Consider the following 144,179-nt stretch of genomic DNA (forward strand, 5'->3'; position numbering starts at 1 on the left):
CTAAGTGAGAACAGCCATGTCACCTCAAGTAACTGCCTCCAAGTTGTCCGTTGATGTGGACATTTTGAATTTTCTCAATTTGACCAAGGCTATGTCAAATTGAACCTTTTTTGCTACACTTCTCAACAGTTCCTCTTAGCAAGAAAGGGATTATCAACCACCCCTATCCTCCACCTCTTGAATTCAAAATTCTATATTGAAAAAGCCTTTGTCAATATGTCAACATCTTGTTCCTCTACTAGAACGTATTGTATCAGAATTATCCTCCTTTGCACACAGTCTTGTAAATGATTATACCATATATCTATATTCTTAGATAGATCATGAAGTACTAGATTCCTAGAGAGCTTAATGCAACTCTGATTATCACAATAGATCATAGTTTGATCCATCTCCTGACCAAATAGTCCCACAAGTATCTTTCTCATACAGATCACCTCACATGTTGCTTGACTTGTAGCCATGTATTCATCTTCTATTGAGTTGAATGCCACAGACCTTTTCTTCCTGTTGTAGCAAGAAATTTTTAGGGAACCAATACTAAAAATTCCACCTCATGTACTTTTTCAGTTGGATGGAGTCCCTACCCAATCTTCATCTATGAATCCACACAACTTCACTCCCTCTATCTATTTGTACCATAACCCATATTGGTAGTGCCTTTGGGGTACCTTAAAACATGCTTATCTTCCTTCCAATACAAGTTAGCCAACCTTACCATAACTTAGCTCAATTCATTGACTGCATAGCACATATCTAATCATGTGTTCACAAGATACATCAGTGAACCACTAGCTATCAGTAAATGGTAGCATCAACCTCTTCACTTGAAGTGGCATTCTCCTTCCTCAAGTTGGTCACTAGAGGTGTCTCCATGGGCTTATAACTCTCCATGAAAATGATCTACGGTGTCTCAGTGGCATACCTTCCTTGAGAAATAAGAAAATTCATGTTACCTTGCCATACTTCCAGCCCCAAGAAGTAGTGCATGAAACCCATGTCTTTCATCCCAAATTTTCTTGCAAGGTCCTCCTTACAAGAGTTGATCGGCTACTCATCATGTGTCAATATTATATCATCAACATATAATACAATAATAAGAAATTTACCTTATACCAAAATATGATATAGGTTTGAATTTTCTTCAATTTTGGTGAATCCGAATCCAGTGAGATAACTATCGATTTGAGTGTACAAAGCTTGGGGTGCTTGCTTGAGACTGTACAATGATATCTTGAGTTTGGACACATGAGACTCTCGATCAAATGCCTCAATACCTTTTGGTTTTTCTATGTACACTTCCTCATCAAGAAAAACATTGAGAAATGTTTTTACTTACATCCATGTTGTGGATCTTCCACCCTATCTATGCAACTAGTGCAAGAATTGATCTAATGGATGAATACCTTGCTACAGGAGAAAATTTTTCCTCATATTAAATTCCCTCAACTTTAGAGAATCCTTTGGCCACAAATCTGGCCTTATACTTCTATATGCTTCCATCTGATACATGCTATACTTTGAAGATCCATATCGAACCCATAATTTATTTATCTATCGGTCTTGGGACCATTTCGAAGACACTATTCTTCATGATGAATTCATATTCTTCCACAATTGCATCAAACAAAACAAGTTTCTCAACTTCTTCCTCCAAATAGGATGGCTTAGCGTCTACAAGCTCAGTCATTAGATACATGTAGCTAGTGTATGTATAAAATAAGCTCCTTTGCCTGTGAAAATTTGAAATAGCTCCCACATTCTCCATCTAATCCTGCATGAATATATTAGATTCCTTATTCCTCTTTATACCTTCATTGGATGGTTATATTTAAGTGGATTTCTCCACTTTGCCTCCTCTCTTCTCCTCCATTTATGGTTGCTCCACAACTTCTTGAGCCTCCTCCTTTGGAGCTAAAAGCTCTTCTTCTGTGGGATTTGAAGCTCCCTCTCAAGAAAGCATCTCAATTCTTTATCCTCATCAACTTTACATGCCTTCGCACAACTGTCATTCTAGGGGAAGGTAAAAACACATAGTAATTATGTGGAGTTTTGGTGTAAACCAAAAAAAATCCCAAGTCTGTTGTTGGCTTAAGTTTCTTCCTCAAATATTTGGAGAAATATAAGTAAAAAAAAGCTCCTAAACTTGAAAACTGAGACACATATGGCTTTATCCCTGAGAAATCCTCCTCCGATATAATCATACCATGAATCTGATGAGGACTCTAGTTTTATCAGTAGATTTTTAGGTTACATGCCTCTCCCCACAAATGTTGGTAGGCCTTGGTCATGTACCATAAATTTCACAACTCCCACAATTCTCTGGTTCTTTCTCTCAGCTACCCCATTCTGTTGTGGGTTATGGGGAGTTGTCAGTTCTCTTCAAATTCCTTCTTTGGCACAAAATTCCTTGAAGGAATTCAAAACATACTTACCTCCATTTTCTCTCTTGAGAGACATCACTTTCTTGCTAGTCTCTTTCTTAACTAGTTCCTTGAATTCTACAAATTTTGAGAATGTTTCATCCTTCTTCTACATGAATAAGATCCAACACTTTCTTAAGAAATCATAAATAAAAATAACATAGTATTTATGTTTGGCAGTGGAGGCTTTCGAGAAGTGTCCACAAACTTCAAAGTGGACTCTCTCCAAGACTACATTTTCTTTGTTGTCTTGATCATGGAATGTAGATTTTACATACTTCCCCCAAGTACAACCTGTGTAGACATCCTACTACTCAAGTTATCCTTTAGGGAGGCTAGTGGTTATTTGCTACATAGTTTTATGGGTTCCATGATGCAAATGCCAAGTCTTTTGTGCCATAGTTCACCAACATATTGACTCTACACATTCTCTACCTTACTACTTAATACAACGTAATATTCCACATCAATTTTATACATGGTCTTCACAAGAACCTCGATTAGCTTCACCTTCCCAATAGATATGTGTCTCAGAAAGTATTTCCCTTTAATTAAGATCACATGAGAGCCACGGTCTTCCAAAACTGCTATAGATATGGGTTCTTCTTCTAGCATGGTACAAACATAACACCTTTGAGGTGATGTGGGGATCCCGACTACCTCTTAAAGGTTATTATACCAATATCAATAGCACTATACCTTCTGTCGTCCCCAACCTCAATATGCATCTAGATATATTTCTCCTCCAGGTCATTGAAAAACTCTCTACACTCTATCCTGTGGAATGTCACACATGAATCCAAGTACCACACTCTCCTGATCACAATGCTGGCCATGCATATGATCAAGGTGAATTCTAACTCCACTGTGAAGCCAATGCTTCACCTGTTGTTCCTCCTGAGTTCTTATTGCTAGAATTTTTGTGTGGAAACTTTGTAGCATAATGCCTAAATGCATTACAACTGAAGCATCTTATTTTGGAAAAGTATTTATTCTTGCCCCTTTGGCTGGAATCTAGTTTAGTCTGTGATTTCTTCCCTTTTCCCTTATTTCCCTTTCCAACCAATGCAAAATTTTCTTCATCCTCTCCCTTGGATGAACTTCCATCTATGGTATTTTTCTGATTTATTTTTGTACCAAATTAGACCATAAGCGTTACCAATTTAGTAATTTCTCCCTCCCACTCACCAGGTCTTGGTAGCTATGCCAATATTTTGGAAGGCCTAGAAGAGTTAGTCTCACTAGGTCATCTTCTACAACATTCACACCAACCCCTCCAAGCTCATCTTGAACTTCTGTAAATTTGGTGAGATACTGTGGAATAATATCATTCTTCTACATATTAATGTTTCAAAGTTTGTCTTTGAGGCCTAATTTTCTATGGTCACTACTGTTTTCAAATAGTTCAGTGAGTGCCTTCCACATTAAGAAAGGAGTTTCTTTCCGATGGATATTTGATATATTGTGGTCTCTCACTCCCTCCAATATTATTCTCCTCGCCTTGGCTACATCATTTCTCCATTCAGATAGGTTCTGAGCGTTAGCTGATCCTAGTTTTGGAATTTCTCTCTTGACATATTCCAACAATACATTGTCATCAAGCACTCCCTCCATGTGATCTTTTCAGGCAATGAAGTTGCAAATTTGAAACTCGAGATGAAAAAATTCAAAATTATTTTTTTAATGTGATTCGTTCTCTATTACAATGCAAAAATATGGTGATATAATTGTAATTGCTCAAGGAATTTAATCTAAATCAAGAGACACAATTCTACTCCACTGCTATGCGGAAATTAATTTACAATTTAGGATAACATTCATAAACATGCATCAATCACATACACAAGTACATATATTTATATACGAGAAACCAATTGGTAAAAACCCCTTAAGCCTACTTGCGCTAACTAGATGAATAGATAATCTATTACAATTGTTATCTCTAGCTCTGAGCTCAACCTGCAAAATAATAATTGTTCTCTCTACTCAATGAGAAGCTCTGACCTAGACATAGTTCATTTCTTCCACCACCTAAGCTCCTATTTCCTTGCACAAAGCCTAAGGAAATTAGCCCCTATTCTTTATGAATATCCTCAAAAATGATTGTGCAATTCCCAAGGATTAATCATTGGTTGTATGCAACACCTATACACCCAAAACTAGTCTACAACTGATGTTACACTACCTTCAAATCTCCACCACAATGAGAAATTCAAATTTCTTGTGTGAATGAAATATTTTTTGTTGATTGATCAATTAACTGGATGATCTGTAAGTTAGACTATTGTCCCACTACACAACTGACCTCCAACTAGTTCTAGTAACTTTTAGAACTAGTTTCACTGAGTACAACTAGAAATAACTAAACTAGATTGCTACAAACTAGCGATCAACACATGAAAACTAAACTCCAAGACCAATAACTTGAATTTTCTAAGCTATGTAAGTGACGAGATCCATGCCTCCTTAGTTCACTGCATCCAGGTTTTTTGCTCATGTGGGAATTTCATTTTTTCTCAATTTGACCAAGGCTAAGTAAAATTGATCATTTCTTGCTACACTTCTCAATAATACAACCATTGAACAAGGAAATTTAAAATATTATTTATTCAATATGAGATTCTTTGCATAGTTGTATCATTAAAAAAGTTCTTAGTGGGGTGATATAAGGCCTAAAAAAAAATCTAGGGGAGGAAAGGCTAGATTTAGTCATATGTTGAGTGTCATATCACTGGAGTGATGAAGATCACAAAGCCATTCCATTGGTTTAGTCATTATTATGGTGATACAAGGCTTGAAACATAAATTATACATGTCTAGAACTAATTTAAAGACTCTTCATTGGGTGTTATTTCATTGGTAAAATTCAGCTACGAGAACCTTGTATAATTGGGTTGCCCAAGTTCCTAGTAAAGTATCACTGTAATGGTAATTGGTGGTGTTGTTGCATCTAGAGAAAACCTTCAAGTTGAGTATAAGTGTCAGTGCCTATGACATCTTAGAGTCTCTTAAATATGAATCATTGTCACTCAAGAGTTAAATATAAAATGATCTAAATCGGGTTCAATAATCATACTCAGAGACTAACCACATTACATACATTGACTACATTTCATTCTAAGTAATTAAATTTCAGCCATGGTGGCCTACACATAAATAGTGAAGCCTTTTTCTTTTTGTTGCATAGATGAGGGAAGAGATGGAAGAAAGAAGTTTGGTGCAGAGGGCTAGAGATAAAATCATGTACACTAAACTTTAGTAGAATAATGCATATAGAAAGGAAATGAAATTAGAAACCATGGAGCACATTTTAAGGCTATGAATCTTACATATACAAGTACCATTTTCAATAACATGGCATAGATAAATATTTCATACAAGATTGAGTTCCAACAGCTATAATTTGATGATTTCTAAGAGGAAAGAAACACATATGAAAATCGTAAATGAGGAGAGTAACACATACTCCACATATCAATGCTTGGAATCACCAAAAGCTTCTTCATTAATCTTTTAGAATAAGATAAATGTCATAACATCTTAGAACTTGCAAAACTTGTAGAATATTGCAGCCTCTTAGCATCAAAATCAAACCCTTACAAATGAGTTCCTCCTCCCTTTTATAGGGAGAGTCCTACTAAAACTAGTTAGAAAGTATCTTCTAGTGCAACAACTATCTAAACTAATCAGTTGTACGAATGTGCAAAAGGCCTAACTGTTCTAATTATTACATAAAAACTTGATTATTTCTTGAAAATAAAGTATTTACAAAATTTCCAAAATGGTAGATATATATCATGATTCCAAATCAGAAAATATCTTCAATGTAGGCTCGCTTGATCCTTCGAGGTGGACCCATGCTCAACTACCTGGACTCACTATAGGTTAACTAGTTGGTTACATCTTTTACACAAAACTGTGTCTAGTATAGGAGTGTGAATAAGGGTATTGTAGGCCATCCTTAAATTCATGAGCTCAGTGTAATTTGGCCTAGCTATGAACATGGTCTTCACGAGCCACAAAAGTTGTAAATATCTTTGCAGATAATTCACTATGATGTTGTCATTGAGAGTGCCAGTGTTTTCCTATGATGATTCCTCCTTGCTCTTGGCCTCAGCTAACAATTTCTCATACTTCTCCCATGGAAAAAACTATCCTTGGAAATCCCAATAGCTAGGTAACCCTACTCTGGTCCTCTCGTCAAAATTAGAGTTGAATGTAGCAACTAAAGTTTCCACCTCATTCACACATGCTTTAGCCTTATCCCTCACTTCGTTCTTCTGGATGATTTTGGCAGCTTCTATAACTGCACATTTCCTATCAATGATGTCCATTTCCCTTAATTCCTTAGCAAATTTCTCATTTAGGAGCTTGATAAACTTCTTAGTAGTGCTAGCATTCTTGGCATTCTCCTCTTTGGATGTCAGAATAAAGAATTGATTGGTTATCGCTATAGATTTATCTTCTACAACTAGTGTGTTCACATATTTTCTTTATTTCAAATATGATATCATCCCAGATTACTTACATAGCTTCGACGAGGGCCATGTTTCCCTTCAACTTATTCTTCAGTTCTTTCATCTCATCTTGTGCCACTTGATACTTGTTATTAATTTGATCCACACTTTCCTAGGTGGACTTGATTTGTTTCTCCTTATTCTCCAATATGTTCTTGGAGTTTTCCAAGTCAATTTGGACTTTATTTAGCTCGCTTTCCAATAGTTGTAGTTCTTTGAGAGCCTTGGTTAACTACTCAATCGGATTTTGTGGGTTGTCCAACACAACTACCACACATATATGGGAATCAATATTTTTTTGGAGCTTAGATACGTTCATCTTGAGTGCTACCACTTCATTATTCATTTCAATAATTTCCCTGGCTAGGATTTCCTTCTCGTTTTCAATTTGTGCCATTTCCTTGGTTGATACATGGTCTGAAAAAAGCATTTTAAGTTGCTACCTTAGTGACTAAATTTCTGATTGTGAGTCTTTCATAATCACATCTATGGAAACCTTATCATTGGGATCCTCTCTCAGCTTGATATTCATGTCTTTGTAGCCTTCATTTAGGAGATGGAGGGATATTGAGTTGGCCTTCTCTTGTTTTACCTTAGTAGCTTATTTCTCCAACAACTTATCATCCTAATGGTTAATGGTTAAGGCTCCCTTGCTCAACTCACTATATATCATCTCCCATGCCTGCTCATGTAAATTAATTTTATCCCACAAAGGGACACTAGTCATGTCTGGAGATAAGTCCACTACCCTGAACTATGGTCTAGATGGGAGGGACTACACTAAAGGGTGATACAAGGAGAAATTTATTTGGCTTCCTCCTAGGTCCATGGATGAAAAGAGCCTGGTATCATATGGAACTGAATGAGAGGCTAGTTATGTCAACATTTCGTCTCTAAACTTTTTGTTCATTTCCTCTATTAGTTACCCATCCTCCTATTTAGGGAATGATACTTGTGTCCTCCCATTTAAACCTGAGATTTTTACCTTAGTTGAATTGGAGGTAGTAGCTTGTTGGGGATCCTCCATTTGTACTTGGAAGTTAGGTCACCTTCTTGGTCAAGGATGCAATTCCATCTCGGTGTCCCCTACCTCGTCAATGCTCCTTTTCTAAGAATTTTCCTTTGTGTTTGGTGTCTCAATCTCTATATCTATATTGATGGGCCATGAATCAAGATTAGCCTTCCATTCTAACTCTGGCCTAGATTCACATTTATAAGCAGAGGCATTGATGTCTTTCCTTCTACTAGAAATAATAACATGCAAGTCATAATGCCATACTTCTCCTATTTCAAAGTTCAACTCCTTTAACATAAGTTCCACCTGCTGAAAGCTTATCTAGAGTTCACAACGAAGGGACCTATAGTCATATGAAGTTTAAATATATAACCATTTTTGGTAGGGACAAAATTAATTTGGTCTATGTTTAGGCTTTGTTTGATGAACTCCAAGGAAAAATTTCTCATGGGCATAAATACAAGAAACCGGTAAGGAGGCAATTCAGATCATATAATCTGGTTTCAGTGTAATATTCAAACAAGTACCAGTCATCTACCCTAGTATTGTTGTTGACTTGAAGAATCCTCCTATGTTGGGGTAAAAATCTAGGAGGGGAGACTTTGTTGATAATCTTATAAGCAGTGGCCATGAAAGTAGAGAGAAAATGATAAAGCTCCTCATTGTTGGGCCTCTTCTTCAAAGAGTTGTCCCAATCAACCACATACTTGGTTTACATATCGGAGTCTACAATGTTGAGACATAGGTACTAGAATTCCTCCATGTGAGTGTAAAGAAAAAATAAACGAATTTGGAGTAGTAACCAAAGGAGGATGCTATGTAGAATTATTCGCACTGGAACTTGATGGATTCGACAAGGAGAGAGGGATGTCGAGGATAATGTATGGCTTCGTTATTTTATGTAAAATATATAAGGACTTTTTAGAGACATTTGTTGTCTTGTGTTCACCAAATATCCATAGGATAACAGACAGGATGAGCTGCACAAAATCCAAAAATAAGTAAATGGGGAGGTTGTCTGAGTTAGAACAAAATTGTGCCTTTGGGGCCAAGATTAATTGGTGAATGACCTGTTTCTCTCCAAAGGAGAGCCCAATTTGATCATATATGAGCATGGTCTCTATGAACTTCTCCAAATTCAGGGATTTTGGATAACAGAAGGTGTCATGTATTAATTCAAGAGTGACATCCAAAATTTTATGCCCAAATGAGGATGAGTTAGGATATGAATTATGGGAAATAGTACACAATCAGGGTGACTAACTGGTATAGTCCTAACTGAATTACTTGGAAGGGGTCTTCCTTATCAGGTTCATAGCCATAAAAGTAAGAAAAGAGGCTAAATAGATTTAGAGGGAAGAAGGGATAATAATTTCCCCCCTTGGTTTCAATGAGGGGTTTGGTGGTTTCTTCTTTGCGATTTTTCATGAGCCCTTCTTTCATTTGAGCATGGTGAAAATTGTGCAAGGATAGGGGAACTATAAATTACTTGGTAAGTGGAGGACACTAGATGCTGAGGGTGTGTGAATTTCCTTACATAGGCTAACAGTCAGGGGAATGTCGATGTGAGCAGATGGAGTGACTTGACAGAAAACAATTTTAGATAGATGAGTTCAAATCACAATGGTCAGTGCACGGTGGTGCAACAGTTTCCTCATGAGGATTTTTGGTAGGAAAATGGAGGGATGGCATGGAGGGAGACACGTGGAGGATTTATATTGGGTGGAGGAAGAGGGAGGAGGGTGATGTATCTAAAAATATCATGCTTGCTTTCCAATCTCACCTATAGTGGTCCTTGCTGTGGAAGTGGTTTATTCATTGGTATAATTATGGATAGGCTCCTTTTAGCTCCTACAGAAGGATGCCTACGCTAACTTAGAAGCTAGGCTCAACCCCCCAAAATTAATCACAACCATTAATTTGAAATTTCCACTTTACTAACTCAATCTTTCCGGGGGTAAGCACTGGCTTAACCATCACGCTTGTCTACCCACTACAGCTTCTCCCAGGTGGTGATGATTAAGGATGGATGATGATACACCCCCTTAGGTGGTTGTTACTCAATAATTTATGCTCAAAAAGTGGGGGAAGGCCCACTGCCACTTGATGACTCCTACACACTTGAAAATGGTGTTGCTTAGGACTTACTCACTAGTGAGATGGAACCCAAATGCTTTCGTGCTCAATTCCCTTGGTCCTTAGAATCCCGACTCCCTTTGAAATGTAGTTTGAATTTGTTATAGGGCTCTGACCCTCCGGGGTATGTTTCGAGGATGAAATCATGAAAATGTTAACCAATCCATGTGTTGACCTATGATTGGTCTAAGTGTCATCCATAAATGATCCCTTTGGATACTTAAAAACTTAAAAACTGTCTACCACATTCTTGGTCAAAGGAGAGAGAGAGAAGGGTACCTTAGACCTAGCCATGTGAGAAATTTCTATGTAAATGGTTCGATTCCCATGCCTTCAAAAATTAATTTAACCAATTCTTATGGGGTTCTGGGATTGTGGGGTCTAAGCCTCCAATTTATGTCATGGTGTTCTGTTAGTAGCGGGTATCGACTTTGACAGTTGAAAGATCCCTATTCCCTAGTCCGTAGAGCCTTTTGAAATTGATTTTCCGATGAGTTATGAGATTCTGGGGTCTCTGAGATTTTGAATTTTATGGGACCAACTTTGACTTCAGATCCTTATCTTTTGATCTAGGAGGCCATTTTCATACTTCTTAATACCATTGGAAAACTCTTCTTGAGCACTTTCTGATTGAATGGGTTTGATATGGTCTTTGAGCTCATTTGGTTCTCTAAAAATGGCTCCAAAATCTACTATGCTTTCCACCTCAGCCCCTTTCTCTATATGAAGAATAGGAGGAAAGAAGAGGAGGGTACAACAGGTGGTTCCACATATCACTAGGATAGTCATCAAGGCTAACCAACGTCTTAAAATCATGCTTAAAAATTATTCTAAGGTGTGTTAGGGCCAACAACAGGGTGATATGAGCTTAGGATAATTAGGCTTAAAAGGTCTATGATTAGTCTCTTTAGAAGCAGGGACCCTCATTTTTCTTTAGGTAGAATTGGTATATAGGAAACTAAGGAGAGTGGTTGTAGCTGCTACAACAATTGGTGATGTACTACTAGAACATTTGAATCTCTAAGTCTTTTCTAGGGATGAGCTAAAAGTCACTTGTCATGATCATGCCTTTAGGGCATGCTGATATTTCCATGAGGATACCACTACTTCAAATTATGGAATGCTAACATACATAACCTTCCCCTTTCTAAATTTGGGTTAAAGCTCAATGGGGGAGTAGAAGGGTGTATCTTATAATGTAGGCCATCATTTTGATTTTGCACTTTGCTACCATGGAGACAATTATACTCTAGGATATAAAAATATCAAGCGTTTATGATGTATCTATTGTTTCTCCACTTGCCACAAGCATCCATATCTTGAGCGGATTTGTCACCCTAGAATCACAGGCATTTCTTTGCTTCTAGTGATCATCCATAGACCTATCAAAGATACCTACATGTTAAAGTTGCTCGAGAAGAAAATGTCAATCCTTTACCTTTCCATGTACTCACAATTATTATTTTTTATTATTATTGTTTGGATTTGTTGGGCCATAAGTTGGATGAGCGATCATGTTCTTGTTTGTGCAAGATAGCTAGGATGATTCCTATTCTTCAAAATTTATAGGTCGCCTATAATAGATATGTATCCTTGTTTTCATTGCTTATTATAGGTGCTTTGAATTATAATAAGGCCCAAGTTAAGATTATATAAGATGTATTTAGGCCTTTTAACTAGTTCAGTAATTTGGTTATTGTCCATTCAACACTATCATAATTCATAGAGTATTCCCCACATGGTTATGATCATATTACACATAGGTGGAATTTGAGACTGTGACTATCATAAAATACCCCTAGATGTGGTTCATGTTCCAACATATGTTGTGCATAAAAGGAGAAGTCTAGTGGAGAGAACCATTTTTAGGAGAAAAGACTATAGAGAATTTAGTGTTAGAGAAGGGTTTATTTATGTAAAAAATGAAAATTAGGATAACTAGAAAAACTAAAATGGAAGAAGAAAATAGGAAATAAGCAAAAAATGTTAACACAAGTGTATTTATATACAAGCGATGGTATCTAAGGCTGCTATGCAAAGTGATTTTTTAGGGTTTGTCTATTTACTTGGAGAAGATCAACTTATCCCTCTAGATTTTGAATTTGGTATGTTCCTAGGCCAACTTTTTAGTTCCTAAGTAGGGATTGAGCCATAAGGGTTGAAATTTTATCGGTTTACCATTATTTCCAATCTTGTGATAACATGGTTATAAACATGTTGATATGTATTCCAGATTCCTAGAACATGTGACTGACATGAATTCTAGATGTGTGAACGTTTGTAGATGAACAGAATTGGTATTAACATGGAAACGTAACAATTAATTTGTTTATGTTAATAAAACTAACAACTATCTGTGTTTGACGACACATACGAAGAAACAATTGAAACAAGAAATAAAAGGATGCAAAACATTGAGATACAAAATAGCATGGAGCAAGTCCACCATGTGTAGCAAAGGGAAAGATCCCTTAACAAAGGAGAAATCCTTAGGAGGCTAAAAGTTGAACTAAAGAGTTGCAAGATGGAAAATAAAGGGCTTATTTGAAGGAAAAAAGGTCAGGCAAGGTTGAACACAATACTAGTACAAAATTTGTCATATATGTAATGATTGCTACAATATGCTTCAACAAGATATAGAAGAATGTCATGTTGACAAGGCCAGAAAGAAACCTTGAAAGGATGCAGAGGTAGGAAAAGTGGTTCATGTTGGAACTGTGGAGGGGAACATCTAAGAAGAAACTTCCCTGACTACCAGCAAAAGGATAAATGATCATGCCAACCCTAGGAACATGAACCAACAATTGCAAATAGTGAAGTAAGTGGCTCATAGAGGAAGAAAGATGAGGGATCATCTCTTTAAGCTCTTAAAAATACTGAAAAGGTTCCTCTTGAACTATTTAGGCAGATACTGAAATTTTGAGGTTGCTATGAGATTTGAAAAGGATTATGAAGAAAATCTTGTGCATATGTTGTTGATGGATAGATTGAATACCAAAAATCAAGAGACTTATTTTGTTGCAGACTAATGGATGATGTTGAAGGATATGTTTTTCATGTCTTTGTTGTTATTATTGATTATTGTTTCTGATCTCAAATTTTCTTGTTGTTTTTTCTGTTGACATTAAACATGACGATGCTACTTTGTGTTGTTATTATGTGTAGCTTTTGTGGTCTTTCTCTATTATTCATTTATCCCTTATTTCCCTTTTTTGGTTTGGTATTGGTTGATTGTTGGACGTGGGAAAGGAAGGAAAAGGAGCTATGGAGAAGAGTTGAATTAAAATCCAACCAGAGGTGTAAGACATGGTTATCATGGAAGTAGATTTTATAATTTCCATGTATCGATAAAAAAGTAAGGTTACTTAATGGGTTCTAGGATTTTGTGTAATATCATTGGGAAATCAAACAAGAATAGCCTGTTGCTGAAATTTATGTCATGTTTATGTTCTTGATAATTTTGGTGAGCATGAACGAAAAATAATAAAGGCTGAAAATTGATAGTATGTAAACAACATGGATGATGACAGGCTGAGTTAAATGAACTGTTGAATGTTGCAACAAAAAAAATGTTAGTGGAAAGCGTTGGTAATGCAAACATGATAAAAAGGGTAAAAGGGAAGGAAATAGGTGAGAAATATCCTTTGGTTGAGTTTTGAAGTTGTTTTTTTGGAATTAATGCATGCTATCCATATATAGTAGGAGATTTTCTAATGTCAACATTACCTGGTATGTGAATGTGCTATATTTCATGAACATGGTAATGATGAAATGATTGTATGTAATTCCATTTATTTTGACAAGTTACTATCGAGAATCATCTTATGGAAGGACGATTGGTTAATGCTCATAAAAAATATGATGAATATATGAATGAAATGTTTTTGATAACATGATGAGGTTATCCAATAATATCACATTTCATGTAAGGTATCCAATGTGTAAGTGGGAATTCTTGTTCTCAATTACTATTATGATTATTTTACTATGCCATGTATGTGCCCATGTTTATATTATGTTATGACAAGAAAATGTTGAATGTTATATAAGCATGTATACTAACTATTAACTGGATTCATTGGTTAGATCATGAGGAACATGATGAAATCTTGACTAAACTGAGGGGGGGAGGGGGTGAATCAGTTTAGTACATTCATGGAAATTAAAAAATCTTTACTTTTAATTGATTAACTGAAAAATTATATGAGAAAATTAACACATAATAAACAACATATGTTACGTGTACCAACAAGTACTAAACAAACCAAAATATCACATAAGAACATAAAAATAGCACACATAAAGACTAGATATGTATAGACCCATAAAGGGAGAAAACCACAACTTTGTTATTGTTGTGATGTAAAAGGCAAGCTCCTACCCTCTTATTACATTTGATTTTCTTAGGCTCCAACCTACATGAGGCTACTACCTCAATTTTTTAGCAAGTTAAAACATGCAAAGGAGCTCCAACTCACGTAAGTTTTCTATAGGCTACAACCCATAGTAGGCTCCTACCTCAACAGGATACAACCTATTATTTATTAAGCTCCAACCTGAATGGAGACTACAATCCCCTACTACATACAATGAAAAACATGTTGATTTCTTTATCTCTACCTTTTCTCCCCTTCAAATTTTATTCACATAAGCTTCATGTGTGTTAGGTAACTAATGGAAAATCAACTCTCACACATGCTCTCTAACTCTCTAACCTCTAACCAAAACATTATCCTTCCAAATTCACATCTTTTATAAAGTTAGTTTGATGGTTTTTTGTATCACACGTAAGAATATGAAGTGAACAGGTTTGAATCTTTTCTTTCCACTCATTCGCTTCCAAACTCTTCATATTTTGAATATAAGAACACAAATAAGTGCTCAATTATTATTTTCAACCACCTATAATGATTAAATACACCAACATAATTCCAACATATGAAAGAAAGTAACACATTATAACATCATAACACATGTAAAACATTCACTCTCCAATGAAATAAATATGCATGCAACATATGAAAGTAATGCATCACTTTCCAAAGCCATATATTTGTTCTACAACATCTTGTATCACTACTTCATGCCATTGCCTCAGTAGCCTTGAGTCTTGCCTTGTCTGTCATGGATTCTTTGCGTCACATCTCACTGAATATCTCTCTTCAACTTTTCTATGTTACATACTAAACTCTACAACATTGTTTGTTCTACTTGGCTTGTTGCTCCCAATATATCAGTCAATCTCCAGCTTAACAAATCAACATGTCATGTCTCTATTATTTTGTTACTTCTCCTTTGTTGTTTCGCTGCCCAACATGCTCCTGCCTTGCCTCTCCTATTGTTCTATACCTTACTTATCCTATTGTTCCTTTGATTTTTTTGCTCCTTTTCCATCACATATTTACTGCTCTTTAGCTACTTATTTTCCTTGTTGTTGCTCCTTTTCAATCATAGCAAATGTGTTACACAAAAATATCGTCACCATGATTATTTGCAGTCAGTATGGGTCTATCATCACTTTTACTGTCCTCCTAAGCAAGTCTCAGACCTCAGCTCTTCAAATCAAGCTTTGGAAATGAGAGAAAGACATTAAAAATCAATGTAACTCTGGTTCCGCACTTTCTCTCATGGTCACCCGCGGTCCCGCACCTTCTGTGTACAAAAGCTGTGTACCTGGCCGCTCTGTCCCTAACGGTGTAGGTGCGGACCCCTATGAAAGTCAAAAGGCGCAAATTTTATCTTTAAAAACTCACTTTGGCTTAATTCTAGAGGTTTCTAGAAGGAATTTTGACTTGGATTGTTTGCTCTGAGGTGGTTCATGCATCCCAAAAGAGAAGGAGCTAATCCCTTGATGAGAGGAGCTATCACTTTGAAGGAGGGCTCTATCTCTTTGAAGGAGGACCTAGTAACCTCCCTCCATTGCACTATAAATACAGGCATTGGGCTGGTTGCTAGGGAGATTAGAAGCTGAACATTTTTTAGGGTAAATGCTGGTGAAATCAAGACTTCCTAATTAAACCTAAAGAGGAGAGATCACATACGTTTTTGGTTTCATTGGGGAGTGAGTGAAACTTGTCAAAGTAGAGGAGACTTCTTGCTGGACCCTGGGAAGAGCTTGTACAGCGTCAAGGCAAAGGTTGTAAGGTTCTTCTTCTTTTGAATTAATACAATCAAACTCATTTTTCTCAACAAGTATCTTATGTTATTTGTTTCATGGACTCCTTGACTTTCATGTTAAATATGTTTTATGCAATTGGCTTTTCAGGTGCTATTTAATTTGTTTGCCTTGTTTGTGTTTGCAGATTCACAAAAAGGAGCTCATTTGGATCAAAGGAGCAAGGGCATCCACAAGCTAGCGTTGGACCTAAGGTAGGCCCTAAAAACACTTGTTTGCTATTGTTTATCAAAGCATATTTAGAGAAAGATAGTGTCTGGTTGGTTTGCTTGTCATTAGGTCTTCTTTAGATTCTAGGAAGGTCTATCTTGTCCTCAAGATCGACTTATTCCGTGTGACAAAATGGCGACTCCGTTGGGGAATTGATTGTTTTCCTTGTTTATACTTTGACCTGAGAAACTGTATTTTTTTTCTGTTTTTGACTTGATGATTGTGGGATTGGGCGGATTTAGTTAATTTTGAGTTGGTTTTTATTTTTCATAGTTTTGGGAGAAGTACGCACCCTCTGAGTTAAGCACAGTGCGTACCTGTATGCGCTTTTGCTTTGTGCACAGATCATGAACGCACTTGTGTAAACAGGATACCTGTGTACCCTGTCAAAATTTTGAGAAATTTTAAATTTTTCTCTTTTTTATCAGTTTACAATTTGTTTATAGGTTTTATCCATTGCCCAGACCTGCGTGTACTCTGTCAAAAACTTTCCTTGGTTTAATTTCACTAGTGTTAGGATTTTAGGTGAAATTCCTAGGAGTTTTGCTTGTTGCGTTTGTTTTTTCATTTTGGTTGTGTAGTGGCTCTGAGCTTAGAAGCTATAGGGACTTCAGATCACCTTAGTGTCTACCAGCCTTCTTATGAGTCTGACCATGTATAAAATCTCCCCTTGTTGAGGAATCCGCTTTGTATTTTCTCATTTCAAAACTTCGAAAAGCTTGTATTTGAAAGTTTGGATTTTCATTTTCAAAAAGAAAACAAAATTGGTTGTTCTTGACTGATTTGTGATTCTGCATAAATTAGTCCTTAGCTTGCATCTAGCTGAGTAAAACATCCTTAAAAAATACTTTTAGTAGGCTTTGACTTCAAATAGGTTTTTATAGTTTGTAGATCTCAAAGTTAATCATTTTCATTAGTTTTGAGTGTTTTGCAAAAAAAAATATATAAAAAATCTCTTTTGGAAAAAGTTTGTTTTTTGTAGTGATTAAGTGCTTTGAAACGAAAAAGGGAAAATTTTGTGAAATAATTAGTTGTCTCGTTTTGAGTGCTTTGGAAAGGAAAAGCTCTTCTTTTAATTTGTTTAATTGAGAAAGATTTGTGTTTACAAAGTTTTTTCATTCTCAAACTCTTTCTTAGTTTAGAAATTCATCGAAGAGAAAAAGATTGTTTAGATCATCTTAGGTGCATTTTTAGTGATTTTGAGTCGAGTCTTCATACCACAAGTTTCATCTCCACGCATTTGGACTTAAACAAAAACCACTAAAATTAACGCTTAAAGTAAAATTCACCTTGTAACATTTTTATTTCTAGGGCTCTGATACACCAACTTAGCTTAGGCTAGTGTCTTGGAGTAGGAGAGTAATTAACTCTCCAAGACAGTAAAAACAAACAAGTAGCTGTATCTTGTGGTAGGGAAGAAATCCAATTGTTGCATTTATGCTCTGGGAAAGCTCCTCTTAAAGGAGAAGCACGAGATCGTGTCTGAACCAGTGTGGGAATCAATCCTTCCTCATTGGGAATGATGCCAGATATTCACGTATTAAAAACGGTAAACCTCGGATTAACCATTGTCAAGGAGCCTGGGGTCACTTGTTGGTAAACCTTGGATCATGTCAAGGAGCCTTCAAGGGGATTGAGCTTGCTACTCTGCCCTTGCGTGCATATCGGATCGTATACTGTTCCCCTAGGTGTATTTGTCTCAGTTGGTAACCTTAGTGGCCATATTCTTTAGGACTCTTCCCGAGGTGACAGTGGTGGGAAGATCCCACTGTACGTATAGCAGACGTCGGCTAGACTCACTTGGATTTTCTGGGGGGTTCACTTCACTCGAGACGGTTAAGTGGAGGAACTTGTGCCAGTCTATTCATTAAGCAGGTTGCCGGGGTAACTGTTCCAACCGCCATTTCTGTACTGAACTCTGCGACGTTGGATTTCATCACCAACTAGTGTTTTCAGTCCGGAAAGTTACTGTTTGTGTGTGTTTGATCTCCTATATTCTTTAGGCGTGTGATTCAAATTTGTTTGGTTCTTTAGAGACCTTAGGTGCTTTTTATTGAGATTTTACTTTGTTTGCGTGTGAAGTAGTTAAAAGTTTTTAACTGTGGCTGAATTGCCAAGACAGTCCCGTAGACTTCGGGGCCAGTCTCCTAAGATTGTAAACGTGGCTGAGTTATTGAGGAAGTCCCGTAGACTTCAGGGCCAACCTCCTGAGGAAGTACCAATCCAACTTGAAGGCTTAAAAGTCCTCGTAACTCCTAGAGACATTATAGTTGGGTCACCGGAAGAAGGAGAATCTTCTTTGATAGTACATCATGATTTTCAAACACCAGTAGCAGAATATAATCCACAGTTAGTGTCTGTCTCTGAAATCGCTGGTAGCTTTTCATCTACTAGTGATATAGGTGAAGAACCCGAAATATCCGAGCTTGAAAGTGAATTTGCTGCTACTCTGACATCGGGGTTTGTTTCTCCAACTTTTAGTGCTCCTGGTTCACCTAGGGTAGAGAGAGTAATCACTCAAGATCTTCCTTCTGGACTTATTTCTATTTAAGAACTTGCTCCGGAAGAAGAAGAAGTAGGCATCCCTATCCCTGAAAATCAACCTGTTATTGAACTAAGGGAGCATGAATCAATTTTTTACAGTCCACCTAGTAGTAGTTCTTAGTATCTTTCTTTGACTAATTATTTAGAAAACTTAGGGTTAAGTTTTTCACCACCTCGTGCTCCTTATCACCCAACACCTAGAGGTTTTTATACTCCCTTCAATATGGTAGGATAGTCATCCATGTTTACTCAATTGCCCGAATCCTTTTTGTACAGCGGTCCTTCTGTTCCCTCTGGGTATCAGTCTCTTTCTGGTACTTTATTGGGAGCATCTCCTCAACCCATTGAACAAGGGTTATTAACTGGAAGCAATGGTACAAAGCCGTTGAGCGTAGAAGACATTCTTATGATGTCAGGTTCTATTCCGAACCCTCAACCTCAAGGTGGCAAGTTACCGCCTGGGGGGCAACCTCAAGGTACACAATTTGCATCTAGGGGGCAACCTCAAGGACAGTACATACCTACGGGACAATACATTCCTCAAGGTCAACCCCAGACTCAATATGTACCCCAAGGTCAACCTCAGTATCAATTTATACCTCAAGGTCAACCCCAGTATCAGTATGTGCCTCAAGGGTATCAACCCCAGGGTCAATACTCGAACCAAGGTTTCCAACCACCCCAAGGTCAAACGTATGTTCAAGGAATGAGAAATGTACCTTTCAATTATCAATCCTACCCTCAACCCGGTTATGGTCCTCAGTATTCTCAACCAGTTATGGGTCAGTACCCCGGAATGAATATAGTGTGGGATCCATCGCAAACCCAACAGGTGTTGCAGCCAAGTGTACAATTGTCATCTCAAACTGGACAACCCCTAGTTTCTGGTACACCCCAGCAACCAGTCCAGTCTAAAATTCAAACTTCTGTACCTTTGGTAGTTTCTCAGCCTGGGCCCAGTACACCTCGTACTCCGCCTCAAACGACTGCTACAACTGTCGCCACATCTATTCAATCTACCCCACCTACTTCTGGAGTATCGTCAGCTCTGGTTTCTACTGTTCCTGTATCTACTCCTGAGACATCTTTACCACCGTCTGGATCTACGATTCAAACTTCGGTTCAGATGCATATAGGACAACCTGGTTTAAGTACGGTTGTCACAAGTCAACCACAATTCACCTATCAACCGTACTAGGGACAGTACCAATTTGGTCCTGCTGTCCAGCAGCCAGTTTATCAGTATCAACTGTATCCTGGGTACACTTATCAACAACCTCAACAACCCCAGTCCGGTCCGGTTAATCCTGGTTTTCCGGGAGGATACAATATCCCGAACGCGATTCCTATTCCTAGTTATCCTGGATATCCTCCTCCTGGGGCTGGTCTCATGACCCAGAGTTTTAGGGATCCTAACCAGCAGTTACCGTTTATCGCAACTTTGGACTTGCCTGACTTGTCGCGCCTAACGAACAATCCCATTAATTATCTTCCGTTTTGGCTGCCAATGCCGAATAAGTTGCCTAGTGACATTCCCAAGTTCGAAGGTAAATCAGGAGAGGACCCGTCGAACCATGTGATGACTTACCACCTCTGGTGTGCATCTAACTCCATCGCAGATGATTCAATCCATCTTAGACTTTTCCAGCGCACTCTAATTGGTCTCGCGGCCAAGGGGTACATCGAGTTACGGCGAGGCACTTTTTATAATTTTAGTCAGTTAGCTACCTCGTTTTTAACTCATTTTTAGTTTCCAGTCCGATATGACAATGGAACGGAATTGCTAACTTCGGTAAAACAATCGACATCCACGTACATTTCATATCATATTCATGAGTGGAGACGTCGACGACTTTTAGTGAAGGTATTTATTCTGGATCAGATCTTGGCTGAGTGGTTTGTAAAATCTTTGTTGCCAAAGATCACTGAAGATGTTGCTAAAGCTGGAGTGGTTACTGAGGAGCAAGTCATTGCTCAAGCACAGTACCTTGACTTGGTGTATACTCAGTCGGGTACGTTACACAAAAAAATTCCCGATCTTCCCAAGTAAAATCAAATCGCTGCAGCTCCTTCGGGATCTCATGCCGCTGATGGTATGATTGGCTCAGTTAACACTAAAGGTAAGAAGAAGGCTTCCAAGAATTCTTCCCCTATCATAACCTTGCATGATTCCCCAACAGGAGATTCTTCTGTAGAGATTTCCGCCGATATTCACGTTGTAGAATCATCTATGGCCAAATCAAAATCCGGTGGGAAGAAGAAAGGAAAGAAGAAGAATAAAACGAACAAAAATTCAAAGGAGAAACCTGAAAAGGTGGAATCCAATGACGAAAAGCACAAACCTCGTTATCCTTGTCTCATTTGTGACGATGAACATTTTACAAGAGACTGCCCTCATCGTGCAGAGGTTGCAAAAATTGTCAAGGGTTCCCAAACTCCTACTGTTTTGAAGGATCCTTTTCGGCTCAAGACAGTAAGATGATAGGTTCATCCTCGAGTACCAATGAAGAACCCATACTGATGATGTCCCATGTTAGGATTGCGACTCGATCACAAGATTATGGTAGTAAGAGTCCTGTTGATGGTAAAGAAGCAGAATCTTCTCATTCTAATCCATCAACCTCAGCTCCCGGTTCCGATCCACTACAGATCGAGAAACCTAATCTAGACTTGGTAATCAAACCGCCCACCAAGGGTATACTTCAAAAGTCAGCTTTCAGTCCATGTGCGAGAGCGGCTCAGAATTATAACATTGTTGAGGATTTAGTTGTTTCACCCTCGACAATGTCAGCTTTGGAAGCGTTGCAATCATGCCCAGCACAACGTAAATTACTTTTATCGGCTATAGGAGCTATTGATGTTCAGGACCCGAACCTAATAATTTTCGATCTAGAAAATAGTACACTGCATTTGCCTCATCAAATAGCTTTCCAGATTTCAGTGATAGTCAAAAACAGACCTATTCATCGGACTGTAATTGATGAGGGAGCCTCAACGTGTATTATGTCAATACAGTGTTGGAGATCACTTAGTTCTCCTTCACTAAATCAATCCCCTATGATTCTAAAGGCCTTTGATGGCCGTGGGTTTCATCCTTTTGGCATTTTATAGGATTTGGCTATAGGGGTTGAAGGAAAAACTGTTAGTCTAGATGTGGAGGTGGTTGATGCCGCTCTAGATTACAACCTTCTCTTGGGTCGAAGTTGGTCTTACGCTATGACAACGGTCGTTTCATCGGTCTTTCGAGTAATAAAGTTTCCACACAATGGAAAGATTGTAAAAATAGACCAGCTGGCTTACTTTTCATCCGATCCAGCCTCTTCGGAGAGTATACTAGTTAAAGATGTCAGTTTACTGGGAACTTTTCATTTTCCTCCAATCAACGCATCATCTTGATTCACAACCGTTCATATGATTACATCAGACACCATTGTTTATGATGATCCTTGGATCATCCCTTCTGAATCTGAGATAGAATCATTTGGCAATTCCATGCCTTTGAGTCCATATGAAATTTCCTATGAAGCCGCGCAGTCTTTTGCTGACCCGTGTTCAACCAAAAATGAGTTAATGAATGTGGTCCGTGAGGAATCAGTTTTTACATCAACCTCGGATTTTAACCATGTTTTCTGAACTTGTTCACTCTAATGAGCAAATTCGTGAAATCCTATGTGTAGATGATTTACCATGGGAAGATCTCCATCACAGATCTTCGTTTTTACCCGAGGATGATCATTTTGAAAATGATTTCTCGTCAACTTTTACAACTGAATATGTCAAGGAACCTCAGAATCCAATGAAATATCCCAATTCAGAGTTAAATTTGGGAAACATCTCTCGAACTATTCCTATTGACATTTCAGTTAAGCCCAGAATTGTTGAGAACATTCATATAGGTGCCTCATGTACAAATGACGAAATTTAATTATATAAGACCCTATTTCAAGAATTTCGTGACGTGTTTTCCTGGTGCTATGAGGAAATTCCAGGAATTGATCCCACGATTGTTGTTCATGAGATCAAGATTTACCCGGACGCTAAACCCGTCCGGCAATGTTTGCATCAGATTCACCCACAAAAAGCTGCTGCAATTAAATCAGACGTTGAAAAATTGTTGAAAGCAGGTTTCATTTATCCGATCCTGTTAATGGATTGGGTATCGAATATTGTTCTGGTTAACAAAAAGCAGGGAACAATAAGAATATGCACCAACTATAGGGACATTAATCGAGCCTGTCCAAAGGACAATTACCCAACCCCCTATATCGATCAAATCATTGATGATTGTGCCGGCAGTGAAATATTTTCCTTTATGGACGGTTTTTCCGGATACAATCAAATCAACATTCTACCTGCCGATCAACCATAAACGGCTTTCATTTGTCCATGGGGGACCTTTTCTTATTGCAAATTACCTTTTGGGCTTAAGAATGTCGGAGCAACTTTTCAAAGGGCGATGTCTTATGCGTTTCATGACATCAAGCACATTGTGCAACCGTATCTCGATGATTTGCCTGCTCATTCATTACATCGAGCTGATCACCTCATCCATTTACAAGCAATCTTTATGAGGTGTAGGCATTATCGTATTCGGTTGAACCCACACAAATGTGTCTTCTATATAGAAACAGGTCGATCGCTGGGATTTGTAGTTTCGAAAGTTGGCATTCACGTTGATCCCTCGAAGGTCGAAGCTATCATCAAATTGCCTCCTCCTTCGAATCTTCGCCAACTCCAAAGTTTGCAGGGGAAAGCAAACTTTTTACGACGATTCATTCCTAACTACACCGAGGTTACAAATGGTTTTACTCAGTTGTTGAAGCAAAACACTCAAAACTATTGGGATGAGATAGCTCAGAAATCTTTTGATGCACTCAAGCACACATTGACCCATGCACCGTTGTTGCATCCTCCCAATTACAACCAGGATTACTTCTTGTATCTCGCCGCCTCTCATTCGACCATTGGAATGGTCTTAATTCAGGAAGATGAATTCGAAACGGAACATGTGATATATTACCTCAGTCGCACGTTAAATCCAACTGAGCTAAAATACTCACATGTGGAGAAATTGGCATTGGCAGCCGTTCAAGTTGTCCATTGTTTCCGTCACTACATTCTACTACATAAAACTACGGTAATTTCGGATTGCAACCCTATGATCTACATTTTGACCAAGCAATTGCTAGGGGAAAGTACTCTAAATGGATCGTTATCCTGCAAGAGTTCGACTTGGAATTTGAAAAATCTAAGTCTAAGAAATCTTTAGTTTTTGCGGAGTTAATGTGTGACTTCCCGCGTGCTGACACGGAAACTGTGGCAGAGGAACCCATTGTAGACAAATCCTTGTTTCTAATCAACACTTTAGATCCGTGGTATGGGGATATCATCGTTTATCTCCAGCCCCAATCCTTTCGGCCGGAAATTTCAAGGTCAGAACGTCGGAAAATTTGATTCCAGTCCCAACAATTCAGAATTATTGGAGATACTCTTTATCGCCGTGGTGCGGATTCTATTTTTTGACGTTGCTTAGCTCATGAGGAAGCTGAAAGGGTTCTAAATGACTGCCACTCTAGAGCGTGTGGCAGTCATATGTCTGGGTATGCCACAGCCCAAAAGATATTGCGCGCTGGCTACTTCTGGCGGTCTTTATTTAAAGATTGTATTACAACGGTCCGAAAATGCCACAACTGCCAGATTTTTGATCATAAGATGCGTGCTCCACTTGCTCCTCTCCACCCTATAGTTGCCATTGGTCCTTTTGCCAAATGGGGTATCGATTTTATTACATGTAACCCTCACTCGGCCGGGGGGCATGCGTATAACATCCTTGCGGTAGATTATTTTACTAAGTGGGCCGAGGCGATGCCTACATTCGAGGCAGACGGCAAGACAGCTGAAATTTTCGTGTTCAATCATATAATTGCTAGGTTTGGTGTCCTACAAGCGATAATCACTGATCATGGGCGTAATTTTTGAAACGTTATGATGACTGAACTTACAGGCCAGCTTGGTTTATGTCACGATAGTTCAACCCCTTATTATCCACAAGCGAATGGTCTGGTTGAATCCATCAACAAATTTTTAGTTATCATGATCTGACGAATCATTGGGATACATCGGTCGAATTGGCACAACATGCTATTTTCAGCACTTTGTGTGTGCCAAACTTCAGTAAAAACATCAACAGGGTTCACTCCTTTCCAACTAGTCTATGGTTTGGAAGCCATGTTACCCATTGAATGAAAAATCCTGTCACTGCAAATGGCCATCGAATTACTTCCAGCCACTTCCGAAGAGGAAAAGCGTTTTTGATACTTGGCTCAATTAGATGAGAATCGACGTGATGCTGCATTGGCAATCGAGACTCACGCAAAACACATGAAAGATCAGTATGATCGAAATGTGACCCCTCGAAATTTTTCGGAAGGAGATCTGGTCTTAGTTTATGATCAAGCTAATGATAAATTAGGCACTGGAAAATTCGTTCCTATGTGGCATGGTCCCTATGTTCTCAAGCGAAAGCTAGCCAAAGGGGCTTATGAATTGGTAGACATTGATGGGGACTCTTTGGAAAACCCAGAAATGGTCTTTACTTGAAGAGGTATTATGCTTAAAAGAATGGGTATGGAGATTTTTTAGTTAGGATAGTTTTTCTTTCTAGCCGGTGTGTTTTAGTTTAAACAATGTGCTTAGATTAGAGAGTGTTTTTTCGTCATTATTCCTGCTTATCTTGGTTTTACTCTTGATATTGCAGATGTTGATGCCTCTCCAAACATACATTTGTTTCGCTGATGGTGCTTGTCGTAATACACAGAACATCTCTTCCGTAGCTTGGGTTATCTATTTGCCCTCTGACGAGTTAGTATCTATGCATGGGGTAAGCCTCGGTCAAACAACGAACAACATTGTCGAATATAGTGCAGTGATTGAGTTATTATCTGAATCTATTTCATTTGGGATTCAGAGTTTGATAGTGAGGTTAGATTCTGAACTCGTTGTATTACAACTTAATAGAGTGTATGCCATTAGAAATCCAGTGTTATTAAGATTTTTTTTGAGAGTGCGTCTCTTGGAACGTGAATTTGATTACAATGAATATCAGCATATTCCGAGATCTTTAAATACATTAGCAGATGCAATTTCCTCTCGAATGTTAAATAGACATTTGCAATAATCATACATGTAAATTTAAAGCCATTCCATAACATGATTTACAAGATAAGCCGGTAATAGTGATATATATATATATATATATATATATATATATAGGAGCATGTCAAAAAATACATCGTCTTCGATAATAGGTTGAAAAACACCTTATGATCGGCAAAAATGATAAGTAAAAAAAAACAAAATGTCACATGTGCCCACAAAAGGCGATCATCCTATCACGGGTAATGATCTCTATAAGAAACCACTACGTGGGCCACCTTACAAAGGAACCTCCTAAACGGTCCCGGGACTCCAATCACATAGCGCTGAAGTCGACGAGGAATGTCGTCTATAGTGGTCTCGGGAATATCTCCTGTCAAGCGCTCAAGATGACCCTCCAACTCGGCCAAAACCTTTGCTGACTCGTCCTATGGGGCTAGCACAGGTGCAACTGGTTGCCTCCTCTCGAAAGGCCGGAGAGCAGCTGGTCGCTGTGGACCCACATCTGCATTTTAAAATTTTTTACTATTAGTTTTGAGACGATGGAAAAATAAAAAAATAAAAAAATAGGAAAAATGTTGAAAATGATTTTACCTGACTCGTCCCACTGCTTTCCTGGTGGAAGAACCATGTCTGGGTCACCACGAAAATCTATCCCAGCGTAAGGGAAGTCCTGAATGGAAAAGACCTGGTTTTCCAGCCAATGGAAATACTCAGGTTTGAAGCGAGCAACCTCTATCCTCTCGTCCGGGTGACAGGCCATGAATACGACCCATCGCATCAGTTTGGGCTCTCGAGGAAGCCCAGCTCCAACAGTAAGGTGCTGTGGGATCAGCATAGGAACCCTCTCCAGGCCAAATCTCACGACCAAAGCCCCATAACCAAAGGTCTTTAGTCGTCCGTTCTTGGCCCTCGTCAGTTGGCCTTTCACATTGGCCAACACGGCATCGCACCAGTTAAAGATGGTGCCTCGAAAGCAATCAACTGCCATACGCATCTAGGATCTGGTGGTAATATGTAATGCGGCAGCTCTGCAAAGCCTGGTGACAGTAAATGCAATCACCATGAGCTCAGGACGGGGTATTGTCTTTATGTCTATCCCTTTGTCTCTAGCCTAGCTGTTGCAGTACTCTAGCTAGAGGCTATCGACAAACTGGCCACCTAGCCTAGTCCCGTGCAAAGTCAAGTCTTCGCCTCTCTTAGGCAAACTAGTCAAGAAATATATGTCCGCTGGCTCGATTTCGAGCTGGTGACCGCCAATGAAGAAACACTGGTCCTGTATGAAGAAATCCACCTGAGCCCTCATGCTAGGAATGGCCTAGAATTTGTACTGTCCACACGCCCTCAAAGCATCAAGTGAAGGCTGATGATTCCATGTGGCAGAATCCACGTCCTCATTCTCTCATTCACGGCAATCTAGCATGATGTACTCTCTGCATCAAGTATAAAGATTAATTAAATTGCTAGAAAATATTTTGATTGGTCCATTTTTGAGAATTTTTGGGTTCAAAACCCTTGCGGCGGGGTACGCACATTTCGGGTTAGACATAGTGCGTGGGACCGCACTTTGTCTATACGAAAGGTGCGAACCCCGAGCTTTTTCCCAATGGAGAAAAAGTCGGGGTCCGCAGGCCTACAATGGTAAACCTGCGGGCCTCCGCGCGCAGGTTTTGCGCCTAAAAACCCTCCCAAAAATAAAAATAAAAGACTAAAACAAAAAATTAAACGGTTAAAAGTGAAGAGTAGGATGATGTGAATTACCCGGAGAAGACAGAGCTTGATTCCGACGGTCAGATTTTCCGCAATCTTCACGGGAAGTTTTCTGAGCAAAAGCACTATTTTCTCACTCAAACTCAAACGGTAAAAATGAATTGACAAAGACCCTTTTTATAATTTTTTTGAGTAAATAAATCACAAAATTGTTATCTTTCACTTTGAAAACGTATTTTGCGACGTTTTTATCCATTTCAAACAGGTATGAGTAATGTTTGTGTTTTTGTGCAGAATAAAGGATTATTCAGGCGAAATCTATCATTTTCAACAGAAAAACATGTAGAGTCATCTTTAAGCTCTTTTCTGACTCCTAAAACATGAAAAGATTGCCAAGTGTTTCTTTTAAACTCGTTAAAATGAAATTAAAAGACGGTCCACTTACAGCTCTTTTCCGACCGTAAAAACATGAAAAGATTGCCGGATTTTTGTCGTTTCAAATTCGATATTGGTTATAAAACGACGTGTCATTGATCGCTTTTTTACTTTTTCGGGTCAAAGGCACTAATAACGAAAAGTACTCCTTGGTCGTAAAAGATCAAGCGGTTCTCTCAAGTATTATTTTATACTTTTTCGGGCTTGGGAGACACAAATTTATGAAAAAGGTCAACCCTAGAGTCTTCTTAAGTTTTTTCAGACTCTCTAAAATTGAAAAACGTTGAGCTTCTCCTATACTGGACTCATTAAAATTTCACAGTAAAGGAGCTATTCAATTACAAACAGGAACGAACCACTCCTTCTTAGGGTTCGAATTTAAACTAAGTTGGACTCATCCGAAGGATGAGCTTATAATCAATTAAATGTTATCCTCCTTAAGCTTGTCAAAAATAAAGAGGTACTTGCCAACAATGGTGGGGGAAAAGAGAGAAAAATGAGCCTGTTTGTCATACTTTGTAACCACTCTTGAACACGAAACTTTTATTCACCTAGGTTGGGAAATCCTTTGCCTAACAGTTGATCAAACCACATTGAAAGTCTTCGACCAGTTTCTGGGTATCAACTTTGGGTCAATTGTCACCGAGCCCTCTATCGTGTCGTTATGTGTTCAAGAGGTCACTGCCAATAAGCCATTCATCTGCAAAATATCTGTCATCCATCTTGACCATCCCCGAGTCAGTTCTTGCAACTAAATTTATTCAACTTGATCTATGATTTCGTGTTGTGGGCTTGCCTATGATGGATCGCTTTCTATCGACATCAGCTCATTATCTAGAAAGATGATCTAGGAACCGTCAGTACCTTGAGATCTGCATGCATCAATGATAGGTTTCTCGCCTTTGATGATAGTTTACATCATTGACTTTAGATCAAAGGATTCTGTGACATGCTCTACATCAACACATTTATTCGCATGGATAGAATCATACTGTTTCGGGAAGTAGAAATGAAGACCCTGGATCTAGTTTCCACAATCCAGGCTGCGAGGAATTTTGTGTTCATTATATAATGGACTCTTCATAAACAGATGGCCGCGTCCATACTGTGTCCACATGAGTCTATACTTGTGATGTTTTACAAGATCATTCATGTATCAGAACAGTAGTTAGTTTCTAGTCAGTTTTTATCTGAGTATGGGAATGCCTACCTCAACGATGATATGATCTCATATATATTTCTTGCATTGAATGTTTTTACAGGTTCCAACCGGGTTCTCGACAAGATGATCCTGAAAATGATAAAGTACTTAACTCTTCCTAAATGATAAGAAATCCTCATCTACTACAGACTTCGCACTTTAGGGGGCAATCTGTTACACAAAAATATCGTCACCATGATTATTTGCAGTCAGTATGGGTCTATCATCACTTGTAATGTCCTCCTAAGCAAGTCCCAGACCTCAGCTCTTCAAATCAAGCTTTGGAAATGAGATAAAGACATTAAAAATCAATGTAACTCTGGTTCCGCACTTTCTCTCATGGTCACCTGTGGTCCCGCACCTTCAGTGTACAAAAGCTACGTACCTGCCCGCTCTATCCCTAACAGTGTAGGTGCGGACCCCTGTGAGGGTAAATGCTGGTGAAATCAAGACTTCCTAGTTGAACCTAAAGAGGAGAGATCACCTACCTTTTTGGTTTCATTGGGGAGTGAGTGAAACTTGTCAAATTAGAGGAGACTTCTTGTTGGACCCTGGGAGGAGCTTGTACAATGTCAAGGCAAAGGTTGTAAGGTTCTTCTTCTTTTGAATTAATACAATCAAACTCATTTTTCTCAACAAGTATCTTATGTTATTTGTTTCATGGACTCCTTGACTTTCATGTTAAATATGTTTTATGCAATTGGCTTTTCAGGTGCTATTTAATTTGTTTGCCTTGTTTGTGTTTGCAGATTCGCGAAAAGGAGCTCATTTGGATCGAAGGAGCAAGGGAATCCACAAGCTAGCGTTGGACCTAAGGTAGGCCCTAAAAACACTTGTTTGATATTTTATCAAAGCATATTTAGAGAAAGATAGTGTCTGGTTGGTTTGGTTGTCATTAGGTCTTCTTTAGATTCTAGGAAGGTCTATCTTGTCTGCAAGATCGACTTATTCCGTGTGACAATATGCAACTAGGTGCTACTTTGGGCTAAGAAACCACTCAGTGCATACAATTTTCCTATTATGACCGGAAAAGTGTTAGCTAGCCACTTATATACATGTCAAACAAGGACACCTTCCTTATTGGATACGTGATGAGATTGGGACAAACATACTACCCAAAATTAGGGGCTTCCTATTCCTCGGAGTTGTGATGATAGGTGAGTTTTGATCATGTGGGAGTTATGATGATGATAAAGTTTTGATGGGATTATTGGTGGTACATAATATTGATTCAATAAAATATTACCAGGATTGGTAGGTCCCACACTTGTTGGGAGGAAAGTGAGAGTGGGTAGCTTATTTGGACTTGTATGAAGATACTGCATGGAGTAGTATAACCACCATTGAGTGTTTGTTTTGGCTGAAAAGTAATTAGTGAGATGGAACTGAAGACATAGCTGACTGAATACTTCATGAAGTGCAATACAACATAGCATGCTTGATTTGAGTAATAAACCACTCAGTGTAGGAGGAAAGAGGAAGCCATAGAGATAAGTATTAATTATTAGAAATTTATGTTAAGGTTGTGATTTAATTTGTTTTAAAGTTCTGATTCGTAATGGTTCATTTATGTTTTAATATCATTAGAGGAAATGTCAGCCTAAAAGTATACTCCTAAGAAAAATAATAAAATAATAGTTAAAATAATAAAATAAGAGTTATGAATTTTGGAGGGACAAAAAAAGAAAAATTGCATTTTTAATTGTATTTTTTTCTTATCCCATTGTAGGTTTACTCAAATTTCAAGCGTAGACACTCATTGGATGTGGAATTAAATTCCACATCCAATGAGTACCCATTATGCATACTTTTGAGAAGACCCACATTGATGAAAATTGAATATACATTAAAAAAGTGTGTTCAACATGTTTTTCTAATGTATCTTCAATTTTTATATGTTTTGCTATTGTACAATTTTTATCAATGTGGATCTTTTCAAAATTATTCATAATGGGTACTTGTTGGATGTGGAATTTAATTCCACATCTAATGAGCATCTACACTTGAAATTTGAGTAAAACCATAAGGAGATAAGCCAAACATATAATTGAAAAAAAAAAAAAAATATTCTTTTCCCTCCAAACGTTTACATGTATGTATTTTTTAATTTAAAGGATTTTGATTCATTTACATATTATGACATGGAAATCACATTAAAATTTCATGGGCACTTTTAGGCTAAAATTTCCTCTAATGGATTATGTTTTGATTTCAATCGATCCACAATTTCATGGTTAACCTCATAGATACATTTGCTAATGAATTTGTGTTTTAGGTTTATTTACAACTTTATGATTTTCATATGAATTATTCTCTTATGATATAAGGTGAATTATCAAATTTCTTAGAATAAATATATGAGGTTGATTACAAAACAAAACAAGCAACATCAACATAGTAATATCGGAGTGAGCAACACCAGCTTAATACAATTGAATACCTCAAGAACTAAGTCATTATAATGGTGCTCGAAACATATGATATGCATTGATTTCCATAATGAGATGCCTCGAACAGTATAATCGTGTTATTAAAGAAAGGCTAATAGGTTTATTTGCTTTGAAGACTCTTACTTTGAAAGGAAGCCTTGCCAAGCAATGGATAACTCAATGGATTGGGAAGTAGAGAAGAGGATGCCTAAAATTATAAGTTGTGTGATTGCAAGGAATAGAAAACCAAAGTAAGTTGGTTTCAAAAAGGTCATGAGCATACTTAGTGGAATCAAGCATACATTTGGTGTGACCCATGAAGCAATTGAAATTGTTCATCAAGGGGCACTAAGCACAATGGATGACATAACTAAACATAGGAGGGAGATTACACTCCAAAGCTAAGTGACTGAGCAGGTCAAGGTGCAATGGAAGCACACTAGACCAAATGAAGCCACATGGGAGATGGTTGATCAAATGAGGGTTTCATAATCCTTTTTGTTGCTTGAGCAATATGTTGTAAATGTAATTGTAAATATGCAAGAGTTGTTTACAAAGATAAGTTTTTTTTAATATTTTTCTATGAAGAACACTGAGGATAATATTCCCCTTAAGGGGGCAGGGTTTGTAACGCCCTTGGTATAGTCCCCCTAATTTTTGTAATGTAATTATACTTTGGTTATAAATTATTATAAATTTAATTGAATGGCGGGAAGAGTGGGAGCACAGATCCATGATTTAAGGGGGGAGGATAAAGAAGAACCTGAGTGGTGTTAGATGACACCACTACCTCATCAAATGTGTATTTATAAAGAAATATCTTGAAGAAATTTCTATGAGGAACATTAAGAGACATACAAGAAAATGGATAAAAAGGCATTCAAACAACAAGAGTGTGTTGGATTTTGATCGAATGAAAGAAGTTCCAGGACAAAATTATATTTTTTGGTCAAGGAGCCAAACTCGTGAGCACATTTTCCATCTAACTTTGCTCAAAAAATCCCCTTGGATTGTGGATCTAGCATAGGGGTGATTACTGCAAGAAATATAGGCTGCAACTAGTCTATGGTTGGGTGGAAAATCGAAGTCCCACCTTTAGTTTTAGCCAATTTTAAATATAAAAAAGTGTTATTAGTTGTGAGATATGAATATGATGATTAGTTCTTTATTGAAATTAATGTATTACTTTATGATAATTTTGCATGGTTGTAGGAAACTGTTTCATGGAATCAATAGGAGGAATGGCTTGATTTTTTTATGGATTATATTCAATTCTACCTTGAGGTTGTAAGAAAGATGTCTTTATTTTTATGTGCAAGTTAGTATGTGCATGTGTACATGCAAGGCTTTGTGACTACAATTACTCACTTTTTCTCTATAAACATTCTTCTAGGAGGTTCTAGAAGCTAAAACTTAGATGATGGTGAGGGGAAATCTTATTTATCCTCTAGTCCAATTTTTATATGTTGGGTCACAAAATTTTAGGAACTATGATAAGAGAAAGATTGGATTCCTAAATGCATTCTTAAAGAGTACATGTTGGAATTTCTACTATAACTTTTCTTTTGGGAAGTTCCAAAAGTTGAAACTTGGTCCATAGAGAGGGAAATTCATGTTGATCATTTGGTCCAACTTTCATATGTTGGGTCATGATTTTTTGGGAGATATGATTAGAGGACGTCAAGCTTCTTGAATTTTCCTAAAATCGTGCTTCAAATAGGTAATGTTGGCATTTATGGTATAAATTTTATTTTGGGAAGTTCCAAAAGTTGAAACTTGGACCATAGTGAGGGGAAATTCCTTTTATTATATTATCCAACATTAAAATTTGGGTCACAATATTTTAGGATATATGATTATAGGTATTTTAGCTTCTTGAATGCTCCTAAAATCATGTTGCATACTGGTCATGTTAGCATTTCTACTATAAATTTTAATATGGGAGGTTTTAGAGGTTGAAATCTGAACCATAGTGATGGGAACTCCCACATATAATTTGGTTTAGTTTCTAGAACTTGAACTGCTATACTTTTGGAGATATACCCTAAAGAATTTTCTATGTTAGTGTGCATCCAAAGTGTTTTAAGAAATGCCTAAATGGTTTAATGATTCATTTCAAACAAACTATTTGATGAAATGCCCCAATGAAAATGTTGTTTATGGATGGGGACATTATTTTTGTATGATAGAATTGTTGTAGTTGATATATGCCTATTTGCATGAAAATAATTCACTATATTAGTTTACATACAAAGTTTTTGAAGAAATTCTTAAATGGTTTAATGATTCATTGCATATAAACTGTTTGAAGAAATGCTTAAACGGTTTAATGATTCCTTACATACAAATTGTTTTATGAAATGCCCCAATGAAAATGTTGCTTTTTGGATGAGGATAATATTGTTTTATTATAGTAGTGTTGTAGCTGATATATGCCCATTTGTATACAAAGAATTTGAAGGAAAGTGTTAAAGGTGTTTTATTACAACTTCCATACAAACTATTTGATAAAATATCTCAAAGACAAAAATCACAAGTAGCATTATTGAGTGGTATATTTCAGTTACTATGTTACAAGTGGAATTAGAGCAATGTTTCTGATTTGCTTTCAGACAAAATGTTTGAAAAAATGTATTCAAGAAAAATACTAGTTATTTGGCTGTATACAGTGTATTTGAAGAAATGTTCACATGTAAAGTGTTTGAAAAAATTTATGATAGATGAAAATAAAAATTTTGCAAGTCTGATTAGGATAAATTTAGTAGGGTTATGTGATAAACTAGTATTAGAGCTTATTGTCAACCTAGTAAAAAGAAAAAGAAAAATCTAGGTACCCTATAACTATTGTAAGTCATCGAGAGAACTAGTATGTTACAAAAATCATGAAGAAGCATGGAAAAGGAAGGATACAATAGTTATTAGTATACACAAATTTCAATCATGAAATAAGTAAAGCGTTGAGTAACAGGAACAATCAACCACACAGAAATTGACTTAGAAGGAAGAGCTAAGTACAACATGGTTGGTTGCATGGGAAGTTGACATCAACCATGTGAATAACACTTAATTCATGACGTTAATGAACTATATTACTGATTTCATAGGAAGGCAAGTGACCAATGCCCTACCTCACCTTGTTTGATTCAATGGAACTTTTACAAGAGAGAAATAACTAATTTTCACCATGTTTGACCATAATTGAGCTATAGTAAAAAGAATTTAACGAACAAAATATAGTGATAAAGCAATCAACCAAAAATAAATTTTCTACCAAAGATCAGTTCAAAGTAGTTAACTTGAATATACTCAAACTTGAAAATATGAGCAATTTTGATAAGAAACCCATGATAAAGGTTGAAGAATAAAAGGGAAAGGTTCACCATGCAGTGATGGAGGAGATCACCTGGGAAGAGAATTCTTTAAATTTTAAGAAATAGACGTTGTTGATAGGAGAAACCAATACAACAACAAGAGACTTCAATGCAACAACAAGAAGAATCAATTCCCTTGATTGTAGCACCAAAGAAGCACCACCATATAAAAGTGGGAGACACAAGGAAAATGAAAGATTAAAGCCTTGTAGTTTTTATGACCTTAAGAGTCGAAGTGGAGCATGAGGGGACAGCTACAACGAAATTTTATCATAGAGAGACAGAAAATATGGATTTGATTCATAAAGAAGTTAGGGAATTTCTAGACGAAGGAGGAAAACAAATGTCATGGTATAAGAGAAAAATAGAAGATAAACTGGAACTTACTTACTTTAGTTGATCCACCATTTTATGTCGTCAATTACATTGAGAATCTAGTCTATGACTTGATCAATTGCTAAAATAACTACATAGATGAGAATTATAGGTTGAAATTTGACCAAATAGGAACAATATTAGGAAAATAAGACTTGATGTTTGAATATATAAAGAAAATATAGTAGAAACTGGTGCAAATTTCTTAAAACATGAATATAGTTGTTAATATCTAGAAAAAACTTAAATTAATGTAGGAAATCATCTCAGAACTAGAGGGTCAACAAAGTTCTACAATATATCAATGTAGTGAGGAGACCTTATCAACATTACATTAGGAAGAACATAAATCATAAGCAAACTTGTAAGCGTAGGATGGTTCGAAGAAGGACAAAATGCACAAATGAAGGATACAATAGCTTCAAAGAATAATTGAAATGTTCAAAATGTTCAATAGAACCTTGAGAAACATAACCCCAACTAAATCACAATGAAAGATTACTTTGTAGCTGAGAAAATGGACTATATAGTCAAAATGAAATGTATATCTATCATTACATAGTAGGTATTGGAAGATTGGTAAGAATTGTTTTTGCACATTTACACCACCTGTGCAGAAGTTGCGAAGGGTCCCCCTTTGTTGTGTTCACCTCTAATATAGGTTCAATGACCATGGTTTAATTTTTTCATCCCCAACACATTGACTAATTAACCAACTATGTTAGGACAATCAACATGAACCACTAGCATACAAATGGAAAAGTAATGATTATATTTTGGTCTCGTATTTTATAATCTACAAATGCTAATTTCTTTGAGACAAAAAAGTAGTTGATATTGAGGGAGATGTTCAAGGGCCCTAGTTCGCTAGAACAAATGGCCAAATATTTTAAAGAGTAAGTTGACTACAAAATGTAATCAATAAACCAAAGTAGCTATGGTAGCTGCAACTATATTCTTCTTTAGTAAATGTATAAATATGCATAGATGAACAATTTGAATGTGGCTATTGACTACTTATTCTACATATACTTTCCACTCCTATTCCATCTATGTATTTATACATATATATTACTATCTTATATACTAGCATTTGCACTAGATGTTGCAAAGGAAATGCCATAAGGAATAAATGTAAATGGTCATTGAAAATAAGAATTAATAAAGAAAATTGCATGCAAAGGTGGAAGATAAAGCTAAATGATTTACATTATTTGAAATTTATAGATAGTATAATGCTTGTAACAAAGATTGGCTCTTGATCTTCTAAGATGTTTTTTAAGTTTCAATAAAAAATTACAAATAGTAGATTATAATGGATGAGGTAAATAAAGAAAAATAACATCATGAAAAATATGATGGTTGTATTTCCACATTTAAAATTGCATCACAACTTTATAAATGATGCTTTATACATAGATTGGACACTTGAATCTATATCCCATATCATAGAGGTTTGTCTCTGTATTCTTACAATCCACCATCAAATAATGTCCACTAATAAAGATAGAATCCTCTGTGATAGTAAACAACAATGCCTAAGCCACATCCAAACTATTTAAAGAATAGTCTGAGGGAGGTGAAAACTCCAACAATTTTCTCCCAAATCTAAGGTTATTGGTTCACACCCATGCATATGAATGGCCCAGGTTGTGGTGGAATAAATCCACTACCCTTGTCCATTGTGTTTGACACATGCTCTTCATTACTCACATTGCATTGGATGAACTGAAATGTATTTCCCAGCTCTTCGATTTTCAAATCTACTCTTAGGTGTTCGGCACCATGTGCTGCAAAGAGATTACTTGTTGTCTTTCCAATGCCAATGGTTGTAGCAATGATGATTTCCATCTTGCCTTCAAGCCTAATCATATTTTACTACATATAAACCATGGATTAATACAGTAGAAAAACCCATCCAAATTATCTAAAATCTCAAATAATGTGAATCCAAAATCTTCCATTACTAAAATTAAACTAACTCTGCTTTAGGTGTGGGGAGACTGAAATGAAAAGAAGATTCAACTTGATATACACCCAAAAAGTTGCAATGTTGAAAAAAAAAATAAGCCTAGTTTGAGATGAAATCAAAGCAGTGCTTCAAAGAGATGACTTGTAGTATCTCCAATGCCAATTATTGTAGCAATGATGATTTCCATCTTGCTCAAATTCACATTCTCCAATTTGATAGCTTCACAGGGAAAACTTTTACTGCAACTTAAATTAATGGCCTCCGGTGTTATTGAGGTTCCCCTTATGTTTTTGTATGAGACATCAGTGATCTTGACATTCATATTAGATTCCTACATAGCCAAAGCCAATATTTACAACAAAGTAAGTTATAAAACTAAATCCAGTCTTAACAGTGAAACCAAAACTGGAAAATAAGCTGTAGAACTTATATGGTGATATGATACTTCAATCTTCAAGTGCCATATAGAAAAAAATCTAGCAATAAAATAAAATAAAGGGAAAATGTTTAGATAGGAGGAGAATGATGATCACCTGGGAAGTACAACCTGGGCAATAGTATTGGTCAATGATGATTGGATTCCTTACATTGTTTGGATGAAGGTAGGTTGCTACTTGTCGGATATGTTGCAACCACAACTTTATTACTTATATCTGTTGAAGTAACAACTGCTTCCAGATGCTTCCATGTCATTTCATGCCTTTATTGTGCTCCTTTTGCCTTTGCTTCCTCTTCATGAAACTCACTCTGGCAGTCCTGAAAACGTTTTCTATCCATTTCCATAAAACATTTTTCTTACAGACAACCTGATTTCAATGCTTCTTTGTATTCCTTTCCAAAGAGGGAAAAATAAGTGGCGAAATGACATATTTGTGTTGGCCAAGCAAACTTACAACTATCAAATCAGAAAATCAAACATCAAGCAGGTATGTCTCTTACGGTACTAGAATTATATTTATAGTCAAGCAAGGATGTCCCTTACTATGTTTGGTTCAATTTAATGATTGTGACACAGTGTTCTCCTAAATGTCCCTAATTCAAAGCAATTACTATAGTGGCATATCATATCAGGATATCATTATAGTTTCACATAATTCCATATTAATACTTACTCTTCTCTTAACAATGGTATCAGTAATCTGTTAATTATTTTTTTATCTGTTAGTGCCTATATTTACCTTAGGTTGAGGAAGGTAGGATCCAAGGCCAACATCAAACCACGCTTAACCTGGTAGCTAGCCCAACCAGGTCGGGTGAGAGCTCTCTCTGGGTCAATCTCAGCAAATTATGATCGATGAGGACTTGAGATGACTAATAGAAATACTGATCCTAGGCTAGGTATATGTGTGAAGAAGTTTGATTGAATAAAATGGTGTTTTTGTTGGCTTAGATGGAAAGGTAGATTTTGGGTGCGGGGATTGAGGCTCAGTCTTGTAGAGATCTCAATGGGGCAAGGTAGGCAACTGATTTCGGCACTTCAAATCAAATGAGATGGAGGGATTAGACATGTGAGGAGTTGAAGAGGGCAAGAGAAATCATGGATCCTCTCCGAACAACTGAAAACATCAAGAAACTAAAGCAAACCTCAAGTAGAGCACTACAATTTCAATGGATTCTACATACACTCTTATTTGATTTAGCTGAGAAGAAATAAGAGAGATAATGGCATACAATAACATAAATAAATTCACAATTACAAAGGAAAGAACTGTACCAAGACAAATTGCCACATGGATCCCAAAGAGTGCTGCAAACCCTGGTCTCAATTCCTTAGCCAAAATGCTGATATGAGTGTATAATGAAGCTCAAGGCTTTCTCAAAAGTCCAACCATGCTAATGACTGAAAAACAACATAATATAGACAACCATAGCTCATCCTAGCCTCTAGGGGTCAAGCTCACATGTTTAGGAGCTGTTTCAACTAATTCTAAACTGAAGACTAGAAATTAGGCAACACAACAACATGCCTCTAGAAACAAGGGAACTGATTCATTCAGTTTCAAACAACTTTTAAACTGATGAACCTACCTCTACAAGTGCAAATTTGACATATTTACATCATGATCCATCAATTTACATTAAATTACATCACAAATTTTCCATTAGGAAAGTGAAAAAGTCAAAATGGCCAAAGCTAGGTGAAAATCAGAGCAATACTTGGTCAAACTGGCAATTTTTCCTCTATGCGTCGCGCCTGATTCTCTATGCATAACACCTGTTTGGACCCAATTTTGGAGGCCTTCTTGGTGTCCAAATTCACTCCAAGTGAGCTTGCTGGAAAGACCTGCCTGACTACGTTTCAACCCAAGTGGAATTTTTCAATTTGGCCTCCATTTGCCCCTCCAAATTTCAGTTCTCCCAACATTGCTTCCTATGTGTCAAAATAGGGGCAGTGAGGTCATTTTTTTAGAGTTTTTGACCTTTTTGAGGGCTCAAAACTTGTCTGAATTTCCTGGCCATTGGTAGGAAAACATGTTTTTCCATGCCAAATCCAAAAATGCTGAGTTTTTGTCATTTGGAGGCTCCTAGCAAAAGTGAGCGCCACATGGTGTGGCGCATAGGGCAGAAAATTCTGTTTTTTGTGCCAAAATTTTCAAAAATGCAAAAAGTGCCCCAAATTTTTTGAAATTTGGGCTGAGTATTCTTCATTAAACATTGTGTTGGGACAAGGAAGCCTTAGCCAATATCTGAAGTTTATCATGCTCCTTTCACCTCCTCAATGCCCTTTTCAACTTTGCTTTCAAGTTTCTAATTCTTGCCTTGAATCTCATATTCCTCGCCATGTAATGGCGGGCCATGCGCCTCAACATTGCTTTCTCCCTATTGGCCTTCTCCACTAACTTCTCCAAATAAGTATTCACTTTCTTCAACACATGTTGGGTGAAAATATTATCATTTAATTCTGTTGTAGTATTTGCCCAACTATCTAATTTGTCAATCCGAGGTTAGTAGACTTACGAGACACATGCACTATACATGCAGGACTGAAGTGGAACGAATCTAATCTAAATTACTAAAATCAAATTAATCTAGGAAGGCATTGAAACACTAACTAGGAAAGCAAGAAATTGCATCAGGGAAAAACAATTACAACATGTGAAGAATTGAATGACAAACAACATATGTGAGCTCACAACAATAAAACTATCTCAAATTATATTACAAGAATCAAATTACAAATTATGAAAGCATAACAATAAAAGATGAAAAACTAAGAATTCCTTTCCATTATTCATTATTATCAAAATGAAGAGAGAGCACTCTCTTATATACATGAGGAGGATAACCATATCATAATTACATATCCAATATTCTCCCAAGCACTCTCAACTAATTTCCCATTATTGCAAGATATGATCCCTTTGAATCCTCCACAAATCTCTCAAACATTTTCAACTACTTTCCCATTATTACCAAATATGATCCCTTTGGTTCCTCCACAAATCTCTCACATATCTTGGATAAGATATGCTAACCAAATCCTCCATGATTTTCTCCTTAGGAATAGGCTTGCATAATTATGGTGGAGGAGATATGGATAAGATATGCCAACCAAATCCTCCATGATTTTCTCCTTAATATGGTGGAGGAGATATTTGAGAAGTCTCTTGGAATTAATTCTTCACATATTTCCTACACATCACAAAAGTCACATATTCTTGAGATATATATAAAAATATGTATATTCTCTAATATTTAATCATAAATTCACTTGTAATACAAAAATGAATCAAATGGAAAATAAGAAGGTGAAACCCAAATGTATTTATGAAAATGATATGATAAAAGGTTAACGGGATGATGAAATGTAAGGAATAGTGAAGAAAAAGGTGGATGAAAATATGACATTTCTGAGTCCCAACATCCTCCCCAACTGAACTTGTTGCATGTCCTCATGCAACCATGCATGGGTCTCTTTAAGAACATTTGGCATCTCGAACTTTTGTTTTACATGATGATGTCTTTTAATAATGAATGTTTCCAGGATATGTGAAAGACATGAGTAACAACTTACATTTTCTTATGGTTGGTTCTTGTGTGACAACCATGAATACAAAGAATGTTGGTTCTTGTGTTAACAACATTCATTTCATTTTCTGTTCTCGTTTCTTCAATAATAATGTAAACACTCACTGGAAATCATAATGTGCATAAGAAAGCCCTTTTTTAATATTAATGAGGCATGCCAATATTGTGTATGAAGCAAAGTGCAACCAAGTATCATTGGAAAATAAATGTTGGTGAAAGGTAAATGAGAAAAATGGAGTGATAGTGGTGAAGAAATGGAATCATGGTAGTGAATATAGTTCTCCCCCCCCCCCAACTGAATTGGTTGCATGTCCTCATGCAACTTGACATGGCTCATGAAAGGAAATGTAACATGGTGAGGGAATTTTCCAAAATATTCAAGTTAGCATATAACGAATTGCATGAGTAAAGATTAGAAAACAACATACCTCTACTTACCCAAGAATGATGAACTATGCAATATGAATGTAGCTGTTGTAGCTACTGGATCAGAAAAATGTGACTGATGTTGTTGAAACTGGATCTTGGGAAATGAAGGAATCTGAACTGCTGATGCTGAATCATGGAAAAGATAAATGCTGAAAGTGGAACTATGGTACTCTCATAGATCAGAATTCATGCTACTATAACTACTGAGGGAGTCGTGAAAAAGTGTATAGTCTTCACCTGCTACTAAACTTCTTGGTACAATTCTAATCATGCGAAAGAATGTGTTGATGTCGAGCATGAAAAGAAATCATTGGATTACCGGCCATTGATGCATGCCGTTAACCAATGTGAGGCAACTCACCATTGATGTCAATGAGTGCCAAGGTACCCGAGTACATCTTGCGAAATGCAAATAAAGGGGTTGATATCGAGCCATTTGCAAGATCTAAAGATCAAGGGACATTGATGTATTCCCATGATCATCCGCGAGAGAACTTTCCATTGAGGCATGCAAGTCTCAAGGTACCCAAAAGGAACTCTAGTCTATTTCCCAGATAAGGTGCTGATGTTGATGGGGCAAGACTTGTTGAAAGGTGGGCCTTAAGGAATCCCACATCAGTCAACGCGAGTTTGTACAAAGAGATTTGGTAGGACTATAAATGGAAAGAACTCACAGCAAGTAGTGTGGATCAGCATGGCGAAGAAAACAAGGCAATGTAATCATTGAAAGGGAATGAGTTTTATTCAGAAGGCAAACTAGAAGGCAATAAACTGAAAAGGATAAAGGAATGTATGCGATTCAGAAAAATAGGCGTGCATAAAGTCGTGAAGGATAAGGCAATGAAAAATGGGCTTCAACACCAGGATGGTTGATCAGCTTTGAAGGAGAAATGTTACAGTGTCACAGCATGGATAATGGAAAAAGTGGAAATGTTGGTGTATCAGCATGGTCATTGTGTAACAGCAAACATCAAGAGGCGCAAATAGTTTCTGGATAATAGCAAACGTCATGATGTTTATCACGAGTTACAGCTCCTTCAAGCTGTTTATCAAAGCATGTTTCTCAAAAAGTTCTGTGATCTTTGAAAATCACTTCAGCAGCAAAATGCTATCATTTCTGAAACCTGTCGCCCGCGCTAGTTTCATCATCGACGACTGTCAAAGTGACTTCAAGAAAAAAAATTAGTGTTAAGCATAAAAACATGCATTCGTATTGTTTTCAGGAATTTATTAAAAAGTCCATTTGCAATTTTCATGGTTTTTTTTTTATGTTGATAATACACAGCAAAAGAAAAGGCAAAAAGAAAACAAAACAGGAAAAATCAAAGTCAGATCTCCATTCCTTGGCATGCTTTGCAAAGTATAGGAATACTGTCTCGGCGCTAGCAAATCTTCAGTTTCTTGCTGATTCATGTCACTAAAGTTTTCTCTGCAAGATTGGACCTGTACATCATCAGATATAGTGGAATATTCAAAGCATTCAATTGTAGAGCAGACGATCCTGGCATCATGAACATTAGTGTAATGAAGCAGTGTGTAAAATGGAGATAGTGAGCATGAGAAAACAATCAGCTTCCGACATAAAATCCAACATAAGCATAAGAATCGACATAAAGCTCGTGGGCCAATTTCTAGTTTCGTTTTGATGCAAAATCCTTTGTGAGTCAAACATCTCCTCTGAGTGGCTGGTGTCAGCAAAAATCCTGAAAGCAAAATGTTATAAAACGGTATATATCAAAATAAAATGTAACTCATGGCTCAGCATAGTACATTCAGGGCTCCGGACTGAGTTTTTCATATATCTACCAATTGGTTCTCTCTCTATGGATAGAATGCCCATACCATGGGTTATATTAGATCTTGTTGATTGCCCAAGGAGTGAGAAAGAACGCATTCCAGGAAATATTAATTGCAAAATTTTGATAATCTCTTCGGGAGCGACAGTAGGCATGGCAGGCCATGCATATAAAACATGTAGCAACATCTTGGGTTGAAAGAAGAGACCGATAAAATCATGATTCTTCTGGGATCGACGCAGCCTCAGCCCAGGAAAAAGGCACTTGCTCTAATTATACGATGCAACCTCAAACGCATCGCCTGAAACAAAATTATCGTTATTATTAGTGCGTTGAAACACCTGTTGAAAGGGTAGTAGAGGTGCACCTGCTGTGTGTTTGATACAGACACCTTCCGTCTCCCATCACCGAGACTTTCTTCCCAAAATCATCACTTGCTTCTCGCAACTCATTTAGGGACCTAGACTCATCATTCACCAAAATATTTCCATGTAAATACCAGTGTTGGCTGGACCTGAAGCTGAAGTGTAGTCATAAATGGTGTGTGCCACATTCTCAGAAGATTCAGTGACTCAATCGTTTGGGACTCCAAACCAATATCATGTAAACCGGAGCCACGTGATGTCAAATTTGTGAAGGATTCATCCCCGAGTGTGTCAATAAGAAGCAATCCCATCAATTGTAAATTAGCATCAGCCTTTAGCATTCATGGGAAAATAAGTTGTTGTAATCTGCTGAGTGATCCCTTCTTCCTTGCCTTCCTGTACATTTGTCTGACGGATACAAAAGAAAGGTGATCGTAAATCATCTGAACTCCTTTTTGATATCACCTGTACCTTCCCATTGATCTACTTACACACTTCTTCATTTAGTTCATATTAGGCTACGATGATGATCACAGATTTCCAGACAGAAACTAGGTTTAGGTAGATCACCACAATTCCCTACGACAGGTAGCAGAATCATTAAAATAATATCATGCTACGGTGATGCCATTACCTCTTTTGACTGGATGTGTTTATATCTCACGATAAGAATGCTTCCTCCAAGAGATGCGGTGAAGAAAAACTCGTAGCTAGCAAGGAAGGGATCCTTCTAATAAGCAACAGCATAATCATTTAGGAAGGCGAATCCATAAAAATAGTGATACTTATGGGATTTCATTCCTACTATCTTGAGATGCCAAAGATAATGTAACAACCCGTGGATTTTGGCCAGTATTTTAATCAACATCTGCATAGAGAATCCTAGCTTTTGAAATATGTAAACAAAGATATAAGAATTGCGCTTTCATTTATTTGTTGCTTATCGTTTTGGTTTTGGTTTGTTGTTATAGATTGCAGGTTTATGTACAGTGGGTGGAGATATGGGTGGATACTAGTGCATGGTAAGGAAACTTTGCTAATTTTACGTTTCTGGAGTACTCTAATGGTGATCCACCGTTTTTCACAAATCATCGATGCGGCAATGAGAAAGAAACTAAACTTTTCTCTAGACTTTTTTTTTTTTTTAACAAATGGAAACAATGATTTGCATATTGAAAGATGTTTCTGATGAAGCATATTGCAAGACATGAATTTATTTATTCCTGAAATTAGTCTAAATCATCCCTATTTTCTGATCCTTGCGATCACACTAAGCCGGGAGGAGAGCATACTTATTCTAGGTAAAATCAAAACTAAAAATTCAAAAATGAAAGCCTACCTACTATATACTAATTAGAAAATAAAATTAGTTACGTGTAATTAAACTTCCAATGAAGCCATTCACGTAGCTGTAACAACAATATATCCAGAAGTAATTTTTCGAATGAAAAATGAAAATATTCGAGAGTGAATGACTCTAGTTGTTGTATCTGTAAATCAACTAAATAAAAATAAAAAGATGAATCTAATCTAGTACTTACCTGGAACCATTGTTCGATAAAGCTTTGATATGCACAGTTTCTCTCACTTAGATCATGTTGTAACTCCTGTTCTTCTTCTCCAATCTGTTGTTCTTCTTCCTCGATCTCATGTTCAAATGATTGTTCACCATCAGATACACAGGATTCTTCAGATGTTGAATCTTCGTTTATTTCTTGGGGAGTAGTTGAACTTTCAATTCTTGTCAAGATCTCCTTTTCCAGGGAAGAGGAGATTCCGATTTCTACAGGGATCTGAGTGAGTAGTTCCAAGCTGACACTCATTATAAAATCATGTTGAAAGAGATTCTAAAAACAAAGTGCTAATAATTTTCTGAGTTTTTAATCCTTTTACAAGGTTTTACTTCACAAAAAATCTTCCAAATCAACACACTAAAAATTGAATTAAAAACAAAAGGGCCACAGAAATAATCTTGAATTCAATACTCAATTAAACCCTCTTACAAGGACGGCTCATTAATTTAGTAATTGAATTCTTCAATTACAACCATGAACCATGAATTCATCAAACACTCTTCACAGTTGCGAAAATCAAACACACTTGCAGAAATTGAAATTCACACTTGCATGAAAAATCAAACTAAACTTCAATCCATCGTGCCTCCCCGGCAACTGTGCCAAAATGTTGGGTGAAAATATTATCGTTTATTCTGTTGTAGTATTTTCCCAACTATCTAATTTGTCAATTCGAGGTTCGTAGACTTACGAGACACATGCACTATATATGTAGGACTGAAGTGGAACTAATCTAATCTAAATTACTGAAATCAAATTAATCTAGGAAGGCATTGAAACACTAACTAGGAAACCAGGAAATTACATCAGGGAAAATCAATTACAACATGTGAAGAATTGAATGACAAACAACATATGTGAGCTCACAACAATAAAACTATCTCAAATTATATGACAAGAATCAAATTAAAATTATGAAAGGATAACAATAAAAGATGAAAAACTAGGAATTCCTTTCCAATATTCATTATTATCAAAATGAAGAGAGAGAACTCTCTTATATACATGAGGAAGATAACCATCTCATAATTACATATCCAATATTCTCTTAAGCACTCTCAACTAATTTCCCATTATTACATGATATGATCCCTTTGAATCCTCCACAAATCTCTCAAGCATTTTCAACTACTTTCCCATTATTACAAAATATGATCCCTTTGGATCCTCTGCAAATCTCTCACATATCTTGGATAAGATATGCTAACCAAATCCTCCATGATTTTCTCCTTAGGAATAGGCTTGCATAATTATGGTGGAGGAGATATGGATAAGATATGCCAACCAAATCATCCATGATTTTCTCCTTAATATGGTGGAGGAGATATTTGAGAAGTCTCTTGGAATTAATTCTTCACATATTTCCTACACATCACAAAACTCACATATTCTTGAGATATATATAAAAATGTGTATATTTTCTAATATTTAATCATAAATTCACTTGTAATACAAAAATGAATCAAATGGAAAATAAGAAGGTGAAACCCAAATGTATTTATGAAAATGATATGATAAAAGTTTAATGGGATGATGAAATGTAAGGAGTAGTGAAGAAAAAGGTGGATGAAAATATGGCATTTCTGAGTCCCAACAACACATATTCCCAGTCCTCATCCTTTTGCTCAGTGGGTGTCAACTTGCCTTGTGCCCTCTTGATTTCTTGCCGGTTTTCTTTAATGATTTCTAATTCCATCATAGCTCGCTTATCCTCATGTTGCTAATTTCTTCGCTCTAGATACTTTATTGTCCACTTGGCCTTCTCCAAGTTGAGGGAAAATGCATTGATGTCCGCCTGCTACTCTTGAATGACTTCTTTTAGATTTGTGCTTTGTGGGCCCATATCAGTATCATCACCCTCAATGAGAATGAAATCAATCTCATACTCACCTGATGGTCCTTCATCTTCTAGTGGCCTCTTGCCTTTGTTCTAAACCTGTTGTGCTGATGACGGAAGAGAGGCCCCTTCCACCCTAGGTGGAGATAACACTTGCTTAGCTGCTACAAACAACCGTCTAGTGCCCTTTTGATAAGCGATAAACACTAGCATGCTAGTGGTCTATGTGTCATGACCCTCATGCTAATAAGAAGGTCCACCTATCTCATGTAAAACCTCTAAAGATCCCTGAGGAGCTATGAAAAACTCATGAGAGATGAAGTCCTCCCAAGTGATGCCCTGTAAGCCAAGCTGACGAATGACCACAATTTTAATGAGAGCAGAATGGTAAATATTGTTGAACTGCTACTGAGGAGACTTGTGCTGCACTAGAGTGGTCATATTCTTAATATTTTGGCACATAAAGGAAGGGTTGTTCATCATCCTTACCCTGGTAAAATGCATCAGCAACCTAATATGATAAGCATATAAGCGTGAAAACCGGCCCTCACAGCTGACATACCTCATGATCAATTTCATCAAAGGAGCATAAGCATCTTTGAGGTAATGAAAAGGAAACACTCTCCTGAGTTGTCTCAAATAGCTAGGTTTGATGTATGGTTCATAATGCGGTCAGTCAATTTGATGCCTCTTGTTCCATTGCTCTCCAATATTAGGAATACTGGTTGTTAGTGAAATGGATTCTGGTGTTAATGTGAAAGTGACACCAACTAGAGTGGCTTGACCATCATGTAAATGTAGCACAAACAAACGAGCTAACTCATGATGAAACTAAATGGTAGCAACCTTCTCACAAAATTCATAGCAGGACTCATGTTGGAAACAAGAGATGGTAAGAGGGTAGGCCTGCAATTTGGTAAGAGTAGTTGGTTCTTCTCTAATATGTTTGCCACCTCTATGAGGCCTCCTGGGTGCATGTACCTCTGTAGGTGAATCACTGTGGGTCTCCTCTTCATAATCATATGAGGGATCAGATGCCATGTCTGCTAGTGGATGGACTGTTTGGAGTTGTCTTGATGAGAAATAGGTCAATTGTGATGTATTTTGAATTTTTCCACCAAGAGAAATAGTGATATGAGGGACTGTGGAGGGAGAAAATAGTCAGGGATTTAGGGACTGTTCGAGTAGGGTTTAATTAGGGAAATAGGTAATTAGGGAGTGATTTAGAAATTTTAGATAAAGGAGTAGGGTTTGGGAATTAGAGAGTATTTGGGAGTTTGGGAAAGGGGATTTGGGATATAGATTTAGTGAATTTAGGGGTATGTGAATGTAGGGAATAGGGAAATTAAGGGAAAAATGGAGTAAGGGAATGTGAGGTTGGGAGAATAACTTGGTAGCCAAACATTTAATACAAAACCCTAGCACTATTTTCTTTGGTAGGGTTTGATTTCCTTATTCAACACCATAAGACAACCACCATCAAACAAGCACCAACATGGGATGAAAAGCAATGATGGAAGCCCAACTTACTTGTACAAGTGTAGATCCAAGGATATTAGGGCGATTTTGGAGCAATTTGTTGAAGGTTTCAGCCTTGTTGGCTGTATGTGCAGTGCATCAAGCCTAATGTGACATGCCTAGTGGGTGCGTTGTGCCTGTGCAATTTTGAACTAGAGGTGGAAGCCCAATGTGTTGCGCCTACTATGTTCGCAGCACCACTTGCCTAGTGTGTCGCGCCTCTATTTTTTGGTTGATTTTCACCAATTCCTCTCACTTGCTCACAAACGTGACTTTGCCTTGCTTCCACTTTGTCTTGGAGTGAAAATGAACTTTTCGAATGAAGAAATGACTTATATATGGAGCTTTCAATTTTTTGGCTTATAAAATCCATTTTTACAATGTTTTGAAAATGAATTTGTTTTTTACTTTGTTTTGAGCTTTTTCACTTTATTAAAAATGTTTTGATGGACTGAATGACCTTTGCTTTGTTTGTTTTGTAGGTGGTTGGAGCTCTTATGGCTAGGGAAAGAGACCAGGGTTACAAGTGGAGTGATTTACATATGAAGAAAATGAAATTACATAAATTTGTACCATAAAAGCAAAAATACTCTCTTAAAGACACATCTCTGGATACTTGATGATGAAATTTATTGATGGTAGAATCCCCTCATGTGCTTGCTGGTTGTTATTAGAAACTTTGAAACACCTTTTGATGAAACCCTAATGAAACCCTAGACCTAAATGACAATAAAACCCTAGAAAAGACTTCTGCAATCTTTAAGACAAAATAGTGACTGTATACACTTTTTGATGAAAAAAAACATGAACCAATAGGTAAATGACATGAGGGAAATTGTAGGAGAAGCCACTACCATCAGATGATCCATGCACCTAATGGAATGCAACTGACTGAGCAGGACACCTAATATGCAATGCAACAAGAGGATTTGATCTCTGGCGGAGGGATGAAGATACCGACACTAACATTGGCTCCAATGGGGATTGTAGCTCCTTGGAGGTGACAAGAAATACAGATCTCTAGTAAAGGAGGTAGTGCCTTCGTCCATTGGGCTATGGAGTTAATAACTTCGACAAACCAAAACTGAACTCTTGACTTAAAGACTCAATTTTAGGACTAAACGTGATTCAAATTGACTCATTTTCAAGACTGAAATTGACTGAAAGACCTGACTCTATCAAACCAAACCAAAATTGAAATCAAACCTAAGTTTTATAGCCTTCACCTCGGGCCCCAAACTGAAGAATGAAAATAGCTCACACTTGGAATGGAATTTAAACAAACCGTTATGTACAATGTTGAATAGGACAATAGAAAATAGTTCACACATAATACCATTTGAGGAGCAGACCATTGACTGGCCCACCAGGATAGTCTTCGCCATTCATCTCTTGCAAAACGAAGCATTCTGGCCCCAATATGCAGCAATCTTGTACGGTCCTTTCCAAAGATTTTCAAATTTGCCACGTTTACCTTTCTCTTCGTTCCTTGCATCCCATTTCAGCACTATGTCTCTGATTTCAAACCTGTCTGCCTTTGCTTTTCAGTCATATATCCTCTTCATTCTTTTTTGCAGCTTGGAAGTGTTGTGAAATACCTCCTCTCTAGTTTGCTACAAATTTATCATTTGATTAATCCTCCACTGCAAACTATCATCTTCACTGCCAGCTTCTTGCAACAGTTTGACCGCCGAGATAGCTAGAGAGGTTGGGAAGATTGTGTCCACGCCATACACAAGATCAGAAGGATACATGCCTATAGATTTCTTTTGACTTACCCTATCTGCCCAAAGTGCATTGACTAGCTTTTTGTGCCAACACTTCTTGTTTGTTTCCAGCGGCTTTTTGATAATGCTGACAAGAGATTTGTTTGAGGATTCTGCCAATCCAGTACCTTGTGAATAGGCAATCGAATGCCCCAAAGTGATTTGATACTTATGACAAAAGTCAATCATTATTTGTGATTTAAAGGCCGCTGCATTGTCAGTGATTAGCTTATTTGGACAGCCAAAACGAGACAAAATGTTGCTTTCAAGAAATGAGATAATCACTGAATCGATAACTTGCCTTGTAGGAATTCCCTCCATCCATTTGGTAAAACAATCTATCGCTATGAGAATCCACTTATGCTACACTGAAGAAGAAGGATGGATCTCACCAATAAAATCCAAACGCCACTGCTAAAATAGAGCACTTACTTCAATGGGCTTGACTGGTAAGGGCTGCAACTTCCTCTTACCTTGAAAAATTTGACATTCGTGATAGTTTGCCACTATTTTGTACACATTAGCAAAAAGACTTGGACAATAATACCCCGCTCTCAAGATTTTATTAGTTGTAGTTTTCCAGAAAAGATGGCCTTGGAAATATCCCTTGTGAAAATCTTCCATAACTTGTTTTGCCTCTTCTTCTACTAAACAATTCAGTAGGACACCACTAGGATCTTTCCAATAAAGTGCACCGTTCATGATACAAAATTTTGCAGCCTTCAATTTCAATGTCCTATTTTGTTCTTAGCCATTCCAGGTGGTGATGACATATTTTGGAGTACATGAACAATGTCTGAATACCAAGGAGAAAGAAGGAAAATTTCTGTTACCTGAGCAGTCAGATTTTCTTCATCTTGCTCAGACATAGCAGCAATTAGATTAATGTCCAAGGCATGCATATTTTGACTCAGCCATGAGTTTAGCCAGCCACTATCCTTTGATGAGCTTTTTCGGTTTGATTTCCATGTCATATTCCAGCAAGGCATCGATCCATTTGCCTCTCCTCCCCTTCGGATCTGTTTGCACTAAGACATCCTTAACAGCAGCATTAGGGACATAAGCAAGGATGTGGGAATACAAAATATAAACTCGAAAATCTTTCAATGCCTTTACCAATGCAAGGGTCTATTTTTCAATATTATTATACTTCAATGCAGCATCCCTTATGGTTCTGCTGAAGAATGCAATTGGTTTCTCGAGCTGGTCTCTCTTCTGCATCAAGACTATTGCCATAGTATGATTTGAGGCAAATGAAAACAAAATAAAATCTTGAGTATAGTCTGGGCTAATCAAAACCAGAGCTGAAGAAAGAGCTAATTTCACCAAAATTAAAGACTTAACTGCTTCCTCAGTCCACCTTACCGCACTGTCTTCTTTTAGCATGTTTGTGATTTCTCATAAATTTTCTGCAAGATTAGGCACAAAGCGATGTAAGAAATTTATCTTACCATTGAAGGATTGGATTTCTTTCTTACTTCGTGGGAAATCAATCCTTTGAATGGCCTCCACTCGAGCTGGATCGATGCAGATGCCTTCCTTTGAGATAATATGCCTAAGAAGCTTGCCTTCATCCATGCAAAACAAACTTTTCTTTGGATTGAGCGAGATGCCATACTTCCTACACCGCTGAAAAACAATCTTCAAATGATAGAGGTGATCTTCATCTGTATTAGAGAAAATTGTTAAGTCATCAAGATAAAAAACTAGAAAGACATCTTTTTCATTAGCAAATGCTATATCCATTGTCTACTGAAAGGTTTCACCAGAATTTTTCAATCCAAATGGCATCTTTGCATAATGAAAAGTGCCCCATGGAGTGCTGAACGTTGTTTTGTCACAATCATCCTCATGGATTAGAATTTGGTTATAATCCAAATAACCATCGAGTAGTGACATCCGTGATGCTCTAATAACTCTCTAAAGTATGTGATCCATCTTGGGCAATGGATAGTTGTCCTTCAAGGAAACTTTGTTCAAATTTCTAAAATCAATGCATAACCGGATCTCACCTGTTTTCTTGCGAACGGGCACCAACTTTGAAATCCAATCTGAAAATCTTATGGCGACTATGATACCAGCTTTATACAATCTATTCACTTCCTTCTTGATTGAGGGTAGCAGTTTTGGATTTATTCTTCTTAGCTTCTAACAAAAAGGCTTTTGATTTGGCTTGATCAGGATGACATGCTGAATTATGCTTGTGTCATATGCCTTCAAATCTGAATAATCCCAAGAAAATACATTAGTAAAAGAGGATAACAAACTGATATACTTCGCTTTTACCTGTGGAGGCAACGCCTTTGATAATTTTACCATCTTAGGATTTTCAGCTGATCCAATGTTCACATCTTCAACTCCTTTTTCGGTTGGCAGCGAGCTCAGCTTTCTAGCCACATCATCCTGATCAAAGAGCTCCTCTAAGGGTATTAGACCTTTAGGAATGATGTTGTCTTTGAGCTGCAAAACTTCCATCTGATTGACTTCCATATCCGCATCACCATCATCATACTCCACATCAATAGAAGCGTCCTTGAATTTACCTTTATTTTGCAGAAATTCATCGATCTCATCATCATCTTGAAATACTTGCCAATACCTTTGATTGTCAGGGATAGCTAGGCGATGCTTCACGTGAATCTAAAACTTGTTGTTTGAATTCATCGAAATTTTCAAATTACTTGCTGTTTTTGCAAGTGAATCTGCAATGACATTCTGAGCACGGGGCACACAAGTTATCATATAATCAAAAAATACTTTCAAGATATCCAACACCGCATTGCGGTAGGCCCACATTCGAGGATGCTTAGCTTGGTATTCACCTTTCACCTTCTTTGTAACTAACTCGGAGTCACCATACATTGAAATCCTTTTAGCATTCAATTTTCTAAGAACTTTCAAACTGGAAATTAAAGCTTCATATTCAGCCTCATTGTTTGAATAGTCGAAAGATAGTTTATAAGAGCAGACCCTTACATTGCTTGGCACTTTGTTTGGGGCAAAAACAGGGCTGCGTATCCAAATACCAATTCTAGAACCTTCCCTTCCTACTGCATTATCAAAGTCCATGTTCGATAGGCCTGTTTCATCCTCTTCCAAATGATGAAATTCTTTTTCTTTTCCCTATTTTCCATCAATATGTTGTTGCTGTCGGATGGCTGATTGCTCAGCAGTACTATCAAGTCTTTTTCTTTCTTATTTTAAGACTTCTCTGAAATTTTCAGTGATGTCGGGAATGTCTTCTACTTCAACTATTTTGCTATTTACATCATTAAAACTATCTGAATACAAAACAAATGATTCTAGATCAGTATGTACATAGTTGATTGGATGATTTACCGGTTTCTCCTTGCTAGTGATCATGTACTTCATTTTATGTTCCCGGTATAATTTCCTCATCTGACTGAACACAGGAATGGTAGCATACGAGAAATCAAGTTGCATTGTCCCTTTAATCTTTTCTCCCCAAGAACTAGAAAGAAGCATGTCGAATCTAGGAGGTATATCTACCACCACCACGTCCATCAAAACATTTTTAGTCAAAATCTAATCAAAACTGACCACCAAATCATTGATAAGACCAATGCACCTTACTCTACCGGAATCGAAGGAGTAAAGGTCATGATATTTTCTAGTGATATCCAATCCCAATTTCTCTATGATGGCCTTACTCTCGTGACTCTCATCCTCCATGTTTACCATGTCGGATGATGGATCTAAATTCAAAATTTTAGACACCTGACCTTTATAATTGTTGTTCTTCATCAACTCAGTCAAAGGAATGGATATTTTCAGCTTAGCAATTTCATTTTCTAAGTTAAAAACTAAAACTTTTTCTACCTCTTTCACTGGAACATTCTTCTTTTCCATTTTCTCCTTTGACACATTTGGCTGATTGGGTCTTTCACTTGCCGATGTCGTTTTGTTGGTGTTAGGATTAGCTATCTCTTTTCCCTTTTTCTACACATTGGGAGGATCATTCTTTAACGCTGCTGCCTCCTTCTTTTTCTGAATTGGATTCATGGGCACATCTTTATTTTGGAGTGAATATTGCCACTGCTAAGCTAGCAAAGCGTTCATGTATCCTCTTTGGTATTCATCGGACTCTTCCTCAAGAACTGTCTCATTTGCAAAAATGAAATTTTCAACCCTTTGTTCAACTGAATTCTCGGAGTACTCCTTATCTTCAGTGATGAAAATTGGCATATCATCGGGTGTAAAGAAATGATTTTCTTCTCCAATCACATTCTCCTATTCATCTGATTCCGGACCATGCACAAAATTTTGTTGTAGAGGTGTCTGCACTTGCTGTTGCACTGCTTGATCTTGGGCTCACTACTCTCTTTGTCTGATCCTATATTGTGGCTTCTGAAACCACAGAAGTTTGGATTTCTAACTTGTGGTTCAGACTTGTCAAGTTTCATCCTATCAAGCATATGCTCCACCTTCCGAAGCACTTGATCTGACGAGGAAGACTCTTCTTTTATTGTGACTTTCTTTCCAGCTCTTGATCTAGCTCTCTTGGCAAGCAGATTTGCTTCAACGTTGATCGCAATCTTCTGCATGTCTTCCAAAGTAGTTGGATCTCTCTCTCTTAATTGATAAGCCATATTAGTATCAAAATTGTCCAGAAACTTAATCAAGGCTAGCCCCATGGGTGGCTTTATATGATCAAGAATTGCATTGTAAACTGAATTAAATCTAATTCAATAATCTTGAACAGACTCACCAACATTCCGCTTGATGTGCTCATATTTAGAAAGGATCTGAAGAGGTTTTTTCTTCACTTCCCAGTGGTCTAAGAATTGTCTCTATAGATTGGCCAATGTAGTGATGCTTGCAGCCGGCAAAGCCCTCAACCATTTCCTTAATTCACCACCAAATGTTTGGACAAACACTCTCATTATTACATTTTCTGCATCAATCTCATGAAGATCGAAGAAATCCGTCATTCTGTGCACATGTTGCTGAGCTATAACACTATGAAGAGTGCCGTCAAACAAAGAATTTTTTCTTTGATAATCGGTGGGCATATCATCCAAATTTTGAGGCAGTACAATAGGTGCAAAACGAGCAGCCATTGCTCTTGGTGGATTTGCAATCGGTCTTGGGGATGTTTGGGGAGTGGGTGTAGCTGATGTATGGGGGGTATGAGGAGGTGTATCGGAGGAGAAGCAATCTTGGAGGTTTGAGGAGTAGAGGGAGTAGATGGAGGCAACACTACTGCAGATTTTTTATCAGAAACAGTATGTTGCATAGGAATTGTAGGAATGAAAGGAGGTTCGGTGGGAATTGTCGAACTAGATGCAATTGCAGATGACCCAAGGGTTGCAGAAGCAGTCTCTACGAAATCAAAAATATTAGAAGCCACAATTGAAGTTTGGAGATGATTCAAGATATAATCATCAATGGATTTATTGGCCCTTTCAGTTTCAAGATTTCTAATAAACTCAGGATTTAAGGTAGTTGAAGCAACAACGCTTTCATATTTTGTTTCAAACAAAGACAACTCGAACTGCTCATCAAACTCAAGATCCTCGAGATACTCAAAGCCAACAGGACAAGATTGAGCTTTGAACATGGGAATCACAGAACTTCCTTGGCGAAGGATTCTCGGAATAAGATTGGGATTTTCATACACAGGAGGGGGATCAGGATCCGGATTTGCTCTAGTATGTCTTTAGGAAGCCAGTGTGCTATTATTTCCAAGAAATCAAATGGAAATTAACAACTTGTTCAGCCTATCAAATCTTAACTTATCATCCAAAAGCTTAGAATTATTAGATGTATTGGGGTGATCTGCAAGTTAGATATTCCGTTTATAAGACTAGACCAGAGATTGACTGAAGTAGCATTTATCTACTTGCGCTAATGCAAAGCAAAAGTGTTTCGAAGGCTACCTAGCTAATATTCAAGCTCCATCTGTAGTTTATAAAATGAAGAACACTAAGAAACAAACAATTTATTCCCCAGTATGGTCGCCACTATGTTAGTGCCTAGATTTACCTTAGGCTGAGGAAGGTAGGATCCAGGGCCAACATTAAACCACGGATAACCTAGTAGCTAGCCCTACAAGGTCCGGAGAGGGCTCTATCCAGGTCAATCTCAACAAATTATGATCGATGAGGGCTTGAGATGACCGATAGAAATATTGATCTTAGGCTAGGTATATGTGTGAAAAAGTTTGATTGAATAAAATTATGTTTTTGCTGGCTCAGATGGAAAGGTAGATTTTGGGTGCGGGGATTGAGGCTCAGTCTTGCAGAGATCTCAATGGGGCAAGGTAGGCAACTGATTTTGGCACATCAAATCAAATGAGATTGAGGGATTAGATAGGTGAGGAGTTGGAGAGGGCAAGATAAATCATGGATCCTCTCCAAATAGCTGAAAACATCAAGAAACTAAAGCAAACCTCAAGTAGAGCACTGCAATTTCAGTGGATTCTACTTACACACTTGTTTGATTTAGCTGAGAATAAATAAGAGAGATAATGGCATACAATCACATAAATAAATTCACAATTACAAAGGAAAGAACTGTACCAAGATAAATTGCCACATGGATCCCAAAGAGTGCTACAAACCTTGGTCTCAATTCCTTAGCCAAAATGCTGATATGAGTGCACAATGAAGCTCAAGGCTTTCTCAAAAGTCCAACCATGCTAATGACAGAAAAACAACATAATATAGACAACCATAGCTCATCCTAGCCTCTAGGGGTCAAGCTCACATGTTTAGGAGCTGTTTCAGGTAAATCTAAACTGAGAACTAGAAATTAGGCAACAGAATAGCATGCCTCTAGAAACAAGGGAACTGATTCATTCAGTTCCAAACAACTTTTAAACCGATGAATATACCTCTACAAGTGAAAATTTGACACATTTACATCATGATCCGTCAATGTACATTAAATTACATCACAAATTTGCCATTAGGAAAGTGAAAAAGTCAAACTGGACAAAGCTGGGTGAAGAACAGAGCAATACTTGGTCAAACTTGCAATTTTTCCTCTATGCGCCATGCCTGATTCTCTATGCATAACACCTATTTGGACCCACTTTTGGAGGCCTTCTTGGTGTCCAAATTCACTCCACGTGTGCCTGTTGGAAAGGTCTGCCTGTCTACGTTTCAACCCAAGTGGAATTTCAATTTGGCCTCCATTTGCCCCTCCAAATTTTAGTTCTCCCAACACTACTTCCTGTGTGTCAAAATAGGGGTAATGAGGTCATTTTTTGAGTGTTTTTGACCTTTTTGAGGGCTCAAAACCTATCCAAATTTCTTGGCCATTGGTAGGCAAATATATTTTTCCATGTCAAATCGAAAAATGTTGTGTTTTTTCCATTTGGAGGCTCCTAGCAAAAGCGAGCACCACATGGCGTGGTGCATAGGGCAGAAAATTCTATTTTTTGTGCCAAAAATTTCAAAAATGCAAAAAGTGCCCCAAATTTTTTGAAATTTGCATTGAGTCTTCTTCATCAAACATTGTGTTGGGCCAAGGTAGCATCAGCCAATATCTAAATTTTATCATGCTCCTTTCACCTCCTCGATGCCCTTGTCAACTTTGCTTTCAAGTTTATAATTCTTGCCTTGCAACTCATATTCCTCACCATGTAATGGCAGGCCATGCGCCTCAATATTGCTTTCTCCCTATTGGCCTTCTCTAGCAACTTCTTCAAATAAGTATTCACTTTCTCCAACACATATTCCTGGTCATCGTCCTTTTGCTCAATGGGTGTCAACTTGCCTTGTGCCCTATTGATTTCTTGTCGGTTTTCTTTAATGATTTGTAATTCCATCATAGCTTGGTGATCTTCAAGTTGCTTATTTCTTTGCTCTAGATACTTTATTTTCCACTTGGCCCTCTCCCATTTTAGGGAAAAGGAATTGATGTCCACCTGCTGCTCTTGAATGACTTCTTTGAGATTTGTGCTTTGTGGGCCCATATCAGTATCAACACCCTCAATGAGAATGAAATCATCTCATGCTCGCCTGATTGTTCTTCATCCTGTAGTGGCCTCTTGAATTTGTCATGAACCTGTTGTGCTGATGATGAAAGCAAGGCCCCTTCCACCCCGAGTGGAGATAACACTCTCTTAGCTACTGTAAACAACCTTCTAGTGCCCTTTTGATAGGTGATAAACACTGGCATGCTAGCGGTTTGTGTCTCATGACCCTCATGTTCATAAGAAGGTCCACCTGTCTCACGTAAAACCTCTCAGGATCCCTGAGGAGTTGTGAAAAACTCAGGAGAGATGAAGTCCTCTCAAGTGATGCCCTGTAAGCCAAGCTGATGAATGACCACAATTTTAATGAGAGCAAAATGGTAAATACTGTTGAACTACTACTAAGGAGTCTTGTGATGCACTAGAGTGGTCATCTTCTCAATATTTCAGCACATAAAGTAAGGGATGTTCATCATCCTTACCCTAGTAAAATGCATCAACAACCTAATATGATAAGCATATAAATGTGAAAACCAGCCCTCATAGCTGAAATACCTCATGATCAATTTCATCAAAGGAGCATAAGCATATTTGAGGTACTGAAAAGGAAACGCTCTCCTGAGTTGTCTCAAATAGCCAAGTTTGATGTATGGTTCATAATGCTATTGGTCAATTTTCTACCTCTTGTTCCATTGCTCCCTAATGTCAGGAATACCGGTTGCTAGTGAAATGGATTCTGGTGTTAATGTGAAAGTGACACCAACAACAGTGGCTTGACCATCATGTAAATGTAGCATAAACAAATGAGCCAACTCATTGTGAAACTAAATGCTAGCAATCTTCTCACAAAATTCATAGCAAGAATAATGTTGGAAACAAGAGATGGCAAGAGGGTAGGCCTGTAATTCGGCTAGTTGGTTCTTCTCTAATATGTTTGCCACCTCTATGAGGCCTTTTGGGTGCATGTACCTCTGTAGGTGAATCACTATGGGTCTCCTCTTCATAATCATATGAGGGATCAGATGCCATGTCTGCTAGTGGATGGACTGTTTTGGAGTTGTCTTGATGAGAAATAGATGAGTTGTGATGTATTTTGACTTTTTCCACCAAGGAAAATAGTGATATGAGGGACTATGGAGAGAGAAAATAGTGAGGGATTTAGGGACTATTGGGGTAGGGTTTAATTAGGGAAATAGGGAATTAGGGAGTGATTTAGGAATTTTAGATATAGGACTAGGGTTTGGGAATTAGAGAGTATTCGAGACTTTGGGAAAGGGGATGTGGGATAATGGAGTTAGTGAATTTAGGGGTATGTGAATGTAGGGAATAGGGAAATCAAGGGAAAAATGGAGTAAGGGAATGTGAGGTGGGGGGAATAACTTGGTTGCCAAATAGTTAATACAAAACCCTAGCACTGTTTTCTTTGGTAGGGTTTGATTTCCTTATTCAACACCATAAGACAACCACCATCAAACAAGTGCCAAAATGGGATGAGAAGCAATGATGGAAGCCCAACTTACTTGTACAATTGCAGATCCAAGCATACTAGGGCGACTTTGGAGCAAGTTGTTGAAGGTTTCGGGCTTGTTGGTTGTATGCGCCACGCATCAAACCTAATGTTCCATGCCTAGTGAGTGCATCGTGCCTATGGAATTTTGAACTGGAGGTTGAAGCCGAGTGTGCCACGCCTGCTATGTGCGCTGCACCACCTGCCTAGTGCACCTTGCCTCTGTTTTTTGGCCAATTTTCACCAATTCCTCTTACTTGCTCATCAACATGACTTTGCCTCGCTTCCACTTTGTCTTGGAGTGCAAATGAACTTTTGAAATGAAGAAATGACTTATATATGGAGCTTTCAAATTTTTGGCTTGTAAACCCCATTTTTACAATCTTTTGAAAATGACTTTGTTTTTGACTTTGTTTTGGGCTTTTTCACTTTATTAAAAATGTTTTGATGGACTTAATGACCTATGCTTTGTTTGTTTTGCAGGTGGTTGGAGCTACTAGGGCTAGGGAAAGAGACCAGGGTTACAGGTGGAGTGATTTACATATGAAGAAAATGAAATTACACAAATTTGTACCAGAAAAGCAAAAATACTCTGTTTTTACTCAAAAGAGAGTTTTTAGGAAAGACACATCTCTCGATACTTGATGATGAAATTTATTGATGCTGGAACCTCCTCATGTGCTTGCTGGTTGTTATTAGACACTTTGAAACACCTTTTTATGAAACCCTAATGAAAGCCTAGACCTAAATGACAATGAAACCCTAGAAAACACTTCTGCAATCTTTAAGACAAAACAGTGACTGTATACACTTTTTGATGAAAAAACATGAACGAGTAGGTAAATGACATGAGGGAAACTGTAGGAGAAGCCACTACCATCAGATGATCCATGTGCCTGATGGAATGCACCTGACTGAGCGGGACACCTAATATGCAATGCAACAAGAGGATTTGATCTCTGACGGAGGGATGAAGATACTGACACTAACATTATCCATATACTCAATTTTATATTCATCTTCATAAACAATCAAACAAAAATCTATGAATGAACTTTAAGCTTATCAGGCAAAATATTCATGCTTTCAACAACTTTATTTTTTGGTATTTCATTGGTTTCCACGTATCGAATTTTCTCTTAGTGTTTTTGATGTATGAATCATAGGTCCAAGAGGAATGTAAAGGCCTGCCACTTTCTCTAAAGGTGATCGGAAGCTCTTTCTATGGCCAGCCTCATCAGCGTGGGAGGCTGCCAAGAAGAAGCTCCTAAATGGGGAATCAATTTTAGATTATTACACAGAAGGGCTTCTTAGATGCTTGGAGACCAGTATTGATGCCCTAGATGAGGAAGCACAAGAGTGCTTCTTAGACTTGGGGTCATTTCCAAAGGATAGAAAAATCTCAGTGGATGCATTATTGGATATTTTGGTTTATGTGCGAAAGATGGAGTGGCAATATTCTTTGTCATCTTGTTAGAACTTGCAAAAAGAAATCTGTTAAATTTAACAAGTTGCAATCTCAGGTAATCACATTCATTTCTAATTATTGTGGGCTCAAGCTCATTTGATATTGGCTTCCTCTGTCTTATACATTTTGTTGTCTTGGTAATTGGATAAATTAGGAGCCAAGCAATCAATTATGGTAGTGCCTCTGAGATGTACTTTTCACAACATGATATAATGCGGGATTTGGCCTTATATTTGGCATCCTAAGGCAACATAGCTCGTAGGAAGAGGTTGTTTGTGCCCAAAGAGGAGGATAGTTTGCTAGCAAAATGGGAGTTTCTCAAGAATCAAACATTGGATGCTCAAATTGCTTCCATTCACATAGGTGGGTGATTTTAACAACATTGCTTAAAGCATACATATTTTTTTCTAAACATTGGAGTCAAATGAATTGTCCCATGCCAACCTTATCCTACATCACATAGGCTATCACTCTGTGATCTACATGAAAATATATGTAATAATGTATAGGTGTTGGTCATTGATTCAAAAGTTCTTAGAAAAGATATGTAATGATTTCATAGGGTGTGCAATAACCTATAATGTTCTTATCTATGTTTAAATCCTTGGTTCACCTATGTAGGTGCAATGGAAGATGATTAGTGGTGTAAGATGATTTTTTCTCAGGAAAAGGCTTTGGCTTTACTCTTTTCTGCAAGAAAATACTTTCTTCCATCATTTTTGAGTTATATGAGGAAACTGAAAGTCCTCATAGTGTTTAATTATGGTTACAAGAAAGCCACAATCAATCTTCTATGAGCCTTATCTTCACTTACTCAGCTTAAGGCTATTCATTTGGAGAATTTGAATGTGCCCCCGCTTCAAGATCACAGTAAAGTCTTGCAAAACTTGGAGAAACTATCTCTGATATTTTGTGAAGGGCTGGGAAATATGTCCAAGTTCAAGAGCTCCCGGTCAAGCCTAAAGCTTCCCACAATGCAAAATTTTAACTTGGACCATTGCTGTGGTTTAGAGGAGTTAGCCCCCAGTATCTATGACATGTCTTCAGTTGATAAGTGGTCTATCACTAGTTGTCACCTTCTACAAAAGTTTCCTAATGACTTGGGGAAGCTCGGCTATTTAAGAATGTTAAGCGTATCTATGTGCCTAAGTTTGAAAGAGCTTCCAACATCTATTGGAAAATTTGGGAAACTGGAATATCTAGACATTTCACTATGTGAATGCCTAAAAGAACTTCTCGAAGAGATAGGACAACTAAAGAAACTCGAGGAAGTTGACATGATAGAGTGGTCCCGATTGAGGAAGCTGCCTAAATCAGTTAGACGGCTGAGATAATTAAAGCATGATATCTGTGATGAGAAGATTGGAAAACAATGGATGTGCTTCAAGAGCTTTGCCATTCCAGGGCTTAGAGTTGAAGTGGTAGATGCACAAATCAGATTGGATTGGCTGGATGCTTGATATCCTACTTAGACAACAAGGAGCTAAATATGGAGTTTCTTTTTGCACATTGATCTCAATGGAAAACGTTACCTATGATAATGAATAAGACACCAAGAATACTACCTATAGTATTTATCCATGATATTGAATAATGTAACTCAATAAGTCACCAAGAATACAATAAATAATGGGCTTCACTTTGAAAACAGACGAGCATTCTAGAATGTGGTTGTAAAAAGAGTCTTCTTCTCAATTAATAAAATTATCTGTTTTATTTAGTGTGACTATTTTTCTCTTTTCAATGTTTCTAGGATTCGTTGTTGGGCAAAGGTGATGTTGCTTTAAAGTTCTTCATATTTTTTATTTTTAAATCAATGTCATAAACTCCATAAACAAACATTTGTCGTAAATTTTGTAACTAACTATGTTTTGTTAACAAACTTTCTAGCTTTCCACCTTTCTTTGTTCAGTTTAAATCATAGTTACTGGTTGTGCGCCATTCCAGCTACTTTCTTGCCTCTTCTCAGTCAAAAGCATAGTTACAACGTTCTAATTTGAATTCGGTGTGATATGAAAAATATTGAGTGAAAAATTCACCAAACATTTAGTAAAATTATTTGCCAAAATAATAACATTAATGCCAGATCCAAGAAACATCCTCGTAAGTCCATGGATGCAAATGTAAATGAAAGCATATCTTATAAGGTATTTTTGTTTATTTTAATTTCTTTATCTATCAATAATCCTAAAGTGAAGTTCATGAATGTCGATGTAAATGGCCACTTTTCTTCTAGTTGTTCTAAACCAGGATCTTTGTATTGTTTTTCTTTATTTAATGATTTTATTTATTTTATGACAACAGTAGACATGTTATTCATGTCCCATTAAAATATAATTATCCACATATTTTAAGGGTTTCTGTAAATTCCTTGGAGTCTTTTCACTAGGCTCTGCAACAATGTTACTTAGATTGATTGCAGGTTTGATAAATTGCTAATTGGCATTATATTTAAATTTCACAGTCTTAAGTAAATTTGCTTATGTGTTCATTTCCTATGCAAATACCATATTTATGCATATTTTTGGGATATCGTGACTCGAATTTATCACAAGATTTATTTATTTGTAATACTACTCGAGAGTTATCACAAGGTTTATGAACTTGAGAGTCCAATTTTTATTCCTTCTTGTTTGTCTTCCCCATTAGAAATTCTGTTGTGATATATGTATATGTATTTTGTGTTCTTGTTATCTATTAGAGTAGGCATTTAATTTGCAAGTTTTATCTATTATGAGAGGAATGTTTGTGTCTCACAAAAATTTAAGAGTTCATATATATATATTTTAAGTTAAACTCCAAATTTAATCTTTAAAAATTTATAGAAAATTGAAAATATTTAATATTTTAAGAGAAATGTACCCTTTAGTGGATAAACAGATCCATAGGAATTAAGACTAAAAATAGCTCACCCGAGGATGACACAGGAGGCTAAAAAGAGGCTGAGAAATGCCACCAAAGTTGCTAAACTTCCACCCTGAAAATTTCACAACACGTCTCTGTAGGCACTGTTGAATACGTAGCCCATCTAACCGACCACGACAGATGCAACACCAGCTTAGCTACAAGAAAACCCCATCCGGCCTTGAATATCAAGAATTTATACAATTGTTAGCAGTCTAATAGGGTAAAAAACTTAATACCAGATTTAATCAGATTAATAAAGATTCAGGTTAAAATAATAGTAGGAGTGAAGGTAAAAACTTAATACCAGGTTCAGTAGGCTCGAGTATAAATCACAGTCCTTTAACCATCAAGTGAATCTTGGAGGAACCTCGATGGACCCTGATTCTCAAAATGAATTAACTCGTGGGGAAAGCTTTATAGAACATGATTCAGGAAATAAAGTTCCCTGAGGACTTACAAGCGGGACAAGAAACAGAGAACTCGCCAGATTAAAGAAAACAAAAAAAGAATGTTCAGATACCTAATGTGTAAATCGCTAAAAGATTTCTAACCCATCAATGAAAATTAGGCTTACTGGCACCATATGAAACTGGATTCTGGATGGTATTCGGGTAGTAGTTGCTAGTAGAAGCAGATAGGCAAGATGCAAAGACTGGTTCACAAACCCCATCCCGCCCTGAATATCAAGAATTTATACAACCGTTAGCATTCTAATAGGGTAAAAAACTTAATACCAAATTTAATTAAATTAATAAAGATTCAGGTTAAAATAATACTAGGAGCGAAGGTAAAAGCTTAATACTAGGTTCAATAGGCTCGAGTATAAATCGTAGTCTTTTAACCATGAAGTGAATCTTGGAGGAAGCTCGACGGAACCTGATTCTCAAAATGACTTAACTTATGGGGAAAGCTTTACAGAACATGATTTTGGAAATGAAGTTCCTTTCTCAGTGCTGGAAATCCTTGAATTGCAGAACAGCTTGAGGACCTACAGGCAGGATAAGAGACACAAAATTAGCCAGATTAAATAAAACAACAAAAGAATGTTCAGATACCTAATGTGTTTATCACTAAAAGACTGCTAACCCATCAACGAAAATTAGGCTTACTCACATGCTATGAAACAAGATTGTGGACGGTATTCAAGTAGCAGTTGGTAGTAGGAGTGGATAGGCAAGACACAGAGATCGGTTCACAAACGCCATACCGCGCTGAATATCGAGAATTTATATAGATGTTAGCAGTCTAATAGGGTAAAAAACTTAATACCAAATTTAATCGGATTAATAAAGATTTAGTTTAAAATAATACTAGGAGTGAAGGTAAAAACTCAATACCAGGTTCAATAACCTTGAGTATAAATCACAATGTTTTAACCATGAAGTGACTCCTGGAGAAAGCTCGACGGAACCTAATTCTCAAAATGACTTAACTTGTGGGGAAAGCTTTACAGAACATGATTTTGGAAATGGAGTGCCTTCCTCGGTGCTGGAAGCCCTTGAATTGTAGAACAACCCAAGGACATGCAGGCAGGACAAGAAACAAAGAATTACCTAGATTAAAGAAAAGAAAAAAATAATGTTCAGATACCTAATGTGTAAATCGCTAAAAGACTACTAACCCATCAATGAAAATTAGGCTTACTCGCACCCTGTGAAACTAGATTCTGGATGGTATTCAGGTAGCAATTGATAGTAGTAGTGGATAGGCAAGACGCAGAGACTGGTTCACTGCAACCTCGTGGGCAAGTGGCCAGAACTAGCCACCCAGGAGGCAACCCTAGCTGAGTTAGGGTTTTGCAGTTAGATGCACCTAGCGGAGCCACCAAACCGAGTTGAAAGAATTGCAAATGAGACTATGGTTATAATAGTGCAAATCAAAATTTAGTTGATTTGTGGGTTCCTAGCATCTAATGGTGGAAAAACATTTAATCATCTAACAATGAATCTGACAATCAAAATTATGACATAAAATAGTTGCGAATGTTGATTTAAAAAATATTAATTTATTAAATAACTTAAAAACAAAAACCATCCATTTAAATTATTTAATCATTGTTTACAAAATTATTACTGAAACTCTTAATTTAATTAAATAATCATCTACACACAACATAGTCTATTTCAGCTTTAAAAAAAACCAAAAACCATCAATTTAAATTATTTATTCATTACTTACAAAATTATTAATTAAGGTGTTAATTTAATTAAATAATCATGTAGACGCGGCATAGTCCCATGTAACTAATTAAGCATCATATCAATGTTCAGTCCATAATCAATTTCATGTGCGTCCTCCAATTCATATATTTCACGATGGACAAACTTAATGATGTTGCTGCACATGCCTTTTTACTTTTCCATTGTTTTATGGTTCAGGTGTGTATTTTTATAGGTATGTTTTTTAAAGTAATGTGAAAATTTATTATAATATTATTGTGAAATTAATAACAAGAATTATTATTGGATTATATCTTCAAATATAGGTTGATTTATCATTGATATTTATAAATATAGGTTGATTTATCATTGATATTTATAGAAAACCACATTATTTGTAATCACTAAATACTAGTTTGTAAGGAAGACCAACTCTTACTAACTCTTAGCCAAATAATTTTATTTTTCCAAAATAAAATTGTCAAACAATACAATTTTATTTGAAAATTATTAATTATATATATATATATATATATATATATATATATATATATATATATATATATATTATTTTTTAATTCAATTATTATTTATAAAATAAAAAATTATTTCATAAAATAAAGATAATATGAAAAAAATGAAATGTTATAAAAGAAAGAAAAAAAAATTAAAATATTATAAAAAAGTAAGACCAAGAATATTTTTTTGTTTTATTATTGTAAATATATATATATATATAAAAAGTCAATCTTCTATTAGTTTCAAATAAAGGAGTACATAGAGATGTCGTTAAAATAGGTGGCCTCACCCCAACGAGGCTTGTTGACCAAAAATTTCACCATATGGCAAAAACACAGAAGGGTCTCGAAAGGCAAAAACCAAAATCGATTAAGACATAGGCACTAGAACACAGCTAAAACAAAAAATACTTCAAAAAGCTGTTGGAAATACTGAGAGTGGGGAGGGGGGGCGAATCATTATTTCTTTTCCCGATTATTGTTTTCCCAGTTAAACAATCTATTTTTAAAACACAAGATGAAGAACAATAATAAACACTTTTATTAATATAATATTTGCAGTAAAAAATATACAATATATAAGTGGTTGCAATCAGTTGCCAAGCTCCAACTCAGACTTTGGTTAGGCTCCAACCTCGAGAGCACCAACTCTATTTCACCAAGACACGAATCTTGGACTTAAGAGTACCAACTCCCAAGGACTTCAATCCTTCCATTTCCTGAGACACCAGTCCCAAGGACACATATCATTCCTAATTCTGAGGCATCAACCCCAAGGACTCCAATCCTTCTTACTTCTGAGGCATCAACCCCAAGTACTCCAATCCTTCTTGCTTCTAAGGCACCAGCCCCAAGGACTCCAATCCTACTTACTTTTGTGGCACTAGTCACAAGTGTTCTAACCCAATCTTGTCAGGGTTAATTTGATAGTGATGTTCTGCTCTCAGAACTCTTCTCTATTGAGTTTTGTCTTATTATTGCTTCACTACAGTCTCTAAGCTACAACATTAATGACAATCAGTCTTCTTATGAAGCAGTCTTCCCAATTCTTCATAATGCCCACACAGAGTGTCCAGTACCCTTCATGACTTCTAATGATGTCTTCACACAGCTTTACTTAGTCTACTATTAGCTACACTAAGCTCTACATAAATAACAACTTTCTATTCAAGCTTATGTTCTTTGTTGGCTACTTCTCTCCTTCAACTGTCTATTGTCCTGTCGGCCCTTCAGCCCTCTTTCTATTCTGTTGGATCCTCTCGCTCACTTTGTCTCCTCCAGCATCTTTTCCACAGTGTTCAATAGAATCCAACTCCCAAGCAACCTCTTCAAACAATTCTTTATTTCTGACACCCCTAGGCTTTGGTTTCCTTTCTCTACAGGCTCTTCAGTTTCCTTAATGCTCGCTTATCCTGTCAGTTTCCTCCTCGATCGCTGTCATTTCCTCTGCGCTTGCTTTCTTCTTTGGCTTCCCAGATTTCAGTTTCCTCTGTCTATTCGAGCGTTCCGATATTCACAGGACACGTGTAGGAGGAAGAGAGGCCATATACATAAAGAATAATTATTACACGTTAAAACTTGTAAAAATGCTCCTTTTATCCATAATTATTTGACATACACAGGGCTTTACAGTGTAACGGACATGCCATGTCCTATCGCAATCGCAATTGTCTTGATTCTTAGTCTTCTGAGCTATCAGGAGCATTCCTTAACATATCTCTATCTCCAAAACCCTGCGCAAGCAATATCTAAATTGTACTGGATCTGCTCCTCCACAGTTTTATCGCAATCGGGGCTCAAGACTTCTGGGGGTCTTTAATAAGTCATGACCTATTGCATAGCTGATGGCCGATGGCCAATTCCCCTGCTCCGATGGACCAGATGTGATATGGTATTAAACCATAGTTAATATGCCCATTGGGTCCACAACCTTATTGCGATTGGCACTTTCATGTGGCAAGGCTTTACGACTTGCGATATAGCGATGGACGCGATATTACAATAGGCGCGATATAATAGGACCATCGAGTCCACAATTATATATCGCAATTGGCTATTTTAATGTGGCAGGGCCTTAACCACTTACGATACATGACAGATGTGATGATAGATTAGGTCATATTGTAATGTGTGGCAGGTCTGTGTGGATATGCATCGCAGTTGCAAGTTGCCCCTGGCGAAGGTCCGATGTGATATTGCTATCGGCGATGACAATGGACCACTTGACATATTGTAGCGCCCACTTTTGAAGTGTCGTTGCGATTATTGCTATCGGTGATCGCAAGTCACACAGGGTAAAGGCTCGATGTTAATGTAGACCCCTCATAGCGATGCGATGTGCTGGACCCGATACAACTCAACACTCCCATGTCTAGAGTTTCAAGTCCGCAATCTGCCTCTCATAGTGTATTTTCCCTATAGCCAAGTCTTCCGCCTTCGATAGTGTTAAAGCATGCATACATGGGTTTTATGGGCCTGATAGCATAAATGTATATATATAAGGTTCTGCACCTCCTATAGTGTAAAAACACATATGTATGATATGCTCCTCCGCCTGTATCTGCATGCATATAGTTCTTTTATGGCCCGATAGCTCCCGATAATATACATGCACCCATTGCTCCTCTGATGGCTCTGTATACTTCCTTATATATTTGCTTGTTCCTCTGTTGCTTCAATGGCTATCTGCATCATCTGTTGGCCCTGTTTTCTCCTGTACTTTGGCATATATGTATGGTATATATATATATATATATATATATATATATATATATATATATATATATATATATATATATATATATATATATACAGACACACACACACACACACATATATATATATATATATACACACAGATATATATATATATATATGGCTCCTATGTAGCTCCAATAGCTCTATTTTGGCATATATGGTCCCCGAACGCTGTTTAAATGCATGCATAAATATATATATCTGAGTACTACTCCTCTTGGCTCATTATATCTAAGTTCTTCTCCTCTTGGTCTAATGTGGCTCCTCTGGCTTGGCAGTGTCTTTCAAAGACCTCCTTGCATATATGAATGCCTCTCTTGCTCTGATATCCTATAATATGTTTTGATATGCCTCCATTGGTAACTCCTCTTGTTTATGGCTTGGCTATCCAGATGTCCCTGCTCCTGTCTCTTCATGGATCGCTCGGCTTCCCCTTGGCTTTGTGTCATCCTCTAGTACCTAGAATATTTCCATAGTGACATCAATGACAACCTAGGTCAACAATCTCCACCTTTGTTATTGATGGCAATATTCCCCTTTGTTATTGATGGCCATATTCCCCTTTGTTATTGATGGCAATATTCTTCTTCTCTCCCCCTTTGACATCAATGGCAAAGGAGTGCTCTGGGACTCCCCCTATCTTTCTTCCATTCTTCATGAATGCTAGATCTTCATGAGTCTGTGACTCCCCCTGTCATAATGCTCTTATTCTTTTTACTCAAGATAGAAGGATTGATGCTTTATCATCAATTAACACATTATTCCCTCTTCATGTCTCAGATCTGCTTTATCATGGCTTCAACACTGCTTAAATATTAATGCTTTCATTCCGATTGCAAACGGCCATACACCAAGTGTCCAACTCCAGGATTTTATGCTTCAATCCATATTGCTGTCTCCATAGGTAACATTGAGAGGCCTTCATAGTCCGAATCAAGAGAAAATGCCCCTGAGATTGTCTTTCTTGCTATCTTTCTTCAGATATGAGTTCCTTTATGTCTTTATGCTTCTCCTTCAGTTACGTCCATCTAGTATTCAGTCATCCTTGCATTTGGACAAAAATGTGAGGGGTTGTGCCTCTGTTGCTATATTTCTTAAGTGATCTGTATTAGCTTAAGTTATGCTTGACTGCACAACATTCTCCTTCCTATGAGCCATCTTTTCCTTGTTTTCTTATACATATCTCTTCAGATTCAGATATCCAATCTGTGATTGTCCTTTAAATTTATTCTGTTGATTTGCATCTTCATGCAATGCTTTAGTTTTGTTATATGCTACCAGTTGCTCTTACTTCAAACTCCATTCCGGATGTATCTGTTTTTTCGAAGGCTGCCTCTATTAGTGTCTAGAATTTATCTTTTCTCACATTAAATTCCTGAGTTAAGACATAAACTTTTGTGATGACAGCACCATGGTTGTTTGCCATATTTCTTTACAATGGTTACAGGATCATATGCCTCAATGGAGTACCCTTGAGAAATGATTTTTATCAAAGAATGATTGTCAATATAGTTCAGCAATGATTTCATAAGGACCGTTTCACTAATAGCTTCAACAATAATGATCAAGAATTACAGGCTCCCCCTAACTGTATGCATCATCTCCTTTCTGTAGAGTCTTCCCATAGATTGTCAAAATTCAGGCCAATGACATATGTTGTTGGCTAGAGAGCTCAGGGGACTTTCGGATTGTATTTCCTTCCTTCACCATAACTGTGTAACTTTCTTCTTTTGCATGGTTCTAGATTGTGTAGGAGCCCAACTTAAGTTACAGTCACGTGCCATATGGCCAATGTTGTGACACTTGAAGCATTCTACATTGTTCATGAATAAGAATTCATGATTTCTTCCTACAAAATTGTTTCTTGGAGATTGTTGGGGACTATAATATCTCTCTTTATGATATGCTTAGGGAACATAACATCTATCTTTATGATATTCTTTACAGTCTTTTGCCATGTGACCAAAGTTTGTATAAGAATAACAATAACCAAAAAATGAACTTTGGTACCTGGGAGATGGAGGTTTCCTTGATGTATTTCTGAATCCTTTCTGCCTTGAGATCCTTTGATGATAACCATTGCCTCTCGCATCTTTGACATCATCTATATTTCTTCTTGGCGCTTGATTTCTTCTTGGATCAGGATTTCTTCTATTGTAGTCTTGATTTTTCTCCTTGCCTTTACTGGAACTGGGAGCATCACCATTTCTTTCTAGCTTCTTCACATCTCTTTTGTTTGAGGAATTTTCATTCTTATTTAAGGATTCACTTGCATACCCGAGACCTGATTTATCAAATGAACATCTATGATAGCTGAGCATGTCATCCAAGGCCTGAGATCTCTTCAAGATTTTGTTAATCCCTTCAACCTTTGTTCTAAGGAAGACAATCTCTTCTTCCAATCTTTCACACTCATTATTCTTCTTAGCAAGTTGTTTCTCAGCTTCTTCCTTGATACGAGTAGCTTCATCTGCTTCTAGTTTAAGGGATATGATATCTGAATTCATTTTGAAGATTTCTTCATTTTTTTCTTTACTACTCTCCATTGTTTTTTCAGCTCCTTGTGCTTGTTTCCTTGCTTCTTGTAGTTGAGACTTGGGAGAGGAGACATCTACCTTATACTAACCAATCTCTTCTTCAAGTTTGTCCAAGCTCTTATGCCTTTGTTCAAGTTAACTTGACAAGGTATCTTCCTGCTTCTTTGCTTTATTCAATTGATTTGACATGTATATGACTTCTTCATGATGGTTTCTTTTGCTTTGATGAAATTCCTTCTTAAGCTTGGCAAGCTCTTCATCCCTTCCTTGTACTTGAAGCTTGATGAGGTCAAGTTTCTTCCTTGTTTGATCTTGGTTACCAACTAGTGCTATCTTCTTGAGTTCCTCATTTTCCATTTTACAAATTTTTAATCTCTTCCATGGCAGTCATAAGTTGAGCGAGGAGTTCTTCTACAAAAGCTTCTTCATTCTCTTCATCTTCTAGGCCTGTTTTGGCCTTGACATCATCATTCTCATGTTCAGCTTCTATGATGGCTTCTGGATTCCTTTCTAGATTTCCATCATCTTTTTGACTGATGGTCATGGTCAATGCTCCTTTTGAGTGAAGGTCATGAAGTTTGTCCCATATACCCTTTGCTAATGAACATTTTCCTAGACTATTCTTTACAGAATTAGGTAGCCCATTCAATATTTCCTTTATTTCTTTTGCATTGTACTCCTTGGATTCTTCATTCAACCTGCCATCAACAATCACTGATTTCCAGATTTAAATTCCTTGAGTCTGTAAGAAATTCCTCATTCTTTCTTCCCATATATTAAAGTTCCCATTTAGCCTTTGAGCCTCCTCAAATTTATTATCTTCTATTTTCTTAGTAGAGGGAGACACACCCTTAGGAGGTTTGGAGACTTTCTTCCTTGACATCGCCATTTGTGTTCTAAAGGTCAACCTTCAAACTGTTAAGCTTTGAATGAATGAACCTGATCTGATAGAAATTGTTGGAAATATTGGGGGGGATGAATCAGTATTTCTTTTCTCGACTATTGTTTTCCAAGTTAAACAATTTATATTCAGAAGACAAGATGATCAAAAATAATAAATGATTTTATTAATATAATCTTTGCAGTAAAACAGATACAATATATAAGTGGTTGCAATAAGTTTCCAACCTCCAACTTGGACTTTGGTGAGGCTCCAACCTCCAGAGAACCAACTCTATTTCACCAAGACACCAATCTTGGACTTAGGAGCACCAACTCCCAAGGACTTCAATCCTTCCATTTCCTGAGACACTAGTCCCAAGGACACCTATCCTTCCTACTTCTAAGGCATCAACCCCAAGGACTCCAATCCTTCTTACTTCCGAGGCATCAACCCCAAGGACTCCAATACTTCTTGCTTCTGAGGCACCAGCCCCAAGGACTCCAATCCTACTTACTTTTGTGGCACCAGCCTCAAGTGTTCTAACCCAATCTTGTCAAGGTTCATTTGATAGTGATTTTCTATTCTCAAAACTCTTCTCTACGGAGTTTTGTCTGATTATTGCTTCACTACAGTCTCCGAGCTACATCATCAATGAAAATCAGTCTTCTTATGAAGTAGTCTTCCAAATTCTTCATACTATCCACACATAGTGTCCAGTACCCTTCATGACTTCTGATGATGTCTTCACACAACTTTAGTTAATCTACTGTTAGTTACACTAAGCTCTGCATAAGGAACAACTTTCTGTTCAAACTTATGTTCTCTGTTGGCTACTTCTCCCCTTTGACTGTTTGTTGTCCTATTGACCCTTTGGCCCTCTTTCTGTTTTGTTGGATCCTCTCGCTCCCTCTGTCTCCTCCAGCTTATTTTCCACAACATTCAATAGTCTTCAACTCCCAAGAAACCCCTTCAAACAATTCTTTATTTTCTTATATCTGACAGCCCTGGCCTTTGGCTTCCTTTCTCCACAGGCTCTTCGGCTTCCTCAACTCTCGCTTATCCTATTAGTTTCCTCCTCGGTCGCTGTCATTTCCTTTGCACTTGCTTTCTTCTTCGGCTTCCTGGATTTCAATTTCCTCTGTCTATCTGAGCGTTCGAATATTCGCAGGACATGTTCAGTAGGAGGAGAGGCCACATACAAAGAGAATACTTATTACAAGTTAAAACCTGTAACAATGCTCCTTTTATCCATAATTATTTGACATACACAGGGTTTTACCGTGTAACGGACATGCCACGTCCTATCACAATCGCAATTGGCTTGATTCTTAGTCTTCTAAGCTATCGAGAGCATTCCTTAACATATCTCTATCTCCAAAACCCCACGCAAGCAATTTCAAAACTGTATCGAATCTGCTCCTCCATAGTTTTATATCAATCGGGGCCCAAGACTTCTAGGGGTCTTTAATAAGTCATGACCTATTGCATAGCTGATGGCGGATGGCCAATTCCCCTACTCCAATGGACCAGATACGATATGGTATTAAACCATAACTAATATGCCAATCAGGTCTGCAGCCTTATCACAATCAATGCTTTCATGTGGCAAGGCTTTATGGCTTGCGATATAGCGATGGACACGATATTACAATAGGTGCGATATAATAGGACCCTTGGGTTCACAATTGTATATCGCAATCAGCAGTTTTAATGTGTTAGGGCCTTAACCATTTGCAGTACGTGACGGATGCGATTACAGATTAGGTAATATTGTAATGTGCGTTGGGTCCTCATGGATATGCATCGCAGTTGGGAGTTGCCCGTGGCGGAGGTCTGAAGCAATATCGCTATCGACGATCGCAATGGACCGCTTGACATATTCTAGCGCCCACTTTCGAAGTACTGATGCGATTATCGCTATCAATGATCGCAAGTCACACAGGGTCAAGGCTCGATGTTAACGTAGACCCCTCATAGCGAGCGATGCAATGTGCCAGACCCGATACAACTCAACATTCCCATGTATAGAGTTTCAAGCCCGCAATCCACCTCCGATAGTGTATTTTCCCTAGAGCCAAGTCTTCCACCTCCGATAGTGTTAAAGCATGAATACATGGGTTTTACGGGCCCGATAGCATAAATGTATATATAAGGTTCTATGCCTCCGATAGTGTAAAAACACATATGTATGATATGAGGTACTCCGCTTGTATCTGCATGCATATAGTTCTTTTATGGCCCGATAGCTCTCGATAATATACATGCACCCATTGCTCCTCTAATGGCTCTGTCCGCTTCCTTATACCTCTACTTGTTCCTCTGTTGCTTCGATGGTTGTCTGCATCCTCTATTGGCTATGTTTGCTCCTGTACTTTGGCATATATGTATGGTATATATATATGGCTCCTATGTAGCTTCGATAGCTCTATTTTGGCATATATGGTCCCCGAACACTATTTAAATGCATGCATATATATATATATATATATATATATATATATATATATATATATATATATATATATATATATATATATATATATATATATATATATATATATATATATATATATATATATATATATATATATATATCTGAGTTCTACTCCTCTTGGCTCTGTCCGCTCCTCTTGGTCCAATGTGGCTCTTCTGGCTTTGCAGTGTCTTTTAAAGACCTCCTTGCATATATGAATGCCTCTCTTGTTCTAATATCCTGTAATATGCTTTGATATGCCTCCTTTGGTAACTCCTCTTGCTTATGGCTTAGCTATCCAGATGGCCTTGCTCTTGTCTCTTCATGGATCGCTCGGCTTCTCCTTGGCTTCATGTCATCCTATAGTACCTAGAATATTGCCATAGTGACATCAATGACAACCTAGGTCAACAAAAGCATACTAGTCACGAGAAGTAGTGGATGCAGGGTTGTCTGGGGCAGTTCCAGGAGGTGGTGGAGGGTGGAAGTCACACTGGATGTGCCTTTTGAAGTTCACCATCTAGGTCTCCAACTCTTCAACTTTCTCTGAGAGTAGATTCTGACCTCTCCGCACCATAGCTAGACACTCCCTGAGTTGACTCTGAAAGTAGTGAGGCTGCTCCAAGGTTGCCATCTACAACACATGTTCTTCTCTCTGGAATTTTTTAGTAGCATCCATTCGATTCATTAGATTAACAATGAGGTCTCAACAGCTTTCCCCACAGCACTGGTGGTGAAATTTCACTTCTTGAGTTTCAGACGCTCTCGGGCTATTTTTCACTCCACCAAGATGTCCATGATATAGGCATTCTTTGTCACTACAACCCCAATCATAAATTTCCATAGACCAAGGGCTCTTAAGTCCCGAAAATTGTTGTTTCAACCTCTAAAAGAACAAGGTCAACTGATTACATCTTCTCCCAGAAGTTCTCCATGAAAGACTACTCAGAACTGGTCAAAACTAGACCATCTCACCTGCTCCATGGTCAAAGTGCACTGCATCCCACCTAAATACACACAGGAGTTGCGATACATAATGAAAATCCCTTATATGGGGTGCGATGGGTGAGAGTAGACAAATGGCAAGGTTGATTTGCAAGGTGGAGGATCATTGAATCTTCCAGAAACTTCTCCTGTGACACTTGCCTCTCTGCATTTGCCTAGGGATGAGTAAGAGATCATCAATCTCCAAGTGGAATCAAGAAATATCAGAGAGAAGACACTAATCAAATCTCAAAGGCTGACTCACCCCCCTTGCAAACATCTATATATGGATCCCTCATCCCAGAGATCCGGAGGCTGGAATTTTGTATCTTGTAAGGAACTGCTGCTGGTTTCTTGGTGTAACATCATAGTGTTGGGTGATCTAAGCTTTTCATGAGGTGAAGAAGGGTTTTCTTGCTGAGAGGATGATGTTGGGTAAGAACAATTGGTTGTAATCCTCTTTGCTATTCTTGATTATTAATAAAGCTATTCAAGTTTTCCTCCACATTCTTGTATGATTGATGATATATGCATTTGTGTGGTCAATATATATCTGGTCCTATATTGTTTATGATAGTATATCTATGTTCTTGGATATTGTTATGCTGCTTTGATTCTACAAGTGCTCTTTGAAGCTGGGTAGACGAGGAAGCGAGTGGCAAAGATCTATCAGAAGGGAGAGGAATCGAGCAAGGAACCAAGTGCAAGACAGAGGTTGGTCTCCTTTATTCCCCTATTATCTACTTCTCATAAAGGAAAACGAAAGTGGTTTTAGTTTGTTTGTTTCTAAGGTAGCTACCGGCCTTAGTGGGACTAGCAGCTCTGCATAGACACTAGATTTCCCGATAAAAAAATGGCGACTCCGCTGGGGAGTGAATAGATTGTTTGCTTGTCTACATTGTTTGCTTTATAAACTTACAGACGGAGCCTGAAGTCAAGCCAGCTAGCCTTCGAACTGCATTTGCTATGCAAGTGCAAAGTAGATCAATGTTGCTTCGGTCTATCTCCGGGCTTTTCTTATCAACTGAACAACTGATTTAAAAGCTCTCCAATTGCCCTTGTGGTGGCTCTAGTAACCTCCTTAGATATACCCCTGTGATTATTTACTGATTACCACTTGCTCGGCCTAAATCCCTGAACTTAGCTGCAAACTGTGACCCGGAACACAGTTGAAGTCTCGACCCTAGACCATCGCACTATCTCTGCTTTGGAATCTGGATGCATCGCACTTCCCGAGTGTAGTAGGTGTGTTGCATCTCACTTTCCCTGTGTTACAGGTGCGCTGATCAGACAAGGCCTCTTCTGCTATTAGGTTTTGGTTTCTGTGTTCACTCTTTTCAACTCTATTCAGGAGTTTTGTTGTCTGTAGTCAGTATACCTCTGTTGAAACCCCCTTCCTTACCATTATTCCGCCTCCATTTTGCAAAGAACTGTAAATGTTTTTATGTATTTTGAGCCATTTTCAGTGCTCTTTTACAAAGAAGTAGCATAATTTAACTGTCGTTTCTTGAATTGAAAGTGTCACAAGTGTCATTTTTAGTCGTAGAAGAGAATCCGATTGTTCTTGATAGTCGATTACATTGTTACTCTTGTATTTGATTTGAATTAGTAGTTTTTCAAGTGTCTAAAGCAAGTTTTCAATTCCAAATCACAAAGTGTCGTCATTGTCTTCATTTTGTCTTGAAAAGAAACTTGTTAGTAATGTCACTTTGAAAAATAATTCAGATTTGCGCTTATCTTTCTTTTTATCATTCACACATTAAGAAGGCTGAAAACAAATACATGCATGTGCATTTGCATTTAGACTGTTTATTGGTTTGATTTAGGACAGTGCATATAGTGTGTGCTCTCTGCTCTATGCTGAAAGAATATCAACTCTCTTTCCTCAGTAGCTAGGATTTTCATTGCAAAAAGAAGATGAAATGATTGTTTATCATCTTAGATTGCATTTTAGGAATTGTACATCTACATCATGCGGTGAACCTGAAAGGAAAATTTCTTAAGCAAGATCAACTGTAAAATAAATTTAATGAATCTAAAAATGCTTTGGAACCTAACGCACGACATTTAGAAGTCTAGGCTAGAGACGTATTCCGGTGTCGTAAAGCCTGGTAACTCTTGTTTTCATTGCTGGTTGGGTGATTCCTCCACTTTGAGATGATAAGTACCAGTACGGACTTGTGCTCCCACGTACCGTCGAGTATAGGAGACCATAATAGGCTTTATCCTTTATCCATAGGAAGTCATGTCTGCTGCCCTATCGATCACAATGCACTGAACACAACATTCAGGAAGATTGATTGTCGTACCATAAAAGGTATTCTGCAGTTTCGCGATTGGTTTGGTAATCCCTCTGTCTACATTTCTAGAGAAGTCTCTTTCATTCCTTTTCAGACCCCTTAAAGGAAAAGGTCCATCTGAGCACTTGTCACTTCAAGCTCATTAAAAATCGAAGGTGACTAGAGTCATCTTTTGTTTTTTTCTCGACTCTTAAAAATTGAAAAAACAAGTTGTGTCAAAGTGTCTAAAATTTATTTTAATCGGAATAAATATCACCTTTCCTACATTGGTCTTAGGTTGAGAAAAATGGAGTCCACTAACCAAGGAGTGTTACACAAAAATATCGTTACCATGATTATTTGCAATCAGTATGGATCTATCATCACTTGTACTGTCCTCCTAAGCAAGTCTCAGACCTCAGCTCTTCAAGTCAAGCTTTGAAAATAAGAGAAAGACATTAAAAATCAATGAAACTCTAGTTTCGCACATTCTCTCATTGTTACCTACGGTCCTGCACCTTCTGTTTACAAATACTGCGGACCTGCCCGCTCTGTCCCTAAAGATGTGGGTGCGGACCCCTGTGAAAGTCAAAAAGGCGCAAGTTTATTCTAAAAAACTCACTTTGGGTTAATTCTAGATGATTCTAGAAGGAATTTTGACGTGGATTCGCCTCTCTTAGGTGGTTCATGCATCCCAAAAGAGAAGGAGCTAATCCCTTGATGAGAGGAGCTATCCCTTTGAAAGAGGGCTTTATCCCTTTGAAGGAGGACCTAGTAACTTCCCTCCATTGCACTATAAATTTAGGCATTGGGCTGATTGCTAGGGAGGTTAGAAGCTGAACATTTTTAAGGGTAAATGCTGGTGAAATTATGACTTCCTAGTTGAGCTTAAGAGGAGAGATCACATACCTTTTTGGCTTCATTGGGAAGTGAGTGAAAATTGTCAAAGTAGAGGAGACTTCTTGCTAGACCCTGGGAGGAGCTTCTACAGCGTCAAGGCACAGGTTGTAAAGTTCTTCTTCTTTTGAATTAATACAATCAAACTCATTTTTCTCAACAAGTATCTCATGTTATTTGTTTCATGAACTCCTTGACTTTCATGTTAAATATGTTTTATGATATTGGCTTTTCAGGTGCTATTTAATTTGTTTGCTTGTTTGTGTTTGCAGATTCGTGACAAAGGAGCTCATTTGGAATCGAAGGAGCGAAGGCTTCCACAAACTTGCATTGGACCTAAGGTAGGCCCTAAAAACACTTGTTTGCCTTTGTTTATAAAAGCATATTTAGAGAAAGATAGTGTCTGGTTGGTTTGCTTGTCATTAGGTCTTCTTTAGATTCTAGGAAGGTCTATCTTGTGTGCAAGATTGACTTATTCCGTGTGGAAAAATGGCAACTCCGCTGGAGACTTGATTTTTTCCTTGTTTTTACTTTGACCTGAGAAACTGTGTTTTTGTTTCTGTTTTTGGCTTGTTGTGTGTAAAATTGGGTAGAGTTTGTAGATCCAGGGTTATTTTTCATTTTTCATAGCTTTGGGAGAGGACCGCACCGTAGCCTTTTGACATAGTGCGTACCTATCTGCACCTTTCCTTTTATCACAAAGCAGTACCGCACCTATGTTAACTGTGGGCCCGCAGACCCTGTCAAAATTTTGAAAAACCTAAGATTTCCTCTGTTAGTCAACTTAGTCTTTGTTTAGAGGTTGTTATCCACTGCCCAGACTTGCATATAACTTGTTAGAAGCTTTCCTTAGGTTGATTTCATTAGTGTTAGGGTTTTAGGTGAAATTCCTAGGAGTTTTGCTTGTTGGACTTGTTTTTCATTTTGGTCTTGTAGTAGCTCTGAGCTTAGAAGCTGTAGAGACCTCAGATCACCTTGGTGTCTACCAGCCTTCTTATGAGTCTGTCCGTTTATGAAATCTCCCCTTGTTGAGGAATTCGCTTTGTGTTTTCTCTTTACAAAACTTCGAAAAGCTTGTGTTTAAAAGTTTGGATTTTCATTTTTTAAAAAAGAAAACAAAATTGGTTGTTCTTGATTGATTTGTGATTCTGCATAAATTGGTCCTTAGCTTACATCTAGCTAAGTAAAACATCCTTAAAAAATACATCTTGTAGGCTTTGACTTCAAATAGGCTTTTGTAATTTATAGATCCCAAAGTTAGTCATTTCCATAGTTTTGACTGTTTTATAAAAAAATAAAAAATCTCTTTTGGAAAAAGTTTGTTTTTGTAGTGGTTGAGTGCTTTGAAACGAAAAAGGGAAATTTTTGTGAAATAACTAGTTGTCTCGTTTTGAGTGCATTGGAAAGGACAAAAGCTCTTCCTTTAATTTGTTTGATTAAGAAAGATTTGTGTTTACAAAGTATTTGCATTCTCAAACTCTTTCTTAGTTAGAAGTTCATCGAAGAGAAAAGGTTGTTTAAATCATCTTAGGTGCATTTTTAGTGATTTTGAGTCGAGTCTTCATACCACGAGTTTCATCTCCGCACCTTTTGACTTAAACAAAAGCCAATAAAAAATAACGCTTAAAGTAAAATTCATCTAGCAACATTTTTATTTCTAAGGCTCTGATACACCAACTTAGCTTAGGCTAGTGTCTTGGAGTAGGAGAGTAATTAACTCTCCAAGATAGTAAAAACAAACAAGTACCTGTATCTTGTGGTAGGTAAGAAATCCAATTGTTGCATTTATGCTCTGGGAAAGCTCCTCTTAAAGGAGAAGCATGAGATCGTGTCTGAACCAGTGTGGGAATCAATCCTTCCTCATTGGGAACAACGCCAGATATTCACGTATTAAAAACGGTAAACCTCGGATTAACGATTGTCGAGGAGCCTGGGGTCACTTTTTGGTAAACCTTGGATTACGTCAAGGAGCCTTCAAGGGGATTGAGCTTGCTACTCTACCCTTGCGTGCGTATCGGATCGTAGACTGTTCCCCCAAGTATATTTGTTTCAGTTGGTAACCTTAGTGGCCATATTCTTTAGGATTCTTCCTGAGGTGACAGTGGTGGGAAGATCCCACTATACCTAGAGCAGACGTCGGCTAGACTCACTTGGACTTTCTGGGGGGTTCTCCTCACTCGAGATGGTTAAGTGGAGGAACTTATGACAGTCTATTCATTAAGCAGGTTGCCGGGGTAACTGTTCCAACCGCCATTTCTGTATTGAACTCTGCGACGTTGGATTTCATCACCAACTAGCGTTTTCAGTACGAAAAGTTACTGTTTGTGTGTGTTTGATCTCATATATTCTTTAGGCATGTGATTCACATTTGTTTGGTTCTTTAGAGGCTTTAGGTGATTTTCGTTGAGATTTTACTTTGTTTGCATGTGAAGTAGTTAAAAGTTTTTAACCTTGGCTGAATTACCGAGGAAGTCCCGTAGACTTCGGGGCCAACTTCCTGAGTTTTCACCAAGCTAGCTTGAAGGCGTGAAAGTCCTCGTAACTCCTAGAGAGAGTAGAGTTGGGTCACCTGAAGAAGGAGAGTCTTCTTTGGTGGTACATCCTGATTTTCAAGCGTTAGTAGCAGATTATAATCCATAGTCAGTGTCTATTTCCGAAGTTACTGGTAGTTTTTCATCTATTAGTGATATAGGTGAGGAACCTGAAATATCCAAGCCTAAAAGTGAATTTGCTGCTACTCTGACATCGGGGTTTGCTTCTCTAGCTTCTAGTGGTCTTGGTTCACCTAGGGTAGAAAGAGTAATCACCCAAGATCTTCGTTCTGGACTTATAGCTATTGAAGAACTTTCTACTCTTGAAGAAGAAGTAGGCATCCCTATCCCTGAAAATCAACTTGTTATTGAACTAAGGGAGCATGAATCAATTTTCTACAGTCCACCTAGGAGCAGTACTTGGTATCTTTCTTTTGACTAATTTCTTAGAAAACCCAGGGTTAAGTTTTTCACCACCTCATGTTCCTTATCACCCAACACCTAGAGGTTATTATCCTAATATGTCAAGATAGTCATCCATGTTTACTCAATCGCCTGAATCCTTTTTGTACGACGATCCTTCTGTTCCCTCTGGGTATTAGTCAATTTCTGGTACTTTTTTGGGAGCATCTCCTCAACCCATTGAGCAAGGGTTATTAACTGGAAGCAATGGTACTAAGCCGTTGAGCGTAGAAGACATTCTCATGATGTTAGGTTCTATTCCCAATCCTCAACCTCAAGGTGGCCAGTTACCACCTGAGGGGCAGCCTCAATTATCGGCTAGGGGGCAACCTCAAGGTATCCAATTTGCGTCTGGGGGGAAACCTCAAGGACAGTACATACCTACGGGACAGTACGTTTCTCAAGGTCAACCCTAGACTCAATATGTACCCCAAGGTCAACCCCAGTATCAATTTATACCTCAAGGTCAACCCTAGTATCAGTACGTGCCTCAAGGGTATCAACCCCAAGGTCAATACTCGAACCAAGGTTTCCAATGACCCTCCGGTCAATCATTTGTTCAAGGAACGGGAAATGTACCTTTGAATTATCAATCCTACCCTCAACCTAGTCATGGTCCTCAATATTCTCAACCTGTTATGGGTCTGTACCCCAGAATGAATATAGTGTGGGGTCCATCGCAAACTCAATAGGTCTTGCAGCCAAATGTACAGTTGTCATCTCAACATGGACAACCCTTAGCTTCTGGTACACCCTAGCAACCAGTCCAGTATAACATTCAAACTTCTGTACCTTTGGTAGTTTCTCAGCCTGGGCCTAGTATGCCTCGTACTCCGCCTCAAACGACTGCTACAACTGTTGCAACATCTGTTCAATCTACCCCACCTACTTCTGGAGTATCAATAGCTTCGATTTCTACTGTTTTTGTATCTACTCCTTAGACATCTTTACCACCATCTGGATCTATGATTCAAACTTCACTTCAGATGCCTGCAGGACAACTTGGTTCAAGTACAGTTGTCACAAGTCAACCACAATTTACTTATCAACCGTACCAGGGATAGTACCTATTCGGTCCTGCTCTGTAGCAGCTAGTCTATCAGTATCAACCGTACCCTAGGTACACTTATCAACAACCTCAGCAACCCCAGTATGGTCCAGTTAATCATGGTTTTCCGGGGGGATACAATATCCCAAATGCAATTCCTATTCCTAGTTATCCTGGATATCCTCCTCCTGGGGCTGGTCTCATGACCTAGAGTTTTAGGGACCCTAATCGTCGCTTACCATTTATCGCAACTTTGGACTTGCTTGACTTGTCGCGCCTAACGAACGATCCCATTAATTATCTTTCGTTTTGGCCGCCGATGCCGAATAAGTTTCCTAGTATCATTCCTAAGTTCGAAGGTAAATCAGGAGAGGGCCCGTCGAACCATGTGATGACTTACCACCTCTGGTGTACATCTAACTCCATTTTAGATGATTCAATCCGTCTAAGACTTTTCCAGCGCACTCTAATTGGTCTCGCGACCAAGTGGTACATTGAGCTACCGCGAGGCACTTTTTATAATTTTAGTCAGTTAGATACCTCATTTTTAACTCATTTTCAGTTGCCAGTCCGATATGACAATGGCAAGGAATTGTTAACTTCGTTAAAACAATCAATGTCCACTTACATTTTAGATCATCTTCATGAGTGGAGACATCGACGACATTTAGTGAAGGTTTTTATTCCGGATCAGATCTTGGCTGAGTGGTTTGTAAAATCTTTGTTGCCAAAGATCACTGAAGATGTAGCTAAAGCCAGAGTTTTTACTGAGGAGCAAGTAATTGCTCAAGCACAGTACCTTGACTTGGTCTATACTCAGTTAGGTACGTTACACGAGAAAATCTCGATCTTCCCAAGTAAAATCAAATCGTTGCAGCTCCTTCGGGATCTCATGCCGTCGATGGTATGATTGGTACGATTAACACTAAAAGTAAGAAGAAGTCTTCCAAGAATTCTTCTCCTATCATAACCTTGACTGATTCCCCGACAGGAGATTCTTCTGTAGAGATTTCCGCCGATATTCACTTTGTAGAGTCATCTGCAGCCAAATCAAAATCTGGTGGGAAGAAGAAAGGAAAGAAGAAGAATAAAACGGACAAAAATTCAAAGGAGAAACCTGAAAAATCGAAATCCAATGATGAAAAATGCAAACCTCACTATCCTTGTCTCATTTGTGACGATGAACATTTTACAAGAGACTGCCCTCATCTTGTAGAGGTTGCAAAGATTGTCAAAGGTTCCCAAACTCCTGCTGTTTTGAAGGATCCTTTTCCAGCTCAAGACAGCAAGATGATAGGTTCTTCCTCGAGTGCCAATGAAGAACCCATAATGATGATGTCTCATGTTAGGATTGCGACTCGATCACAAGATTATGCTAGTAAAAGTCATGTTGATGGTAAAGAAGCAGAATCTTCTCATTCTAATCCATCAACCTCAGCTCCCGGTTCCGGTCCACTATAGATCGAGAAACCTAATCCAAACTTGGCAATCAAACCACCCACCAAGGGTATACTTCGAAAGTTAGCTTTCAATCCACATGCAAGAGCAGCTTAGAACTATAACATTGTTGAGGATTTAGCTGTTTCACCCTTAGCAATGTCAGCTTTGGAAGTGTTGCAATCATGTCCAGCACAACTCAAATTACTTTTGTCGGTTATAGGAGCTATTGACGTTCAGGACTCGAACCTAATAATTTTTGATCTAGAAAATAGTACACCACATTTACCTCATCAAATGGCTTTCCAAATTCTAGTGATAGTAAAAAACAGGCCTATTCATCCGACTGTAATTGATGAGGGAGCATCAACGTGTATTATGTCGATACAGTGTTGGAGATCACTTAGTTCTCCTTCGCTAAATCAATCCCTGACGATTCTAAAGGCCTTTGATGGCCATGGGTTTCATACTTTTGGCATTCTACAGGATTTGCCTATAGGGGTTGAAGGAAAAACCGTTAATCTAGATGTGGAGGTGGTTGATGCCCCTCTAGATTACAACCTTCTCTTGGGTTGAAGTTGGTCTTACGCTATGAGAGCAGTTGTTTCATCGGTATTTCGGGTTATAAAATTTCCTCATAATAGAAAGATCATAACAGTAGACCAGCTAGCTTACTTTTCATTCGACCCAACATCTGCTGAAAGTATTCAGCATCTCGGTAAAACGACTATCCCGTATAAGGACGTTGGAGTAGGACTAGTTAAAGATGTCGGTTTACTGGGAACTTTTCCTTTTCCTTCGATCAACACATCGTCTTCATTTGCAACCATTCATATGATTACATCAGACACCATTGTTTATGACGATCCTTGGATCATTCCTTCTGAATCTGAGATAGACTCATTTGGTGATGTCATGCCTTTGAGTCCATATGAAATTGTGTATGAGGCCGTGCAATCGTTAACCGACCCATCTTCAACCGAAAATGATTTCATGAATGTGGTCCGTGAGGAATCACTTTTCACATCAAGCTCGGATTTAATCACATTTTATGAACTTGTTCACTCTGATGAGCAAATTCGTGAAATCCTATGTGTAGATGATTTACCATGGGAAGATCTCCATCACAGATCTTCGTTTTTACCCGAGAATGATCGTTTTGAAAATGATTTTTCATCAATTTTTACGACTGAATATGTCAAGGAACCTCAGAATCCAATGAAACATCCCGATTTAGAGTTAAATTTGGGAAACATCTCTTGAACTATTCCTATTGACATTTCGGTTAAGCTCGGACTTGTTGAGAACATTCATATAGGTGCCTCGTGTACAGATGACGAAATTCCGCAACGTGTTTGCCTGGTCCTATGAGGAAATGCAAGGAATTGATCCCGCAATTGTTATTCATGAGATCAAGACTTACCCGGACGCTAAACCCGTACGGCAACGTTTGCGTTAGATTCACCCAAGAAAAGCTGCTGCAATTAAAGCAGAAGTTGAAAAATTACTCAAAGCAGGTTTCATTTATCCGATCCCATTAACATATTGGGTATCGAATATTGTTCCGGTTAATAAAAAGCAGGGAACAATAAGAATATGTATCGATTATAGGGACATTAATCGAGCTTGTCCAAAGGACAATTACCCAACTCCCTATATCGATCAAATCATTGATGATTGTGCCGGCAGCGAAATATTCTCCTTCATGGATGGTTTTTCCGGATACAATCAAATCAATATTATACCTGCCGATGAACCAAAAACGGCTTTCATTTGTCCATGGGGGACATTTGCTTATTGCAAGTTACCTTTTGGGCTCAAGAATTCCGGAGCAAATTTTCAAAGGGCCATGTCTTATGCGTTTCATGACATCAAGCACATTGTACAACCCTATCTCAATGACTTGCCTGCTCATTCATTACATCGAGTTGATCACCTCGTCCATTTACGAGAAATCTTTATGAGGTGTAGGCATTATCAGATTCGATTGAACCCCCATAATTGTGTCTTCTGTATAGAAACAGGTCGATTGCTAGGGTTTGTAGTTTCGAAAGCCGGCATTCGCGTCGATCCCTCGAAGGTCGAAGCTATTGTCAAATTGCCTCCTCCTTCGAGTCTTCACCAACTCCAAAGTTTGCAAGGGAAAGAAATTTTTTTACGACGATTCATTCCTAACTACGCTGAGGTTACAAAAGGTTTTACCTGGTTGTTGAAATAGAATACTCCATTCTATTGGGATGAGATAGCTCAGAAATATTTTGACGCACTGAAACACGCATCGACCCATGCACCGTTATTGCATCCTCCCAACTACAACCAGGATTACTTCTTGTATCTCGCTGCCTCTCATTCCACCATTGGAATGGTATCAGTTCAGGAAGATGAATTCAGAACTAAGCATGTGATATATTACCTTAGTCGAACCTTAAATCCAACTGAGCTAAAATACTCACATGTGGAGAAATTGGCATTGGCAGCTGTTCAAGCTGTCCAACATTTTCTTCACTACATTTTACTACGTAAAACTACAGTAATTCCGGATTGCAACCCTATGATCTACACTTTGACCAAGAAATTGCTAGGGGGCAAGTACTCTAAATGGATTTTTATCCTGCAGGAGTTAGACGTGGAATTTGAGAAATCTAAGTCTAAGAAATCTTTAGTCTTTGTGGAGTTAATGTGTGATTTCCCGCGTACTGATACAGAAACTGTGGCGGAGGAGCCCATTGAAAATGAATCGTTGTTTCTAATTAGTACTTTAGATCTGTGGTATGGGGATATCATCGTTTATCTCCATACCCAATCCTTTCGGCCAGAAATATCAAGGTGAGAACGTCAGAAAATTCGATTCCAGTGCCAACAATATAGGATTATTGGAGATACTCTTTATCGCCGTGGGGCGAACTCTGTTTTTCGACATTGCTTAACTCACGAGGATGCTGAAAGGGTTCTAAATGACTGTCACTCTAGAGCGTGTGGTGGTCATTTGTCCCAAAAGATATTGCGCGCTAGCTACTTCTGGCCATCTTTGTTTAAAGATTGTATTACTGCGGTCCGAAAATGCCACGACTGCCAAATTTTTGATCGAAATATGTGTGCTCCACCTGCTCCTGTCCACCCTATAATTTTTGTTGGTCCTTTTGCCAAATGGGGTATCGATTTTATTACATGTAACCCTCACTCGGTTGAGGGGCATGCGTATATCATCCTTGCGGTAGATTATTTTACCAAGTGGGCTGAGGCGATGCCTACATTTGAGGCAGACGGCAAGACATCTGCAATTTTCGTGTTCAATCATATAATTGTTGGGTTTGGTGTAACACAAGCGATAATCACTGATCATGGGCATCATTTTCGAAACGTTATGATGACCGAACTTACAGGCCAGCTTGGTTTGCGTCACGATAGTTCAACCCCTTATTATCCACAAGCTAATGGTCTGGTTAAATCCATCAACAAAGTTTTAGTCATCATGATCTGACGAATCGTTGGGATTCATCACTCGAATTGGCATAACATGCTATTTTCAGTGCTTTGGGCGTACCGAACTTCAGTAAAAACATCAACATGGTTCACTCCTTTCCAACTAGTATATGGTCTGGAAGCTATGTTACCCATTGAATGTGAAATCCCGTCACTGCAAATGGCCATCGAGTTACTTCCAGCCACTTCTGAAGAGGAAAAGCGTTTGTTATACTTGGCTCAATTAGATGAGAATCGACGTGATGCTGCATTGGCGATCGAAACTCACGGAAAACGTATGAAAGCTCAGTATGATCGAAATGTGACCCCTCGAAATTTTTCGGAAGGAGATCTAGTCTTAGTTTACGATCAAGCTAATGATAAATTAGGCACTGGAAAATTCATTCCTATGTGGCATGATCGCTATGTTGTCAAGCGAAAGCTAGCAAAAGGGGCCTATGAATTGGTAGACTTTGACGGGGACTCTTTGGGTAAACCCAGGAATGGTCTTTACTTGAAGAGGTATTATGCTTAAAGAATGGGTATGGAGATTATTAGTTAGGATAGCTTTTCTTTCTAGCTAGTGTGTTTTAGTTTAAATAGTGTGCTTAGCTTAGAGAGTGTTGTTTCATCATTATTCCTACTTATCTTGGTTTTACTCTTGATATTGCAGATGTCGATGCCTCTCTAAACATACATTGGTTTCGCTGATGGTTCTTGTCGTAATACATAGAAAATTTCTTCTGCAGCTTGTGTTATCTATTCGCCCTCTAACGAGCTAGTATCTATGCATGGGGTAAGCCTCGGTCAAACAACAAACAACATTGCCGAGTATAGTGCAGTGATTGAGTTCTTATCTGAATCTATTTCATTTGGGATTCAGATTTTGATAGTGAGGTTAGATTCTGAACTCGTTGTATTATAGCTTAATAGAGTGTATGCCATTAGAAATCCATTATTATTAAGATTATTTTTGAGAGTGCGTCTTTTGGAACGTGAATTTGATTATATTGAATATCATCATATTCCAAGATTTTTAAATACATTAGCAAATGCAATTGCTTCTCGAATGTTAAGTAGACATTTGCAATAATCATACATGTAAATTTAAAACCATTCCATAACATGATTTACAAGGTAAGCCAGTAATAGTGATATATATATATATATATATATATATATATATATATATATATATATATATATATATATATATATATATATATATATATATTATATATATATATTATATATATATATTATATATATAGGAGTGTGTCAAAAAATACATCGTTCTCGATCATAGGTTGAAAAACACCTTATAATCGGCAAAAATGATAAGTACAAAAAATAAAAATGTCATATGTGCCCACAATAGGTGATCATCCTATCACTGGTGATGATCTCGATAAGGAACCACTGCACAGGCCACCTTGCAAAGGAACCTCCTAAAAGGTCCTGGGACCCCAATCACATAGCGCTGAAGTCGATGAGGAATGTCATCTATAGTGGTCTCCGGAATATCTCCTGACAAGCGCTTGAGATGACCCTCCAACTTGGCCAAAACCTCTGCTAACTCGTCCTGTGGGGATGGCACGGCTGCAACTGGTTGTTTCCTCTTGTAAGGTCGGAGAGCGCCTGGTCGCTGTGGACCCACATCTGCATTTGAAACTTTTGCTATCAGTTTTGGGATGATGGAAAAATAAAAAAAAAATTAAATAGGAAAAATGTTGAAAATGATTTTACCTGAGTCATCCCACTGCTCTCCTGGTGGAAGAGCCATGTTTGGGTCACCACGAAAATCTACCCCAGCGTAAGGGAAGTCCTGAATAGAAAAGACCTGGTTTTCCAACCATTGGAAATACTCAGGTTTGAATGGAGCAACCTCTGTCCTCTTGTCCGGGTGACGGGCCATAACTGCGACCCATCGCATCAGTTTGGGCTCTCGAAGAAGCCCAGCTCCAACAGTAAGGTGCTACGGGATCAACATGGGAACCCTCTCTAGACCAAAACTCACAACCAAAGCCCCATAACCAAAGGTCTTTAGTTGTCCGTTCTTGGCCCTGGTCAGTTGGCCTTTCACATTGGCCAACACAGCATCGCACCAGTTGAAGATGGTGCCTCAAAAGCAATCAACTGCCATATGCATCTCGGATCCAGTGGCAATATGTAATGCGGCACTCCCACAAAGTATGGTGACAGTAAACGCGATCACCATGAGTTCAGGACGGGATATGGTTTTTATGCCTATCCCTTTGTCTCTAGCCTGGCTGTTGCAGAACTCTAGCCGGAGGCTATCGACAGACTGGCCACATGGCCTAGCCCTGAACAGAGTCAAGTCTTTGCCTCTCTTAGGCAAACCAATCAAGAAATATATGTCCGCCATCTCGATTTCGAGCTGGTGACCACCAATGAAGAAGCAGTGGTCCTATATGCTCCATCTGTCAACCAGTGGCCACCAATGAAGAAGCACTGGTCCTGTATGCTCCATCTGTCAACCAGCCACTGTAAGAAATCCACCTGAGCCCTCATGCCAAGAATGGCCCAGAATTTGTACAAGTCGCACGCCCTCAAAGAATCAAGTGAAGGCTGATGGTTCCATGTGGCAGCATCCATGTCCTCATGCTCTCGTTCACGCCAATCTAGCATGATGTACTCTCTGCATCAAGTAAAAAGATAAATTAGAATGCTAGAAATTATTTTGTTTGGTCCAATTTTGAGAATTTTTGGGTTAAAACCCCTTGCGGCGGGGACTGTACCCTCCGGGTTAGACACAGTGCATGAGACCGCACCTTGTCTACATGGAAGGTGTGGACCCCTGACTTTTTCCCAATGGAGAAAAATTCGGGGTCCGTAGGCTAGCAGTGGTACACCTGCGGGCCCCCGCGCGTGGGTTTTAAGCCTAAAAACTCTCCCAAAAATGAAATGAAAGCCTAAAACAAAAAATGAAATGGTTAAAAATGAAGAGTAGGATGATGTGGATTACCTGGAGAAGACGGCGTTCGATTTCGACAGTTGGATTTTCCGCAATGTTCACGGGAAGTTTTCTGAACAAAAGCACTATTTTCTCACCCAAAACTCAAACGGTAAAAATGAATTGACGAAGGCCCTTTTTATAAGTTTTTTGAGTAAATAAATTACAAATTTGTTTATGTTTCACTTTGGAAAGGTATTTTTGCAACATTTTTATCCATTTCAAACAAGTATGAGTAATGTTTGCGTTTTGTTCAGGATAACAGATTATTCAGGCGAAATCTATCATTTTCAACGAACAAACATTTAGAGTCACCTTTAAGCTCTTTTCTTACTCCTAAAACATGAAAAAATCGCCGAGTTTTTCTTTTAAACTCGTTAAAATGGAATTAAAAGACGGTCCACTTACAACGCTTTTCTGACTGTAAAAACATGAAAAGATTGCCGGATTTTTGTCGTTTCAAATTCGATATTGGTTATAAAACGACGTGTCGTTGATCGCTTTTTTACTTTTTTGGATCAAGGGCACTAATGACGAAAAGTACTCCTTGGTCGTAAAATATCAAGTGGTTCTCTCAAGTATTATTTTATACTTTTTTGGGCTTGGGAGACACAAATTTATGAAAAAGGTCAACCCTGGAGTTTTCTTAAGTTTTTTCAAACTCTCTAAAATTGAAAAACGCTGAGTTTCTCCTATACTGGACTCATTAAAATTTCACAGTAAAGGACCTATTCAATTACAAACAGGAACGAACCACTCCTTCTTAGGGTTCAAATTTAAACTAAGTTGGACTCATCCGAAGGATGAGCTTATAATCAAGCAAATGTTATCCTCCTCGAGCTTGTCAAAAATAAAGAGGTACTTGCCAGAAATGGTGGGGGAAAAGAGAGAAAAATGAGCCTATTTTTCATACTTTGCAACCACTCTTGAACATGACACTTTTATTCACCTGGTTTGGGAAATCCTTTGCCTAACAGTTGATAAAACCACATTGAAAGTCTTCAGCCGGTTTCTGGGTATTAACTTTTGGTCAATTGTCACCAAGCCATCTGTCGTGTCGTTGTGTGTTCAAGAGGTCCCTGCCAATAAGCCATTCATCTGCAAAATATCTGTCATCCATCTTGACCTCCCCTAAGTCAGTCCTTGCAACTAAATTTCTTCAACTTGATCTATGATTTCGTGTTGTGGGCCTGCCTGCGACGGATCACTTTCTATCAACTTCAGCTCATTATCTAGAAAGATGATCTAGAAATCATCAGTACCTTGAGATTTGCATGCCTCAAAGGCAAGTTTCTCGCCTTTGACGACAGTTTGCATCATCGACCTTCGATCAGAGGATTCCGTGACATGTTCGACATCAACACATTTATTCACATTTCATGGATTGTACTGGTTACTTTGAGAGCCATTGACATCATTGGTGGTCTCTCTCACACTTGTTAACAGTTTACATCATTGACTGGTAATCAAGTGGTTTCTACCATGTTCAACATCAACACATTCATTCGCATGGATAGGATCGTACTGTTTCGGGAAGTAGAAATGAAGACCCTGGATCTAGTTTCCACAATCTAGGCTGCGAGGAATTTTGTATTCATTATATAATGGACTATTCATAAACAGATGGCTGCGCCCATACTATGTCCTCATGAGTCTATACTTGTGATGTTTTACAATATCATTCCTGTATCAGAGCAGTAGTTAGTTTTCTAAGTCAGTTTTGATCTGAGTATGGGAATGCCTACCTTAGCAATGATATGATCTCATATATATATCTCTTGCATTGAATGTTTTTACAGGTTCCAACCGGGCTCTCCACAAGATGATCCTCGAAATGTTAAAGTACTTCACTCTTCCTAAATGATAAATGAAATCCCCATCTACTACAGACTTCGCACTTTAGGGGGCAATTTGTTACACAAAAATATCGTGACCATGATTATTTGCTGTCAGTATGGGTCTATCATCACTTGTACTGTCCTCCTAAGCAAGTCTCAGATCTCAGCTCTTCAAGTCAAGCTTTGAAAATAAGAGAAAGACATTAAATATCAATGAAACTCTGGTTCCACACTTTCTCTCATTGTTACCTACGGTCCCACACCTTCTGTTTACAAATACTATGGATCTGCCCGCTCTGTCCCTAAAGGTGTGGGTGCGGACCCCTGTGAAAGTCAAAAAGGCGCAAGTTTATTCTAAAAAACTCACTTTGGGTTAATTCTAGATGATTCTAGAAGGAATTTTGACTTGGATTTGCCGCTCTTAGGTGGTTCATGCATCCCAAAAGAGAAGGAGCTAATCCCTTGATGAGAGGAGCTATCCCTTTGAAAGAGGGCTTTATCCCTTTGAAGGAGGACCTAGTAACATCCCTCCATTGCACTATAAATTCAGCCATTGGGCTGGTTCCTAGGGAGGTTAGAAGTTGAACATTGTTGAGGGTAAATGCTGGTGAAATTAAGACTTCCTAGTTGAGCTTAAGAGGATAGATCACATACCTTTTTGGCTTCATTGTGAAGTGAGTGAAACTTGTCAAAGTAGAGGAGACTTCTTGCTGGACCCTGGGAGGAGCTTGTACAGCATTAAGGCACAGGTTGTAAAGTTCTTCTTCTTTTGAATTAATATAATCAAACTCATTTTTGTCAACAAGTATATCATGTTATTTGTTTCATGAACTCCTTGACTTTCATGTTAAACATGTTTTATGATATTGGCTTTTCAGGTGCTATTTAATTTGTTTGCTTATTTGTGTTTGCAGATTTGCGACAAAGGAGCTCATTTGGAATCGAAGGAGCGAAGGCTTCCACAAAATTGCGTTGGACCTAAGGTAGGCCCTAAAAAAACTTGTTTGCCTTTGTTTATAAAAGCATATTTAGAGAAAGATAGTGTCTGGTTGGTTCGCTTGTCATTAGGTCTTCTTTAGATTCTAGGAAGGTCTATCTTGTCCGCAAGATCGACTTATTCCGTGTGGCAAGGAGTTCCCCTTGGGGGAAATACTAGTCCTTTCTCCTCTTGGGGAGATGTTGGTTCAGCTCATATGGCCACATTGTCGCTTCCAGGATTGAAAATCGGCTTGACTGTATGGCTCTTCTCAACCTTTTTCATTCAGATCACAGTGATTCCTGAACAATCAAGTCAACAACTAAACGATACCAAAGTTACCCCCTAACCTTCTACTTCGTCTAGTTGTCCCTCTCCTCCCTCCTCTTCGCTTGATGAAGCTAGTAGAGCCAAAAGTAAAGTAACTAAGAAGAAGAAGGAACCAAAGGCGAAAAGGGGTGACTAGGCATCGTCTAGCGAAAATCCACACACTGCACCATCCAAGCCTAAATCGCCATGTGTCATTTGCAAAGGAGACCACTATCATCGAGATTGTCCTTGCATCCCTCGGATCTTAAGGGACTGGTCTCCTCATTTGCACAATCCGGTGTCATCAACCTCTGATGATCATATTGAAAGTACAGCGTCAACTAGTGAAAGTGAGGCCCCTGGACAAAAAGGAAGATGTAAATTTCCTTGTAAACTATGTGAAGGTGATCACGCTGTCCAACGTTGTCCCTTCATAGACGAGGCTAAAGGAGTTTTGGACGACCGTCCAGTTTCACCGTTACGGCTTCCTCCTGGATATAAGAAGCTCTTGCCGAGTCCGTCACTAGTTGAAAATCCAGCTGACACGCCATTCTGGTCGGCCGAAGCATCTATCATTGAAGATAAACCATTTGAATCCACACCAGAAAAAAGTCAAAAGGTCGAGGCGGTAGTTGACCCGGTCTTGGTTTCAGAGGATCCATCTTCAGATGACACAGTCACTGAAGAGAACAAGAACGACACATCCAAATTCTCTTCGTAAGCACAAACTCCGATGAACATGGGGGCAGTCTACCCGTTCCTTTACCGCAGGAAGGAAGTTCGATAGTGCCGTATCCAGCCGTCTATTCGGTCCCACCTCCAAGCAACCTAGTTGTTTCCTTCGATTGGAATCTACTAGGCAGACCCCGCTTACCGGCTAGTGTGCCATTTCAAATCATTGCTCAAATATATAGAATGGTCATGGCCGGCACCATCATAGATGAAGGGGCTTCTGTGAGTATCCTTTCCTCAACTGCTTGGAAAGCGCTTGGTTCACCATCGTTTTTGCTTGAAATGGGAAAGCTAACAGGCTTTGACAAAGAAACCAGTCGGCCATTAGGGATCCTTCCCAGTGTGTCGATAACATTGAGAAAGAAAACCATTCACATGAACGTAATGGTAGTCCAAGGAACCCTGGATTATAATCTACTCCTTGGACGTGACTATATTTATTGCATTGGAGCCATTGTCTCCTCACTCTTTAGAGTAATGTGTTTTCCGCATGAAGGAAGAGTGGTCAAGCTCGTAGACCAGCTTTCATTCCCCGGTTCACACATAGCAAATAGTCATATACCAACCCTGAATGGTATTTTCACGTAAGGAATGTCTCATAAATCTCGAGTCCGTCCTCCTGATGAGCACGAGCGATTCAGAGGATATGACTGAAACCCAGGGGGCATGCACCCTGGCCTGTCTCGACAGGAAAACGTTGGGTATAGGGTACGTTTCCGCGAAGGATATATGACTGGTTGACACAGCCGTTCATTTAGGAAGATGGGGTTAGAACGGAATAAGATACCTCTGTTAAAGGGTAGGCCTTTCCTGATAAAATGAATGTTTTGTCTGCAAATTGAGGGGTAACCTAGAAACTCTACTTCACTATACCTAGGGGCATGCAAACCGTTTGGCATGCAAGCGAAGAGCGACCATTTATTTTTTAAATTTCTAGGGCCTCTAACCCTTTAAACTCGTAGGATTGGTCGTTTCTTAACTTGCAAAAGAAAAGATGTGGGGCAAAGCTTTGAAAAAATGCCATTTTTAAATGAGACATCCTTATTATACGACTGGATCAAGCAGTTTTAATGCGGAATTCAAGCTTGTTAAAAAATAAACATAAGCAATGAGCAAATGTTCCCCTAGAGTTTAAGCTCATTAAAAAATGAACCATTTTCCGGTAAATAACCATCGTGAATGTATTATCATTAGCCTTTGAAGCCTTGGTCATGTTCTCATCATCACCTCCACTCTGTATTGGCCAATCATTCACCTCCGTTTGATTGGTTACCCTTTTTGAGGAACATCTGCGAAGAGTGATCCTGTTAGCCATCCTTGTGACACTGCCGTGATTGGAAAATTCCAAACCTTACCTGGAATTAGCTGCTACCCAAACTTATCACTCGTTCCTCAAGAAACGAGTCTCCTTTAAGCTCTTTTCAACTGACTCGTAAAATATGAAAAGATTGCCGAGCAATTGGCCTCTCCAGCTCGTTAAAGTGACCGGAAGTGCTATCCCTTTTTTATATTTTTATCTTTTTGGACTTAAGGGATTATTACACAAAAATATCGAGCGCTTGTTTTGTTCGGCTCGTTAAAACTACCAAAAATTCATCCCTTTTGTATTATTTTATACTTTTTTGGACTCAAGGAATTATATGACGAAAAAAGATTATTGGAGTTTTCTTTATGTCCATTTTTCAGACTCTCTAAAATTGAAAAGGACTGAATTATCCTTGTCATTAAAATCATTAAAACCGAATAGCGACAAACTTGTCCGTACAGACAAGAACGAGTTACACTATCGCTAGGCTCGTTAAAACATAGCGATGGGTTTTCCCGAAGGGAAAATTATAGAACAAGCATATGTTATCCTCCTCAAGCTTGACAAAAATAAAGAGGTACTGGTCAGCAATGACTGGGGAAAAATTGGGAAGAAAACTCGAAGAAACTTTATTGGTAGCAAGTCGCTCTTGAACATGGCACTTTCACTCAGCATCCAAGTCGGGTTGGGTTGTTCCATTCACTGGTCATATCACCATGGGTCCATCACACCATCCACACTTGGGGTTAACGCTACCAATCCATCATGTCAGTGTCGCCGATATGTTCAAGAGAAGTCGCTCAGAGAATTCACTTGTGTCTCATCCACTACAATACATTTACGCTCCATTATTTCATGACCGCCATCTTGAAATTTATGTCATCGGATCGTTTTCACCTCCATTAAAATCATTTGCTCCATTCCGTGTCATTGATGTGGGATTCACTAAGGTCCTCCTATGACGCGTCGCTTCTTGTCTACATCAGCTCATTATCCAAGAAGTTGATCTAGGAACAACCTTTTTAGTACTTTGAAGCTTGCATGCCTCAATGGCAAGTTTCTCACTTCCGGCGATAGGTTTACATCAATGGCCTTCGACCGAAAGATTTTGCGTGGTGTTCAACGCCAAGTCCCTTATTCACACCACGTGAATTGTGTTGTAGTACCTTGAGGGTCATCATCATTATCGGTGATTCCTCTCGCGCCTGTTAACAACTTACATCATTGGCTGGTAATCAGGCGATGTCTTTCCATGTTCGACTCCAGAACATCTCTCACATGGATCGACTTGTACTTTGAGTGAAGATCGAATGCGATTGAAGACCCCGGATCTAGTTTCATCCATCTGGGCTACGATATATATTCAGGAAAATAAAGACATCAAATGTACATCATTATTTCATAGATAGTCATCCAATCCAAGGGATGATGGCTCTACCAGAATCATCAGTCTACACTCAGATGATTGTCTGTCTAATGTACATGAAAATAATTTATAAAGTTGAGCATGGGAATGCCCGCCTAAGATAGATCATGAAAATATTATGAAGATAATGTATTGTATTGTATCTTATTACAGGTCACCCTCCAGCTCGAAAAAACTTCAGATCCTCATGATAAAGCATTTCACCGGACATCAACAGATTAACGACCTCATGCTTTAGGGGGCAACTGTTATAGACATTTTTCAGCACTGCAACCCCAATCATAAATGTCCATAAACCAAGGGCTCTTAAGTCCCTAAAAGTGTTGTTTCAACCTCTAAAAGAACAAGGTCAACTGATTACATCTTCTCCCAGAAGTTCTCCATGAAAAACTACTCAGAACTGGTCAAAATTGGACCATCTCACCTGCTCCATGGTGAAAGTGCGCTGCATCCCACCTAAATACGCACAGGAGGTGCGATGCATACTAAAAATCCCTTCTATGGGGTGCGATGGACGAGAGTTGACAAATGGCAGGGTCAATCTGCAAGGTGGAGGATCATGGAATCTTCCAGAAACTTCTCCTGTGACACTTGCCTCTCTACATTCACCCAGGGATGAGTAAGAGATGATCAATATCCAAGTGGAATCAAGAACTATCAGAGAGAAGACACTAAACAAATCTCAAAATCTGACTCACCCCTTGCAAACATCTATATATGGATCCCTCATCCCAGAGATCCGGAGGCTGGAATTTTGTATCTTGTAAGGAAGTCCTGCTGGTTTCTTGGTGTAACATCATAGTGTTGGGTGATCTAAGCTTTTCATGAGGTGAAGAAGGGCTTTCTTGCTGAAAGGATGATGTTGGGTTAGAACAATTGGTTGTAATCCTCTTTGCTATTCTTCATTATTAATAAATCTATTCAAGTTTTCCTCCACATTCTTGTATGATTGATGATATATGCATTTGTGTGGTCAATATATATCTGGTCCTATATTGTTTATGATAGTAGATCTATGTTCTTGGATAGTGCTATGCTGCTTTGACACTACAGGTGCTCTTTGAAGCTGGGTAGACGAGGAAGCGAGTGGCAAAGATCTATCAGAAGGGAGAGGAATCGAGCAAGGAACCGAGTGCAAGATAGAGGTCGGTCTCCTTTATTCCCCTCTTATCTACTTCTCATAAAGGAAAATGAAAGTGGTTTTAGTTTGTTTGTTTCTAAGGTAGCTATGAGCCTGTTGTGCCCTACAACAACCCCCCATTTCATATTATTCTTATTTTTCAAAAAATTAACATATGGAATGGGTCCCTTTTAAAATTTTGGCATCAATGCTTGCATGTTCGAAAAAGGCTGCATAATCAAATGAGCTTTCATGTATTTAAGCCTTTTTGGGACATTAATGTTTCAAATAATAAATAATCTTTTATTATTGCGATAAAGCGATCGCAAGATCGCATATCGCAACAACATGAGAGATGCATTCAAATGGCATTTTGGTTTCCGCCGATGCGATATCGCTATCGGCGATCGACAATGTTACATACACACCAAGTAAAGGCACATAACTCATGCCCCGACGCGACGCTATATCGGCGATAAGCCATCGGCGATACCTCATGTGAAACCGCTTTGTGATTTAAATTCCGACCCAATGCGATATCGCTATCGGCCGTTGCGCACTTCGGTAAGGCACTCGGTTTCTACCCCCGATGCGATGCGATATCGCAATCGGTAACCCCAAACCATTGTATATGTGCCTACTTCGGTTTCCATGCGCTAGCCCGATGCGATATTGCTTATCGGCTATCGGCACGATCTTTTGGTAATAATTGTGCAGCACCTATTCCCCGAAGCGATGCGATATCGCTCATCGGTGGTCGGTAGTCTTAAAAGCCATCACTTAAAAGCTTTAATTTTATATTCATATCTGGTTGACAAAGCGCGAATCCCAAAATGCCGTTAATACAAGGGATAAGGTAATGCGTGTGTATTTAAAATATTTTTCCCCTTCGATTAATGAACACCTGTGTTTAACCGCCAGAATATCTGTTGCACGCTTAAGTGAGTCATTCACCCGGATAACGGTATAATTATCACATTTAATGGGTAGTAGGCCTCAAATCACCCGGATAATGGTATAATTATCACATTTAATGGGTAGTAGGCCTCAAATCACCATTAATGCATCTGCAATATACTCTTAGCGATTGGATCCGTAGCCAATTTTGAAAATTAATCTGGGCACGCTTCAAATGATATATCTATCTCACCGTGAAGCGTCATTGTTATCGTGTTATTACGATTTCTCTTTCAATTGTGTAGAGTTCATCTTTTGAGAGAAGCTTAAGCATGATGGGGAAAAGATCCAAGAGGGCTACGGGCTCTACTGTTACACCTGTAGCAGGTCAACCTGCTGCAAATAGCAAGAAAGGCCTCGTTTCAGACACTACATGCATTGGTCTTAACAAGACTACATGGCAGGGCACATATAATTTACTAGAGGCCGAACAACCGCAAGTTTCAGTGACAGTGGCTACTGCGGACCCACTCAAAAAGTCCGACGCAACTCTCAAGGAGTTGGCCGATTCCTTTCTTCACAGAATAGCTGCTAGAGAGCAAGTCCTTCCCTACACTGATGTAGTGCGATGGGCAATTGAGGAAATTCCAATCACTGACAGAACGTTCCACACAAGAGACGGACGGATTTTTGGGTCGTTCAAGCCAGAGCACCTGAGGGAAATGTATCATTTGCCTGAGCCAGAGAAAATCTACAACAAAGACTTCGTGGAGAAGTTTGCAGCTGAAAATGATGTACCATCTGAGCCCATTCGGGATTGGAGGCAGAACCCGGCCAAACACAAGCACGAAAGCTCGGGTAAGTACTCCGTCGATTCCTTGGCTTCTCCCTATTGCTATGCGGGAATTATGATGTGTAGGCTATGGGGATTACATGATTCTGCCAATTTCAATATAGAAATGGTTCCCCTAATGGAAGCAGCTGTTAATAGTTTTATCATGGATTGGGCCACCATTCTTTCTGATAAATTGACTGTAGCTATTCGGGATTTTAGAGCTAAATCTGTAGTCACCGAAAGGAAAATCCCCCCATTTTATTATAGCGCCTACATTATGGACACATTGTGTTTTAACTCTGAGTTTCCCATCCTCGGTTGGAGATGGACCACCCAAGACCCTTCGCCCATTCATTTGTATCATCGGAAATTATGGAAGTCCTCTTACAAGGACCATTTGTATCAAATTTGCAATGGTTTTATGGTTCCCATTCATTATTCCATTTTTGATCGGCCTATTCCCAAAATCTCCTATCTCGCTTCCTTCGACTTACCAGCTATAGCAGGATGGTTTGGAGAAGAGCACTTTACCTATATTAGGGTTTATGGAAGCCTAGCCAAACCGCATGTTCTCCCTCTATATGTTCCAGACAAACTGTTAGCCCGAGAGATATCCTACCAAATTATGGCCGAAAGTGTAACCCAAACACTTAAGAAAGAGAAGAAGAGGGGCTGGCCCTCTTTTCCCTTAAGGATGGGTGTTTTTACTCTGCATAATCTTCAGCATGCAGAAAAGGAGGCTATAAAGATGCAAGCTTTATCCATGCCCACTATGCCAGCCAGACTCTATGATCCACATAAAACTGCTTACAATGCCCTAGAACAGGCCAAACTGACTAAGATTGACCATCAAGAGGATGAGTTTGATGACCTGTTCAGAGCTGCCGATTCAATAGGCCAAACCAAGTAGCTTGCCAAGATGAGATACAATGATGAGAATTTAACTGAGTTCAATAAACTTAGAGAGCAGAGGTTGAAAACTCTGCCTCTAGATTTATCGTCATTAGCCTCAGCATCCTCCTCAAGCGAGCCTGGTCAGAAACAGACAAGCCAACCTCCTGTTATAAGTAAAGAACAAAAGAAACAACAGGAGGAAAGGCAAGAGAAGCAACAGGCAGAGAAGCAGAGAAAGGAGCAAATGGATAAGCAGCAGAAAGAGCAGAAGGAACAAGAACAGAGAAAGCAGAAGCAGATGGAGGAACAGCGGAAGAAGGAAGAAGAAGAAAAACAAAGGAAAGAACTGGCAGATAGGCAGAAAAAGGAATTAGCGGATAAGCAAAGAAGAGAGCAAGAAGAGAAACAGAGAAAGGAGTTAGAAGAACAGCAGCAGAAAGAGTTGGAGGAGCAAAAGAGGTTGGAACAAGAAAAGGAGAAGAGTAAATCACAGACCTCCATAGATCCTGAATTGCTGAAACAATGGAATCAATTCGATTCCATTATCAGTGGAAAGGAAGGCTCCAAAGACGCACCAGACACCACTTCTTCTCAGGTTCTAAGCGGAACCAGCGGCCCACCCATTTCAAAGGATCTTGAGGTAATCACCAAAGACCCTTCCGATCAGATTGTGCTCCAGGTGGAAGATATTCCTCCCCTGGACGTTTTCTACAGCCCGAGGCTCAAAGCAGTTGTTAAGCGCTCAAGGAAGAGACGAAGGCTTGATCAACCTTCCATCTTTCCTGAGCAGACAGTCACAGGGAATGTAGTCTGGAAGGAAGAATTGGACCCCTCTGATGATCTTACCAAGCTATCACAGTATGCGGGAGCTTATTCTGCAACAACTATTGATAAAGCATCAGAGGTAAGTCTTTTGTTAAAGACTAAGGACCAGGAGATTTGTACATTGCAAGCAGAAGTAGCCGAAGCACGAAACAAGACAGCACAGGTAGAAGAGCAGTTGCTGGCGCAACAGCAAGCAAACAATGTATTAACCCAGCAACTGCAGACTGAAAAACAGAGGATTGATCAGAGTGCAATCCAGAAGCAGAAAGAATTAACGGAGGCATTGGCACAATTGAAAGCAGCAAACGAGCTAATGACAAAGTCAAAGGATGAGAAAATTGCTCAAGTATTAGCACAGCTCGAAGATATCAAGGGCAGTAAGAATGTCAAGGATTTGAGAGCAGAGGCAGCTCAGATAAATAATGCATTAATATCTCAGGTTAGACTCTTGTGCCAACAATTAACTGAGGTTGAGCCATTATGTGAAGTATCTACAGCAGTATGTCAGCAAATTGAAAAAGCCAGAAATGAGCTAGATCAGACCGAAGAAACCATAACCTCATATCTTGATTGGCAAGATACTGATGTAGGGAAAGAAGCAAAATTGCCTAGGATCTATGAGCCATTCAAAGACATACTCTTCACGGAATGGAACACTCAGATGATGAAAGCGGAAAGGGCAGCTTCAAGGTGTAAAATGATTGCCAACAATATGATTGATTTGGTCAACAATACACTCTATTGGGCCAACATGATCTCTCAGTGTACACCTGGAAGCATAACCACGGCGAACATGATTGAACAAACAAATTATCATGGACTGGAGGAAAAGAGAAAGTTAATCGCTGGAGTAAATAATTTAACCTCCGACGCATATTGGCACTTTCTAATCAAGCCGCACACTCAAAGGTCGGCTCTTAATTGTTTAACAGATGCTCTCAACTGCCTAATCCCCGACATTCAGGATGCCACATATGATGCCCAGCTCACGTCGCGTCTCAACACTCCACCGAAAGTACAGCCAATGCTTGCGATATGTCAGTTGAGGTTTAAAGGAAAAGAGCCCACCGAATGAAGCATTGCTGCCGACTGCCAGATCGCCAAGAAAGATGGAGAAACATTTATTGATGCCAATTTCATAGTTGTTCAGTTTTTCTTAGATATTTAGATTAGATTAGTATTTATAGACCCTTTCATTGTTTTGGAAAGGGTCGTAAAATTTTGTAATAGACTTAAAGGCTGAAGTTTGCACTACTGTGCTTCAGCCTATATTCTTTTGTGAAACTCGACCGATAGTCCTTTATTTGACGAGAAGGTTGTTTTATGCATTTTTGCACTATTGTCTCTTGTCTGGAATGCTTTCTGGTTTGAAGGAAGGACTGCGACATAGCGATTTATATAATGGATTGTTGAGCAGCTTACATGGTACTTTTATCTACATCTGTCCTCTTTCTTTTCATATGAATTGCTGTGTTATTATCTTTTGCTATTGTTGAATACATGTATGCGCTGTAACAGCAAATCTTCATTTCATTCCACTATTGGATGTTTTATGATATGCCTTTCTTTTAATCATGCATGTAGCAATGATATGAATGACAATGTGTAGTAATTCGCTATTATCGCTCTGCATAACTAATTATGCAGAGCAATCTTAAATGGTTTAAACATCTATGCTTTAGTGTTAGAGTCATCTATATGCCTGCCTTAAAGCACAGATTATCAAACGCTACGCTTTGAAAGATTGATAAGTCCCGGGATTAGATTATAGTTAATATATATTTCGTTGATAGTTTTAGTTGTTCACTTATCACTATCATACATCATAAGTTACTCGTCCATCCCACTTTTATCCATTATTGGGAAACTGGTCCCATTATCCCCAGTCGGAGCCACTATTCCAAATGGAAAAGGAGCTGCTTTCAAGGTCCGGACCGGGTGGTTTCCCCTTTGTTGTGGCAGCGATTTTCGAGGCCTCAATAAAATTGGCGCTAGAAGGAGGGCCTCAACTGTGAATGGAACATAAGTCCAAACCTATAAGCCATTCTAAGAGTAATTCGCCCTCCGAATCCCCTCGATCTTGCCATTTGTATATTGGTTCGCCGGTACCCGAACAAGAAGAAGAGGAATCAACTACCACTGCTCAAACCCATCATACCACAGAACAATTAAGTCTTGAATCACCTGAAGTTTAGTCTCTAATCCATAAACTTCAGAGCTTCTCGATATCACCACAGAAATCTGAGGTATCAGAAAGCATTGCGACTTCGCAGTTCAACCTCACTCACCCTCTCACCAGACTTCAGAGCGAAAAACTCGGTATTGAACCCACTGAGTTCCCTTTACCTAAAAGGAAAAGGGCAAAGAAAATTACTGAAGGATCTGATAGTGAAGGGCTTTCTTCCACGTCCTCCATTTCATTTTCTCCACTGCAAGGTCGACCATCCACTTCCCCATTACAAATTGTCGTTCACCAGGGATCAGAAGCCTCAATATCCCAACCTATTCACTCCTCATCTTTAATCCCTTCCCATTCATCCGGAATCCCAGCAGTAGTCTCAACCACTGTTGCTATCATAATGGCAGATCCATGGACTAGGCCAGGAGCAGTCAATATGCCTGCACCCTTGCATGATCTACCTGATTACCCCGAAAAATGGCTGCCTAAATTCAATCCAGATGATGGGACCCAGGCTGAAGAACATATTAACAACTTTATGTTAGCAGTTAACCTAAAAGGAGTGACAGAGCAAGATGTTGTTGTAAGACTTTTCCCTTACACTTTACAAGGATCAGCAGGATCCTGGTATTTTTCCTTACCTTCTGGTTCAATTACTAGTTGGAACACATGCCAAGAGCAGTTTCTCACTAAATATGGAGATGATAGGTCCTTAGCAACTTTAATAAACGACCTCTCCAATTTGAGAATAGAGCACAAGGAACCAATAAAGGAGTTTAATGCCAGATTTAATAAACTACTGAATAAAATCCCTACTGCTTCTAAACCAAGTGAACAAATCTGAAGCGAATGGTATATCACTACCCTACCTGCCAACATAGCCATTTTTGTAGACAGGGCTGGCAAACCTACCTTAGCTGAAAACATGAGAGAGGCACTTGCTGTTGAAAAGCGCATTAACGCTCTAGAAAAGAAAGCTGCTCTAGAGGATAGAAAAGCTAAAAATGTCTCGTTTAAAGAATATTCCAAGAAGAAAACCCCAAAGGACCCGTATGACATGGAAGGTTTACAAAAGGTCCTTAAAACAACGTCTAACGAAATGGTTGAGATAAAGAAGCAGGTGGCCGAAACTTCAAGCAAAAGACCATTTAGAACTTTTAAGAAAACTGAATCAAAGTCGCCCAATGTTATATCTAACGCCGATTCAGACCAAGAAGAAGAGGAAGAGGAAACATCTTCACAGACCGATGATGAAGAAGAAGTAGTTGAATGCCACGGAATGTGGGATTTTATACTCCCAAATTCTGATACGGAGAATGAAGAAGAAGCCTTCCCGGTTACTACAAGAAGTAAAAGCACTCTTGAACCCGCCCAGGCAATTTCAAAGAAGAGGAGCGCAGGCGCTACTACAGCAAAGGAAAAAGTTCCCCCAAAGAAGTCACCTGTAGTAGTTCCTCAAAACTAGCCTTCAACTTCTAGTTCTCCTTCAACATCTAAGACTCTAGTGGTATCTGATTCAATGGAATATAACATTGTTGATGACATGAAGAAAACTAAGGCAAATATAACCAGGTTTGAACTTAGTAAACTGAAACATCAACAAAAGCTACTTCTCAAAGAATTAAATGCTGTTCCCTCTACTCCCCTTCCCAGTGCAAGAGCCGCCAATGATTCAGGCCAGCCTCCCGCAGGTATGGTTGAAATTACCGATTCAGTTTTAATCGGAGATAAATCAAATTCTCACACTCCACCCTTCCTGCTCACTTATGAGATTTATAATAGAAACCTGCACAACTGTTTAATTGATTCAGGGGCCTCATCTAATATAATGCCAGCTTCAGTTTGCTCTAAGCTGAACATTGAACCTCAGAAGTCTGCCATTCATATAGTGCAGTTGGATAGGACTAAGGTGCAGGTTGTGGGAGAAATTAATTCTGTAACCATCAGGTTGTCAGCCGACCCCAGAATAGTTCAGAGGATTGACATCTTAATTGCCGACATACCTGAATTTTATGGTTTGATTTTAAGCAGAGATTGGTCCGAAAAACTACATGGGTATATTTCCACAGATTGGTCACATATGTGGCTTCCCTACAAGGGAAAGCCGAATCAAATAAGGATCGATCGGGAGAAGCATATGACCCACACAGTTACTGAATTTGAGCAAGAAAACCAACCTGTGGCATTCAACAACAATATTTTGGGGAACTATTCGTCCGAATCATTCTTTGGCAACTTTGTTGCCCAACCATCTCCTTTTTCAATTAATCATTTTACATCTCAGATTGAAAATTTTTCACAAACAGATAAGTCCAGATGTTTTAATGATGCTGAGAAAAATGTAGATATGTTTGTTAATACTCCTTTATTTTGGTCGTTATATTTTGATGGCTCTAAGTCCAGTGAAGGCTCAGGAGCAGGTTGCATTTTGGTTAGCCCGCAAGGAGAAAAGACAATGCTGTCTTGTAGGTTAGAATTTGAGTGTACTAATAACACAGCCGAATATGAAGCTTTGGTCCAGGGTTTATATAAAGCAATCGGCCTTGAAGTGCGATATCTAAAAGTGTTCGGCGATTCGGAAATCATTGTTAAACAAGTTAGAAATGCAATTCATTGCCTTTCGACTCACCTTAAGCATTATCAATCGCTAGTGCAGGATCTTACCTCACACTTTTCAGCCTTCAACATTTCTTCTATTCCTAGGTCACAAAATTTAGCAGCCGACCTACTAGCCAATGTAGCCTCCAAACTGCTACCTTCCGAAGACTACAGCCTTGATAGATTTTCTGTAGAATTACTTTTTAGACCTTCAATTCCTGACAATGTCACTAATTGGAGAGTATTTAACCATGACGAAGATATCTTGCAGTTTCTAACTTCGGAACAATCCTATGACAATCAAGTCATTGAGGAAGATGATCACGATCTACAGATGAAACAAGCGCCTCAAGAAAATTCAATTCCTAAACCCGTGGTGAAGCGTGAAGACCTTTATGATATTAAAGACAGGTTTAAACCTGTAATTAATGCAAAGCTTCAAAGTTCCACCCTTAGGTTTGAATTAATAAATCTAGGTACAAAAGATGCTCCTCAAAACATCAACTTAGGAATAGGACTTTCCCAAGAAGAAAAGGAAGCATTTATTAAACTATTGAGAAAAAACAAACAGGTCTTTGCTTGGAAATATGATGACCTAAAGACTTATGATACATCTATTATCCAGCATACCATCCCTATGCTTCCTGATCAGAAACCAATTCAGCAAAAATTAAGAAAAATACATCCAAATTTGGAGACCCAGATAAAGTCTGAGCTTAATAAGCTTTTGAAAGCCAAAATTATCTTTCTGGTCCGACATTCAAATTGGGTCTCTAATATGGTGCCAGTCAGGAAAAAGAATGGCGACATTCGAATCTGTATTGATTTCAGGAACCTCAATAAAGCGAGCTTGAAAGATAATTTCCCGTTACCTACTATGGAGCAAATTCTTCAATCAGTAGCAGGTTCTGAATTGATGTCCTTTCTTGATGGATTCTCCGGATACAACCAAGTTTTGGTTCATCCTGATGACCAACTTAAAACCACATTCAGAACAAAATGGGGAACTTATGCATATCAGAAAATGCCTTTTGGACTCATAAATGCAGGAGCGACATTCCAGAGAGCCATGGATATAGCTTTCAAAGGGTTGGTTAATCGATCAGTAGTCGTCTACTTAGACGATATTACTGTATATTCTAAAAAGAGATATAATCATTTGCATGACTTAAATCAAATCTTTCAATGATGCAAAAGATATGGTATTTCTCTAAACCCAAAGAAGTCTTTCTTTGCTCTTGATCAAGGAAAGCTCTTAGGCTTTATAGTATCCAAGGATGGCATTTATATTGATCCTGATCGGATTAAGGAAATTTCCGAAATCCCTTTCCCACACAATAAAAAATCAATGCAGTCATTTTTGGGTCAGATTAATTTTGTCAAACGATTTGTTCCTAATTTCTCTCAAATTGTATTACCACTTCAGACAATGATCAAGAAGAATTCAGTCTTCAAGTGGGGAGCAGAAGAAAAGCAAGCTTTTGATGTTATCAAGCAATCAATAATTAATGCCCCAGCCTTGAATACTCCGAATTTTTCTAATCATTTTACATTGTATACCGTTGCGTCCGATGTATCCTATGCTGCAGTTCTCACGCAGCCAAATGCTCATAACTTGGAAGCACCCATTTCATTTTTTAGTTCAAATCTTCAGGGTGCCGAACTAAATTATTCCGATGTGGAGAAACAAGCCTTTGCTGTGTTCAAAGCAGTTAAACATTACAGGCCCTTTCTTTTGAAAACTCACACGAAAGTTATAGTCCCTTTCCCAGCGGTAAGGAAACTTTTAATTCAAAAAGAACTAGGTGAAAGAAGGGCCAATTGGGTCACAGCACTTCAAGAATATGACCTAGAAATAAAGCCAGCAAAGATTGTTAGGGGCCAAGGTTTTTGCAGGATATTGGCAGGAGCATCAAACATTCCTGAATCAAGCGATATGGATCAGACTCAATCGATCAATCAGATAAGTGTCACTGATTCCGAATCTCAATATGCAGATTTGATATTTTATTTGAAGAATGGTTATGCTCCTCCAAATTTATCTTACAAAAATAAAAGGGCCATTAGGTTAAAAGCGAAGAATTTCACTCTCATTGATGATGTGCTCTTTAGACAAAATTATGATTCTATCCTGTTAAGATGTCTTGAGAAACCTGAAGCTCAAAAGGTTTTACAGGAACTACATGATGGGCCAGCGGGAGGACATTTTGGAGCAGACACAACAGCCCACAAAGTTATTCATGCTGGATATTATTGGCCTACACTGTTTAGAGATGCTCATGAATACGTAAGAAAATGCTTCAATTGCCAAACTGCTAGTGGAAGACAACGGAAATCAGCTTTCCCCCTGCAACCTGTCAACATTGAACAACCATTTGAACAATGGGGATTAGATATCATTGGAGAGATTACTCCACCATCTTCCAAACAACACAGGTATATCCTTACTGCTACCGATTATTTTACCAAATGTGTAGAGGCTATTCCTTTGAAGGCAGCAAATTCAGAGGCAATCATCGAGTTCATAGACCAATTCATCATTACCAGGTTTGGTGTCCCAAACGCTCTCGTTTTTGATAATTCTTCCTATTTCTCAGGAAATGCTATATATGATTTTGCTATTAAGAGGGGGTTTAAACTGAAATATTCTGCTAATTATTGTCCCCAGGGAAATGGTTTAACAGAATCTACTAATAAAAATCTCATCAAAATCATTAAGCGAACTGTTGAACAGAATCATAGAAACTGGCACAAATCTCTAGTGTTTGCATTATGGGTTGATAGGATTACACAAAAGGCTTCTATAGGTTCCTCCCCATTTAATCTAGTTTATGGAAAAGAAGCAGTATTGCCTACCAATCTTGTTCTACCCTCTTTAGCCCTAGTATAGTACATCGAAGAGACTCCTTCTTCCTCTATCCAACTCAGACATGACCAAATTCTCAAATTAGAAGAAGAAAGGGAGAAATCCAGAATCACTCACGCCAAACATCAACAAATGATCAAAGCATCCTTTGACTTAACCTCATCCGATTCCAAACACTTCCAAGTTGGCGACTTAGTTCTCAAATGGGACAAGGCCCATGAAGATAAAGGTAAGCATACCAAATTTCAGAAAATGTGGCTTGGACCATTTCAGATCTGTGACAAGATAGGCCATTCAACCTTTATATTGCAAGACTTATCAGGGGTGAGAGATTCTCTCCCTGTTAATGGCCTGGTCTTGAAGAAATTCTTTAATTGAGAAGGTGATCCCTTCTCCTCTTTGTAGATTTGTGTAGTTTGTAGGATCGATAGGAAATAAAACTGTAGAGTATCTCCATTGACCTTTAGCTTGGTTTGAAAAAGCTGTCTCACAAAATAATACAAATATTTGCTTTTAGATAGTAGAACCCTCAACCAAAAGGAATAATTTCTAGGGAACTAGATATCTGTTTGTTCTGAAATCACCACCTAACGTTTTGAAGACTCTTCTCGAAAGGTTAAAGTTCTGTAAATCATTCTCGGTTTTCAAAAACTGGTCTCCAAAGGTTATTCATTTTAAGATAAAAACTAACCCATTTTCAGCATCTTCAACTCTTCACCTGTCATCCATTTGCTCTTAAGGAGAAAATTGTTCACCCCATTCATTAAAGTTTATCGTTACTCAGAGTGTAATTCTAAAATATAGAAGATTAAAGATAAGAGGTCTTATTACAAGCCTGCTTACCATGTTCATAGGAAAGTAGTTTGACTGACATTACCAATACTGCCTATCATAACAGGGTAATGGCTTGAAATTTCAAGACAAGAGGTCTCATCACGAGACGGCTTGTTCAGGTAAATTATTACCAGTGAATGGCATTGTCAATAGATGGCCACCAAACCAGGACAATGGCTTTTTATCTTATCAATGAAAGAGAATGAAAAAATAGATAAAAAATAAAATATGGCAACATATTTTAGTTTCATTCTGTTAACTACAATCTTATGTGAATGGAAAAGTGAATAATACTATGGTTAAAAGGTATCCCTGTCGAGACTATAAACGTTTGCTGGCAACAGAGGCTCTACCTATGACAGAGGGGTTAATTATAAAAGCTGATTTGGGAAAGTTTTTTGTTTTATCATTATAAACCAATAAAGGCCTATTTTAAGACTAAGAATGTATTTATTTTCTCTCGAAACCAAAAGGAAGGAAGTTAACATAATGCACTTGGTTCAGAACGCGCGAATATCCAGTTAAATTAGAAATTTTTGCCCTTCTGATTGAGTTTCTAGTTTTGAAAAGCTTAAGTGTTTGGATTACTTTCAGAGATAACTAGTTCTTCCAGCGAATCGCCAATTGTTGTGCCCTACAACAACCCCCCATTTCATATTATTCTTATTTTTCAAAAAATTAACATATGGAATGGGTCCCTTTTAAAATTTTGGCATCAATGCTTGCATGTTCGAAAAAGGCCGCATAATCAAATGAGCTTTCATGTATTTAAGCCTTTTTGGGACATTAATGTTTCAAATAATAAACAATCTTTTATTATTGCGATAAAGCGATCACAAGATCGCATATCGCAACAACATGAGAGATGCATTCAAATGGCATTTTGGTTTCCGCCGATGCGATATCGCTATCGGCGATCGGCAATGTTACATACACACCAAGTAAAGGCACATAACTCATGCCCCGACGCGACGCTATATCGGCGATAAGCTATCGGCGATACCTCATGTGAAACCGCTTTGTGATTTAAATCCCGACCCGATGCGATATCGCTATCGGCCGTCGCGCACTTCGGTAAGGCACTCGGTTCCTACCCCCGATGCGATGCGATATCGCAATCGGTAACCCCAAACCATTGTATATGCGCCTACTTCTGTTTCCATGCGCTAGCCCGATGCGATATCGCTTATCGGCTATCGGCACGATCTTTTGGTAATAATTGTGCAGCACCTATTCCCCGAAGCGATGCGATATCGCTCATCGGTGGTCGGCAGTCTTAAAAGCCATCACTTAAAAGCTTTAATTTTATATTCATATCCGGTTGACAAAGCGCGAATCCCAAAATGCCGTTAATACAAGGGATAAGGTAATGCGTGTGTATTTAAAAGATTTTGCCCCTTCGATTAATGAACACCTGCGTTTAACCGCCAGAATATCTGTTGCATGCTTAAGTGAGTCATTCACCCGGATAACGGTATAATTATCACATTTAATGGGTAGTAGGCCTCAAATCACCATTAATGCATCTACAATATACTCTTAGTGATTGGATCCGCAGCCACTTTTGAAAATTAATCTGGGCACGCTTCAAATGATATATCTATCTCACCGTGAAGCGTCATTGTTATTGTGTTATTACGATTTCTCTTGCAATTGTGTAGAGTTCGTCTTTTGAGAGAAGCTTAAGCATGATGGGGAAAAGATCCAACAGGGCTACGGGCTCTACTGTTACACTTGTAGCAGGTCAAGCTGCTGCAAATAGCAAGAAAGGCCTCGTTTCAGACACTACATGCACTGGTCTTAACAAGACTACATGGCAGGGCACATATAATTTACTAGAGGCCGAACAACCGCAAGTTTCAGTGACAGTGGCTACTGCGGACCCACTCAAAAAGTCCGACGCAACTCTCAAGGAGTTGGCCGATTCCTTTCTTCATAGAATAACTGCTAGAGAGCAAGTCCTTCCCTACACTGATGTAGTGCGATGGGCAATTGAGGAAATTCCAATCACTGACAGAACGTTCCACACAAGAGACGGACGGATTTTCGGGTCGTTCAAGCCAGAGCACCTGAGGGAAATGTATCATTTGCCTGAGCCAGAGAAAATCTACAACAAAGACTTCGTGGAGAAGTTTGCAGCTGAAAATGATGTACCATCGGAGCCCATTCGGGATTGGAGGCAGAACCCGGCCAAACACAAGCACGAAAGCTCGGGTAAGTACTCCGTCGATTCCTTGGCTTCTCCCTATTGCTATGCGGGAATTATGATGTGTAGGCTATGGGGATTACATGATTCTACCAATTTCGATATAGAAATGGTTCCCCTAATGGAAGCAGTTGTTAATAGTTTTATCATGGATTGGGCCACCATTCTTTCTGATAAATTGACTGTAGCTATTCGGGATTTTAGAGCTAAATCTGTAGTCACCGAAAGGAAAATCCCCCCATTTTATTATAGCGCCTACATTATGGACACATTGTGTTTTAACTCTGAGTTTCCCATCCTCGGTTGGAGATGGACCACCCAAGACCCTTCGCCCATTCATTTGTATCATCGGAAATTATGGAAGTCCTCTTACAAGGACCATTTGTATCAAATTTGCAATGGTTTTATGGTTCCCATTCATTATTCCATTTTTGATCGGCCTATTCCCAAAATCTCCTATCTCGCTTCCTTCGACTTACCAGCTATAGCAGGATGGTTTGGAGAAGAGCACTTTACCTATATTAGGGTTTATGGAAGCCTAGCCAAACCGCATGTTCTCCCTCTATATGTTCCAGACAAACTATTAGCCCGAGAGATATCCTACCAAATTATGGCCGAAAGTGTAACCCAAACACTCAAGAAAGAGAAGAAGAGGGGCTGGCCCTCTTTTCCCTTAAGGATGGGTTTTTTTACTCTGCATAATCTTCAGCATGCAGAAAAGGAGGCTATAAAGATGCAAGCTTTATCCCTGCCCACTATGCCAGCCAGACTCTATGATCCACATAAAACTGCTTACAATGCCCTAGAACAGGCCAAACTGACTAAGATTGACCATCAAGAGGATGAGTTTGATGACCTGCTCAGAGCTACCGATTCAATAGGCCAAACCAAGCAGCTTGCCAAGATGAGATACAATGATGAGAATTTAACTGAGTTCAATAAACTTAGAGAGCAGAGGTTGCAAACTCTGCCTCTAGATTTATCGTCATTAACCTCAGCATCCTCCTCAAGCGAGCCTGGTCAGAAACAGACAAGCCAACCTCCTGTTATAAGTAAAGAACAAAAGAAACAACAGGAGGAAAGGCAAGAGAAGCAATAGGCAGAGAAGCAGAGAAAGGAGCAAATGGATAAGCAGCAGAAAGAGCAGAAGGAACAAGAACAGAGAAAGCAGAAGCAGATGGAGGAACAACGGAAGAAGGAAGAAGAAGAAAAACAAAGGAAAGAACTGGCAGATAGGCAGAAAAAGGAATTAGCCGATAAGCAAAGAAGAGAGCAAGAAGAGAAACAGAGAAAGGAGTTAGAAGAACAGCAGCAGAAAGAGTTGGAGGAGCAAAAGAGGTTGGAACAAGAAAAGGAGAAGAGTAAATCACAGACCTCCATAGATCCTGAATTGCTGAAACAATGGAATCAATTTGATTCCATTATCAGTGGAAAGGAAGGCTCCAAAGACGCACCAGACACCACTTCTTCTCAGGTTCTAAGCGGAACCAGCGGCCCACCCATTTCAAAGGATCTCAAGGTAATCTACAGCCCGAGGCTCAAAGCAGTTGTTAAGCGCTCAAGGAAGAGACGAAGGCTTGATCAACCTTCCATCTTTCCTGAGCAGACAGTCATAGGGAATGTAGTCTGGAAGGAAGAATTGGACCCCTCTGATGATCTTACCAAGCTATCGCAGTATGCGGGAGCTTATTCTGCAGCAACTATTGATAAAGCATCAGAGGTAAGTCTTTTGTTAAAGACTAAGGACCAGGAGATTCGTACATTGCAAGCAGAAGTAGTCGAAGCACGAAACAAGACAGCACAGGTAGAAGAGCAGTTGCTGGCGCAACAGCAAGCAAACAATATATTAACCCAGCAACTGCAGACTGAAAAACAGAGGATTGATCAGAGTGCAATCCAGAAGCAGAAAGAATTAATGGAGGCATTGGCACAATTGAAAGCAACAAACGAGCTAATGACAAAGTCAAAGGATGAGCAAATTGCTCAACTATTAGCACAGCTCGAAGATATCAAGGGCACTAAGAAAGTCGAGGATTTCAGAGCAGAGGCAGCTCAGATAAATAATGCATTAATCTCTCAGGTTAGACTCTTGTGCCAACAATTAACTGAGGCTGAGCCATTATGTGAAGTATCTACAGCAGTATGTCAGCAAATTGAAAAAGCCAGAAATGAGCTAGATCAGACCGAAGAAACCATAACCTCATATCTTGATTGGCAAGATACTGATGTAGGGAAAGAAGCAAAATTGCCTAGGATCTATGAGCCATTCAAAGACATACTCTTCACGGAATGGAACACTCAGATGATGAAAGCGGAAAGGGCAGCTTCAAGGTGTAAAATGATTGCCAACAATATGATTGATTTGGTCAACAATACACTCTATTGGGCCAACATGATCTCTTAGTGTACACCTGGAAGCATAACCACGGCGAACATGATTGAACAAACAAATTATCATGGACTGGAGGAAAAGAGAAAGTTAATCGCTGGAGTAAATACTTTAACCTCCAACGCATATTGGCACTTTCTAATCAAGCCGCACACTCAAAGGTCGGCTCTTAAGTGTTTAACAGATGCTCTCAAGTGCCTAATCCCCGACATTCAGGATGCCACATATGATGCCCAGCTCACGTCGCGTCTCAACACTCCACCGGAAGTACAGCCAATGCTTGCGATATGTCAGTTGAGGTTTAAAGGCAAAGAGCCCACCGAATGAAGCATTGCTGCCGACTGCCAGATCGCCAAGAAAGATGGAGAAACATTTATTGATGCCAATTTCATAGTTGTTCAGTTTTTCTTAGATATTTAGATTAGATTAGTATTTATAGACCCTTTCATTGTTTTGGAAAGGGTCGTAAAATTTTGTAATAGACTTAAAGGCTGAAGTTTGCACTACTGTGCTTCAGCCTATATTCTTTTGTGAAACTCGACCGATAGTCCTTTATTTGACGAGAAGGTTGTTTTATGCATTTGTGCACTATTGTCTCTTGTCTGGAATGCTTTCTGGTTTGAAGGAAGGACTGCGACATAGCAATTTATATAATGGATTGTTGAGCAACTTACATGGTACTTTTATCTGCATCTGTCCTCTTTCTTTTCATATGAATTGCTGTGTTATTATCTTTTGCTATTGTTGAATACATGTATGCGCTGTAACAGCAAATCTTCATTTCATTCCACTATTGGATGTTTTATGATATGCCTTTCTTTTAATCATGCATGTAGCAATGATATGAATGACAATGTGTAGTAATTCGCTATTATCGCTCTGCATAACTAATTATGCAGAGCAATCTTAAATGGTTTAAACATCTATGCTTTAGTGTTAGAGTCATCTATATGCCTGCCTTAAAGCACAGATTATCAAACGCTACGCTTTGAAAGATTGATAAGTCCCGGGATTAGATTATAGTTAATATATATTTCGCTAATAGTTTTAGTTGTTCAGTTATCACTATCATACCTCATAAGTTACTCGTCCATCACACTTTTATCCATTATTGGGAAATTGGTCCCATTATCCCCAGTCGGAGCCACTATTCCAAACGGAAAAGGAGCTGCTTTCAAGGTCCGGACCGGGTGGTTTCCCCTTTGTTGTGGCAGCGATTTTCGAGACCTCAACAGAGCCTTAGTGGGACTAGCAACTCTGCATAGACACTAGATTTCCCGATAACAGTCCACCACCCTGGCTCCTCTGTCCATGACTGTTATCCGTGACCCCCAGGCTCATCCCCTATTTTCCACCTCTCCTAATGCCTCTCACTCGGCAGACCCCCAGCCGTCTTCCACCTCTACCACCTCGTGACCTTCGGCACCTTGCCGCGAGCTCCCAACTGTTTTTCCACCATGGCGAGGTGGAGACAGAACCAATACTTGGACGGGTGATCCCTCAGTAGCAAGAGGACCAAAGGAGGAAGCCTTTCGTGAAGGGGTCTTCATGGTAGCCAGCATAGATGGAGAATTGTACAGAGCTTCCAGCTCCAAATTGAACCCCACCGGCCTGCACTCGCACCAAACCAAAATTACCCAGAACACAATCCATCGAATGTCACCGTATTTTGAGCTTTCTCAAGGAAAATGGTGTCCTCTAGAGTTAAGAGGATTATAATCAAATTTGAATAGAAAGTTGAAGAGCTTCCAGCATGAGAATTCGAAAAATAAAACTCGATAGCAGGCCCTCCTAGTTTTCCGCTTCGAATGAAGAGGGACGCCATGAGGGCAGACTGGCTGCCGCTACGCAAAGAGCAAAGGATAGTCCAACAACCACCACCATCCTATCCCCCTGTTACATTGCCAATTAACTAGTGGAGTCGACGCAGGGACCCAAATACGTCAAACACACTAGAGATTGCAGCTCCACAAGCAATGGAAGCCTCCCTATTCCTTGCGCCTAGCACCCTCCCCAACACACTGTCAGAGCTTTCTTCCCACAAAAACTAGGCTTACCAGCTTGCCATGCCTTTTCGACCACTATCCCATCACCATCCTCCAGACATGAATGGAAACATAGATGCAAATACCAGGGATTGCCATTCCTCCATCGTATTTCACCCCGCCACCCTCAATAGCATTCTCAATAATGTTTGTTGCACGCTTAACAACCCACTCCACCCTACCACTCCCCACAACTATTAATTCCTGAAAGGATCGGGAGGCCCATACCCCCCACCTCGAAATTTGGATTTAGTCACGTGATGATGCAACCATGTGTTGGTGACTCTGCACCCCCATTTGGGAAGAGATGCCCTTCTCCATGATTCCATGCACATCTTCCATAAAGTGATTCTGGATTAGGAGTGGTCATGCATGGACGACACCCTGGTCCTACAACTCACATCCCCAATTAGCAAGGTTGTGCGTTGCTCTATTACTTTATCTAAGAACATGTTCTATGATTATGTAATCAAAGGAGGATAGTTGTTGTCAGAAGTGCTCCCTGATGGATTCTAGTCACCAACATTTGATTACTTTTGATAGGGGAGATCCATTGATGATGCATTGGAGCATGGTTATTGCAATATATGAGTCTCTCGTGACCTGAACCTTTTTGATGCCCATGTCTTCTGCCATCTGGAGGCCTCAACCCAAAGTGAGACATTCTTCCACTTTATTTTTTCTGTGTATGTAGGGCATGGCAAAGAATTTTCCTACTCAAACTCTGTCATCATTGATGATCCCCCCATAATTAGCTATCCTCAAGCTCCCCTTGGAGGTCCCATCAAAATTTAGCTTAAAGAAGCCCAGTGGAGCGCACATAAATTTTTCTGATAGGGCACATGGCAGATGCAGAGAGCGCCTAGAGTGGGTGAGAACAAAGTCCTTTGTTAGACCAAGTGCTGAAAAAATAACCAGCTCTCGTCCCTCCGCCTTCCATGCCTCCTCAGACCATGGGCTGATTAAAAGGGTCTCCTTTAGGTTATGGAGGGCCTTCTCCCAGGTCTGCTTCGACCTAAACTCTTCTGAGTGAAAAATTACGTTGTTTCTTCCCTTCCAGATATTCCAAAGAATGAATCCCTAAGATAAGCACCATGCACGATTAACTATGGGATTCTTAAATTAGTTCCATCTCCACGTGTCCAAGGAGTCCCGCAGACTTATGGTTAATTTGCTAGTAATGCTAAAAACTGCAATATTAGATTGACATACTTCCAGATATTTATAGCAGGAGTTGAACAAATGGTTTATTATTTCTTCCTCCATGCAGCATAACAGGAATCGACAGGGGCCAACAAAGCACTTCTTTCAGATCTTGTCCCATGTGAGGAGTTTTTTGTGCCCTATAAGCCACATGAAAAAGGAGACTTTCGGCCATAGGCGCGAGTACCAAATTCGTTTCCATAAGGGATCTGGTTCCAGGTCTTTGATTGTGATTTTGAGTTAATATGCCTCCTTCAAGGTGAATCGACATTGTTGCTGATAACCCCATCTAAGCTTCTAAGACTCCTCATTAAATAGGATAGGGCATTGATGGATGATATCTTGAAGGGCCTCCCAGTTTAAGGGGGATTCCTGAGGAGGCCAATTTTCAAAATATTTCCATTTCTGCCACTGTGAGGCTAGCCCTAAGGAATGCTAGAAATCATGAACCTTAAGAGCACCATTCTGGGAAGAAAAGGCCTGAAGATTAGCAAGCTCAAGGTTCTTGTTTAAACTTGGAAAATGCATCCATCGATTGGTCCAGAAATTAGTTATGGAGCCATTCCAAACTTCTCAGAAACCATGCTTTCGAATAAACTCCTGTTTTGCCTTTTCTTTCTTCCATGTCAATGAGCCTTTCGGGAGGTCAGGACTAGGGTGCAGGGGGTTTTTCCATCCTTATATACCACACATAGCTTCCCAAAGTTTCTTCCACATATCTTGGCCCCCTTGAATCCACCACCACCATATCTTAGCACTAAGGGACTGTGATAGAATCCTTGAGTCTTTGAGGCCGAGACATCAATAGAGTTTGAGTTTTCAGAGTGTATCCCAAGCCATCAAGGCTCATTTGTGATTAGATTTGGTTTTAGACAATAGAAACTGGTGAAATTTTGTAGTTAACTCCTTATACGTGTTGCTCGGTGCTGGGAGAGCCAAAAGTTGCTATAAGGGAATGGCTTGAAGGAAGGCCTTAAGAAAAATTAGTCTCTTGGCTGAGTTTAGCGCTCAAAAGGCCCAACTGGATACCTTCTTATCGATGTAGGACAAGACTTCCTTCCAATTGGAGGTCTTCAAGGAATTAGGGACCAAGGGTGCCTGCAGTAGGTGTTGGGTAGCTTCCTTATCCTAAACCCCATAGTTCTAGCTAGGTGGGCCTAGATTTGACGGTGGGTATTGAAGAAGAAGACATCCGACTTGTCGCCATTTATTTGGGTTCTAGAGGCTTGTTGAAAAAGGTCGAGGATTTTCCCTATTTTCTTAGCTTCCCAAATAACATATTGTCATCAACAAACTGCTAGTGGGTTGTAGGCGGGGTTGCTTGAGTGATTCTAATACCCGAAAGGGCCCGAGAACTGACAATGACTCTAATAAGATGACTCAACCCCTCAGCGGAAATGATGAACAGGAAGGGGGAAATGGGATCACCTTGCCTTAGTCCTCTGGAGCCTCTGAAGGGGTGAAACGGGCCGTCGTTTACAAGAATAGAATAGAAGGGGGTGGAGATCAGGGATATGATCCACTCGATCCATGCTGCAAAGAAACCAAAAGCATCTAATATAGACAATAAAATATCCGAACTCAACTGATCGTATGCCTTTGAGAGGTCGAGTTTGATGATCATACCTGGCACGCGAGAAGAAGAGAGAGAATGAACCATTTCATGAGCTCCCAAGATGCCATCCATGATCTCTCTGCCTTCCACAAAGCCAGACTACTCCAGGCTAATTCCGTGAAGAAGGAGCTTTCGCCGATAGACCAAGATCCCGGAGAGGATTTTGTAGATAACATTACACAAAGCTATGGGCCAGAATCCACCTAGTTCTAGGGAAACACTTTTTTTTTTTAAATAAGCGCTAAAAAGTTACATTCAACCCCACCTATAGCCATTGTGATGTACAAGAATAATCCACAAATTTATATATTTAAAATGTAAAACTTTTTTCATAAAATTAAACAATATCAAAAAAAAATGTGAACCTTATAACACAAAAAAAGGGACAACAAATATTTTTGCTTAAAATATGCCGCACATACTCATATTAATTTCAATTCAAAAAATATTCCACATTACGAATTTTCCTAGGAAATGCATTCCATAATTCCTTTCAAATACATAGATAAATTTTTAACAAAAATATTAATAAGTTATATATTTTCAAAGTATAATAAAAAATTCTATTGTTGAATAATTAAAATTTCAATTTCTGGGTTGGTCCTAAACCTCATAATTCCTTTCAAATACGATAATTTTTTAACAAAAATATTAATAAGTTATATATTTTCAAAGTATAATAAAAAATTCTATTATTGAATAATTAAAATTTCAATTTCTGGGTTGGTCCTAAACCTGAAAATTTGGTAACTAAAAAGCTCAATACACCGACTTTTAAACTAAAATTCATGTTCACCCTAGTCTACAATGGTCCCCGCCCTGAAGATTTGTTACTGTAACACGTGCATCCATCCATTTTCATTTAGGTCGGTCAAAAATGCCTAATCACGTCAGCCGGGCTCTCGCCCGCTTAGCAGTGGGTATAGATAAGACACTTAAAAAAAGCCTAATCGCGTCACCAAGGCTCTGCCGGTTAGCAGTGGCTATAGATAAGAGGTCATCGCTAACTACTAAATTAGCATTAAACCAGCTATATTTCTTCACTTCCATATCTTCTTAGCTTTATTTTAATGTTACTGACACCAAATTGGTCTATCCGACCTATAATTTTCTTAGTTCTTAATTGTCTACCTTCTTGTCTTTTTTGGCGAGATTAGTGGTGTAGCTTTCTTTCATTTCTCTACACTCTTCCAACTTCCTTTATCTTGCATCTCCTTATCTCTTCTGGTTCTTGGGACATTGGTGTCTTTCTTCGCGATCTGTTGTGTTCGGAGAAGAAGTTTGCTCTGGGAGATCTGCTTTGATGTTAAATGAAGATTTATTTTGTGCAGTATTCGAATCCTCATAATTTTTTATGGTTGAGGGGCTGTCGAGTTCACATTTTTGTTGTTGGGTGGGGCTTTCCCCATGCTTGTCTTGAAAGTTGTTTCTTTCTTGCCCGATTTCTTGTGATTCAGAGTTTTCTGAAGAGTATTCTTTCTTGATGACAATGTATTGTTCTTTTTGTGTTCCTTCCCACCATGTAGATCTATGGTGATTCTTTCTAGCATAATTTTTCTGGGACGTTTTTGGGCAATTTTTGGCTAGATGCCAGGATTGACATTTGAAGAGGACATTTTCATAATCGAGTTTCTGGTTCCACACATAGTCTTTACTTGTTAGGTTTATTTCAATGGGGAATCTGGCGCTGAAATCCATTTCCAAACAGATGCGTGCATAGGTGGTTCTAACATATTCCTCTACTTCTGGGCACCTACAGTAAAATTTCCCAATTGCATTTCCAAAAGGCTTTTAGCTAGGAGAAATTCAAGAGATGCAAGGGTAGGTTTGGCAATCTCACCCAAACTGGTGCTGTTGAGGGATCAAATGATGGGTTCCATGGTTTCATGAATAGGCATGAGTTCTCCCAAAACCAAGGGTCGGAATATAGAATACATTGTCTGCCTTGCTTTCAAAATCTATTATAAAGAAACCCCTAGCGGTTAGATATTAATTTCATCAAAACTGATAGGTTTCCATACCTCTCAAACTGTGGAGAGCTATATGCCGCGGCGAAAAACCATTGAAACGGTGAATTAGGGCACTTTTAGAAAACTTCAAAGTCTCAGTGAGTGAGGCCTGGACCACCTGGACAGTGGGAGCTGGGGCTTCACTGACGATATGGGTAGGAGCTCGCCCCGAGAGGCAGACAACTGAGCCAGCAGCTATCTTCACGAAGCTGGGAGCCATCTGGATCAAGGCCGATTGGTGATTCCCAAGCTTATATATTCCCCTGCGAAAGAATGAAAAAACCCTGCAGAAGAATGCAAACTTGGAAGATAACCATGCGGAAGATAACCCTACGGAAGATTCACTTGGGGTAAAGAGGAAAGACCTAAGCCGGGATGCAAAGCGATGGCGAAGTGTATCTGCTTTCCTTGTGCCATTGGTCTATTTCACACTATAGATCCATCACTCGTGTCAACGCGAGGACCCGATCTCGTGTTGCTTACAGATCTGATAAAGGAATTTTTGATAGCCTATAACTCTGGTATCGAAATCCTAGACGGGGATGGAGAATGATAATTGGGACTTACTAGAGGATCAATCACGAAAACCTGAAGGCAGACTCTATGGCCCCCGCGGAATTTTGCGAGGGTTCTATAGTGCTGCAAACATGATTGGAGCGTAGATCATCATAGGAGCATGGTGGATCTAGCTCAGAAACCTGATCTCTGCCCGCTCATAGCCATGAGAACAATATTAGTCTGATCTGAAGGAAAATCCTCGGATCTAGTAATAGATCTACCACCTGTAACATTTCTATGCATAGATCTTAATACAGGGCATCAATATAACCCCTTGAAGTACCTCAATTACCTTGATTAGTCGATATGCGTGCTGTTGAATTGGAGCGCGCCTCCCACTAAAAATAACTGAAATAACTAGAGCTAAATGTAGGGCAGACTGCACTGTGAAGAAAATCTTTTGGGCCAAAAAGATGAGGTTGTCAAATCTGGAGAAAAGCTTGCGGAAGAGCAGAACGGATGCGGAAGAGGTGTATTTAATTATACAATAGAGCTCGCCGCCTCCCACTAAAAATAACTGAAATAACCAGAGCTAAATGTAGCGGAGAATGCACTATTTACAAATTAAATGTCGATATTTATCTACAAAGTAGTTATCTTTTTTTCCTTTTTAGTTAAATTGATTAATTAAAAGAATTTCATATAAACCAATATCATTTGAAATGAATTATAGCTTTTTGGAGATATTATTCTTAACCGATGGTAATTTGACAAATCTATTTTCAAATTAAAAACTTCCACTAATAAATCTCCATACTGTTAAATATTTTTAGTTTTTTTAATGTATAGATAGTTAACTTATATATAAAAGAACAAATACATATACATATATACTTATTATGTAGATAAGTGCGGAGGATTTTTAGGATTTTTATTAAAATAAAACACTGATCTAAATTTTATAATTTGAAAATATTCTTTGTGATTTATATAATTAGATGAATGTAATCCAAGGTTTCCAATTTATTTTCTCATTTTGAAATTGATTATGTGTTTGCTACTCTGTTTTGACTTTAAAAATTCTCAGCATTATATAAATTAAAAGGCACGTATATATTTAAATGACCATTAATATTTATCAGCGTTATTACTATGCATAGCATGCCGTGTAAAAGTTTATAAGATTCATAACCAGGACTACGTTAATGATAAAATCAGGACTGATAAGAAAAGTTTATAAACAAATACAATTCCATAAGAAAAAACCGATCAACAAAATGGCCAATCATCTTTCCTCGATTTCAAACCGCGCTCATTCATTTCGCCAACGATAACCGTAAATTTCTGGGCATCCGACTTTCGACAAAAGCCTGAATTTAGCTGGTCAGAAATTACGCATAACATTTCTCCTTTACTAATTCCAGACGATCAACAGAAGGCCGCAACTTCTCGGCTCTGCGGTTTAATCTCCCAAACTGGTGCTCTATCTTCTTAATAATAATATCTTTCAGCCCCGCTTCATAAATCTATACTACCAAAAAGAGCAGAGTTAGAACCTCAACATATAGAGCGTGGTAGGGATTTTAATTAACAGCTTCAGAGGCCAGAGAGGCGGGTTTAGCAATGAAAGTGGGCTTCTCATTCCCCGCCATAATCACAATAACTCTAATTTCATCGTCCTCATCTGAAACCTCTGCCATATCGCCCTTCCTCTCGTTCTTCCCACCGTCTCCATCCTCAGGGTTTCCAGCAGTGTAGTCCCTGATGTAGGACCATGCCAGAATAATGAGAGCAAATCCTATGAGCACAAGCATGGCACCCACGCCACCCAATAGATACGGAACTGGAGATTTCTCTTCTGATAAATGGCTGCTTTCTGTGCTGTTCATATTTGATCTCATTGACATTGCTCCTGCACTCCTCTCCACACCCAATTTGCTTCACAATATTACGAATCTCTAGATCTCGCGAGAGGTATTTATATATAAAGCGAATAGTATTAATATTATACTAAGACTGGAACTTATGCGGATGAGTGAAACTGAGCACTCGTTCAGATCTGAATGGTGTAAAATCAAATATTCTAACAAGTGGGTCTTCAATTAAAATAAAAAGATTCCTGTGGAGCCTGTGTGTCCGCTACTTTGTTGCCGATGGAAACAGTTGCGTAATTTTGTATCTGTGGGAGCGGATAATGAAAGTGATTCAAAGCGCAGTATCATGACTTATGTAATAATGGCAACAGTCGAGTTAATGGCGCATTTTGTTATTTGTGGATGCGGATAATGAAATGATTTAAAGCGCGGGTACCATGACTTCTTCATTGTGTGGTAGTGGGTCCAATAAATATATATGGGTCTGGAAGGGTAATGAGCATTTCAGGTTTCCGAATCCCAGCGTCTCAAAGACTTTTTGTGTCAGCCCACACTGTGGCCATGATGCGCCCGTAAACTGTAGAGTATCGCATAATTATTTTAGTTTCCAATTCCTGGTCCTTAAAATACTATCTAGGTATAATTTCGCAAAAGCAATTGAAAATTTTGATAAAATTTAGGTTTTTTCTAATAATTTAAATTACAGATGTCGAGGGGAGGGACGGATAAAGTGAAAAAGATGAAGTTCACTTAATGAACTTTTGACACAACAAGTGCGTTCATGGCATATTAAACAATGTCCTTAATTTGACTACATATTCAAAAATACCTCTAAAAATCACATTATTTAACCCCCTATCAATATGAACCCAATATACTTTCCAAATTTAAAACACCCTTACTTTCACTAGATATTATAGGTATCAATTTTTTCATTAGCATTTTGTATACCCCTTTATATTTCATTAACTTTGATCTCTATTTTTCATACGTGCCAATATAAAAACCATTTACCTGCTATATATCCCACAATATATTATGTCATTTCTTTCCTCAAGATATATCCCCAAATATGAACGCATGTGGTATGGTATTTCTTCCCCAACGAAGCCCCAATGGAGCAAAGAGAGAAAGGGAGAGAGAGGGGTAAAGAAAGAGTTTGTGTGTGTGGGAGTGTTACACAAAAATATCGTCACCATGATTATTTGTAGTCAGTATGGGTCTATCATCACTTGTACTGTCCTCCTAAGCAAGTCTCAGACCTCAGCTCTTCAAATCAAGCTTTGGAAATGAGAGAAAGACATTAAAAATCAATGTAACTCTGGTTCTGCACTTTCTCTCATGGTCACCTGCGGTCCCGCACCTTTTGTGTACAAAAGCTGCGTACTTGCCCGATCAGTCCCTAACTGTGTAGGTGCGGACCCCTGTGAAAGTCAAAAGGCGCACGTTTTATCTTTAAAAACTCACTTTGGGTTAATTCTAGAGGTTTCTAGAAGGAATTTTGACATGGATTGTTCGCTCTGAGGTGGTTCATGCATCCCAAAAGAGAATGAGCTAATTCCTTGATGATAGGAGCTATCCCTTTGAAGGAGGGCTTTATCCCTTTGAAGGAGGACCTGGTAACCTCCCTCCATTGCACTATAAATACAGGCATTGGGCTGGTTGCTAAGGAGGTTAGAAGCTGAACATTTTTTAGGGTAAATGCTAGTGAAATCAAGACTTCCTAGTTAAGCCTAAAGAGGAGAGATCACATAACTTTTTTGGTTTCATTGAGGAGTGAGTGAAACTTGTCAAAGTAGAGGAGACTTCTTGCTGGACCCTGGGAGGAGATTGTACAATGTCAAGGCAAAGGTTGTAAGGTTCTTCTTCTTTTGAATTAATACAATCAAACTCATTTTTCTCAACAAGTATCTTATGTTATTTGTTTCATGGACTCCTTGACTTTCATGTTAAATACGTTTTATGCAATTGGCTTTTCAGGTGCTATTTAATTTGTTTGCCTTGTTTGTGTTTGCAGATTCGCGAAAAGGAGCTCATTTGGATCAAAGAAGTGAGGGCATCCACAAGCTTGCGTTGGACCTAAGGTAGGCCCCAAAAACACTCGTTTGCTATTGTTTATCAAAGCATATTTAGAGAAAGATAGTGTCTGGTTGGTTTGCTTGTCATTAGGTCTTCTTTAGATTCTAGGAAGGTCTATCTTGTCCGCAAGATTGACCTATTCAGTATGACAGGGAGGAGGGGACAGGGGGGAGGTAGAAAGAGAGAGGATGTGGTTGGTAGTAAGGGAGGGAGGGAGAGAGAGCAAGGGATATGGAGGAAGGTTTAGAGAGAGGCGTAGATATGGGGAGAAGAGAGAGAAGAGAAGGGAAGGAGATGGGAAGATGGAATGCGAGAGAGGGAGGGAGAGAGGGGAGATAGAGAGACAGAGGGAGAGAGGGAAGGGTAAAGTTTTAAGGGGTATAGAAGGGTCGAGGTGTGTGTGTGTGAGGGGTAAATGTTTAAGGGGGATATGAGGGTAGAGGTAGTAGAGAGAGAGAGATGGAGAGAGAGAGAAGTGGTGGGAGAGAGTAGGAGAGATATGGAGGGTGGGAGGAGAAGAGAGTGATGCAGGTAAAGAGAGATATAGAAGAGGAGAGAAGGGGGGAGGAGGGGGAGAGAGAGAGAGTGGGAGAAAGGTGGATAGTGAGAGCGAGAGATGGTAACAAAGAGTGATGGGGATAGAGACAGACTCAAAGGGAGTTGAAAAGAGAGCGAGAAAGAGATAAGGAGAGAGAGTGGGCGAGAAAGAGAGGGAATAATGGAGAGAAGGAGAAGGAGCAATGGGGTGGGGGGAGAGAAAGATAAATAGAGGGAGGGAGGAAGGGGGAGACAAACAAAGGGGGTTTTTGTGAAGGAGGGACCAAGGGAGTGAGGAGGACTACTAACTCAATTCACAACTTTTACCGGGCTTCCAGAGTATTTTTCCAACCAGGGTTTCCAGGACTAGTAACTAAACCCACCAAGGGCTTCTAGAGCATTTATTCCACCAAGGCTTCTAGGACTAGTAACTCAACCCAAGCTATTACAGGGCTTCCATAGTGTTTGTCTAACCAGGGCTTCTAGGACTAATAACTCAACCCAAGCAAAGGAAATATGATAACCAATCAAAATAAAACAAGGAAAGAAAATCCACAATTACCATCGCAATCGAGGAAATGGTAAGGATGAGAAATCCACTATCAATCCCATCCATTCTCCATGCCAATGTCAGATCATAACCAACAAACCACATTCATATGCCATGCATGCCAAAACTAGTGAGGAAAAAATGCGTGCCACTCAGTAACTATAAGAAAAAAAAATTGTAGCTGCTAATATTGATGTCCTCTTTCAATTTCCTACTCCTCCTTTCCCTTTTTGCTCCAAAAATCCTAGTATACCACACCCTCTAAGAGTTCTCCAAGAAAAATATAAGTATTGAAGAGTATGAGAGAGAGGGAATAATGAGAGCGCTCCAAAACTGAACTAACAAAAGGTTACCAACTAATCCTCAAACACCTTTTTATGAATGAGGCCTCTATTTTCTTCATTTTCCATTATTTTTCTTCATTTCCTCCTCACATGCAACCTGAGAGCTTTCACCTCCCTCTTCTTCTAATTTCCATTATTTTCATAAATAAATGTGCCAAAATTCCATTTTTCCTTTCCAAAGCCTTAGCCATTTCCTTTGCCAATTTCCCTAGCCACTAATAACCAAACGAACACCCACACTATGATATCTTACCCAACGCTCAGCTTGGAATAAGTGTCCCTTCAACTGTGGTTATTATTTTTTCCTTTCTTAACTTTTATTACATGGAATTTTCAGCAAGGCTATTACAGAACCCTCCCCCTTGGGGGAACATCGTCCTCGGTGTTCAAGAACAACTATAACCACAAAAATGTTATAAGAAAAATATATTGCTGATGGATCTTTATAACTTAGCTCGATGCAATATTTACAATGATGAACCTACTGAGAAGCAAACCAACATGAAAACATAAAAAAACATAACATGATAATGACGACACCCATACCGCTTATTGGAGATTTATAACATACACAGAACATATACCGAAACATATACCAAGCCATATACCAAAACACTGTACCAAAACTACTTTGCCTCAACCGACAAACAAGGAAAGATACATAGCCTGCATCTAATCCACCATCTCCCATGTAGCTTCACAAGGCCCAAAGTGCTTCCATTGCACCTTAACTTACTCAATTTCTTGGTTCCGGAGCATGAGCACTTTTTTTTGCAATATACACTGAGGCTCCGGCTGTGATTCCCCATCTAGTTCCACCTGTAATACAAACTAATCAATCACATGATCAACATCTCTGACATATTGCTTAAGCAATGCCACATGGAAAACATAATGGAATTTCACCATGAGAGGCAATGCAAATGTATAGGCTACTGGCCCAATCCCCTCAATAATACTGAAGGGTCAACAAAACCTTGGTGCCAATTTGGCACATGATCCAATATGTAAGGAGCTCTTCTTCGGTTTGATGCACAAGTACACCTTTTCCCCTACATAGAACTCCTTGAAAAACCTATTTTGATTTGCATAGCTCTTCTGCCTATATTGTGCTACCTTTATTGTTGATCACCTTCATTGATCCGGATTTAAATAGGAACACAACAAATTATATAGATAACCATAAACACAGAGATGTAGTGGAAATAATACTTCATTTCATTAATATAAAATACCGAAATATGCTTACAAATAGAAATGGAAATAAACCAGCTAGGGCGATGGAAGCTTATCTCTGAGAAGAGATGTGGTGGCTACATGCCTGTGAACTACCTTACAATGAGGCTCAAGGGGCTTTTTATTATTGAACAATAAGAGCAAACCCTAAACAACCAAAACCCTAACTTGAGGAGATGTAACACCAAGAGTTTATTGGCCCCGTTCGGGTCAGTTGGACAACCAACTTCCCAGGGTTGCGATTTGGTCATATTATCTTTGTTTGACACGCATGATAACCCGTTGGAAGGATCTCTCCGAGGACTATGACGAAAAAGATGATTTTAGATAAAATATCATTAGCGGTATATTTCCAAAAAAACATCGTTTAGAACCTTAAAATGGATCCAGAAGTTTAGGACCCGAAAAACTGCTAAAAATAGTAAACTGTGCTACAATTAAGGAAACTGAAAAACTAAAAGAAACAATGGTGGGGGTCCAAGTGGAATTGGCGGGTGGCCACCAATATCCACCTGGATCATTCCTCCCCCCTTAGGAAGAAATGGTCCCCATTACGTTGAGTTCCTCCCATGAGATGAGGAAACATCTGCTGAACTTGGTCCCTGGTGAAGGAGTTGGCCTGCTTTGACAACTTGATACAGTTGGATATTCTACTGGCGAGTGTGCTTGATCTTTGTGTCCATGATCCAATTAGTTGCGGCTTCCATGCAATCTGGATTTGACTCTGTGGGTGTAAGCTGTTCTGCAATGTCGGATGTGTTTAGTAATGGTGGAAAGTATGGCCGAAGGCGGTCCGCATTGAACACTGGGTATAGGCCAAGGATTGGGGTAATACTGAGCTCAAATGCATTGTCTCCCACAACCTTGGTAATGGTGTAAGGAGCATATCAGAGTGGTCTAAGTTTCTGATAGGCTCTAGTAAGGCGTTCATTTTGCAAATGGAACCAGACTTTGTCACCCACCTGAAACATGTGTGGCACCTGATGTTGATCATGTCGTTGCTTGTACTTAGCATTTGATTTCTCTAGAATGTCATGGGTCTAGTGGCGAATATGTTGGATGTGCTTAATGAAGCTGTTTTCCTTATCTGTTTCAGACAGGACATGAGTTGAATCTGCGTGTGTAGCTACAAATGGCATGGCCACATCAATGGGACATAGTGGCTGAAATCCCAAGCCCACCTGAAAAGGGATATGGCCAATCGAGTCGTGGAGAGCTTGCTTGTAACTGTGCTGAACATCGGAGAGGCTCTCGTCCCATGTGTGTGGATGTTTTCAGTTTTACATGCACAGAATGTGTACGATCATCCTATTGAGAACCTCTGTTTGGCCATCACTTTGAGGATGGAAGGTTGTTGACTTAGTGAGTTCGGTGTCTAGCATCGACTAGATATTGGACCAAAATGTATTGAGGAACCTGCTATCCCGATCTGAGATGATAGATTGTGGGATCCCGAAGTGTATCAACACTTGTTCAAAGAATAGTTTAGCAGTGGCTTTTGCTGTGATATTCTTCTTGCAGTCCGCCATAATGGCCATCTTCGAGAACCTGTTGACGACCACAAAAATGCAGTCATTTCCGTGCTTAGTGGAAGGAAGGCCTGACATGTAATCCATGGAGATGGATTACCAGGGTCAACTAGGGTTAGGTAGCGGGGTATAGAGGCCTTGCTTCTTGATGGTCAGTTTGGAAATGGCGCAGGCAGTGCATGATCTGATGTACTTCTTGACATCCTGTCAAAGATTCGGCCAATAGAAATACTTCTACAACACTACCACCATTTTCTTGACCCCGAAATGCCCAGCATCCCAACTGTAGTGTGCTTCCCAAATCATCTTGGCATGCTCACTTGAAGGAACACAAAAGTGACCCAGGTGGCATAACAGGGCATCCTGGAGGTGAAAATCTAGAACATGCTGACCCTCCAAGAGTGTCTGGTATGTATGGCTGAATTCTGGGTCACTTTTATAGAGAAGTGGCCAATCAGAAGTCTTGTGCCCACAAGAGTTGAGCATGGTGGTTAACACCATGATCAGTGGTTGACTGAGGAAATATGCAACATTATTGGTGCTCCCCTTCTTATACTTGATATTCAAATAGAACTGTTGCAGGTATGTGGACCGCCTCTAATGGCAATCATTTTGCAATTTCTCTTGGGTCTATATGAACTGCAGGGGTCAGTGGTTTGTGTGGATGACCGTTTCCTTGCCCAAAATGTAATGCTTCCATTGTTGGCGGGCCTGCACAATGGAATACATCTCTTTGTCATAAGTGGGATACTTCCGGACTGTGTCTAAAAGTGTCTCACTGTGATATGCCACTCGATGCCCATGTTGAGTAAGGACTACCCCAATAGCATAGCCAGAGGCATCTGTCTCGACTCAAATGGTTGTTGCAAGTCTAGTAATGCGAGCATTGGTGCCGAGCAGAAGTGATCTTTCAACTCTTTGAATGCCTTTTGTTGAGATTCAGACCAAAATAATTTTGCTTTCACTCCTCCCTCGGTGACTTGACTCAAGGGCCAAGTGATATGAGAAAATCCCAACACGAACCTGCAGCAGAAGTTGGCAAGACCCAAAAAGCTGCAAAGCTCTGCCAAAGTGGTTGGAGATGGCCAATCCCGAATGACTTGGATCTTGGCTAGATCCACATGCACCCCCTATTCATCAATAATGTATCCCAGATATTGAACCTGGTCATGCCAAAAGTGCATTTCTCCAAATTGGTACATAAATTTTGTTGCCGTAGTGTTTGGAGAACCTATCACATGTGTTGGAGGCGCTCTTCCCAACTCTGGCTGAAGATTAGGATGTCATCCAAATATACCACTACAAATCAGTTGGTGAATGGCTACAATATGTCATCCATCACCGTCATGAAGGTTGCAGGAGCATTTGTCAATGCGAAAGGCATAACCAACCATTCCAAAAGGCCCTCCTTGGCTTTGAAGGTAGTCGTCCATGCATCAGAGGGTTTGATTGGTACCTGGTGATATCTTGATTTCAAATCGATCTTGCTCAAATACTTTGCCCCCTTTAGTTAGTCTAGGAGATCATCAATCCATGGGATCGGGTACCTATTATGGACAATGATCTTGTTCAGCGCCCAATAGTCAATATAGAGTCTCCAAGTCCCATCCTTCTTCTGTACCAACATGATTGAGCTCCGACAGGGCAATGAACTGGGACGGATATGACCTATCTGCAACAACTCTTGAATCTTCCTCTTGATTTCATTATTCTCCAGAACAGAGTGCCGATAGATTGGTCCATTGGGCAGTGGTGCACTTGGTGTCAGATCGATGGAGTGTTTGACCTGACAGTGCAGAGCAACCCCCGCAGAGGAGGTGAAGATGTCCTCGTACTCCTCCATGACCTTGTCCATCTGTAGTTGTCGTACAGAGGGGCCTTGTCCGGAGGTCGTTGCCATCATCTTCTTCTTTCTTTGGGGGCATGTCATTAGGAAAACAAATTTCCCTATTTTGGAAATGAGCTTACAGCAATATTTTGCAGTAACCAAAGAGATGGTAGTAGGTGGTGCTACCTCCGGTATCCTGTACAACGTATTTCCAAAAGTAACAATAACAACACATGGCCTTGATTCATACACAACATGTCGCTTCCACAAGTATGGTTGTCCTAATAATACATCACAAACTTCAAGGGGAGTAATGTCACACAATAACTCATCCGTGAAGGGCTTGATGTTGTATGGAAGGCGACACTGTTGGCTCACATGAAGATCCCGTCCATGGTGAAGCCACCGGTTGTGGATGTGTTGTGGTCAGTAAGCCCAGCCGCTTCAAGACCTCTACCGAAATGAGGTTCTTTTGGCTCCCACTGTCAACTATCAACTATAGCAGGGAACCCTTTACCCACATTTGGGAGTGGAAGAGACGCTCCTCCTCCTCTGGATCTTCGGGTTCCTCCTTCTGGATCTTTGTGGTGGCAATGGTGGCATTGGGCTCTGCATCAATAATTTGCTTCCCTTTTTCATTCCCCTTGTTAAGTTTTAACTTAGGGTTCGAACATGCATCTGATTCTAAAACCTTTAGCTCGACCACCAATGATTGCTTGGCCTGACACTCACTTGTGTTGTGAGTGGAGCTCTTATGGAACTCACACCACTTTCTCGTGTCCTTTTTCGGCTTCGTGGCGCTGTTCTTTACTTGCAGCTTTGGCAGGTTGTCTTGGGCCACCCCTCCTTGACTTTGTCCTTTGTTCTGCAGTTTTGGGGCACCTTTCCCTTGCTTTGGATTTGTAGATCCAAAGTCTCGCTTCTTCTGTTTAAAATTTTGTTCGACCTTGACAACATATCAGTATGTCGTACTGAGCGAGGAGATGTTCATGAATTTTATTTCTTCCTGGATGTACTTGTGCAGGCAGCCATGATATTTGAGTACCAAATGATGCTCTGAATCCTTGATACCCAACTTTGTGCGAAGGGTACGGAAAATATTGGTAAACTCCGGCACGTCATAGTCCCTTCCCTGCCACAGCATGGTCCACTTTATGTATGGGTCCTCATAGCTTCCGACAGAGTAGTACTGCTCCTTGATGGCATCCTAGAATGAATTCCAAGTGGGTGTGGTTGAAAATAGTGAGCTTGTACTTTCACCCTTCTTCTCTCAGTAGGTCTCCCACCAGTCCTTGACGTGGGGGGCTGCTTTCAGAAGAGCGAAAATAATCTTTTCCCCACTTGAAAAATCATTAACAGAAAAATAACCCTCTAACATATTTAACCATTTATCAACAACATCTGCATATATCTGACCTTCGAATATGGGGATTTCAAAATTAACTTGTACCTTAAATGGTGTGACATTTCCAGAGTAGCTGTTGGAAGCCGATGTGTCACCCCTAGATAGTCACTGAGGGATTTGGGCAAATTTGTCTATCATCGTGTTCCTTTGTCGCTTGAGGACTTCTTCGAGCAATATTTTGATAGGATCTCCTACCCCCTCATCGTTCATTTCATCCACCATGGGAAGCTCTCGGGATTTGCGAGGCTGGTCTTGCAAAGGTTCGACCAGTTCAAGCCCTAACTCCTTATATCCTGACCTTGTTGGGGACATGCAAAGAGAAACAGAGAAGAAAAGAAAATCACTTTGATACCACTGATCTGGATTTAAAAAAGAACGCAAAAAATTACAGAGATAACCAGAAACACAGAGATGCAGTAGTAATAATACTTCATTTCATTAATGTAAAATACTAAAATATGCTTACAAACACAAATGGAAATAAACCAGCTAGGGCGATGGTAGCTTATCTTTGAGAAGAGATGTTGTGGCTACATGCCTTTGAACTCCCTTATGATGAGGCTAAAGGGCCTTTTTCTTATTGAACAATAAGAGCAAACTATAAACAACCAAAACCCTAACATGAGGAGATGTAACAGCAAGAGTTTATGGGCCCCATTGGGGTCAGTTGGACAACCAACTTCTCGGGGTCGCGACTTGGTCATATTATCTCCATTTGATGTGTATGATAAACCATTGGAAAGATCTCTCCGAGGACTACGATGGAAAAGATGATCTTAGATAGAAAATTGTTGGTGATAGATTTAGAAAAAAATGTTGTTTAGGGCCTCAAAATGGCTCTAGAAGTTTAGGACCTGAAAAGCCGCTAAAAATAGTAAACTGTGCTACAATTAAGGAAACTAAAAAACTGAAAGAAACAATATTGGGGGTCCAAGTGGAATTGGCGGGTGACCACTGGCCACCAATATCCACCTGGTTCATTCATTTTCTATTTCATGTATGCAAACATGTTTCATCCAATCAACACCCTATTAGCTAGATCACTCCAACTCACTGTGGTATTTCAACTCTGCCCATACAATGCCTTAAATAGACTCATCATCAAATATTCCTGATACCCATTGTTGTAAGAAAACTCTACTAGTGGAGGGCACTATTACCACGTTCATTGCTGATGCATCGCATACATTATCAACATGTCCTCCAGTATCCTGTTGAGCCTCTCCATCTATCCATCGGTCTATGGATGATAAGTTGTACTAAAGGCCAACTCTGTGCCCAAAACTGCAAATAACTCCTTGAAAAATTGGAAGTGAACTTCGCATCCCTGCCTAACACAATATTCTTTGGAACAGCATACAATATGACCACATCTCTGATCAATACCTATGCTAAATCGCTAGCTGAGAATGTAGACTTCACTAGAATGAAATGTGAAACCTTTGTCAACCTGTCCATGCCAACCATGATGGAATCATGCTATCTCACTATTCTTGGAAAACCTATGATGAAATCCATGGAAATGACCTTCAATTTCCATTCCAGAATCAAAATCGGCTGTAGTAGTCCACCTGGATGCTTACACTACATTCACACATCAACAATTGAAAAGCTTTGCCTTAAACTCCGCTACATCCTTCTTCATATTCGTCCAATATTCAAATTTCTTCACTGCGGTGAGTATCTTCTGATAACTTGGGTGACCCAAATATGGTTTCGCATGGAAATCCCTCAATATCACCTTCTTGAGCTCACTAATATTTGGCACATATATATTGTCTTTGAACCTAGCCAATCCATCTACTGTAAGGCAAAGTATACCTCCTATGACCCTGCACATGTACCTATACATGTACCCATACATGTACCTATCACTTGTACCTGTTCCTCTACTATCTCTTAGACCTATATAAGTACTCTGCTTCAAACTATTCATAATCTCCTTATATATGACATCTTGTTGACCTGCCTGCAAGATCCTATCCTGTAAGTCTGTCCCATAGGAGTTCATCACCGCTAAGTGATTTACTTGTATCCACCTACTGAGAGTATCTGCCACTCTGTTCTCTTTTCCTTTGATGTACTTGATCTCAAAATCGAACTCACTGATCATAACCAACCACCAAGCCTCCCTACCATTCAGATTCGGTTGGTCAAATAGATATCACAAACCAATATGATCACTCATCAATGTAAACCCCATGCCTAGAAGATAGTGTCTCCACATCTTCAGCGCATGTATAATCATTGCCAACTCAAGATCATGTGTGAGGTAATTCTGCTCATGCTCATTTAGTTTTCACAACTCATAGTATACCAACTATCGATCATGCATATAGACTCCACCAAGTCTTTTCTTACAAGCATCTGTGCATAATACGAACTCTTTGTCCGGATTTGCAATATTAAACACAGGTGCATGTGTTAACAACTACTTAAGCTACTCAAAACTAGCCTCTCACTCCTCTATCCACTCAAAATTCTTACCTTTCCTCTACAATGATGTGATAGGATAAGAAATATGTGAGAAGTTCCTGATGAACCTCCTATAATAGCCTACCAACCCCATGAAATATCTCACTTCATATATATTCTTAGGAGCTACCCACTCCAAAATGGCCCTTATTTTTTTTGGATCTACTACAATGCCCTCCTTAGAGACAACATGCCCCAAGTAGTGTACCTTGGTGTGAAAGAAACTACACTTGCTGAGCTTAGCATACAACTGATGCTCTCTCAACAACCTCAACACTGCTTCTAAATGCTCGGCATGCTCTTCCTCATTTTTTAATATACCAATATACAATCAATGAAAAAAATAACAAATTTATCCATATGGAAATGCAACACACTATTCATCAAGCAGATAGATATCGCTGGAGCATTAGTCAGACCAAATGGAATTACAACAAACTCATAATGCGCATACCTAGTTTCAAAAGTTGTCTTATATATGTCCTCCTCTTTGATGCATACTTGGTGATATCCAGATATCAAATCAGTCTTCGAGAACATTATTGTTCCCTTCAACTGATCGAACAAGTCATCAATCCTTGGCAACGGATAGCTATTCTCGATGGTCACTTTGTTCAACTGCCTATAGTCAATGCATAATTTGTGAGTACCATCTTGTTAAAAATGGAAGAGAAAAGATATATTCATCAAACTGAGCAACTCACAGGTGAAGAACTTCACCTGGAGACTGCCTTTGGCAGCACGCTTTACAACTTTTCTCATTAAGCATCAACAATATATAGTTTACAACCAAATAGGGAAGTTAGAACAACGACCTAGAATGTAGGAACAAATTCCTAATCTAAGTCTCACACATAACTAATGAACAGACTCTCTCCAATTATACACTTATCCATTAATTTCAACACACCTCCTTAATGGAGAAAGGGTTCACTAGTACTCCTAACATCTCCCTAAATAACTCAAATTTTATTCTTCCAACGGGATTAGTAAAAACATTTGTAGCATTATGACAAGTATTACAATATTCAATATGGATTTCTTTTGACTAAACCTTCTCCCTAACAAAGTGAAATTTTGTATCAATATGCTTTGTGTTTTTTTGAAGCAGGATTATTTCCATGTTTGATTGAGCTTTGGTTGTCACTTCTGATAACTGTTACATCCTTTTGGTCTTCTCCGACATCCTGGAGAAGTATCCTCAACCAAACTACCTCACATGTTTCTGCACACATTGCTTGATACTTTGCTTTTGCTGAACACAAGGATACAATGTCATTCTTCTTGTTGCTCCATGCAATGACCCCAGACCCAATGTTGAATGCATAACCTGTTATGGATCATCTGTCATCCAAATTTTCGGACTAATCTGAATCTGAAATATCATCTACATACAAGGAAATCAAAACAATTTTCCCCTTTTCATCAAACACAATATATTTATTAGGGTCATTCTTGCTTCTTTTATAACTATGTTGTAGGAAAAATGAATTAATTTTATCATACCATGACTTGGGTGCCTGTTTTATTCCATACAATGCTTTCCTCAATCTACAAACTAAATGTTACTCCCTTTGTTTAACAAACCCTTTAGGTTGCATGAAATACAATTCTTCTTTCTATTCCCCATTTAAGAATGCAGATTTCACATCTAGCTGGTGTATCATCCAATGATGTTTGGTAGCTAAAGAAATTAACATTATAATTGTGTTTAATTTAGCTACAGGGGTGAAGGTTTCCACATATTCTATGCCTTCTTTCTGCGACTAACCCTTTGCAACCAACCTATGTTTTTATCTATCTATGGTCTCATATGCTTTAAATTTAGGCTTGTATAACCATTTCCAACCTATGGGTTATTTTCCTTCAGGTAGTTCAACTAGATCCCATGTTTTTTTTTTTAGGTATTGTTTCATATTCCTCTTCCATGGTTGCCTTCCATTCACTATATTGGCTTGCTTCTTTATAATTAGAGGGTTCAATAACATTTAACATACTATTTATATGAGCATGATCCCTATATCCTATTGGCAACAAAATTTTCCTACGTGATCTCCTGAGTGGTGGACTAGCTTCAAATATATTTTGATCATCCCTTGGTGGACTTGGCCTTCTAACTACATCTTTACCATCCACATCTTCCTTCTTTTGTTATTGTTGTTGCCTGTTGCTCATGGTCTTCCCTTGTTTCATCACTTCCATCTTCTACTAGAAAAGACATTTGCCATTCTTCATTGCCTCTATCATGGTTTCCATCATCAACCTGCTCATGGAATACTACATCTCTACTTTGAAACACATTATGAGTAGATGGATTAAACAATTTATAAGCTTTAAACTTTTTGTAGTACCCTGTTATACTCCTATACCAATAGGTGTTATATTTCATGATTGACTTCATGAGCTCTGTAATATGTTCATTCCTTTCCTCGTTGCAAAGGTTTTCCATATTATAAAAAAATCAAAAAAATAAAAAAATGTAAAAAATGTAAAGAGGGTATGCCCTAAAAGAAAAATCAAAGGGTAAAAAAAGAATAAAATGGTCAAAAAAGTGAAAGAAATGAACTCCAAATAAGAATAGACCAGGAAAGTGTGCAAGTACAAAATGCCACTACATTTTGTTTTCTGTAATTAGCATTTTGTGCAGCTTGTTAATTTATGTCACAATTGATGAATGACCAAAGAGCTTAATCTTGGCTAGTTGATATTTGAATTTCCTGTTTTAGAGATAGAGAATAAAATCTGACCAAATTGTTTAATCTCGGCAGATGAGTAGATAACATTTTGATACTTGTGATACTTGTGATAGCATTTTGTGCAGCTTGTTAATTGATGTCACAATTGATGAATGGCCAAACAACTTAATCTTGGCTAGTTCATATTTGAATTTCATGTTTTAGAGATAGAGAATAAAGACTGACCAAACTGTTTAATCTCGGCAGATGAGTAGATAGGTAGAGTAAGTAAAAAGGATCTCAACAGTTTAATATGAGAAATTGGATGTAGTAAGTGCAGACTTAGGTAGGCTTGCTATGAAAAGAAAAGAAGATTGATAAGGGTTTTCCAGTCTAAGTGCACCCGAACAAAGAAGAAAAAATGCTAGGCCAAAGTAGGCAGGGTAGGTAGATGGTGTTGCAGAATGATACTAGTGATAAATTATGTCTCTAAATTTCTTAATTTTTATCTCTATCATGAGTGCAAGGCAGAAATTATGCTTGATGCAGCTCAAGCAAAATAAGGTTAAATAACTAACTCCCCTTCATACCTTTCCCTAATCATTGACTAATTTCCCCTAAGCATTAAGATATGTTCTTAATATCACTCAAAAAGCCACTCATTCCATTTCATAAAGGTCACCTAAGTAAAGCCCTATTTCACTTAAGAAAAATGGCAAATATTCCTCATATAAACCTATTTTCCCCTTCAAAGCCTAAGTTTAAATGGAAATTTAGCTTAGCTCTTTCATTTTGAATTCATATTAATTTTTAACATTTATTATATATAAATCCCTTACAATATACCCTTCCCCATATTATGTATAAAACCCCGATATTTAATATATTCCCGCCCCTGGTTGAAATATAACCATAAACATCGTTTAATGGGATTAATAGATTTTTCTGAAGTCTATTAATAACCGTCCCTCGCTGCGCGATAACGTGATTAATTAACCATCTAGGTTAATTAACAAACAATCCCGACCATCAGAATTCACCCCGATACAATTAAATCAGTTATAAATACGTCGGGCCCACATACATTAAATCCCTGCAATGTCCTTTGCCTGTCCGCCGTTCAATCAGACCGTTCTCATCTGACGGTGGAAAATGTTATCGCGACCCCCTTTTGACCACGCGTTAACTCGCGATCGCCGATGGTTTTTCGCCCATACCAAATCCATGTGTCATGCAGCCGATGTGCTCGCTCGCCCTTTGTCCAAAACCACTCGACTCCAAAAGTGGTGCAATCAAACCGCTTACCACCTTTTGCTGATGTCATCCGCCTTCTGCAGACGTGATCCACCCTCCGCTGACGTCATCTAACCCTCCACTGACATCATCTGCCCACTGAAATCCAAAAAATCCCACCAAACCTTCGCTTTTTCAAATAAACAATAAAATAGCCATTTTCACCGTAAAGCTTTCCGCCCCGCGCTCTCCTGCAAGCAACGTCCCGTTGAGTTACAAACCAGCACTCGACTAGCAAAACTACAACATGAGCTCTACAGTTGACCATTCGACTTGCATTTGTACGGTTTTCTTCTTTTAAGTAGGTATTTACCCAGTTTTCCATGAAACCCTGTAATTTTGGTTCTCGACTGAAAATTCTACCAGATGGAGCTGTTTACCAGATTGAGCAATTTACTAGACGACGATGAGCAGGGCTCAAAATAGGTCGAAGAGTATCAGAGCAGTTAAAGAATATGAGTAAGAACAGGGCATCTAGCATAGAGTTACTGAAGAAGACAACTGCTAGCCAAATTATAGGGCTTGCCTCCAACACATTCAACAAAAATAGGACCAACACAACATCAGTTTATATTTTCCCTATTTTCAAGGCTAGCTATTTCTATTTACTTGTGAAACTATTTTTAGTCATCCTAGATATTATCTCACTCTGTTATGAGATATTTGTTGGATAATTTTCTGAATAAATGCCCCCTCAATTCGAGTATTCGGTGTGGATTCCTAGAATTTGTTGTAATATTGATTATTTGGAATAAAGAGCTGTTGGAATCAACTGTTGCATGGCCTACTAGATGAAGAATTGATGCAGAGGAATTGTCACAGACTTCCTGAAACAACCACTGGATCAATAAGTCCTCTATATCTTGTGTTTTAAAGATTTCTTAGTTTATTATATCATTTGTGTTTCAAAATCTGTATGATAAAGAAAGGATTAATTTCAGAATATGGTTGATTGCACTCTGTTTTTAGTCATTATTGTTCTCTATGTTTTTCTTTAGAATTAGGGTAAGCAGTGAAATCTTAATTGCTCTTGTTTCCTAATTCTTTCATGTTGATTATTTGCTAAAGAATACTTAACTGCTCCTTATCATTAATCATCCAATTTCCCTCTTTAAATAGGTTGAAGGACTATTAACTTCCCTTCACCCCATTTGAGCCCATTCCATCTGTTTCAAGTGTTTTATTTGTTCCATGTTTGACTACCTTGCTCTGTGAAGCCATCCTCTGTTAAGAAACCCAATCCAGAAATCCATCTTCTTTGACTCCATTAGCCCAATGGACTAAACTATTCTATCTTACCTCTCTGCTCTATTGAATCTCACCACCCAAGCTCAAACAAAACTCCAGAACTTCATATATAGCCCAATACCTTTAGAAACAAAGCTAAATCATAAAGAGAGAGCTCTCTCTAGATATAGATTGGCTAGATTCTGTATCTAAAATATTGGTTAGTGGTTACCTTGGCCTCCTTCTCCTTTCTTACAACTTTTGGGAAAACCTGAGTGATAACATAAATGGCGACTCCACTGGGGAACTGAATAATTTGTTAGTTACTATTGTTTTCTGTATAAGCTACAGACGGAGCCTGAAGTTACCCAGGTAGCCTTTGAAATGCTTTTTCTTTGCAATTGCAAAAGTAAATGAATGCTACTTCAGTCTATCTATAGTCTAGCTTATAGGTTGGATAGTTGGTTTCAAATACTTGATCAGTTCCTCTTTTCAAATAAGTCTTAAGGAAGTTCAAAATTCCCACATCTTAAACTTCTTAGAAGAGACTGTTAAAGTTGTATTATCAAATCTATTTCAAGAAAAAACCAAAAACACACCTAGAAACCTGGCTTTAGAAATGATTCATTACACCAGATTGAATCCGGATCCAAATCCCCCACCCGTGTTTGAAAATCCTAATCTGATTCCTAGGATTCTTAGAGGACAAGAGAGCCAAGAAAATTCTGCTAGTTCTCGGCCTCTCTACAGATCAAGATCTTGTCTTGTGAAGTGGATCTACCCTAAGGATGAACCTTTTGATGAGCATTTTGAAAACTCTTTATTTGTGACCTTTTCAGAATCTGGGTTAACCCACACAGTTCAAGATCCAATATTCAATGAAAATTTGCAGATTGAAGTTGTTACTTCACACCTTGACAGACATTTGCAAAACTCCATTCAATCTGACGTTACCTCTGAAAGAACACCAAACCTTTTTGTGATTACTATAGCTTCTCCAAGTTCACCATCAGCACCTCATACTTCCCAACCTCAAACTACCCTTTCCACTCCTCCATCTACAACACACATTCCCATTGTTATCCCTACTCCTCCAGTTGTCATATCTATTTCTGTAACCATGGCAAACCAATATACTCCCCTGCACTTACCTGCCAATCCAGGGGCTATGCCCCAAGACTATCGAAGTAAAATCACTTCTTTTGAAGGTACTGGCACTTACACAGCTCAACAACATACCAAGAAAATGACCGACTATTTTGAAATATATGAGGTTGATGTTGATGATGTTAGAATGAAAGTATTTGTTCAAAGTTTGAC

The 144,179-nt window shown here is 38.8% G+C and overlaps 1 long non-coding RNA gene across 1 annotated transcript; it reads right to left on the reverse strand.

Annotated features, from left to right (window-relative positions):
* Positions 1 to 65,615: 65,615 nt before the first annotated feature.
* Positions 65,616 to 66,634, reverse strand: LOC149145462 (uncharacterized). Its single transcript, XR_016265298.1, has 3 exons — positions 66,144 to 66,634; positions 65,920 to 66,017; positions 65,616 to 65,794 (listed from the first exon to the last, which is right to left on the reverse strand). It is a non-coding gene; the product is annotated as an uncharacterized LOC149145462 (long non-coding RNA).
* Positions 66,635 to 144,179: the final 77,545 nt, after the last annotated feature.

The sequence above is a fragment of the Pinus tabuliformis genome, chromosome X (assembly GCF_031772625.1).
Source record: "Pinus tabuliformis cultivar Carrire ecotype Pingquan chromosome X, CPIR1, whole genome shotgun sequence".
Taxonomy (NCBI): Eukaryota; Viridiplantae; Streptophyta; class Pinopsida; order Pinales; family Pinaceae; genus Pinus; species Pinus tabuliformis.